This window comes from Mustela nigripes, chromosome 6, assembly GCF_022355385.1.
Source record: "Mustela nigripes isolate SB6536 chromosome 6, MUSNIG.SB6536, whole genome shotgun sequence".
NCBI lineage: Eukaryota > Metazoa > Chordata > Mammalia > Carnivora > Mustelidae > Mustela > Mustela nigripes.
In genome coordinates, this window is record NC_081562.1 from 18445325 (window position 1) to 18578481 (window position 133157).

General features: G+C 41.7%; 3 protein-coding genes across 3 annotated transcripts in view; 1 reads left to right on the top strand and 2 right to left on the bottom strand.

Annotated features, from left to right (window-relative positions):
• The window catches only part of ASCL1 (achaete-scute family bHLH transcription factor 1), a 2796-nt gene extending 1589 nt beyond the window's left edge, over positions 1–1207 (bottom strand). The window contains exon 1 of the mRNA XM_059404639.1: positions 150–1207. Coding sequence (XP_059260622.1) covers positions 197–907 — 711 coding nt within the window. The 5' untranslated portion in view covers positions 908–1207 and the 3' untranslated portion in view covers positions 150–196. The remainder of the gene's footprint in view (positions 1–149) is intronic.
• Positions 1208–25710: 24503 nt separating this feature from the next.
• PAH (phenylalanine hydroxylase) lies at positions 25711–97674 on the top strand. Its single transcript, XM_059402224.1, has 13 exons — positions 25711–25919; positions 31968–32075; positions 46537–46720; positions 61040–61128; positions 77350–77417; positions 82816–83012; positions 85152–85287; positions 86347–86416; positions 89891–89947; positions 91744–91839; positions 92287–92420; positions 95585–95700; positions 96866–97674. Exons 1-13 carry the CDS (start codon positions 25863–25865, stop codon positions 96907–96909), a joined length of 1356 nt encoding a protein of 451 aa, XP_059258207.1. The 5' UTR covers positions 25711–25862; the 3' UTR covers positions 96910–97674.
• LOC132020496 (large ribosomal subunit protein eL39) lies at positions 52015–52417 on the bottom strand. Its single transcript, XM_059404640.1, has one exon. It carries the CDS (start codon positions 52374–52376, stop codon positions 52221–52223), a length of 156 nt encoding a protein of 51 aa, XP_059260623.1. The 5' UTR covers positions 52377–52417; the 3' UTR covers positions 52015–52220.
• Positions 97675–133157: the final 35483 nt, after the last annotated feature.

Here is a 133157-nt window from a genome sequence, read left to right on the forward strand (position 1 = left end):
TTTTTTTTTTTCCCCCCCCCCCCCCCCCCCCCCCCCCCCCCCCCCCCGCCCAATCTCCGTGGAGAAAGTCTCTGTCCTCCAGACACTAAGAGGGAGGAAAAAGAGGGAAGGTAAGAAAATCATTCTGTTCGCTCCCAAATGCGACCTACCTGCTTCCAAAGTCCGTTCGCATCAGGGCCTGACCAGGCCGAGCCCCTCAGAACCAGTTGGTGAAGTCGAGCAGCTCTTGTTCCTCGGGGCTGAGTGGGTCGTAAGAGCCCTCGTCTGACGAGTAGGAGGAGACCGGCGAGCCGGCCATGGAGTTCAAGTCGTTGGAGTAGTTGGGGGAGATGGTGGGCGACAGGACGCCAGCCTGGAAGGCGGCGCTCACCGCGTCGTGCTCGTCCAGCAGCTGCTGCAGTGCGCGTATGTACTCGACCGCGGAGCGCAGCGTCTCCACCTTGCTCATCTTCTTGTTGGCAGCGCCGTTGGGGACGTGTTCCCGAAGGGTGGCAAAGCCCAGGTTGACCAGCTTGACGCGGTTGCGCTCGCGCTCGTTGCGGCGCGCCACGGCGGCCGGCTGCTGCTGCGGCAGGCTGTAGCCGAAGCCGCTGAAGTTGAGCCGGCGTTTGCAGCGCATCAGTTCGGGCGAGGACGAGCGCTGTCGCTTGACTTGCTTGGACGCTGACTTGTGACCGCCCCCTGAGGGCTGGCCGTCGGCCGCCGGGCTCAGATGCGGCGCGGGTTGCTGCTGCGGCTGCTGCTGCTGCTGCTGCTGCGCGCTCTGCGCCGCCGCCGCCGCTGCCGCCGCCGCCGCCGCCGCCGCCGTGGCAAAGAAGCAGGCTGCGGGCGGCAGGAAGGGCTGCTGGGGCTGCGGCTGGGGCTGCTGGCCGGCGCCGCCGCTCTCCATCTTGGCAGAGCTCTCCATGAGCAGCGGCCGCCAAGGAGTCGCGGAATGGGAGCAAGCGGGGACGCGAGGTGCGGACGCGCGAGGCGACGCAGACAGGACTTGGGTGCACGAACAGAGAGGGAAAGAAGGGGAGAGAGGAAGAGGGAGGCCGGAGGGAAGTTACCAAAAAAAAAAAAAAAAAAAAAAATCCCCGGGAGACTTCTTAGGGTGGGAGCAAAGAAGGTGCAGACGCTTTTCCTCCTCCCTCCACTCCACCTCCTCCCTCCCCTCCTCCCTTCGCGGGGTTGGCTTCAGGAGACTCGCGCGGCGCCCGCGGGTGAGGCGGCCGCTCGCGCTTAATAAAAAAATAAGAAAAAAAAAAAAAGCCGAAGAAGCAAAAGTCAGTGGTGAGCACGGTCTGTTGAGTCTCCCGTTCGTTCCTCGCCCCCTAGGACTGCGCTCTCTTGCGCCGGGCCTCGGTCTCTCCAGCCGTGGCTCAGGCTGTTTTTTATTATTTTGTTAACTCCCTTTCTTTCTTATTTCCTTCTTTCACTCGCCCTCCCTGGCCGGTCCCCTGTCGGTGCGCCTTCCACGTTCCCTGGCCAGAAGTGAGAGAGTGCTGGGCGGCCGGAGTGCGGCCGCCTTTTCAATGGGACACCCAGCCCCACGCGCAGCCCTGGCCCCGCCTCGCCCCCCACTCCCCGCTGCTACAGCGAGCGGCTGCAGCCCCCACCCCCCCCCCCCCTCCTACCTCCTCCTCCCACCCACTCCCTAAACTCTCCCTCCTCTTCTCCCCTTCCCCCCCGCCCGGTCCCTGCGCCCGCTCCATGCAAACTCTCCATTCAGTGGGGTTTGTTGTTGCAGTGCGTGCGCCTGGCGCGTGCCGGACTCCCGGCTGAATAAACAGGCGGCGCGCTCAGGGCGGGCTGCAGCCGGGGGTGGCTCTAGAAAGGGGGGGGGGGGGGGGGCGCGCGGGGGGGGGGCGGCCCCGGGGGGGGGGGGGGGAGGGGGGGGGGGGGGCAGCGTCCCTGGAGGGGCCAATAGCCCTGGGAATTGGGGGTGTATGGGTGGAAAGGTTTGGGGGTGAAGTGCCTCGGGATTCTCCTGACAACTGGAGCAGAGCACAGAGAAGGGTTTGAGCAGACAAGTGCCACGGGTGGTGGGCAGGTTGGGGAGAATGGGGCTCTATTTTTCCTGCTTTCATCTCCCATCTACTGTCATTCTCTTGGGAGTCTTTGCTGTTTGGGGGAGCTGAAGCAAATTTGCAGTTAAAGTTTAGAAAGATGGGGAGAACTCCGTGGGAATTACTGGACTGTTAAGTAAATAAAATTGCGGTTAAGAATGGGTCCCAACACACCCTCTCGCTAGCTCCGTGGCCCCTTGGTAAGTGGCAACCTCTCCGAGCCTCAGTTTCCTCATCTGTAGCAATAGAAGTTTGGATTAGATGGTCCCCAATGTCCCATCCAGGTGTACAAACTAGGATCTGGTCCCCACAACTGAGTAAATGTGGAGGGGACCCTCAAGACCAGAGGTGTTCTCATTGGGGGTGGTTGTGATCGGTGCTATACGTAGGGGTATGGCAGCGATTTCCGCCCTCCCCCCTCATGACCTCGGTTGCCTGTAGCAGGGACCCCCTTCCCAAAGGATCGTTTCCGGACCGGCTGGGGGATGGATAAAGAGGGGAGTACTCTTGGGGTATTCTCAGGGTAGGTCTGAGAAAAGAGATGGGGGTAGAGGTTGAGGGACCGGAGGAGCTTCTCTGGTTGTTCGGCGCCGCCGCAGGCACCTCGGCGGCCTTGGCGCAGCCTCCATCTCGCCCCAGGCGTGTGCCCGGCGGGCCGGTGGCAGGCGACTGGGAGCGGAGCCCGGCGGGGCCGCGTGCTGGCGCCGCGAGGGAGGGGGAGGCGCTTGCAGCGGTGGCTCGGCCGCTTGGACAGCGCCCACCCAGGCGCCCTTCCTGGGCTTTGGTCCTGGCGCCCTCTGGTAGGGCCGGGTCCAGCTTTGGGGCGCCTTGGGACGGGGCTCTGCAGAGAATGCGGACCCAGCCACCGGTCCCATCTGGGCACCGCTCTGGTGGAGGCAGGGGAAGAAGTGTGGGGCGCGTCTCAGGTCGAGTCTCCATAGACAGAAGGAAGAGGGCAATCATCCGTGGATTTGTCCGGTAGAGACAGACAGTTTTGATCAGAGACCTGCAAGCAGGGCTGATTGTGGGGGAATTATCCAAATAATTGCTTCTCATTGGACTTCCTTTGTGGAGAACGGTCTTTCTAAAGGCTCTGTGGGGGTGACCCAAGGAGCCGCCTTTGGTATGTGTGACTGGCTTGGAGTGTTACCAGAACAATAGCGGTGGTGGTGATGGGCAGTGGAGACGGATGGCTCCGGAGATGAAGCACCTCTCTTCTCTGCCTCAGTTTCCTCTTCAAAAACGTGTGGGTTTGGGAAGCATCGGACGGAGCCGTGACCAACAGAGACCAGTTCTGTGAACCTCCTTCCCCACACAGTAACCTGTGACTTCACCCCACAGGACTGCTGGACTCGGTGAGGTTTACACCTCTGTCCTCTCCTCCCACCCCCAATCCACCCCAGGAAAGAAGTTGAGAGGACTCCAAGATCACTTTTGTCTTCCCTTCCGGGAAGTATAGGAAGTTGTGGGGCCTAAAACAGAGCCACACCGCCGTCTTCCTCCGTGGAAGCCTCAGACCACCTGGAGAAGAGAGGTTACTCAGGCACTCCTCCCCACCCACGAGCCCCAGCTGGGAGCCCCGGGTGCTGGCCGCTAGGAGGCGTCTAGGAAAAGCCTCCTGGGCCCTATCCACGCCTCCGTAGCAAAATGTGGGGAGTCGCCAACACCGACCCATCTGACTGTTTTTTCTTTCCAAGGCGGATTCAAGCGCCCTTCCATTCTGACTCTAACATTCCACATTTGACCAAGGTCTATAATCCTGGTTTGCACTGTAACTTTGAACAAGCCCCTCTTCCTCGACTGCCCTCACTGGCTCCATCTGTGCAGGAGGGGCTACACCAGCTCATTTCGAGATAGGTCTGCAAGTGCGGAAAATCTGCCAACAGCCAGCACGCGTTCTCAGCTTCCTTTTCGGGTGCGGCCTTCACGCGTTATGGAGATCCTAATTATCAAGGACTTCCAGGGCAGAGCCTACTCCCAACCCCCACCCCCCACACACGCCATAAAATGGGCGCCCAAATAGAAGCTCCAGCTAGTGAAGCCATGCATTGTAGTGGCCACATGCGTTCGCCTCCGCCCAGGAGAAAAGACGGCGGGCACTGGGATCCTTCCGGCCCCAGAACATGTGCCCTTATTCTCCCTGTTCCAGCCCAGAACCAAATCCCATCCTCACCCTCCCCACACCAGCGTCCTCAGCCTGCTTCTTAAGGGCTTTGCAAAATCTCCAAGAACTCAGGTGTTCCCTTCTGCCTATTTGAGTAAACTCAAAGGATGCTCCTCACCATAGCCCTAACCCAGCAACATCCTCTCCATCTTCTCCAACCAAAAGGTAGAGTGGTTTAGTATTGTTTTATAGGGGCTTGGCCTCTGTCTTTGGAGACTTTGCACTACCAAAGTGAGTTTCCCACTGAAATTGATTTTTGGGTGGTGTCACCAGTTTGGAACAAAGGACTGAAGTTTAAGAGCCCCTGAGAATCTTGCCTCTGACCCTGGGGCCTAGATGATCACACACACACACACACACACACACACACACCCCTCTGAGAGAACTGCCCTGTACTGTCCTGGGCCCTGGGAACCCTAGTCCCTGCACTGAGAGATGAAGCAAATGGACTTGATTTGATATCCAGTTTCCATTGCCTAACAGCTTTGACATGGAGCAAATAGCTTATATTCTGAGCCTTGGTTTCCTCACCTGTACCATGCCCATACCTACACTACACTACAGCTGCCATAGTTGTAGTACGACCTCCAAGTGTTGTGAAGTTTCAACAAGATAGATGTGGTGCGCTCTGGGGCAGGTCTCGATTGGAAGGAATTGATGAGAACGGCCTTTCTAAAACTATGAGAAAGTCACTGTTCAGATAGCCCACCCAGGAAGGGGCTTGTGGGAGGATGCGGGCTCTAAGTTTCCTGGAACCACACTGTGATAATCAGCCATTTTCCAGCAGTTGGAGATCCACTGTCACCCTGTCCTGCAGTCCCAGCACCTGGAGGTGGGTAATTTCTGTCATTTTGGAGAAATGGTCGTATGGTCAAAAATCAAGGAGATAGAGATAGGACCCAAGATTTTAACATAAAACAGAAGCAAGTGAGTTCAGATACAGACATGCTTCAGGGCCTGCACATTTAGGGGTTTAATAGAGCCATTGGCCCTTACCCTTAGCTTTCTGTGCCTTCCTTGTCAACCAAGGGTCCTGCCTCTAAGCAAGTCCCCGGGGCTTTGCTTGACTAGGACACTCAAAATGTCATTTATCTAGATGTGGAGGGAGAAGAAAATGCACAAAAGGAGTGTTTAATACCTTCCTCCATAAATGGAGTAGTGACATTTTCTTTGCTTATCTGTCAAGGCTGTCAGGAGAATTAAATCTGATGTTGTTCGTGAATTCACTTTTTAAATCCCTCCACACATGTCAGGGATCGCCATTCTTGTGATAAGGTGGCCGGACACTGACCTCCTTTGGTGTGTATTACCCAGAATATAGACATCCCAGAAAAATGGGAAGGTTTCTCTTTCTCTTCAAAAACAATAAAAGCCCTTCCCTACCTTCTCTAGCATCTCAGGCCCCTCTTGTATGCTCGGGAGTCCTGGAAGAGGACCTTGCCTTAGATGAAACCTTGGATATATTCAGCTCCTGTACTTACGTGGGGACACAGCTTTCCTAGTGATGCAGGGGGATCTGCCCTCCAGGGCACCTGAGGTCCTGATGCCCCAAGTCTGCCACCTTCATTTCCACTCACAGTTGAAGGCCAGGCCCGTGCCACCTTTGTTCACACACTATCCTCCAACTCCAGAGTTGTGCACTGTCTCTCTGTAGAAAGGAGTTCAACCACATCTTTCTTAAAAGGTTCCATCTGTGCTTTTTTCTTTTGGAAGGAGGGGACTTACCATTAAAAGTGAAGCTAGCTTTTCCATCCAACAGATTATTTGGTAAAATTATATTTACGGTGGATCCTGAACCAAGAGCAAAGAAAGTACAAAGATGAACACAGGCCTTCGATTCTTGATTTGGAGACAAGACTTTTAGTGCAACCCTTAATTTGAGTGAGCGCTAAGCCTCAGAAGCCTCCATGCCTCAAGAAAAGTGAGTGTACAGGGTGTTCATAGCAGATACTTGGTTTCCAGTAGCTGGAACACAGGGTCGCTGGCCTGGGGTAGACACTGCTCTAAGTCTGTACTTGACACTATCCTATCCAGGAAAACGGAAAAGTTTCTGACTCTTTAATCTATTGTCTCCAAGCTCAGCCTTCCCAAGGTAACCCCAGAAACTGCTGCTGCCTAGCCTGGTTGGGTCTGACCAGCCCGGATTGGCCTGGGAAAAGGGGTTTGGGTGTGGGGGGAGGCAGAACAGCATAAACCGTGGCTTTGGCTTGCCTGCTTGGTCACAGCAGGCCTGCACCTGCATTAAGGAATCCAGGCTTCAAACAAATCTATTTGCTTTTTCAATAAGCCTTAAAAAAAAAAAAAAAGCTGGAAAAAAACAAAACAAAAAAAAGCACAAACTATTATTTTATTGTGGCTTTTTGGTTGGGGAGGGGAGATTCGGGTGGGGTGAGGGAGTAATTTGCAGCCACTCTCACAAGTCCTTTTGAAGTTCTCCAAATAAGGAGAGGTAACGCTGCTAAGTCTTTATTTTTTTTCTAAAGCCCCATTTACATTATGATTAAATACCTTCCTGGGATAAGCATAAAGAAAGTCGTTAATCTATATAGCTCTCCAAAGAATCAATACATTCTAAACTTTTGTAGGATTTGTTACACTCTATTTTGTTACAGTAGGCCAGCTCCTCTAGGTCTAGGCACATGGCTCTCCTTCCCTCCTCCCTCTCCACCTCCTCCAAGAATGAAAATAAAGTAAAGGTCTTTCACGGTAAACAAAACCAGCTGATTCTTCACAGAGACCCCATGAATAGCTGGAGAAGAAAAAAAAAAAAACTTACAATAAATGGTGCATTTTTTTCTCTGCTGGGTATAGTATTCAAGGATCAGGGCAGTATTCAAACAGAGGTCCATTTTTTGCTCAGCAAGAGAGTTTAGAAAAGAAGCGTGGGGTCCATTCAGAGCTTTCCCCCCTTCACAATCACAGGGTTCTATGAAACCTATATTCCATGCCTTGTCGGAGTGTTTCTGGGGACCAATTATTGCTTTGTTGCATGGCTTCTTTGCTGAATCTTTGAGCAGCAAGAAAAAGCGCTCTCGAGTCTACCCTTATTTTGACCATTTCAGTCATTGCTCAGTGTAATAATTAATATGACAACTGGACGCTTGAGTTTGTATAGAAACACCTCAGCTACAGGAGCGAGCGTGCAGTGGGTGGTAACGAGCCGCACATCAGCCAGAGAAGCCACACACACAAAAAAAGGAATGAATGGCCAAAGAGAAAGAGAAGGAATAAAGATAAAATAGTTGGCACAACGCAGAGGAACATAAAACAGACTCGAATGGAGAGTGGGAGGGGGGAGGGGGGACAATTAGAAGGGGAGGGGGAAAACACCCTACAGAGGTTAACTTATTTTGAAACTGTTTTCTGAATAAAACCCCGGACGGGAGTGACCGGCTTTCAGCCGCTCCTGTTTCCCCCAGCATTTAGGAACTCTCTCGGAAGGAGGCGGGGGTGCTGTGGGAGGAAAGGAAGGCTCCCCCAAGCTTTAGGTTTCTCCAGAACAGGGACCCAAAGGACCACCCCTCCCAAGTTCCAGCTCCTTGTATGGCTTCCATTTTTGCAAAAGTGCAAAAATCCTTTTTCCTTCCTTCAACTTCAGTCTTTGGAATTGGCAATACAAAAGATCTGGGGACCAAGTGTAGACGACTCTGTGGGTCGGGGGGTGAATTTTGGGGAGAGGGTCTTTCTGATGGACCCCAACAACTCCGCAACGTCGCCTCGGGGAACAGCGCCCTGGCCCTGTGGGTCTCCTGGAGGAGAGGATCTCACCCTGGGAACTCAGGGCTAGACTGGGCGCTGCGCCCCGGCCCCGCGCTGTGCCCGCCTCTGCGGGTCCCCTGCTAGCGCGCCCCGGGGTTGCGACCTCCTCCGTGACGGCATAATAAATAATTAGAGGGTTTAAGCGCGTTAGCCACAGCTCATGCTAATGAGCCAGATAAGGACTCTTGCTAACCCAAAGTGACAGTTTGCATATAGGAGGGGGAAAAAAGCCCTGCTATTTCCCCCCAACTTGATTGCTCCTTCTCAAATTCATACGCCTTCCACCACCTTCCCCCTTTCCTCTCCCTAGCCTCTCTTCCTACCCCCTCACGTCCCACCACACACACAACACGCACTCCACCCCCTTTTGACCCTTCCTCTTTCACCCTCCCTAGCCCACTACGGTGTCACAAAATCCCCGGGTGCTGGGTGCTGATATTTGACATGTGAGCAAAGTTCCCTCCCAGGCGCGTCCTGGCCGGTCTCAGCCCCGAGCTGAAACGGTTTCGGCGCTTTTCTTTACACAGTGTGAAACGCATCAGGACTCCCATGCTCTGCGAACGACTTTGAAGGTCAGGGGCCCTTCGGAGCTCTGGCGTCCCTGAACGCACTTGGGTACTCCCTGCGCTCAACAGGGTAACTAACGGGAGCTACGGGCTGGGGCGAAATAAGCAAGCGCCCCGGGTTCTGGAGTTCCCGAAGGGCTCCTGCCGCCTCCGGAAAGCAGGGGCAGTTTGCCGAAGTGACTGAGGTCAGTCGTGTGTCCCCATTGTGTGGCCACGTGTCCTGTGTCCATCATCACCTCCCAAAGTCCAAGCTCAGCCCGACTCCTTGCGGCGCTGCCCGGGAATGCTCTGGCCTATAAATCAGCCGGGCGGCTGTGAGCCATCTCCACCTCCCAGGCCGACCTGGACGACTGCCCCAAGGGCCAAGGGGAAAGTTTGCTCACGTGAGGTTAGGAAGGAAGCCACCGCCAGGGCCCGCTGTCTGCTAGGAAAACTTTAGGGCCCCAGGTGGCCCTGTTAACTCTTTCCTTCTTCCACACTTTCCTAGGCCTGGTATTTGCAGGGTCTTTATTGGGAGGAGGGGGGGGGTGTGCAGGGGGAGGAAGAGGGTGATTTCTGATACATGGATATTTATTGACATGGACCCTTAAAGAAACAGCAACAAAAGCAAAATTAAATGAGTTAGTATTTGTAAAATGCTGAAGACAGTGCCTGGCACACAGTGGATAGTGTACACCCATCTGTTAAAAAGTGCAAGCATGCTGGGCGCCTGGGTGGCTTGATGGGTTAAGCCTCTGCCTTTGGCTCAGGTCATGATCTCAAGGCCCTGGGATGGAGCCTGCTTCCCCCTCTCTCTCTGCCTGCCTCTCTGCCTACTTGTGATCTCTGTCTGTCAAATAAATTTTTAAAAAATCTTTAAAAAGTGCAAGCATCCTGAATACATAACAGGAGGTATATGCTATTCATCTAACATGTTAGAAAATGCCACTGGGATCCAAAAATGTTCAAGGTTGTTATGCTCTTTGATTCATGAAATAACTACAGATCATAGTTAGAAATAAGAAAATCATTGCCTTCAACAAGATTGTAGTTTAGCAGGCAGAAGAGGAAATGTGTAAGAAAGGAAGACCATTAAAACCACAGTGGGACCACGACGGACCCTCTGCCTCAAGCTCCATTAGTCTGGACTCTCACCCTGCCTCATCCACCAGGTTACCCCCAAGGAAATATACAGTGTTACAAAGGGTGGATTTGTTATATACACACATCCTAACGCCGTCCCCCTCCCCAACCAAACAGTCATCTGGAGCTTCTCCCAAGTGGTGAGGAGATACCAGCAAATGAAACACACGGACACCTGTAGTGTTAGGTACAGTGAAAAAGCAAGCTACTTGAAGTCAAGAGACAAATTCCAGGTTCTGGAACTTTCTAGCTCTGTGTCCTCAGACAAATTACTCATCCTCTTTCTAGATTGTCCTTCCTCTACAAAATGAGACACTGCAAAGATACCTCACCTCCAGCTCTGACTATATAGACAATACAGGCATTATCATGTGAGCCTCTAGTGGCAAGGGCTCCCCTCTTTGAGCAGACCAACTTCTTTTTCCGTTTTTTATGGGAAGAACCTCAGGGAACATATGACCTCGTTCACAAATTCATCCTGTGGACCACTACCTACCTGCTGGTACCAGGATTATGGCTCCTGAGGCCAGGGAAAGATGTGGGCCATTGGTTCCCCAGGGTTCGGGTGTGAAGGGAAGAAACGCACCACTCTCACCGACAGTTTTGCTTGGGAAACAGGATTCTCCTTTTCTTGGCCTGACAAGTTTTTGGTCAGGGATTTGGGTCCCGGGAAATCTCATAGTCCTCCCTTGCGGGATGTGTGAGTCGCTCGCCACCTGCCGGTTTTTTCTAAAACTGCAGGGAGAACTGCGTGGAAATCTTTTGAATTCCTTCTTTAGGAGTCCATTCTATTAATTGTACGATTACAAATCTTGTACGATTCATTTCGACCATAGAGGGCTGTGCTCCTTGTATCGTGTCCCCACAATACCCACATTCGATATATATGAGGTGCTTGTTAATTTTCAGATTCTGAAGCTTCATCTCAGGCACATCAAGGCATAATCAGGGCCCATAGTCCCTTTTTTTAAGATTTTTTTTTTTAAGAGAGAGAGAGAAAGATAGCACAAGCAGGGGGAGGGGCAGAGGAAGAGAGAGAAGTAGACTCCTTGCTGAGTGGGGAGCCAGACATGAGGGTCCATATCAGGATTCTGAGTTCATGACCTGAGTTGAAGTCAGGCATTTAAGCAACTGAGCCACCCAGGTGCCCCCAATTGTACTTTCTGACAAGCTATAGAATAAGCCTTTTGTACTATGAAGATGGAGGACTAATACCCTACAGGTATTCTAGGTGATAAGATACAGCATCCATTATTCAGAACTGTGAATAACTAATCTCCCCATAGATACACTTTCTTTGCATAAAAGGACATCCTAGTGACTTCTGAAGTGGGTGGGGAGGATTGGTAAGTTATTACAGAGATAGTCTTTGATGTTGGGTATGAAGAATGGTCAGAAGCTTTCAGTCTGGATGAAAGGACCATGGGAACAACCCACCCAGCATGGAGCCTTTTGCTTCCTTGACTTTTGAGACTCCAGCAAACTTAACCTTCACTCCCCTTTGGCCACTCCTTTTTTTTTTTTTTTTTTAAATTAAGTGATTTTTTAAAAAGATTTTATTTACTTATTTAACAGAAAGAGGGAGAGAGAGTGATCACAAGTAGGCAGAGAGGCAGCCTGAGGGGGGGGGGGGAGCAGGCTCCCTGCTGAGCAGAGAGCCCAATGTGGGGCTTGATCCCAGGACCCTGAGATCCTGACTTGAGCCGAAGGCAGAGGTTTAACCCACTGAGCCACCCAGGCACCCCTGGCCACTCCTTTTGAGGCTACATTTTAGGCTTTGTCTACACCCAGAATAGCTCCATCTTGGAAATCATAGCTTTTATTCTCCACTCTGATTCCTTCTCATCCCCATTTTTGCTGGACGTCTCTCCAAGTTCTATTTGGATGTCTTTCTCAAGTTCTATTTCTTCCTATTCTGGTCTCTCCCAAACTCAGCCTGGAAAATGCGACTGATTAATTCCTAAACCTGTAACATAAAATGCTTATTTTCCCATCCTTAAAAACAGGCAAACCATTCCTTGATCTTATGACTGCCTTCACCTCTCCGTCAGATTTTTGAGAACAGTAGTCTACACCACAGTTCCATTTATTTAAATCTAATTCACAGTCTAAGATTCGTCCCTACTGGAGTTCCTCACTGTGAAGGTTAATTTTACATGCCAAATTGACTGAGCCATGGGTTACCCAGCTATCTGGTTAAACAGTATACTGAGTGTGTCTCTGAGGATGTTCTGAGCAAAAATAACATTTGAATTGGTGGATTAAGTAGATTGTTCTCCCAGTGTGGGTGGGTATCATTCAATCCATCTTTGGCCAGAATAGACCAAAAAGGATGAGTAAGGAAAAGATCTCTCTCTCTCTCTCTTTTTCTCTTTCTCTCCCTGATTGTCTTCAAGCTGGGACCTTGGTCTTCTGTCTTCAGACTTGGACTGGAACTTACACCATTAGTCTTACTAGTTCTCAAGCCTTTGGACTCAGACTAGAACTACACCATCTGTTTTCCTGGGGCTCCAGCTTGTTGACTGCCGTTTGGGGGACTTTTCAGTCCTTGTAACCATGTGATCAATTCCTTATACTCTCTCTCATTATCTATCTATGGGTACAAATATAGATACAGACATAGATACAGATATCTCCTATTGATTCTGATTCTCTGAAGAATACACATTAATACAACCACCGGTGTTCTACTTCGCTAAATGTAATAGCTACTCAGGTCCTGCACTTGGCCCTGCTGACTTCTTACCTCTTCTTGATGTTCTTTCCTTCTCTGGCTACCATGATTCTTATCCCTTGGGTGATTTTTTTCTCAGTACTAGTTTTTAGTTTTCCACTTAGTTTCCATTTAGTTTTAGTTTTCCTCCATAAAGTTTCCCAATGACCCGTGTTGTCTGTAGGTCTTAGCTTCCATGTCTTTTGCTTATGACTCTTAAATTCTTTTTCCTACCCTAGGCCTCTCTGTGGATCTCAAACTGTGTGACCAGCATCACTACAGGGGGCTCCACTGGTATAGCCAGTGCGGCATGTTTGAAAATGGGCTCATCGTTCTGACTCCCTCAAATCTTTACCTCCTTTTTGTCCTGTAATTCAGGGCTGGGCATCATCTACTCATGCACTGAAAACACAATTGTGGGAGTTGTCCTACACTCTCACTGCTCTCCCACATCCCCTCCACCGAGCCTTACCTATACATAACATACATCTTAATTATATTAATATATTATTTATATTTATTAAATATGATAGATAGATAGATAGATAGATACCATTTCCCTCCTGTCTATTGCTAATATCATTGCCCTATTTCAGTAATCTTCCAACTGGTCATTCTGCTTCCAGTTTAATCTCCCTTAAATACATTCTTCTCACTGCCCCCAGAACAATCTAAGTAGATGACATAGTCAAATGTAAAAAAGGCACAAGAGTGTAAAGAAATGGTATTTTTTATATCCCAAGCAAAGTAATTTTTTCAAAGTGTAATGTGCCCTGTTGCTCCTCTACTCAAATCTTTAAATAGCTTCCCAATTTTCTTAGGACAAGAATCCACAGCTCTTGATGCTCCATAATAGTAGGGATTCTGCTTTACCTCCATTTGCTTGCCCAGCATGGTATCTGGAACAAGGCAGGTGTTCAAAAAATGCTTATTGATAGAATGAATGGACTTGGTATAAGATGTATGCACATCTGTAATACAGAGAATGGCATGCAATGTTTTCCATAAAAAATGTAAAGAACTCAGAAAAACTATCCCCCTCCTTTGGTGCATCTGCCCTTTCACTTACGAGTTGTCGTAGGCTCCCTAAGATCAGCAGGACCTTTCTATGTGAGTATCTTCTTAACCTCAAGAAAGCAATCAGATCATCTCTCCAAGGAATACATAACCTGGTATGCAGCAAGTACTTAATCAGGATTAAAGTGTAGTTGACATTGATGGTATCAAATCATGAGGGTTGTTAACTTGTCAGAACTCTTCATGTATATTTCCACAAATGTGTGAGAAGGGGCATGATGGGAGGAGCAGGAGATCTACACTAAGGGATTGGGTTGGACTGGTTGGGCACGGTAGGTGGGGCTATGGGAAGCCTTGAATGACAGACCAATCTTCTGAGTGTTACAGTCTGGGAGATTTTTTTTAAGATTTTATTTATTTATTTGACAAAGAGAGACACAACAAGAGAGGGAAGACACGTAGGGGGGAGTGGGAGAGGAGAAGCAGGCTTCCTGCTGAGCAGGGAGCCTAATATGAGGCTAGATCCCAGGATGCTGGGATCATGACATGAGCCAAAGGCAGATGCTTAATGACTGAGCCATGCAGGCGCCCCTGGTCTGAGAGATATTTATTCATTTATTTTTTTTAAAGATTTTATTTATTCCTTTGACAGAGATATTTAAACAAGAGAGTGACATCATTATGTCCACAGGAGAATTCTGGAACTAAGGAATAGGGGTTGGTAGAGACAGACTGATTAGATCAGTCACCTTTCCTACCATCTCTTTCTGTGAGCTGTTTTAGCATGCACACTACCATTCATCCGTTCTCTCAACGGACACGAGAATGTAAACCCCAAGAGGGCAGGGACTATGTCTGTTCGATTTATTAGTGATTTCCAGTGTCCAGAACAGGGCCTGACACATAACAGGAGCTGAATAAATATGATTTACAAAAACATTTATTGAATATCAGCTATATGCCAAGTATGTAGTATGCTCCAGGATGCAAAAATTAAAAAAAAAAAAAAAAAAAAAGACTCAGTTCCTGTGTTTGGAGGGTTCACACAATATCCCTTTCGCAAGGCGAAAGGCTATTCAGGGAATCAACAAAAGAGGAGGAGTTCCCAAGCTGTTTAAAGTCATCAAAGGTTTCATTAAAAGCAACTCATGAACACTAGATTAGTTAGTGAAGATTTCATGCTCTTCCTATGTGAGGCTCAGGCTGTTCTTTCTACCTAGGACATCTCCCCTCACCTTTCTGCTTGCGTAATACCTTCCTTTCCTAACTGTCATCATGGACCCTGGACATAGCAGGGCACCTCCTCTGTTCTCCCATAGCTCCAGCCCTGACCTAGCTTACCCTTGCTTGCTGTTACTACTTGCTTCATTGTCTATTCTCTCACTGGACTTTAAGCTGGATTCAGGCAGGGTATTTTTCCTGTCTTAACCACATAAGTCCTATGTGGGGCAGATTCAAATTTTGGGATCCTGAAGCTTATAAAATTTTAGGGTTCTATTTAGGAAAAGATATATGGTTACAAATATTATATAGAAAAATGAATGTATCTTTAAAGCAGAAATACAAATTACACATGACTTAAAGCTAGCAAAATGCGACACATTTCAGATAAATTAACATTTTTATAAATTAAGTGTCAGATAAACTTCTGTAACTAACTTCTATATTTTTTAGAGCGAATGAAAATGTAAATCTTTTTTTCTGTAACATATGATTAAAATTTGTTCTTTAGTATTGATAGTTTGGATGCTGAAAGCATATCACTTCACACACAAGTTTGTAGAACTACTGTATATTTGTGCCATTTAATACAAGAATTCTGTTACATTTCCTTGACAGAATTCTTATCAAAAAAGGAAAAAATGTTGTGTTAATTGTTTTTCATACTTTTTTATCAAGTATATTCCTAACAAGGAAAGAAATTCTGTTCTTTTTTAATGACAGAGATTGCCCAGGCATATAATATTTTTCTCCAGCTATATTGAGGTATGATTGACAAATAAAAATTGTGTATATTAAAGATATACAACTGGATGCTTGAATATTCATATCACTTTGGTCAAGTTAATTAACATACTCTTCACTTCACATAGTGACCACTTACTTTTTCTCCTTTTTTTTTCTGTGTGTGTGTGTGTGTGTGTGTGTAGTAATAAGAGTTAAGATACACCCTTTTAGTAAATTGGACAGCTATGTTTAGAAGAATGAAACTCAACCATTCTCTTACACCATACACAAAGATAAACTTGAAATGGATAAAAGACCTCAACTGAGGCAGCAATCCATCAGAATCCTAGAGGAGAGCATAGAGAGTAACCTCTTTGACATTGGCCACAGCAACTTCTTTCAAGATATGTCTCCAAAGGCAAAAGAAACAAAAGCAAAAATGAACTTTTTAGGACTTCATCAAGATCAAAAGCTTCTGCACAGTAAAGGAAATAGTCAACAAAGCAAAGAGGCAACCCACGGAATAGGAGAAGATATTCATAAATGACACTACAGACAAAGGGCTGATATCTAAGATCCATAAAGAACTTCTCAAACTCAAGTCACACAAAACAAATAATCACATCAAAAAATGGGCAGAAGACATGAACAGACACTTCTCCAAAGAAGACATATAAATGACTAACAGACACATGAAAAGATGTTCATCCTCACTAGCCATCAGGGAGATTCAAATCCAAACGACATTGAGATACTGCCTTATATTAGTTAGATACTGCCTTATATTAGTTAGAATTGCTAAAATTAACAAGACAGTAAACAACATGTGTTGGAGAGGATTAGAGAAAGGAGAACCCTCTTACACTGTTGGTGGGAATGCACATTGGTGCAGCCACTTTGGAAAACAGTGTGGAGATTCCTTAAGAAATTAAACATAGAGCTTCCCTAAGACCCTGCAATTGCACTACTGGTTATTTACTCCAAAGATACAGATGTAGTGAAAAGAAGGGCCATCTGTACCCCAATGCTCATAGCAGCAATGGCCACAGTCGCCAAACTGTGGAAAGAACCAAGATGCCCTTCAGTGGACGAATGCATAAAGAAGATATGGTCCATATATACAATGGAGTATTACACCTCCATCAGAAAGGATGGATACCCAACTTTTGTATCAACATGGACGGGACTAGAAGAGATTATGCTAAGTGAAATAAGTCAAGCAGAGAGAGTCAATTATCATATGGTTTTGCTTATTTGTGGAGCATAAGGAATAACATGGAGGACCTGGGGAGCTGGAGAAGAGAAGGCAGTTGGGGGAAATTGGAGGGGGAGATGAACCATGAGAGACTGTGGACTCTGAGAAACAATCTGAGGGTTTTGGAGGGGAGAGGAGTGGGAGGTTGGGTGAGCCTGGTGGTGGGTATTATGGAGGGCACATACTGTGTGGAGCACTGGGTGTGGTGTATAAACATTGAATTCTGGATCACTGAAAAGAAATTAAAAAAATAAATAAAAATTAAAAAAAAAGAAGAATTAGAAAAAGAATCCATGCCTAAGATCACATATTCGTCTTACCAAGAAACTGAGCATTCCATGGTCTGGTAGGTTGAGTGCCTCAGGATATGTGTTTCCCAAATTTTATAGTTTATTCTGTTGATGAGCAAGGTTGACTTCAGGAAAAACAATAAGTGTAGATGTCATCAGATGTATCTTCACTAAATACAATCGAAAAGAAAGTTTTTCTTTTTATTTTTCTATAGCATAGAATCATAAATGCAATCTCTGCACTTGGAATTGCATTCCAAGGGTTTCAAGACCCAGACTTCCCTTGTCTTTTCTTTTCTTTCTTACTTTTTTTCTTTTACTTATTTTTTGTTTATTATTAACATATAAAGAGTTATTTGTTTCAAGGGTACATGTCTGTGATTCATCAATCTTACACAATACACAGGACCCACCACAACACTTACCCTCTCTAATGTCCAATGTCCACCACTCAGCCACCTCATCCTGCCCACTCCTCTCCCCGCCAGTCAATATTTATACCCCTAACATGGGAGCAGTCAATTATATAAGACCTTAGTTTTCTAATGGTCAGATCTAACGAGGCTCCACAGGGGCTAGGAGTTTCTGAGTGGACAGAGGTGTTTATACCACCTTTGCCCTCTGCAGAGTGCTCTGGTCATTCAAGAGTCAGAGAGAAAGGAGAAGGGATAATTTCCCCAACCCTAAACCTCAGCACCCCAAGTCTTTTTCTTCCTATCCCACAAGACCACAATTCCTCATCCATCCTGTGAGAATACTAAAAACCTCTCTTACTGGACTGTAGCAAGGATTAAATAAGATAACCTTTGAAGTGTGCCTGGTGCTAAATAAATATTTAATTGCTGAATAAATATTTGTCCCTTTATCTTCCCAGAGAGAAGGAGATGGAAAGAGTAACACTGAGAGATAGCTTCATTTATATCTAACGAAAAATCCAGTATTGCTTTAGGCAAATTCTCTAGGCAAGCTACTTTCTCCCTTTGGGACATTTCTTATTCCTTACGTACATAAATATAAAAGCATAAATATTTGGAATATGCATAAAAGCATAAATAGAACCAAAAAATCTCTTAAAGAAACTGATAACATCTGTTGTCTTTGGGGAAGAGACCCAGGTGCCTGAAAGATAAAGGAGTGTGAGAAAATGTTCACTATTTATGTTTTAACTTTTTGATTTTTGACTTACATGAATATTTAACTCTTGAAAAATAAATAAATGATATAAAAATTATATCTAAATAAAAAAATGAATGGCTTAGAGATTACCAGTTTCTCAGGCAGTTCAGATTGCTATACCAAATATACTACAGACTGGGGGGTTTAAACAACAAATATTTGTTTCTTACAGTTGTGGAGGCTGCTGAATCCAAGACCAAGTGCTGGCAGATCCACCATTGGGTGAGGACTCCCTCTCTGGTTTGGTCATCTTTACATGATGGAGAACAGAGAGAGGAAGCAAGCTCTCTCATGTCTCCACTTGGAAGGGCACTAACCCCATTCATAAAGGCTCCACTGTTATGACCTAATTACCTTCCAAAGTCCTCAAATACCATCACACTGGGGATTAAACCTCCAATATAGGAATTTGGAGGGGTGGAGACACAAATATTTCAGTCCATATAACCAGAAAATGAATAAAAATAGAAAGGAAAACTTTCAAATCAACAAAAGAAAAACTGACCTATTCCTCCAGTCGAAGGTTAAAAAGGAGAAAATGAAATAAATATAAAGTGTGGGAAGTGGAAAATATGAAATAAAATGGCAGAAATATGTACTAGCATAAAAGTCTTTATAATAAAATTTATAGGCTAAACTTACTAATAAAAAGAAACTCTTAGATTAAATTAAAATGCAAGTTATGTGATGAACACTGGGTGTTATATGTAACTAATGAATTGTTGAACAGCATGTCAAAAACCAATGATGCATAATGTTGGCTAACTGAACACAATAAAAAAATAAATTAATTCTAAAAAAATAAAATACAAGTTTTATATATATATAATCATACATATTTATAATCTGTGTATAAATACATGTTATACAACTTTTTGTCTGATTGATCTATTCATTTCTTAAATGAGAATTTTAGAATATCATAAATATAGGGGCTCCTGTGTGGCTCAGTTGATTAAGTGTCTGCCTTTGGCTTAGGTCATGATTTCAGGGTCCTGGCATTGAGCCCTTTTTTGGGTCCCTGCTTAGCGGGAATCTGCTTTTCCCTCTCCCACTCCCCCTGCTTGTGCGTGCTCTCTCTCTCTGTCAAATAAATGAATAAAATTTTTAAAATCTTTAAAAAAATCATTATATATTCATACATTCACACATATATATTGGTATCTTCAAGAAATAAAGAATACTAGCATACCTGAACATTTATAAAAATGGACTATAATATGCCTGGTTACGAAGCTTTGACAAACTCCAAAGAATCACAATCATGAAGATTAGGCTATTTAACCATAATGTAATATAGTTAGAAATTTAAAAATATATATATATATCCCAAGTAACCTGAGTTTAAATAATACACTTCTAATAAATCTTGGGTTATTGAGAAAATTTTATTCCAAACTTAAAACCAAACAACAGTTAAAAACACTAACTGCATCGAATTAATGATACACAGCTAAAATGGTACTTAGGAATATTTCATTTACAATCCATTTCTCAGGAAACAAAGAACATTGAAAACAAATAAGCTAAGTGTTCAACTCCAGAAATTGGGAGAAGAGTAACAAAGCATGCTCAAACAAGGAAATAATAAAGAAAAGTGGGGAGAAAATGCAATAGAAAACATTAGGGGAAAGTGCAGTAAAAAAACAAACATTAGGGAAGATCAGTCTTATGAATGTTGATTCTTCATAGACAAACATCTGGCAAGATGAAAGAAAATACAAATAAGCAAAATATGGAACTAAAAATTGAAAATAAATACAGAGACAACAAACTTTTAAAAAATAAAAGGATGCTATGAACAGGAATATGTCAGTTTTGTGGAGACCTTGACAGACTGAATTAATTTCTGAATGAGAAGAAATAGAAAGGATAAGAAGACCAATAATAGTTAAATACGTTGGAATATAAACTTTTCCTTTTCTTAACCCCTCAAATTCTAGACCCACTGTATTTATAAGAGATCCTACCAAATTTTCAAGAAACAAATAATTTCTACCTTGTGTAGTTGTTCCAAAAATGATAAAAATAGCAAAATATTTTTACCACTCTTAGTGTGACTACTGTAATCTTTATTTTAATATGGAAAAGAGCTTCACATTTAGAAACTCTACTAATGTAAATTACCATGTTAATAAACTAAAAGGAATCCATCATGTAATTTTGCAGAAAAGGCACTTGCTAAGTTCAACACTGTGATGAAAATGAAAAAACCTTAGTACATTAGAGACAGAGAGATTTCATAAATTTAAAGATGGTTCAGACATTAAAACCCTATATCATGTATAATAGTAATGGAGAAATTTTGGCTGCATTCATAATAAATAGGAATCTAGCATGTATGTCTGCTGTAACTGCTACTGTTTAGCACAAGTGTGTCGCGGCCAGCGTGACAAATCGACCAGGAAAACGTGAGGGTTAGAGGATGGTGAAAAGAAATTAAGAGACAAAGAGATGGGGCAGGAGGGACTCTGAGGACGATGTCCAACAGTGCTGATTTTATTCCACCTCTTACAAGCATTTATAAGGCAGATCACAATAGAAGGAGTAACCGCAAGTTCCTATAACAAGTTTTGCATTAACTACAAACAAATCTCCTGATGTCAGGTAGTCAGGGCTAATGCCATTAGCTACTATTGATACAAGAAGATACAATCAACCAGGGAGTGGATTATGGGAGGGACGGGAACAACAAGGACCAATTAAGAACTCATGACCCTGACCACATTGTTCCCTTCTGTAGGGAGAGGGTGTGGGAAGTCACGCGGGTGAGCAAACACACATAGCATAGACCCTTTCTCAGTGTTACTCAACTTTCCCGTCCTTGTCCTTAACCCCTTATCAAGGTGTCTGGACTTTGAAGGAGACATAAGTCAGGGCCTGGTTTGGTCCTTGTCTCAAGCTTTATCGTGGCCTCCAACACAAGTGTCCCCAGATTAACCAGTAGAATCAGAGGAAAATCAATCCAAATTTCATCTGGAATATGAAAGAATCAATGTGTATTAATCGATAAGTACATTTTGGGAAAGAATGGGGACTTGCCAACTAAATATTAAGATCCACTATTGAAGCACCTGGGTGGCTCAGTGGGTTAAAGCCTCTACCTTCAGCTCAGGTCATGATCCCAGGGTCCTGAGATCGAGCCCCACATTGGACTCTCTGCTCAGCAGGGAGAGAGAGCTTCCTCCTCTCTCTCTCTGCCTACTTGTGATCTCTGTCTGTCAAATAAATAAATAAAAATCTTAAAAAAAAAAAAGACCTATGAAATCATACTGTAATATCAATAAATGCGGTATGATAATGACACAAGAAGAGACATAATGGAATAAACCAACACGATAAAATTAAATCTTAGAGACAGACTCAAGTTTAAATGGCAATTTGAAAAATTGTACATGTATGGGGCACCTGGGTGGCTCAGTGGGTTAAAGCCTCTGCCTTCAGCTTGGGTCGTGATCCCAGGGTTCTGGGATCGAGCCCCACATCAGGCTCTCTGCTCAGCAAGGAACCTGCTTCCCTTCCTCTCTCTCTGCCTGCCTCTCTGCCTACTTGTGATCTCTGTCTGTCAAATAAATAAATAAATAATCTAAAAAAAAATTGTACATGTGGTACCAGAAGTCACAGGGGTATCTCTTACTGTGTATCTCTGAGATCATTTCATCTCAAGTCAGAAAATTCTGACAAAAAAAGTCAGTGAGGGAAAGTCTTTGCCAGTGTTGTTCAAAAGCTGACTCATGACACGAAGAGAGGAAAGAGAGAAAAGAAACCCTGGGTCATTATTGTATCCCATCTGCAGAAAGATGCAGATACACTGAAGATCCTAGTATGAAAGATAAAACTAATGATGAGGGAGGAAGAGAATATCTTTGTAACTTGGGGATGAAAAGGACTTTTTTTTTTCCCTCAAGGAAGAACGCCAGTTGACAGTAAACTGGCAGTGATCTATTAGGATAGATAGGTTAGTGTCTGAGAAAGGCCCAGTGCTAATATCTGGACTACACAAATTATTCCTGCAAGTCAACATGGAGAAACAGGAATCCCAATAGAAACATAGGCAAAGGATATAATGAACTATTCACAGCATGGGAAATCTCAGTGGCATTAATCTTTAAAGAGATGCTCAAACCCAGTTGTCATAAGAGAAATGCAAAACACAACAAGGGCATACTTCTTCAAACTGATCGGATTGGTAAAAAATCAGACATTTGGAAAAATGCCAGATATTGGGGATCCCCAGCAACAGGAACTATTTGGTCTTTTTTGAAAAGGGTGTGGACTAGTATAAGCCATTCTAATGGGCAATTTGATAGTTGTGCAGTTAAGAATGCATGTTCCCTATCCAAGACAAATTCTCACACAGGTCTCTAAGGGAACAAGTATGAAGGTGTTTATTGCAGAATTGTTTGGGATGGGGAGAGTTAGAAGCAGCCTAGGGGAACACTGGAGTCAAATGTGGTAGATACACACTGGAGAGACTCTACCTGGTTAGGAAAGCAACGAACTAGATGTACATTCATAACATGGTTCTATACCAAGAATATGGTGAAAGAAAAAGTTAGAAAATATGAAATATTTATGAAAATATTTCATAAATATGAAAATTTATGAAATAAATATTTATTTATTTATTTGACAGACAGAGATCACAAGTAGGCAGAGAGGCAGACAGAGAAATGTCAGAAATGAGAATCGGCCTGAAGGAGTTTGCTTGAAACAGAACATCTTATGGTCAATGGGATGGACGTCTGAGACTAGAGCCGTATACGCACCTATTCCTGTTCACCACACAGTCAGTCCCAACAGCTTCCTTCTTTATAGACTGAGCACTGCACGAATCCCTCCTAAAGCACACTTCCCTTACAAGGTTGAAGCGTTTTCGACACAGAAACAGAGTGTGGATCACAACAGGTCATGAAAATCCAACATGTGTTTGGGAGGCCTAAGCTTGCACTTCTATAGTACATCTGCATTCTATAGTAAAACTATTCTACAATATCACTCATATTCATGGAAAGTACACACAGGCACTAATATTTCCAGGCATTTTAAAAATCCAAGGCTGAGTATTAAAACTTTTAGAGATATCACTTCTGGGAGGAGGGAATGGAGGTAGGGAATGAAGATAAAAGAGAATGAATAAATAAACCAAGAAACGATCTTGTAATGTGTCATGAAATCATGGATTATGATTAACTCGATCCTCCACAAATGAGGTTAAATGAAAAGAGATTGCTTGATAACCTGCAGTAGTTGGGAAATCTTCACCTTCCAAATCAGTGAAGGTCAGCTCTAAGTGTACCAGCTACACCACTTGCAACATGGTGCCAGTCTGTGTGGCTATTCACAATACCTCAGTGGTCTACATGTTGCGTTCTCGGATGCTCCTTCTAGATTTTTACTGAGGTCTGGTGCAATCTTCTTAGGACTCGGCACAGCCCTCACTAGTAAGACCAACACATTATATTCCATCCAATTAGACAAAAAGATAATTTAAACAATGTCTACAAAAGTTTCTATCACAAGCAATGGGAGTTTTTATCTTACTGCGTAGAGAAACTTTCCCTTTTTGCTGGAATAATTTAAAAAAAAAATATATCAGTGTTTTTCTCTGGGGTATCTGCAAATCAAGTGTGCTCTGCTCCCAACCCAGGTCTGGGGCATTTTTATGTGAGATTGGACAAAGCATTTTTTTGCTGGTGTGAGGAGAAAAGAGATGTGTTATTATTTTTGCTGTTCCAAAAATCATTCTTGTTTTATATCTCAAAGAGGAAGAAAAGAATATTTAAGAGCCAGTGTCTTGGAATTGGGTGAAATGTAATTCAATTTTGGACTACTTATTTAAACTACCTGGGTCTCAGTTTCCTTATCTGTGAAGGGGTGCATCGGGCATGGCGCTGTTGAGCAGAATAAATGAAATTATGTGCGTGGAGAGGTTGGCGTGGCACCCAGCATACAGTGTGCATGTAAATAAGTAGCTGTCATTGTTTTCCTATATTTACTGCATGAGCCTTTTTTTTACTGCAGGTGCTGTCCTGCCCATTGTTCTCAGTATGATAGCGATAGCATGGAATGAACGGTGCTTGTCAGGCAGTCCTAGAGCTCAAGGAAACTCTTTATTTCATGTCTGCTACACTAAAAAAACAAAAATGAAAAACTACTGGAGGTAGTTAAAGGATACAGTTTCTCCTGAGGGTGGAGGTCAGGGTTTGCTCTTCTGTGTTCAACAACACGAATCTTCCAGTTACCATAGAACATATGAATCAGACACTCAAGGACACCTTTTAGACAGAAATTAGACTTAGTTATGTCTATATTCTTAGCAGTCAATAGAAAGCCCGGCACATCATAGAGGCTCAAGGAATCCTACACAATAGTCCTTAAAACCCCCATTTTAAAGACTAAGAAACTGAGGCACAGATTTGACCAAAGCTACACAGCTCATCAGTGGTGGAACTGGGAGTTAGTCCATTTGTTTTGAATCTCAACTATGGAATATTTTCCCCCCTTTGGCGATGCTTGGTTACTCCATCAGAGAATTGTGGGAGGGGAGGGGGTGGATTTCGAGCAACCTCTGTTATTGGCTTGTTTTCTGTCCTGGGTAAATATTAGGCAGGCCCTCAAGGCTTTGATGCTTTGATGCCCCTGATTTTTTTTCACATTTTTTTCTGAACCTCTGACTTTGCAGCGCCCTCCCCCTACTTTCCCCTCACCCACCCCAGGCACTGGCAATGAATGCCTCATCTCAGATTCCCGATCTGAAAATACAGTGGGGAAGGACATCGTCCTACCTGTCGGAAGGAGTCCACTCTTCCGTACCCACCAGCTCAGTCCTTGCCTCTCCCTGTTTCATTTTCTTCCCAAAGCTTAGCTCTGACTAAATTTATTAATTTATTTTCTGTCTCGCACACAGAACAGCAGGCTGGCCGGGGAGGCAATATCCTCTACTTCATTCACTGCTTGCTCCTCGGCGCCTGGAACACTGGCCCACAGGAGAGGTCCTCCGTGATTACTGCTTGTCCCATCCTTCTAAACAGTACCTTCTATTTATTGAGTGTTCAGCTATATGGCAAGAACTGTACTAAATGTTCAATGCATTACCTCATTCTTATTCATATTCTCTCAAGTTCCTGGCAAGGTGGCTCTAAATCTGTCTCTTCTACGCTCTCAGCAGTTATGTAAACAGCTCCAGGATGTGTCAGTGCATTGCAACTCACCTTGTGCTCTTCTTACCTTTGCTTTTTATTGCTGTGCTCAGCGTTCACAATGCTACCTCTATGTAGCTTTCTGAAGTCAAAGCACGGAAAAGTAGTTGGCTTAATGGTTAATAGAAAGGACCCTGCCCCTGACCCCGGATCGAAATCTAAATCAGGATTCCAGCTCTTCTCCCATGGGGAGGTGGGTGGGGAAGGAAGGATGATTTCTTAAAATTTTTTCATCAGCAGATCTCAGGGTTATTTGCACTGCAGAGAGACCACTGCCCGTGCTCTTGAGTCTAGGACTTGCCAACCCTGCTTAATCCTCAGCGCACAGGTAGCCCCATTCAGGCTCCATTCAGGACCTGCAACCAAGTCCAGCCTGCAGGTGTCAGCCACACCTTCCCCTTGGTAGGGGCCGCTGGGTGACCTGGAGGCTACTGCGTCAGAACAACGCCTACCGAGGGCGTTACTGTGGCCTGTACTCGCAGGGGACATCCTTGGAATCTGTCCTCCCCTCCCAACGCCAGGTTAAAAACCTCAGCAGCACCTGCTGTTTGCTAAACTGCCTGCCACCGACCAGAGATCTAGCTCACGAGGGGAGCCAGCATGTCAGCTGTGGTCCTGGAGAACGGAAGCCTTGGCAGGAAACTCTCTGAGGGACAGGTGAGCCAGAGTTGGCCTGGCTGCACGCTGCCAGTGCTCAGGCAGGGGAATTTGGTCCCTAGTGGTAAAAGGTCTGAGGAATGTTGATGTTTCCTACTCCCTTAAACTCATGGAGAAATCGGAACTTATTTGAAGGTGATGAAAATGTCTGGGAAGGCAACAGATAACACAGGTCCTCGACAGCTCTTCCCTCAGGAGGGACATCTGTCCTGTGCGGCTTTCAGGGAAAGAGTGCTGTTTAGGGGTTGGGGATCTGGCTTTCAGAGCTGCCCCCAATCAACTGTGTGTCTTTGGACAAGTCACTGTCCCTCTCTGTTGCCTACTCTCTTTCTAGCCTGAAGTGGCTGGTTTGTAATCTGGAATGGGTGATGGGATTCTTCTAGATCTGCTTTATTGTGGTACATACGAAGTGCTCTCAGCCACCTATCAACATGGCAAAATTGTAAGAAATTTGAATCCTTTTTTTTCACCATTGGGAGAAAGTGAGGCTTGAAGAAGTCTCAGACTTACTCAGACCTGGGGAAAGAGAAAATCAAACAGAGAGGAAAATGAGCAAGGCTTAGCCCTGGACTGGGAATGGGAGAGAACCCTAGATGTGACTTGGGATGTGAATAATGCTCCGGGTGCATTCTGTTCGGGATTTGTTGCCTTTCTCTTGAGGTGAAAAATTGCAGAATACATTCTTTAATTGATTTATCATACTCCTAGGCTCTCGGGTTCAGACTTAAAGCCCAGCCCTGGGAGATAACACGACTTTACAGACATGTGTCATCTGCAGGATTAGTGAGAGCCATTTGGAGAATAAACAGCCTGGAGAGGAGAGCACGGTTGATGTTTTATAGCTAGAGATGTTTTTTAGCTAGAGAGACCACAGAACTTTGCACTGGCTTTTTTTTTTTTTTTTTTTTTTTTTTTTTTTTTTTTTGAGTCCAGTGAGAAAATTTTCCTTTAAAAAAGGTTTGCAGTGCTTGGTAAACAGAACTTTGTGTTGAGGAGGGATAGCATGGGCGTCAGACAGATCCCAGAACAGATCCTGGCTCTGTCATCTTTTAGTTCCAGTGCCATTGGCAATGGAGGAAGTGGGACAGCAATCTGGTTAGGGAGACATGGGAGCTTAAAGATTTATTTCTTGAATAGTTAGAAGATTGAGAACCACAGATCGTTACTCTTGAAGACTGGGGGTAGAGAGGAGGGTTTAGAGCAGGCCTGGTAATACCTCTGCATTGAAAGCACTATGTTAAACTTTGCAAAGCCTCAGGTTTGTCCATTTGAAAAATTGGAATAAAAATACCCATACCCTTGGGTTGGGATGAGAATTCAATGGAATAGTGTCTGTAAAGCTCTTAGCACAGTTCCTGGAGCATGGTGTCTAGCCAGAATTTATTTGTTTGCTTGACTCAAGAGAGACAAGCTTGAGTCAAGCACAGTGCTTGGTACAGCTACACCATGGAGGGATGTTGGACATGGAGTGAGGAGGTGTGAGCTCTGTTTTTTTGTTTGTTTGTTTGTTTACTGAAGTTGTGTAGTGGGGAAGTCACCTAACTAGGAGGAGGAAGCTCACTTTGGTATCTGTAAAACTGGGGTGGTGGTGGGGAGGAGAGGACTAGAATAGTCTTTAGGATTCCTGACAGTCTGCAAAAAAGATTTGATTTATGCCTTCTCGAATCTCCTGATCCAGATGAACAGACCATGCTGGACGTAATTCTGATACAAGGCTGGAGAGCATGTGATAGGTTATGTGATCTACACACACAACAGGCATGACAACCCTGCAATAGATATTTGGTTCATTCATTCACCCAGGAGACTTATTGTACCCCTACTATGTGCCAGACACAGCAGAGTTTCTGTGCCAGTAAAACATATTCTAGTGGGTAAGAAAAACAATACAAAAACTAATGAGATGGACACGAATTTCATGTAGAGAAATGAGCTGTGAAGAAAAATAGAGTGGGGCAATGGAATACAAAATGAGGGAAACTCAGAAATCATAGCTTTAAATGGTGAAACCAGGGTTCAAACACAGATCTCACTTCCAACTCCCCGGGGCACCCCTCTCCCACACTGCCTCCTCCTGCAGAGACACACTGGAATATAGAGCTATAGCGTGTCCATGGAAGGATATCCACATCTTGTTTTTGGCTGTCTTACACTGTGGATGTCTATGCATATAATCCCATATGCAAATAGAAACCTCCTACCATGGCTCCAAAAAGCACTAAGATCAAAAGGAATACCTAGCTAAATTTTGTTCCTAATTTTCAAAAATGTTCTTTTCCAAAGATAACAGAGTATATTTATTAGACACAACCATAGGGAATATATTTTTCCTGTTAAATGGATTGCCCAATGATCAAAATTCTTTCTCTTGGGTGTTAGTAAAGTTCATTTTCCCTGCCCTATTTCTTCTGATCTAGTTTCTGAGTTACTTCTCTACCTTTACCCTCCCTGGGTGTACATATTTCTGAGTCAACTCTCATGCCTTTTGAAAGCAAATAAGGTATAGATTATGAGCCAGTAAAAATATATTCTGGGAGATGGGGTGCCTGGGTGGCTCAGTGGGTTAAAGCCTCTGCCTTCAGCTCGGGTCATAGTCCCAAGGTCCAGGGATCGAGCCCCACATCGGGCTCTCTGCTCCACAGAGAGCCTGCTTCCTCCTCCTCTCTCTCTGCCTACTTGTGATCTTTGTCTGTCAAATAAATAAATAAAATCTTAAAAAAAAGAAATATATATATATATATATATATATATATTTTTTTTTTTTTTTTTTTTCTGGGAGAGATTTGCCCAAGGTCCCATGCGGGATGAACATAGCAAAGCTGGAATCAGGATCCACCCAAGGCCACACCATATCACAAACATCCATGAGCTTCTTTTCATTTAAGTCCCCTCAAGTTTTGGAAAAAGGGAGCTGTTGTCTCAGTTGGTCTGTCACTGGGAGGCAGAATACGGATTGTGGAAGTGTTGGACCCATGTTCAAATCCAAGCTGGGTGTCTTTGGACAGTTCACTGAACCTAGCAGAGTCTATTCCTTCACTTGCAAAATAATAGCACCTACTTCATGGTGCTATTGTGAGGACTCGATGAACGGATTACATGTGAACTCTTGTAATAGTGCTAGTTGCTGCCAATGATGATGTCTATGAACTATAAAAAGCACCAATATGGCTCCTGGTACATAGTGGGTATTCATTCAATGGCAAGTCCCGTTATTAATATTAATAACAATGAAAGTAGTACCTTATCATATGGTAAATGTGAGTTTGCAGACATATTTGGGCAAAGTCACAATTAAAAAAATAAGCTGTGCATTTATCAGTGGTTTCAAAATCTTTTGTGGTTAAGAATCATCTGTGATCTTTTGAAGATGTGGGTGCTGAGAGCCTATACCCCAGATACTCAAATTTAATGGGTTAGGGTGAGGCCTTGGAATCTGCTCTTGAACAAGGAATCCCCAGGTAATTTTGAAGTGGAGAAACAAGGAACGCTTTTTGAAAATCTCTGATCTAGAAAGTGTATGGGGAGAAAGTGAAAGGAACAGGCATGGGTAAGAGTAGGCTGTTGAGAGAGGTATTGAATAACTGGTCTACAAGAAATAGGGAAAATAACGGGGAGAAACTAGATGAACCCTAAAAACAGGGCCAGCTCTGCGAGTCAAGTCCTATGTCGGCATCAGAAGCCAAATAGAATGCCTAGAACCTGGAGGGATCGTTCACCTTAGCTGGGGAATACAGAAGTCTCCTGGCAGAAGTGAGACCCAAAGAGAGCTTTTGAGGCAGGCTAAGATATTTGAAAGGGGACGAGGCAGAGTGGTGCATGGCGTTTGCTTTAATGAGAAGCTGAAAAGACAAGGAGAAAGCCCGTTTGCTGGCGAGGTCGTTGCTGTGGGTGGGCCTCTGGAGATGAGGTCTCAAGATACTCCTGTATATCAGAAAGAGGTATTTTATCCTGCTGGCCATGGGGAGGGTTTGAAGAATTCTGAGGAGAAGAGGGACACAAGCAAAAGTCTGTTAGGGCCAGATCGATATAGATCACTAAGAGCTGGATTAGCGTGGTAGCAGTAGGAACAAAAGGAGGACATAACCCCAAGGGTCATTTCTGGGGAAGGTCAGATAGGACTCAGAGCTACAGGAGCAGGAAGGTGGTGGTGATGGGAATCTTGAGGAAGGGTGCATTCAAGCTTGAATTGCCCCAGTCATAGTTGGTGTCTGTTGATGTCTATCTGGAATGTGTAACTTTTCTTAGAGGCCACCAGAAGAGAATGTTGCCAATTGAACCAGAAATGGAAATATTTCATCTTTTCAAGGAAACCAGAAAGGACTAAGGGCTTAATGTTCTCTGGGAGGAAGAAGACTAACGTCAGAGACTCCTCTGCATATCTCTGGCAGGGCTTAAAAGAGGGAGAGGCAGGACATAGTCCTGCAAGAAGAAGCTGTGAGTGGTGGACATAGGCTGGGGTCAGATGGTGTGAGGTCCTACCCTGGCTCCATTGCTGACTGCGTAACTGTGGACAATTACTTATCTTCCCTAAGGCTTCATTTTGTTGTCAATAAAAGCTGACACTTGGTAGATAGTAAAGCCTCCTAAATTGTATCAAAATTAAATGAGATAATCCAAATCAAGTGCTTACTATAATGCCTGGGATATTACAGGCTCTTAAGAAATGATAGATTAACTATACTGAAATTTTTTTAAAAGAAAAAGCTTTTTTCAAGAAAGAAAATCATGGTCCATTTAGGGATGTAGATTAGTTCAATCTTCAAGTCATGTGAAGCTCCATCTAATGACACCTGCTGATAATTTTGGTTCTTGCCCCCCACCTCTGTTTGGGGTGTGGTTCTGTGAAAATCTGAACTTTCTGAATGAAAAGAATTTCATCGTAGGGGCCATCAATTTTCATGCAAGGCTTATTATGCTGAGTCACTGGGAGAACCGTCTAACACAGCCTTCTTACTGAGCTGATGTAACATCTATTCCATTGATTTCATCAGCTTTCTTATAAGAGAGTAATTGTTCTGCACGGGTTTTTCTTCCTAGTTTTAGGTACATGCTGTTGATTTGTGGGCACATATGGAGCTTTATATATTACTGTAAAACTTGACTATACAATTTTTAAAGTTTGCAGCAAACCCTGCAATACCAACCCTAATCCCACCTTAGTTTGCTGTCACATGCATGTAGAAAGTGCTAGATCCTTGTCGTACTTTGCTTTGTAGTGTAGGATATCCATCTTCCAACAGATTATTTGTATTACTTTTATGTATTTTGTGACTTTAATTGGATATCTTGGATCCCAGCATACAGAACAATGTTTCCTGAGTGTGATGCTTCCTTGAGATCTTTGCCAAAGGCCAAGAAGTCATTCTTGTATATATATTTTTTCTTCATTTTTATATGTAAACTATTTTATCTTTTTTGTTTTTTTCATTATGTGAATACTGCTTTGACAGAGCTTATGATTACCAAGAGTTTCCAGATGAGGAAACTTAGAAGGCCAAGCTATCTGCCTAGACTGTTTGAGCTGGTAACTGGAAGACAGAGAATTTCAGCCCAGGTCTTTAGTCTCAAACACCCATTTTTAGTACATTCCACACCATATTTTTCATTGTTTTCCCGAACACTTTTTGAACTGTATTATACTATCTCTAAGGATCTTTGTGTGGCTTATGTGTCTTTTAAGCCAAATATTGAGCTACTAAATGATGGGGCATTGTCTTACTTTTGGATCTCAGGGCCCTAATGGTGTCCAGCACTTGGCAGGTGCTCATTAAAAGGTCTTGAAGCTATAGAATGACTGGTGATATCAGTAAATAATTAAAGGTTTCTAAAATTGAATTGAAATATTTTCAATAATGCTCTTAGGTCAGTATTCAATTCAATAATATATCCCTTGACTTCTTTATTTTCCATCAGAAATTATATATTTCTATGTAGAATATATGTAGCTTACTGTATTCTAAGCCTTGACAAGAAGAGAGAGTTCATGGCAGCCTCTTCCTTGGAGGTTTCACAGAAAAGCATTTTAACCAAGAACACTTCATCTTTTAGGAAACAAGCTATATTGAAGACAACTCCAGTCAAAATGGTGCCATATCACTGATCTTCTCACTCAAAGAAGAAGTTGGTGCCCTGGCCAAAGTCTTGCGCTTATTTGAGGTAATTTCCATGCCATTCTGTTTCCATCTTGGATAATGCATAGCAGACTTCTGGGTTGTTTTCTAATAAAATGCAGTAAGAGAAACATGGGATACGGAACTGGAAGAATTCATTTTCAGCTCAGATGCTGGTGTTAACCAACTGTGTGACTTTAGTAAAGCCTTCCATTCTATCTGGGTTGCTCTCTATTCATAATTGGAATCGTTCAGAATCACTGGTTACATGCACAGAAAGCCGGCCCTGGTTTCAGACTTTTTTTTTTTTTTTTTTTTTTTTATCAAGCTCTCCCTGAATAAGTTACTATCTTCTCAGTGCTCCCAAAGCACTTTACTTTTAACTATAGTACTTATCTGCCTTGTTATGTATATACATTTTCTGTCTGGGCCTGCTTTTCAGGAAAGGAATCTTAGCTCAGTCAGCCTTATCTCCTCTACAGACCAGTTTTATACAGATTTAATGTTCAATTAAGAATGAAATTAAATTTCATAGAAGCAAAGCAAATTAAGCTTCATTCTTTTTGGTCCTGGATTTTAGGAAGGAATATCTTTGAACCAATTAATTTTTACCCCAAGTTCTTTAATAAAATTATATCTCATGGTGTGCCTGTGTAGCATAGTCGGTTAAGTATCTGACTCTTGGTTCCAGTTGGGGTCCTGATCTCAGGGTTGCGAGATGGCATCCCATGTTGGGCTCAGTGCAGAGTCTGCCTGGGTTTCTCTCTCCTCCTTCTGATCTCTCCCCCACCTCCTGCTCATGCATGTGCTCTCTCGCTCTCTCTCCCTCTCTCAAATAAATAAATAAATCTTTTTAAAAATTGTATCTGGTGACTGAATACATAAATCAATGGAGAAAAGACACATCTCCCATGCAGAAGAGTTCTAAATCATTTAATTAGATATTCTATACTCAAAGAAGAGCATCACTCCCCACTCTTTAAGTACGGATGGCACAGCGTGACTTTTTTCCAAACAGGATAGGATGGAAAGGAGGTGGAGACCCTAACAAACAGTAGCTCAGCCAGGCAATGAAGGTCAACAGTGACTACTCACGTAAGAAGATGAACCCTCGATATGACTTGATGAAAATAGTATTTTACCTTTGTGGTCTTCCTCCCCTGAAACCATAATCCCAGTCTAGCTATGAGAAAAACATCAGACAAGTTCCAGTTAAGGGACACTCTACAAAATACCTGACCCATATTCCTCAAAACTATGACTATCAAAATCAACAAAAACAAGAAGTGTGTGAGGCATTGTCAGTCAAGGGAGGAGCCTAAAGGGATATAACATCTAAATGTAATGTGGGTCTAGAATGGGAGCCTAGTACAGAAAAAGGACATTAGATATGAACTAAAAAAAAAAAAAAAATTCAAATACAGGATGGTCTTTATTTTCTGAAAATGCAGCAATATTAGGGCATTAATTTTAACACATATTCCATACTAACATAAAATATTAGTAATAGGAAAACTGGGTGCAGAGTATATGGAAATTTTTCATACTGTCCTCTTAATTTTTCTATAAATCGAAAATCTATCTAAAAAATAAAGTCTGTTTTTAAAAATGTTGAACCTGGCTTTCCAAAGGAGGTGGGGGTGGGTAGGGGAATGTTTGCCTGAATGAGAGCAAACAGCACAGAGAAGAGAGGCAAGAGGACTCTCTGAACGAGGAACTACTCAGAAGGAAGAAGGTATCTGTAAGACGCTCCTATGAAACATCTTAGCCTTTGTATTATACAGTTAATCAGCATTTTCCCCTTGAGAGGTCAGGCCTTAATCAGTTAATAAATTAAATAATAGTAAATTAACAGGATGTTTTCAACCTAATAAATAAACCATAAGTAACTAAATTACCAGGACTAGATAAAATGCACCCAGAGGGTGTGTGTGTGTGTGTTTGTGTGTGTGTGTGTGTGTGTGTACTCTGGGTGAACATTTAAAAGCATTATTCAAAACTCAACTGCTCTGGTTAGTAAGTGGCATTTTTTTTAAATTTTTTATTTTTTATAAACATATATTTTTATCCCCAGGGGTACAGGTCTGTGAATCACCAGGTTTACACACTTCACAGCACTCACCAAAGCACATACCCTCCCCAATGTCCATAATCCCACCCCCTTCTCCCAAACCCCCCTCCCCCCAGCAACCCTCAGTTTGTTTTGTGAGATTAAGAGTCACTTATGATTTGTTTCCCTCCCAATCCCATCTGGTTTCATTTATTCTTCTCCTACCCACTTAAGCCCCCATGTTGCATCACCACTTCCTCATATCAGGGAGATCATATGATAGTTGTCTTTCTCCGCTTGACTTATTTCGCTAAGCATGATATGCTCTAGTTCCATCCATGTTGTCGCAAATGGCAAGATTTCATTTCTTTTGATGGCACATTCACAGAGGAGGAAACAGAGGTCACTGTATCGGGATTGGTGAAGGGTTTCTTGATAGTGTGTGTTGCACTTTTTTCCAAATATATTTCAGAGGTTGCCCTAGACATTGTATAGAACAGCCTTTCTACCCTTAACAGACTGGCAAAATACAGAGTTAAGTTAAATTTATTGAAGTGTTGAGGGAAGATAGAAAATTGAATTCTGGTGTCTGCAGAACCATAGTACCTGATAAAGCAGGCAGAGAGGATCCTTGGTTTGGTCCCCATTCAACCTGTGAAGGTAGTATTACTATATTTTGTGTGAAGGAAGTAGTTCTGAGAGGGTGAGTCATTTGTTCAAGGTCACACAGCTAATGTATGCTGGTGATGGGATTCTGAATTTGCCAGCCATAAGTTCTCTCTGGCACCCCACACCTCTGACAGATACACTTGTCCCAGTACATCTGAATACTTCTGGAGTCTTTTTTTTTTTTTTTTTTTTTAATACAAATATCATGACCCCATCCTCCTATTCTTTGAGGGAAAGGGATCTGTCACTAAGTATTCCTTCTTTCCTTCAAATTGAAATGTGTACCAAAGTGCAAGAAAAATAACTACCCATATTCCCCTCATCCTCATCAGCCACTGTTAACATTTCGACAAGTTCACTTTCATTTTCTTTCATGTATGATTATGGTTTCAAAAGTTACAAATTAACATACTGTTTCTTTAAAAAGAATCACAACTTTAAAGATGTTGCTGAAGTGCTTTCTGGTCTCCTCTCAATCCTGTCATGCTGTGAACTTCCTGGCCAAGGCAGCCTTATTGTGAGTTTAGTATGCTTTTTCCTATATTTCACATAATAAGGATATTGGCAAGTATTGGGCTGTGCTTGCTGTTCTGCAGCCTCTTTGTGTCAGTTCAGTAGATCCGTCCAGAGCACGAACTCTGGAGAAACAGCTATGGCTTTGGGAAAAGCGTTTGACTTCTCTGTACTTCAGTTCCTCTTAATAATAATCTCATCAGTTTCAAAGGGTAGTTCTGAGGATTAAATGACTTAATGCAGGTAAAACCCTCAAAATAGTTACACATGAGATGTTCAGGAGGAATTGCTATGTATTTTTTTTTTCTAAATGCAGTGTTTTGAGATACATACTTGTTGATACATACGGATCAAGTTAATAACTTCTGAAGAGTAGTTTTTTTTTTTTAAAGATTTTATTTATTTACTTGACAGAGACAGATCACAAGTAGGCAGAGAGGCAGGCGGGGAGGGGAGCTGGCTCCCTGCTGAGCAGAGACCCCCCCACCCCCGCCCCATTCGGGGCTCAATCCCAGGACCTGAGATCATGACCTGAACCGAAAGCAGAGACTTTAACCCGCTGAGCCACCCAGGTGTCCCTTCCTTTCCTTTTCTTTCTTCCTTCCTTCCTCCCTATCCATCTGCCTGCCATTCCTCCTGCTTATGCTCTCTCTCTGAGTCAAATACATACATACATACATAAAATATTTAAAAAAATAAATGTTTACTTTTATTTCTATGCACCACAATTTTAGAGAGTCATAGAACTTCAGGGATTCTTAAATTCCTAGCAATATGAAAAGGAGTTAAAGGATTAGGATTTTATGTCTTGAAGAGGGTGGATGGGGCAAGGAAATATTTAAAGGGCTCTTATGGGAGAAAAATACTACTTACTTTTTATTACTTTAGAGGTAAAAGGTCAAGGTGTAGAAATTACAAGGAGCATATTTCAAATCAGTTAAAGGCAATGTTTCTACTGTAGAAGGATGCCAGAAGTCATTGATTTCTAGTATTAGTACTATGAAAACAGCCAGCAAAAGGAAGGGCAGAATCAAAACCAAAATGATGGTATAAATAAGCTTACTTATCCTTAATAGAGACAAAGGATACAAATCTATCCAGCTCCCCCAAGATTGGCAATGGAAGGAGAACATTCCATAATGGGAGAATCACCTGTACCCTATGAATCTCTCACAGTGGTTCTATCTATGTTTAATGAGCAAGACTATCCTTTGATGGCTTGCAGCATAGCAGAGAGGCAACAGGGACATTTAACTTAACTTTAATACATGCTCAGAGTAATAAATGAAACACCAACAGTTGTGTGAACCTGGACCATCTGGTCCCCCTGGCCTGACTCCATATGGTGACAGCTTTCTTAGCCCCTAGCCACCGGGAGCACATATAGACATCCTAGCTCCTCAAACAAAATGTGAAATCTGCAGAGTAAGGGCAGATTTCTCCCAGCATGGTCAGGCTCCATTCCCTGCTTGAGAGCCCTTCTTTTCCTCAGATGTTTAACACCCAAGTCACCATCCCATTAAGGGATGATGTTGCCTGCCAATGGACTTGCATCCTTGTCAGCCTTAGCTAGTAACTACATCAGAACGTAACACAATCGGTTTGGTATTTATAAGAGATATACGGAAGTACTGTGTTTGCATGTGTTGGCTGAGTGCTGAGACAGTGAAGCCTTTGTTTTTGTGACTTGGGGTCAAATAATTAGAAATACACCCAAACCTCTACCTGCTAATCTGCCAACATCCCACTGTTCTCGGTTGTTCTAATTTTCAATTCTTCATGCTTTTATCTAAACATTGTCTGTAGCTCTCTATATTGTTAGCCTCTGCTAGCTCATGTCTTGCACCTTCTTAGAAAAATAGTCCCCTGAGAGTCTTTGCTGCAAGTGCCTCAGTAATGGACTGTAAAATTAGATACCAGCTCCCTGGGGAGATGGCAAAGAAGAAGTCTTCCTCCCTCTGCTAGCATTACACTAATCACCTTACTATAGATTTTATAAGGAAGGGAACAAGCAAATATATGAATATACAGAGTGCTGAGGTTCATGGGTATGCTCAATTAGCATCATTTAATTGATGGGGACACGGAGGTTCTGACTAAGCAACCTGCCTAATGCTAGACACTTGGGGCCAAAACCACTTCAGAGTTGACTTTCCATTTTCACAGTGGTCAGGGCTTTTGGAAACAAAAGGAAAATACCCAGTCAATATTGGTCATATTCACTTCCCATATTCTCCCTGTCCCCCGATGACTCATGCCTTTTCCCCATTGGATGTTCAGTGAGCTCAATCTCTCTCATTTATGCATTCAGTTAATATTTTTTGAGTATCTACTGTTATCAGACTCTATAAAGGTGCTGGGGAGACTGGGGTGAGTCATAGCCATTCCCTGTCCCTACAAAAATGAGAGAAGCTCAGGGTTCCATGAGGCAGCGTTGGCCAGGGAGTATTTTTTGCAGATGTAGTGGTTAAGCTGAAACCTGAAGGGGGTGACCAGGAGAGAGGAAGGGAAAACTTAATTCTAGAACAAAGAAACAAATAACCTGAAAGGAGAGAATAAACAAGTGGTCAGGTAACAGAATCCTCACAGCCTTTCTGTCTGCCAACCTCAGCGTTTCTGGGGACTGAGTCTGGGTTCCAAGAGGTGGGGAGACCTCTAGGCTTATGTGTCATGTTTACCACCTGAAGTTTGGATTTTAAGGTCCTGCCTGTGACCCCTGGGCCTGGAGAGCGGGACTGGATCTAGAATGAATCACGAGGGCTGCCTTTACCCCTCTGGCCATAAGTCCAGAGCGGTCGTGAGCGGTACACGTGTTTACAGGAACATTGCTGCTTTAATCAAAATAAGAAGAACGTTGAGCTCCAGTGGAGGAAAAAATAAAATCTTACAACACAGATGACTTTTAAAATATTCTCTCTTTTAAAATTATTCTCCCCCTTGCACATTCATGGTATGACTATATTTGGTCCTCTCCTGTTGGTGGACATTTAGGTTGCCTTCATTATTTACCTGTACAGATGGTGATGCATTTAACTTTCTGTACAGGTCAGGTGACTATGTATTGACTAGGCTCAGTTGATTAAGCCACTGCCTTCAGCTCAGGTCATGATCTTAGGGTCCTGGGATTGAGTCCCACGTTGGGCTCCTTGCTCAGCAGGGAGCCTGCTTCTCTCTGTGCCTCTGCCTGCCCCTCTGCCTGCTTGTGCTCGCTCTCTCTTTCTCTCTCTCTCTCTGATAAATAAATAAATAAATAAATAAATAAATAAAATCCTTAAAAAAAATATTCTTTCAAGCCCCCAGTATTTATCACGATAGAAAGAACACCCATGCAACTCACCCCCTGCTTAAGAAAGGAAACATTGCATGAGTGACCCAAGTCTGGATACCCTTCTCCATGAGTTTCCTCCTCAGATGTAGCTACTAATCTGAATTCAATGTTACTCCACATATCATTTTAGCCTTTGCTATGTTTAGTTACCCATTAGCAATGCATGGCCTACTTTTGCAAGCTTTGACTTTTTGGAAAATTGGAATCGTATTTTAACAGTTCATTTGTAGTTTCTTTCTTTCTTCCTTTCTTTTTTTTAAGATTTTATTTATTTATTTGACAGAGATCACAAGTAGGCAGAGGTGGGCAGAGAGAGAGAGAGGGAAGCAGACTCCCTGCTGAGCAGAGAACCCGATGTGGGGCTCGATCCCAGGACCCTAGGATCATGACCTGAGCTGAAGGCAGAGGCTTTAACCCACTGAGCCACCCAGGCGCCCCTGTAGTTTCTTTCTTGATGACAGAGTGGTGAATGTTGCTTTGGAGATTGGCTCGAGTCCGTAGTGTTCTGGCTCATTTATTCTCCCCCTTGCACATTCGTGGTATGACTATACTTGGTCCTCTCCTGTTGGTGGACATTTAGGTTGCCTTCATTATTTACCTGTACACATGGTGATGCATTTAACTTTCTGTACAGGTCAGGTGACTATGTATTGACTAGAAGAACCTCAGATTGAAAACTGGCACTGTTTTTAGCTGCAAAACCCTTCAGAGGTGGACATATTTGGGAAATAGCAACACAGAGCTTACAGTTTGAACTTTTCTGATGAAGTTCAATCTCACATGGTGAAAACTGAAAGAGTGCCATGACCCCCCTGATGGTCCATGAGTAGTGATTGCTCCTCAGGAGCCCTGGACTGAAACATGTCCTTTTTCATTTTATGATCCTTTTGGCAAGAAAAGGTGTACAAAGAAGAACACAGGAACAAAAAGGCTCTACTCACCAAAGCCTCGAAAAGAGCCTAGATTAAGCTGCTACTCCAAATCTCTCCAGAAAGGGTCTCCTCTGAGTTTGATGCAACCCCAACACAATGGAGGGGAGGGCAGAGAAGAAATAATCTAACAAAGAGGGAGAAGACAGAGGGAAGAGAAGTCCCAGAGATTACAACAGAGGTTCTTCCAGAGCAAGCAGCATCGTGTCCCAAAAGATGGTCTTCAGGGTGTATTAATCCGGCTGACCATCCAGCCTGAACCTAACCAAGAACTCTCCTCCAGAGCAGGGTGGGGAATAATCTGGAGCCCACTCTAGAATTTAGTTGTGCTGCCCAAGCTTTCCTGAATGTTCTTGGTTTCCTGTTCATCCCGGTGGGTTCGGTTTCCAGATTCTTGCTCAACCAGAGCTGTTCCTGGCCCTCTCCCAAGAGGAGATCAGTAAAATAAATAGGAAGCCCACCTACATCTCCATAAAATCTCTTCTCAAATCCTTATAACTGTCATTTCTTACCCCAAATATTGTAGGGGTCTCCAGACTGCTTCTGCTTCTGCCCTGGGCCTAGTACAGTCTATTTTTTTTTCTTTTTTTTTTTTTTTTAAATTTTTTTTTTTTTTTTTTTGACAGAGAGAAATCACAAGTAGATGGAGAGGCAGGCAGAGAGAGAGAGAGGGAAGCAGGCCCCTGCTGAGCAGAGAGCCCGATGTGGGACTCGATCCCAGGACCCTGAGATCATGACCTGAGCCGAAGGCAGCGGCTTAACCCACTGAGCCACCCAGGCGCCCTATTTTTTTTTTTTTTCAAAGATGTTGTTTATTTGTTTGGCAGAGAGAGACACAGTGAGAGAGGGAACACAAGAAGGGAGAGGGGGAGGGAGAAGCAGGCTTCCCGCTGAGCTGGGAGCTAGATGCCAGGTTCGATCCCAGGACCCTGAGATCATGACCTGAGCTGAAGGCAGAAGCTCAACACTTGAGCCACCCAGGCACCCCACTATAGTCTATTATTAAAACAGCCGCCAGAGTGCTCTTTTCAAAACAGGAGTCCCAAAATGCACCTTTTCTTCCTCATTACCTACTATATGTATCTTCTTATTACCAATCTGAGTGAAAAACTAAGTTCAGATAATGGCTGATAGGTCGTGGTCAGTTACTGCTCTTCCTCCTGTCCTGTTGCCCTCCTCCTTGTTCATTCTGCTCCAGACACTCTGGCATGCTTGATGTTTCTGAGTCATCTTGTGCACTGTCTTGCCCCAGGACCCTTGCACTTGCTGTTTCGCTCACAACTTGCTCTCTCATTGACTTCAGATCTGTGCTTAAATGTCACCTGTTTATTTTTTGAGCCTTTCTTGACCACACTATTTAAAATAGCACCTTCATGGCACCCCTGGAATATCCAATCCCTCTTTGGTTTGGATTTTTTCCATTCCATCTGAAGACTGTATATTCTATTTGTTTTTCATAGTTACTGTTTGTCTCCTGCTTTGAGAACGTGACCTCCCGAAGAGCATGGATTTTTCCCACTCTGTTCACTGTTGTATCCCAGCACTGGGACAGTGTTTGGCACATGGAAGGTGCTTGATTGAATGAATTATTGAAAGCTCCTGTTTACTTCAGACCAATGATTTGGGACATTCTTTGTGAATGTCTTTGATTTGCCCTCAGAAACCTCTGGAATAGGTCAGAACATAACTCTTTCAAGTTTATTCTAAGGCAACAGCCTGGAGTGGTCCAGAAGCTCTCCTTTTCCAGCCTCATTCCATCTGAAAATATCTTCAACTTTTCCTTCTCCTTTTTGAAACATGTTTTCAGGAAAGAAGCTGAGAAAATTTTAGATAATAAAGGGTGAAAGAACTCATCAAACATAATGCATTTTGCCTCCCAGGGAAAAGTATATCCATACCAAGCTGAGAGAAGCAAAGTATCATAAGTCCTTATTGGGTATCTATCAATGAAGCCAAAATGGTGTGAGGTGCTTTTTCTCTTTTTCTTACTGAGCTACCAGGTAACACTATTGTCTTTATTTTAAACATAAATAAATAAGAGTTCAGGATGACCAGCTAATGCGTACAGAGGTGATGAGCAGCAGAACCAGAAGTTGAACTCAGAGTAGTTTCCAAAGCCCATCTTTCCTCTGTTACACCATTCTCCTTTTCTTGAGGAATGAAATGGAAGAAGAAAGAATGAACCCCAAACTTGAAGAGATCCACAAGGGCAAGTCCATTGTTCACCATTGGGAATTCTGTGTATCTGCAGTTTTATTCACTACTGACCAAGACCCCTGTAGAAAGGTTTTTCTTAAGGATGGGAACAGGAAAGGATTTCTGGCCAATTCCTTTTTTTTTTTTTTAAGATTTTATTTATTTATTTGACAGAGAGACAGAGAGAGATCACAAGTAGGCAGAGGCAGGCAGAGGGGCGAGGGTAAGAAGGATCTCTGCAGAGCAGAGAGCCCGATGCGGGGCTCAACCCCAGGACCTTGAGATCATGACCTGAGCTGAAGGCAGAGGCTTAACCCACTGAGCCACCCAGGCACCCCCTGGCCAATCCTTATTAAAAGAGGCTTTTCATTTCAGTTTATTTTTCTCTGAGTCCCTACACTCTCTGCTCAAGAGTCCTAATTAATTAAGGTGTTACACCGTTATCTTTTATGTGTAGATTGGCTATGGGACAAATCATGAAATTGTCCTCAAATTTTTCTTGCCTCCACTCAGATGTCCATGTCAATAACAGAAAGAGTTCTTTCTTTGTCCCTCACCCAAAAATACGGTGAGTGTATGTGGGTCTGTTTGTATACCTACCCAGACCCCTTGCTTAAAAATAAAAGTTCATTTACTAAAAGGTAACTATGATCATAATCAGCTTTGAAGGTTGATTTCTAAAGTCTCTCTTAGCAACCAAGATTATTGGTATCTGAGCTGGAAAAACTCCAATAAGCAAATTGCATGCCAAACTTGAGAATTAATTTTCAATAAATTGATTCAAATGGGAAAGAAATAGCTTAGAGAGTTTGGCGGAGTGTTCTTAGCCAAAAACTTCACTCACATTTAAAAGACATATTTTTCGTTTCATTATATGTATAATATTGTAAGTCTTTTGACAAATAAATAGAAGTTGTACATAATTTCATAATAACTCATTTTGATGCATTTTATTCTAGTCTTCTTTCTTTCTTTCTTTCTTTCCTTCTCTCTTTCTTCCTTTTTTTTTTTTTTTTTTTTGACCTGGGCATAGTTTTTTAAAACATGTTATAATTATCACATACTTAAATTAATCATAAGTATTTTCCCAAGTGGTTATCATTGTAACCATTTAAAAAGCAATGTTAATTTTTCTTTGTAAAAGTGTAAGTGTTGTTTTTAGAAAAGTTGAACTATGATGAAAAAAATAGACAGAAACAAAAATCATCTGTAGGCCCATTGTCTATAGACTACTACTGTTAACATATTTTAGAGTGATTACTGATACTGTTTTAAGCATTTTTTTAAAAGATATTATTTACTGGGACCCTTGGGTGGCTCAGTCAGTTAGGAGTCTGCCTTCAGCTCCAGTCATGATTCCAGGGTCCTGGGATTGAGTCCTGCATGGGGCTCCCTTGCTCAGCGAGGATCCTTCTTCTCCCTCTTCCTGCTGCTCCCCCTGCTTGTGCTCTCTCTTTCTCTGACCAAATAAATAAATAAAATCTTTAATTTATAATTATATGTGATATATAATTATATTATACATAATACCATTGTATATCATATGTAATTGCATTATATATAATTTATATTTATATATATAAATAAAATATTTTATTTATTTATTTGGTCAGAGAGAGAGAGCAAAAGAGAGAGAGCATGAGTTGGGTGAGGGGTTGGGGGCAGAGGAAGTTTCTTTTTTTAATTGAAGTATAATTGACATACAACAGTCTATCAGTTTCCGATGTACATCATAGTGATTTGATATTTTTATACATTACAAAATTATCTCCATCATAAGTCTAGTTACCATCTGTCACCATACAAAGTTATTACAATAATATTGACTAATTCCCCATGCTGTACAATACATGCCCATGACTTATTATTTTGTAATTAGAAGCTTCCAACCTGTTAATCCCCTTCACTTATTTCTCCTGTCCCCCAATTGGAAGCTTCTAATTTTCTAAACATTTTGTATCATATTGATTGATTTGTGAATGTTACCTGCTTTTCAAAAGCGGCATAATCTCCACTGAGTGATTCCACTATCATTTTCCTAATTGTTTCCCTATTGTGGGGAGTTTGGTTAGGTTATGAATTTTGGTGAATTTTTTTCCCCCATAAGTTTGATCTCCAGCCTTATAAAAACTGAGTCATGGGGTCTATGTTGTTTTATGGCTATTCCTAAAGTGAGAGTCTTCTCTCTGGAAGTGCTTTTGCGGAGGGCGGAAGTTTGGTGTTGAACACAGCAGCCTATAGTCGGTCTTCAAGCCCTTTCTCTGGCTCCCACCTTTGCTACTCTTTCCATCACCTGCTCTATTCTTGAAAACAAACATGCCAGAGGTGTGTCCACTCTTGGTTCTCAGCTTTGCTGTATTTTCTGCTTTACACAAGGCAGGAACAGGTAATCTCTTCTTTTAAACTTTCAACCTGGGCAAATAGTAGGTGGATCTTCTCTTTCTTTCTGAGCCAAGAAGGGTGACATTGCTCTTTGCTTTGTTTAGGGAGTTACCTCTGTTTGTCTGGAAAGCTCCAGAGCAACCGTTATCTCTGGTCTTCCCTCCTCCACACACAGACTCTCTTTCTCTAGGTGGGACCCTCACATTGGGCTTCCTGGCTGGATTCTCTTAAGCTGGTGCCCACAAACAATGGCTCTATCATGTGCCCTCCGATCATGAGGAAGAAAGTACAGTAAGAGTACATGTTTGGGGTTACTTATTGGTTTGCCATACCCAGAACTTTTTATCTTTGTGCTTTGCACACTAGTAATAATAATGATAAAAGCTGATATTTGCAGAATTCTCATGATATCCCTGGCAGGAAGGCAGGGTGAGTCAGAACACCAATGACTCTCCAGCCACTTCTGGAAAAGCATCATTATCTCTGATTTCATATTTTACAACTTCCTTAACCTACTCAAAGCCTTTTTAGAAAGGCCACGGAACATAATTCTAAACTGTGAGGTGATAATCAAAACAAAAAGTGTCATCATTGTAATTCTCCATGTTTTCTCTTCAACCACATGCCTTTAACCATCAAGGATAAAGTTATACCTCCTGGGGCACCTGGGTGGCTCAGTTGGTTAAGTGTCCTACTCTTGATTTTGGCTCAGGTCTTGATCCTCAGGGTCATGAGATTGAGTCCCGCATCAGGCTCCACGCTGGTGTGGAGCTAGCTTGGGATTTTCTCTCTCCCTTACCCTCTGCCTCCCCACACTCCCCTGCAAAAAATATACTTCCTGAAGTACAAGATAGATGAATTTCATTTTTTGGAATTATAGAATCAATCAAGTAAGTTTTGTTTTTATTTTATTCATTTAAATGTTTGGGATAACTCCTATTATTTATTTGTTTTAAGAAAATATAGAGCATATTCCTTGGTTTTCTTCACAAAGGAGGACAGTCCGTCAATGAAATCAGACTTTTCAGAGTAAGAAGCAGATGACTACCATGCATTTAAATTTGAGGATCAGGTTACATAAATGACTTTTTCTTTTTCATGACAAAACTGATAATAGCTAAAACATGATAGCCAAAGACATGGAAGTTGAGTAGCTTTAGTGATTATTGTTTTAATAAAACCCACATGTACATGAATGTTCCCTTCTCAATGAAGCCTCATGTACCCACCTTATTTAGTTCTACAATTTGTCCTCACTTCCCCCGCCCCCCCACACCCAGGACTGCCTAGCCCCTTCACCATGCTCGGCTTGGTGTTTTTTTTTTCCCCTTGGGCTTTTTCATTACAATCATTATAATACATAAATACATAATAATAATTAATATAATACATAATAATATATAATAATAAATATAAATATTATAAATAATATAAAATAAAAATAATAAATAATAATATAATACATAAATCCGTTAGTTATAGTTTATGTTTGTTATTTGTCTCCCTCAATTTAAATGTAAGCTTTATAAGGGAAACTATCTTGGTCTGTTTCGCTCACTAATATATACCAACTCCCTGGAAGGTTGGTCAGTACCTGGGAGGTACTACCTACATTTGTTGTATAACCTGAATGAAAATTAATTATATAAAAATATGAATGATAGTCATACTACCATTTTTATACTAGCTAATTTTTACTGAGCATTTACCATGTACCTGGGGTTATACAAACACATGTCAACCAATGCTCCCAACACATTTATGAGGCAGGTATCATTAATACTGCTAAATTACAGATGGAAAAACTGAGCACTAGAAACATGAAAGCAAATTGTCTAATCTTACAATCCATATGAGAACTCTGATTTAAACCCAATAAGCCTGATTCCTGGGGATCCTATTTAAGCTGGGCAATGTTGCTTCGGTATTATTAATTTACTGAGAAATTATCATTGAGATTCCAGGGGATTTCATTTGGGAAGGAGGTTTTCCCTATGAATACATTTTTTGCCAACTTCTGCCCTAGACATTTGAACCAAACCAAAATCCTAGGTTTGCAGCTCTAAGCCTTTAGCAGATTTCTGTAGCATTTGCACTTTTCCCTCCACCTTTTATTACTTGGTTTTGCACAGAGAAGTAAACAACTTTTGTTACTTTAAGGACTTTCTTCTACTCTTATATATAAAAAAAGTCCTGTTCTTTCTCTCTCTGCATTTTATTGTGTTGCGTGTTTTGCTCTGGTTATGTGTGTGTGTGTGTGTGTTTAAGCAGGTTACAGCCTCAACCTGGGGCTTGAACTCACGACCCTCAGATCAAGAGCTGAGCTGAAATAAAGAGCTGGAAGCTTAACCAACCACCCAGGCCCCCCTCTAGTTGTGTGTGTTTTGTCTGTATTAATTCCAGTGACTGTCCCCTTCACACTCCCACTTCTCTTTTCTAGGAGAATGATATAAACCTGACCCACATCGAATCCAGACCTTCACGCCTAAAGAAAGATGAATATGAATTTTTTACCTATCTGGATAAACGTAGCATGCCTGTCCTAGCAAACATCATCAAGATTTTGAGGCATGACATCGGTGCCACTGTCCATGAGCTTTCTCGGGATAAGACAAAAGACACAGGTAAGGAACAGAGGGATTTTGCAACACAAGCAACTTTTCATTCTCTTCAAAAAGTACTGGCAAAAGTAGTGTCTATTCTTGTAGACCACTGCAGGGGGCTAAGCTGGAGGAAGTATGTTAGGGACCTAAAGGAGTACCTCGCATTTTAGACATTTAATAAACGTGCTTTTTTTTTCACTTCCTTAAGATAACTATTCCTTATATTAGTAATTTTCTTTCTCTTGCTGCCGTTTTATATATTCTAAATTTTAGCAAACATGAATAAAGCTGTTATGAACATTCATGTACAGGTTTTTGTGTGGATATGAGTTTTTAACTCATTTGGGTAAATACTTAGTAGTGTGATTGCTGAAATGAACTGTTTTCTTTTTTCCTCAATAATCAAAACACTTTGTTCTACCATTAAAGTTTTTTTTTTTTTTGCCAGAACAGTGAAGACTGGGACCTAAGAGGATTTCAAACTCTGTAGCAGAAAATAACATTTTAATTGGCAGAGATGCCTTAAAATGAGAGAAGACCCACCTCTTTCTACAGACCATTGAAACATTTTCTAAAAGATACCTGCAAAGCCTTCCTAGGAGATCTCTCTTCTCTTCCTCCCCTTCTCTTCCTGTGGCTGCTACCAAGACGGGGAAGTTTATTCCCGGATTCTGCCCCTGCAGAGCATAGAAAGCCAAGCCCACGGGCTCAGGTCACTGAAGGGCAGGCACTTGGAATTCCTTTGGAGACTAACCGTATTTGCCTTCCTTCCCTTCCATCTCCCGAACTGCTTTGCTGATGAACGCTTTCTCTTGCTTTTCTGGCCACCTGCTCCCCATAGGAGCTGCAGGCCTTCAGGACAAAGGGCCTGCCGGATCCTGGGGCAAACTCTGCCCCTGCTTGGAGCAGGTGGAGGCTGGGCCAGCTGGGGTCCTGGGGTAGGAAATCGAAGCAATTGACGAGCAAGGCAGGCAGCTCCTTGGGGAGCCAGGGAAGACACATGTAGATCAACTGAAGGGCGGGCAGCCTGAACTAGAGGCTCAGAAAGGAAGTTCTTAATGGAACCGTGCAAGAAGAGTTAGAAGTCCAGACTCCAGAGCCAAGGTGCATTACACTTGGTGTAACTTTGGGCCAATGACTGACGTTCACAATCTCCCACTGTATCAAATGGGGGTAACAAAAGTCGGCCTCGTAGGATTAATGAAATAATACCAGTGGAGCATCGAGAACCTCGCAGATGGTGATTAAGGGTTTAATATATGTTCTCTATTCTTACCATCACCTTCACTGTTATTATAAATCATGACCCCAGCACAGGAGCCATGAAAAGCCAGCCTGTACACAACCAACTTTTTAAGAGATTCTGAGAACTGCCAAATGACCTCAGAGGTCGTTCAGCCCAGCAGACCCCTTAATTTTTCATTGTAAAAGACTGAGGCCATGACTTGCCTGAAGGCACAGAGTGAATTCTGTATGGTTACGGGTAAGCCTGCGTCATGCACCACTCTGCACCAGGCATCCTGATAGGGGCTGGGGGAAGAAAGGCTCAACACTCAACATTCTGAAGATGCTCACTGGCTGACAAGGGTGAGGAGACACCCAGGTGAATAGCCCAGGGGCAGGTGTTGTGATGAGAGCAGGTGATGGAATCTGGCAGGGGGTTGACCTTTGAACTGGGTTGACATATGACCTAGTGAAGACAACCCTGGTAAGACAAACCCTTGAAAACAACACGTGTCTCATTTCATTTATTCATGTGGTTGATTGTCCCAGCCCCTATAGGCTCCCCCCCATCTGGCATAGTTTCCTGACCCCAGTGTCCATGGAACAGAACAGTTGTTCAGGGTGCTAATGGTGCTAAAACAACACAGTCTTGCCCCAGCAGAGCGGGGTGGCTCTTTGGGTTTCTTGGTTTTGTGACCTGGAGTCTGGGCCCAGAAACAGATCCTTTTAGGGAAAACAGCCATCCCTTTGCGGAGCTGTTCTTTTTCATGGTACTCAGTGTGAGAATGATTAGAGGAAGAATATCATTATGGTAGATCTGAACCTTTGGTTCTTTTACTCGACAAAAATGCCCTTTCTTTTGAGGGGCTTAGATATCAGGAGTGAGTTTGACAGAAGGTTGAAGTGGGAGAGCTGAACCCCTCGAATCAATTAGGCTAAACCACTTTCCACTCTCATTTTTAAACCATTCAAAAGGACATGTGGGTGATAGAAAATGAAAGTTTCCAGTTTCTTAATTGCTAAAGTTCCCCACCCAAAACAGCTTAAGGGAAGGTTAATTATGGTGACATGTTAAAGAAATCCCAACCTTCTAAAATGCCTCCTGGAGAAGCTGATGTGACTTTAATAGGATTTTAATCCAGAGAGTCTTTTGAATACTTGAGGTCTATTCTCTTGCTACCCTCTCTCCTGATGACCTCAAATCCTTCTTCAACCCAACATGAAAGAGCATTAATATCTTCTATCGATCAATCTACTAATCCTTTTACCTTTCCCTTTGAATCTTCTGCATGACATTACGTTTAGAGGGGGATGGAAAATTCCTACATGGAGGCAGATTGCAGCCAGGAGAAGCAGACGGATGGACTGATTTGGCTAGACAGAGGTATAGGATTATCACCTTTTGAGAAATTTATCCGATTGGAATTATTTTTCCAAGAGCAAATGGACATCTGGTGGATTTTGTTCAAGCTGTGGTAATTATAAGAGTCTGTGGTGGAGGCAAAGGGAGTCCACACTGCCAGTATGACCACATTTTCTGTGGGGGAATGGGAGGGCTACTTATCTATTTTTTCATCTATCTATTTATCTGTTTACCTGTCTGTCTGTTTGTCTGTGTTTCTCTCTGTTTGGCCTGGGGGCACTTATAGTTTTGTCTTTTTTCTTTTCTTTTTAAAAAATATTTTATTTATTTATTTGACAGAGATCACAAGTAGGCAGAGAGGCAGGCAGAGGGAGAGGGAGAAGCAGGCTCCCTGCTGAACAGAGAGCCCCATTCAGGGCTTCATCCCAGGATCCTGAGATCATGACCTGGACCGAAGGCAGAGGCTTTAACCCACTGAGCCACCCAGGTGCTCCAGTTTTGTCTTTTTTATTGGATTGATTCCTGAAGCAGTGATTTAAGGGAAATAGTTACTGTGAGAAGACAAGAGCAACATCATGACATTCATTCCTTCCCCCTTACACACCCTTGCCTGCTTCCAGCCCAGCAGTCCAGCCCCCTTGCTGTTCCAGTAGGGCTGCCCTGATGGGCAGGGCCTGGATAAGGCTACAGTCTCAGATCAGTTGTTGGGGGAGGAAGACTAGAATTCCTTGAAGATTGTGGGCAAGATGGTACATATACCTGTGCATGCATATTTTTAAAGAGCGATTTTCAAAGGGATCATGGTTCCCAAGGAGTTGAAGACCCTTAGAGAGAAGCTGCTTAGGGCTGTAGGGGTTTCCAGATGGCTGAGGGGACGGGTTCCCTGTTCCTATCGCCCGTGCCCACTTTTCCTCTCTCCCTGCCTCTGTTGTTCTGTTCTGTGCTGCCGTCTTCCCTTTGTCCTCTTCATGGTTCCAAACCTACTCCTGTGCATTTCACTTTGCCCCAAGGGCACCTCTCAGGGCTGAAGATGCTTGTTTGTGGCCCCGGGCCTGCAGGAGACCAAGGATATGCATGTTTGTAAAAACACACAGGATTGACAGCTTTTTTCAGTCCGCCTGGATGCTTGCTGGGTGCGATTGATGTCATAAGTCATGACAGCTGGGCGTGAGACTTTTGCTTCAGCAGAATGCTGCATTGATACGAGCAGACCCACAGCTAAGAGGATAAACCAAAGCAAGGGGTGTGTACCAGGCCCAGAGCTGGAAGCAGAGCTGGTATTGTTGGTCTGGGGCTCGCTCCCTTGCAGTCTGTTAGAGGCAGCTCAACTCACTGCCAAGGGAAGATCCAAGGGAAGATCCAAGATTCTAGAGCCCACTCCATTTGCCAGGTCACAGGGCTTCAAGCTAAGGAAGATCATAAATTTATAAGCGGTCTCTTATTTGCATGCCCAATCCCATGTTTTCAAAGTTCTTTTCTATTCAGTTGTTTTGTTTAAGCTTTGCAACAGCCAACTCAGATTGCTGGAGCAAGAAGATAACGGTATTCCCATCTTCAGTATTAGGAAAGGAGACACAGTGCTCATTTGGAACAATGAAGTTTCTGCAGTCCATGCGGTCCTTCAGGTTTACCCTGTTAAATACATTTTCTCTGTGTGACAGGTGTGATTGGAGGTGATAAGAGAATATGAAATGATTGTAACAATGTCAATTTGCCATTCATGTTGCATTGAGGGAGCACCATAGTGACTCAGAAAAAAACAGGAATTTAGAGTCAAGAATTAGCACTTGGATTCCTCTTCTGTGAACTGCCAGCTAGATTTGAATCCCATCTGACCACCTGACAGCTGGGTGACCTCCTAATCTCTTGTTTCTCCCATGTGAAAAAGAGCTAAGACCAACTCGGCCACTTTCTAGGGCTTATAGGAAAGATCATGCAAGATACTCTGAAGGTTATGGTGTTTGATGGCTTGAGATTGCTTCCCTTGAATAGCCCTTGAACTTACACATCCTTAATCCTCAGTAGGGAGGGACTCTATAATCCACAACACCAGCCAACTATTAGGTTATTTGACACCACCAGCTGTGTAGGTATGGACAGTGACTAAGCTAATCTATAAGGAGTTGGTGACAGCGACACCCTCACTGGGTCCAACCTTACCTGGCAACTGGGGACCCAGCTTCATGTGTAGGACGATGTGAGGGGTGCTGGGAATGACCTGTCACCTCCAAATCTTACTTCCTGTGAATATGCTTTTGATGCATACCCTTACCAGCTTGTCCATGTCTTGTATTAGCAGTAGTACTGGTCTAAGAGATAGAAGGCCAGCTTCTCATGTAGGTTCCTTCCTTCTTCCTCCCTTGCTTCTCACTTCCTTCTTTCTTTCCTTCTCCTCTTCCTTACCATTCTGGCAACACCGATGACCCAAACCAGTATCCTCTTTTTGTTGTTGTTGTTGTTTTCATTCTCTTTGAAATTTTTGTAACATTGAACCATGGATTAATCATTTTTTTATAGCATTTAGCCATGGATTAAAGATTTAATCCATGATACCCCTGGAAATCTCTCTTTCCTTAGTATTTTATAAATTATGTGGTTCTTACTTATTAAAATCCTGACTCTTGAGGGTTTCTTTCTTTTTCTTTTACTACTCCCTCTCAAAGACCACAGTCAGCTTTGTCACTTTCTTCTCTTTCATCCACATCTATGTTCTTTTTTTTTTTTTTTTTTACAGCTCAAAGGCCTCACGTTTATTACCAAACCAACCCACTGGTGCAGAGCTATAGTAACAGAAAAATCTTTCGCTGATAAATGGTATCTATTGGCCAGGCAGAAAGGTGTTTACAGGGTGATGGAATAGAACACATGATCCTCAAGTAGCTTAATTAAATACGTGGTGCCAATTAGGTGTGTCATCGCATGATGTGGAATGCCTTAGAGACCCAGCTTGGTTCTCCTCCAGTGCCTTCTCTTGGAGTTGTACCTGATTTTATTACCAGTTTTCATCCGAATCCACTGGGGAATGGGACGATTCTGCTTTTGTTTCTTGGCCAGGAATCGCTTGATCCTGAAAGTCTTGTGAGAAGACATGGGCAATTAACAGCGCGCAGCACACCCACATCTATGTTCTAATTCAGTTAAACATTCATTTGTGTAACTTACAATCATGGGGTACCCATTCAGTGTCAGCCACAAGATAAGGATGCAGTAGGGAAAAAACCAAACATGGTGCCTAGACCCTTACGTGTCTTATAATCGAGTAGGTAGTTTCTATGTGGCATGATACACGCAGGAATAGGAAAGCATGGGTCGCAACAAGAGCACCTAGGAGGTGCACTGAAGCCAGTGTTGGGCATGGTAGTGAGAAGGGAGAGACAGACAGGGTATGCAAGAGCCTTTCAATGTATTCTGTTTGTCTTCAGGTAGATCGTCCATAACTCCAGTTGTAAGTGGCTGGTACTCAGACTGAGTGACAATGTAAGCTTTCAGAAACCAGAACTTGGTATCTGGGGATATAGTGGGCCACTTGCCAGTAGATGTCTATAAGATACGTGACATCTTCACAAGGATATTGGGAGGATAGTTCCAGTTTAGGATGGTGGTTGGAATAAAGGATGCTGTGGGTCATTCTTTTATTTTTTTCATGATTTTTATTCATGATATTATTCATGATTTCACACATATCCATTCATTCTTTCCACCATCAATTTATTGCAGCATACTTTTACCTCTTTTCTTCATGCTAAGGCCCTTTCGTTTGTCTGGTTTTCATTGTATTTTAACATGTGAAGAGATCAAATGCTTTGCCTTTCGCATCACTGATAAAAGCGAGCCCTGAACCCACCACTCCTCTGCTCTGTCCAGAAGGAGGAAGGAACTAGCTTGACACCAACAGCCAGAATTTGGTTCACCTGTTCTTGCCAAGACCTTCTTGAGGGACCTTCCTTCTCTCTTCCTTCTCCTTCTCTTCCTTCTTCTCTCTTAAAAGAGAGAAATAAAACCGCCAAAAGCCTTCAACCTGCATGTTGTTGGCACACTACCCTTCTCCTTTGGGGGGAGCTGTTGGGATCAGCACACCAACGCTTCTGCAGGAGGCTGGAGGCCATTGCTTCAGAGGAGACATCCAGGAGCCTGGAAAGAGGGAGTGAGAACACCCTTCTATTCTGGGCCCAGGAAAGAAGGATTTATTGCCCTCCCTGAGACAGGCTGGAGGCAGAAGTCTGGGGCAAGTCTCGGTGCCTTGCTGGCTAGCCCCTGGGGCTGGTGGAAGTCTGCTGGAGGGAGAGGGTTCATGGGACTCAGCCTGCACCTTAAACTGCTATAAATTTAACGGGCCTTCTCTGACCCATTGATCAGGAAGCAGGCTCCGCCAAGCCTGTGGCGGCCTCTTACTCAGGAGCACTCCTAAGCTAGCCACCCCTCGGCGTCCGGGCTGAGCAGTTGACCCCGACTTAATGAGACCACGACGTGGGTGTCCAGGGTCAGTTGTCCTGCAGACTGCTTCCCTTGGAGCCAAATCAATATTTATTAATGATCTGTCCCCCTCCAGTGCCTCTGGCTTCACAGAGGGCCTCTGTTGCACCAGCCTGCCCAAGTCATTCATTAACGCCAAGCCCAGCGGCCCGTGAGGCGGTCGAGGGGCCCAGAGAAGCCAGCCCACCGCGGAGATATTTGCAAAGGTCATTAATGAGCTAATCTGATTTAACTTTTCAAGACGAAGGCCTGGGTCGCCGGGGTCAGTCTCTCTTCCCAGCACTGTGCCAGGGTGGGGGAGAGGCCCACCACTGCCACTGAAGAAGAGAAAGGAAACGTGAAGTTTCTACCCCTAAACCAGGGAGGCTTGGGAAGGGAGATAGAGATAGAAGGAAGATGGGGAGGACCCGGAGCTCCCCTAGGGATTTTCTTCAAGCACTTTAAATTCCTGCTTTAGTGTGTGACCTCCTTTCTGTCTCCAGGTAGGAGATCAGGAATCTAAAATCAACCCCCCTGCTGCCCCCTCACCTTATGCTAAGCCCAACGGAGTAGATCTTCAGAATCCTCATTTCACAGTAAGCGCAGTGATCTTAACAAGTCCCTTCTCCCTTCAAGCCTCAGTTTGCTCATCAGAAAAACAGAAATAATGTCCACCCGCTAGCATCGCTTTGAGAATTCAACCGGTAGAAATAATACCCTTACCATAGTATCTGGCGCATGCTAAACTCGCAAAAAATTAACTTCCAAAGGAAAAAAAAAATAGCTCTAACTTTTGCTGGGAAAATTAGAAGATCCCAGGTTCATAGGTATGAGCTCTGACCCTGCCACCCGTGGCCTCTGAGACCCTACTTAACCAGAGAAGTGTTTCTGGGTTTTCTTTGTGAGGTTCACATGTAAAGATGGGAGTTCGACTTACTGTGCACGGGTCCGTCGCTCGCACCCTAACCAAAGAAGCAGGCCAGGGATCGGCCGCCTCACCCATTTCACAGAGGAGAAGCTAGAGCCTCAGGAATCAAGTCACTTGCTCAGAGTCACAGAGTTTGTGGGTGGGAGAGATGAAACTTGAACACAGACCTGCCGGCTTCAGGCCCAGGATGTGCACACACTTTGCACAGGGTAAGGTGTAAGCTTTACAGCTGGGCCTACAACCAGTCCACTTTCCCTGGAGCTGCTCAGTCTCACCGACTCTTGGGCTGGGTGCATCTTCAACTGCAGATGAAGGGCCCCTGCTTCTACAGGACACCTGCTCCATCAAGGGTCAGGAAACAAGAAGGACTGGCGTCTACCAGCTGTAGGCTTCTGCTGCTCTCTGAAGACTAGCCATCTGTCTGTCCTGGTGGGGTTCCAGCCTTCATCTCCTCCATTTTACCCCAGTCTTCCCTTCTGCCTCCTGCCCCGGGGACTTCAAGCTCTGGCATCACACAGGAGACTAATGGTCTTACAGGTACATAAAAACAAATACAGATACGTAGATATAGGGGCATGCAGTACTTCGACCTCTCTGAACTTTGAGACACATGCCTACCTGCATAAATAAATATGTATGATATACGTATATAAATGTATGTGTAGTATTGGAAGAAATAAATATGATAGGCTCTAAAACAAAGTGTAGGCTTCATACAAAAAGGCAAAGGCTTGTTCCTGTTTTGTCTGGGGTCCTCTGTAGTCTCCTTTCCTTTAGTGCTTGGTCACTTCATGTGCTTCATGGCCACATTGAGGAAGTGAACCATGTCGGGACCTTGCTTCTCCCATCCCCAACAACCAGAACTTGCCTCTCTTGGGTCTCATTTCTTTAAGCCTTGCCTTGCTCTCCACGGTGATGCTGGTGAACTCCATCTCTTAGTTGTGGGCCTGGCCTGAGTCTTCTTTCTACCCCAGATGACACATAGGCATTACACAGTGTCCTCTGGGAGATGATGCTTTAGCCTCAGGTGAGGTCTGGGGAGGGGACAGGTGAATAGATCCAAAGGTAAGGTTGCTGCCTGGGAAAAGTGTGTACCAGGATTGTCACCCCTTGTCATTTGGCCTTCTACAATGATAGTAATGATAATAATGGAACCAATTACTTAAAAAGCACTTGTTGTGTGCCACACATGGTTCTAAGCACTACTCACGCATTAGCTCATTTACTCCTCACATACTCTGAAGGCCATAATATGATTATAGTCATTTTACTAGTGTGGGACACTGGAGGATAGAGGTTAAGTAATTTTCCTGAAGTCCCAAAGTTATCAAGTAGTAGAGGCAAGATTTGGACCCAAGCGATTTGGCTCTGAAATCCGTATGATTAGCCACGAAGCTTCGCCACTTCTCTAGCCTAGCTGTGTTCTGGGTCTTTTCTGGTTGGTGACAAGGTTCCAAAACTACCAGAGTTCCCTGGACAGGGGTTAGTGCCCCCACAGTCTTGCAGTGCTGCCTGGGGGTCCCTCATAGTCTCTGTGACAAGGACTAGGGGCTTGGTGGGCTGCTCCCACATTTGTCTCCTCAAGACTCAAATACTTTGAGGTTTTGCAATCTTCTCATATTCTTTGATTTTTTTTTTTCTTTTCTTTCCTGGGTTTGTCTGAACTAACCCTTTGATCCATCTAGTGTTCTTCCTTTAGAGGAGCTAAAAAAAACAGAAAAACACCCAGAGCTGAAAATATGCTGATTCTGCTGCCCTCTGGCGTTCAGCGGGGAGACGGCCGCACACACACCTCTGAATCCCAGATCTGTGGAGCAGAACCTTGTTCCTTCTGGAGAGGAGAGAGAAAGGGGAGGAGCAATGCATTTTGTGCTCAGTATTCCCAGAAGCAAGCAAGATGGGCATCCTGAATGAACTAGAAGCACATCTTTCACATGCCCTCTGGCCAGCCTCAGCCCTTCACAGCATTCTGGTAGGGCTCAAAAATACAAAACCCAAAAAGGATTACAGTAACAAGTGAATCCCATACCCCAAGTAGTATAGAAGGGGGGAAACTGAGGCTCAAGATTTGAAAGCCTGTTAGTCTCGGACCTTAACTGTGAACGGGCTTCTGACTGCAGTCTCCCTTCTCTCCTCTTCCTCCTCCTCCTCTTCTTCCTCCCTTTCCTCCCTCCCCCTCCTTCTCTTCTTCCTCTTCCTGCTTTTTCTTTCTTTTTATCACCATCATTAAATTCTTCATCACCCTCATGGTTAATACAGAAAAGCATTTACTGAGAAACATGTACTGTGCTAAGATAGATCACATTTGCTATAGTATTTAACTCATGCAAAAATGAAGGAATATAGAAAGATGATTCTAATCTACATTGTAGATACAACACTAAGGCTCTAAGAGATAAAATACTTGCTCAATTACACAACAAAATAAGCAGCGGACTTTCTAGTTTTGCCTGAAGGCTTCCTACTCTGCTTGCTAAGCTAAGGGCAGAGTTAACAAAAATTCCCTGGAGCTTACTAGTGAACCATAACTGTGTTTACTATGTTCCAGTACTGTTCTCAGTGAACACAACTATTAACTGGTTTAACCTCGTATTGTTCCATCAAGTAGTACTGCATTGTGCTATCATTGGTCCCATTTTTACAGTTAGGGAGACCGAGGCACAAAGAGGTTTCATAATTTCTTCTGGGCGTCACAGATAAGAAGTACAGAGACAGCATTCCAGCCAATAGGTGGCCAGCTCTGTTGCCCTGGGTCTTGAAGATTGCCAGACTGACTCTCTCTGAGACAAACAGGGAGACAGTTCTGGATGAAAGACAGATCCTGACTATCCCAGATCCCCTTGAACTATGGCGAGGCAGTGTCAGGGTGCCAAGACCCTCCCTCTGGGATCTGGAATCACAGGATGATATATGAAATAATATCTCCCTCACTTTCCATATCCTTACACTGCTTTCTTTTTCAAGAATGTCCTGGCAGGGGCACCTGGGTGGCTCAGTCAGTTAAGCATCTGCCTTTGGCTCAAGTCATGATCTCAGGGTCGTGGGATGGAGTTTCACATCAGGAACCTTGCTCAGCAGAGCGCCTGTTCTCCCTCTGCCTGCTGCTTCCACTGCTTATACTCTCTTTCTCTCTGACAAATAAGTTTAAAAAAAAAATCTTTAAAAAAAGAATGTCCTGGCACTTTATCTATTTAAATGTATTTATTTTTACTTTCTGGCCACCCACCCCCACTAGAATGTAAGCACCACAGCGGTGAAGACTCCTTCAATGTCTAGTGCCCTAGTCGTAGGTGCTGAACACTTATTTATGGAATCTTTTTCGACAAGATGAAGAGTGCCCCAGGTCAGAGGTGGTGGCGGCAAGACAAGGCTGGCTTGCCCTGTCTCTGGGGGCAACTGTGACTTCTGGGATTGTGGATGATTCTCAGGCAAGAGAGAAAAGGAGTGAGTGGGGAAGGGGAGCCCTGGAAGAGAAGTATGGGATGGTGACATTCTGGGGAAGCCGGAATGGTCTCAGAGGGGATCCTGGGCCCTGGATGACTACAGTAGATGTCCTTTCTCAAGTCCTTCCAAACCCGGGTAAGGAATAGCCTCCATTTTCAGTGCTGACTACAGAGATCCATTGTACAAGGTAAAGCAGTGGACTCAAGAAGAAAGAAAAGCCTGGAGAAACATTGTGGAGACAAAGTGGGAAGCCAGGTGCCATGCTAGGTGAAGAGTCTGGTGCGGAGTCATCTCAGACTCCGAAGTCTAACAGTTGGGGCCCAGGAGGTGTAGGAAGAGACTTATCTTCCTTGTTCCTCCACATCCCCATCTATGAAATGGGAATAATAATAACACCCAGCTCCTGGGGTTGCTGTGTGGAGTGGGTGAGGGGGAAAATAGAATATGAGAGGGCGGCGCCTGTCAGCGAGCCAGTGCTAGATAAGTCTTAGCTGGATACAGCTGCAAGGTCTGTTCCTGTGACTCTGACCACAGAGAGCCAACCTGGAGAAGTGGGCTGGGCTTTAGGGGCATGGAGCCTCTAGGTGGGAGACAGCAAGAGCACTCAGGCAGTCAGGCTCCAGAGCCCAGCTAACAACGTACTCTAACTCCCCAGAGTGGCAGGATGGATTCATGGTCACAGTGGAAACCACCAGGTCATCCAGGCCTGAGTTTGAATCCTGACTCCTCTGTTTCCTAGCAGAGGAAGCCCTGTATCTGGGTTTGCCACCTAACCTCTCTGTACTTCAGCTTCCACGTTTGTGATCTGGGGAGGCCAATAGTACCTACGTCGCCGGTTAAATATTTAGAACTGCACTCAGTGTTACTTTTTATCATTCACGTATGGGTAGACAGCTTTGCACCTTACGGCTGTGGAAACAAGGCTCTAAATGGCCCTCTGTTAATGCTGTTGGAGTAAGCATCTCATTTTTGTGGAAGGTGGCTGATTTCTTGCCTGCCTCTTCTATGTTGAAATCACGAATGGCGCTTCCCCAGCTCGGCCACTAGATGGCAAGCGTGTGCTTTCCCGCCCTACTTGGCGGGGCCAGAATCCGAAAATACCTGCCTGAGATGGGAAGCTTCCTTCTATGGGCAAAACATTGGGTTGTGCCCTTTGCCTACATTCTCACTTACTCCTCTCAGTAATACGCAGATTAAAACAGATATTGCACTAATATGGTAAGCACGGTGGCTGACACGTGGTAAGGCCCCCCAAACATCTGCTACTCTTCCTGTTATTGTGGCTGTTATTCCCATATTTATAGTTAAGACTGAGGCCCAGAGAGCAAAAGTAGGTAGATGCAGCCTGGATTTCAAGTCAGACCTTACTGACTCCAAGTTCAGCATATTTTCCCCCTAAACGTCATTTCAGGGGAAGCACTGGATGCCTTGGCCTCCCTTAACAGCCCCCCATGCCCCTCCCCTGTCTCCTTAGGCTCCATGAGTTTTCCAGGAGCTCTCACTTTCTTACTTTCTGTGTGGCTGTCCACTAGTTCTTTAGACTTTCAGGGCTGCAGTTTTTCATCCGTGCAATAGAGGTCCTAATGCCTTCCTTATTTTGGAGATACTTCAGAAATCAGAAACAGCAACTAGACCAGAGTTGGTGCTCCAGGGATGGTAGTTACTTTTGTGAATGCCGTACAAGTTAGCATAACCAGACTTCATTCCTTCCTTCCTTCCTCCATTGCTTCTTGCCCCCGACCCCCATGCCTTCCCTCCCCTCTGGGCACATGAACTACAATACACTCATGGTTTCTGCCTTCATGGACCTTATAGTCCAGAATGTCTTAGTCTCTGTTAATTCCTGGGACAATTCCCCCCCCCCCCCCCCCACGTGTCTTCTTCCCCACAGACCACATAGCTCAGGTCTCATCTCCTTCCCCACTATGTTACTCCAAAAGTAAGCCTGCAGGTTCGTTAGGTGCTACAAGATACTGTCAAATCCTAAGCTGCCCGACTCCACTCTGTTTCATCCATGACTTTCAAATTGGCTTGGGCATCAAAAGATTCTGCCAGGATGATGCCTGGGAATATTTGGGAGGGCTATATTTGATAGAAAGATAGGGTCTCATGGGCTCATCCTTGTATAAAAGAGAACAGCTCTGGTTTTATCTGATGTATATTCTGGGATTACATACTACTAAAGAAATACTCTGCTACTAAAGAAAATCTTCAAAAACCACCCCACTAGACTAGGTAAATTTTGAGATAATTCAGAGGAAATCTTCAGGAAAGAGAATATGTCTGGCAAGATATTTTAAAATTCGTTTCTGAGGTGTTAAGTGAAATAAACCAGACAGAGGAAGACAAATAATGCATGGTATCCCTTATATAAGGAACCTAAAAAAAAAAAAAAAAAAGTACCAATCTTACAGAAACAAACAGTAGGGAAATGATTGCCAGGGGCTCGGGGCTGGCAAAAAGAGGGGGAGGCTGGTAAAAGGATATATTTTAGCTAAAAGGTGAGTAAGCTCTGAGGATCTAGGGTAAGACATGGTGACCGTTGGCGATAACACTATATTATATAATTGAAATTTGCTAACAGATTAGAACTTAAATGTTTTTACTAACTGCCAAAGATAAATATGTGTGTGTTAATTAACTAGATGGGGAAATGCTTTCATATTGTGTACCTGTATCAAATCACAATGATGTGCTCTTTAAATATCTTATCATTTTATTTATCAGGTATACCTCAACAAAACTGAAAGTTTTTAAAAAATTAGTTTCCAAGGAACATTTGAATAAATAGGGGGTTATAGGGGGCCCTACGTGCCCCCCACCCCCAGTGCTTTGTCTAACTGGGGCTGATCCATGCTTCTGTCTTTGCTGAGACCTTTGGCCATGTCCTGCCGATCTTCCACTCAGGATTTTGCCCTTTCTGTTCCAGTGCCCTGGTTCCCAAGAACCATCCAAGAGCTTGACAGATTTGCCAATCAGATTCTCAGCTATGGAGCAGAACTGGATGCAGACCATCCTGTAAGTCCCCTATGTTGGTGCCCCTTCCCACGAGACCCTTCCAGTCCTCCCCTCCCTGACCCTACTCCACTCCCTGATCCCCAGCAACGTGTCTTCATTTGTTTGCTTGTAGGACAGACATTTGCAGGCTCTCTTCTTATACAGCATCACTGCCATAGTTATCATGGTTGTTATTATTATTGGTGCAAATATAGATTGGCCTCTGGAAACTATTGTTTATATGTATACATGTGTATGTATGTATGCACACATACACAAACACACTCATATAAGTAAATCTTCTTTCTTTCGGTTTTCATACAACTGTACAGGTTTAAGTCAGGAGCTTGAGACACAGTAACCCACTAACAACTCTGCCAGGTATAGAAGGGCAGTGGTGACATTGGACTTGGATCCTAAAACCCGAGAAGAAGCTGAGGAGCTGAGGGAACAGTATTGTGCAAAAGTTGAGTGTCCTGAAAGTATCCGGAATATTTTGAAATGCAGAATATTCTGAAATGACTGGCTGCTGCATTAGGTGTGAGGGCCAGATTTTAAAAGGTCTGATGGGGGGGGGGGGGCAGTCCCTGGGTGGCATGGTCGGTTAAGTATCTGGTCTTGGTTTTAGCTCAGGTCAGGATCTCAGGGTCACGATCTCAAAGGCAGGAGATCAAGCCCTGCATCCAGCCCTGCACTAGGCTCCGATCTGAGCTCAGCAAGAAGTCTGCTAAAGTTTCTCTCTGTTCCTCCCTGTGCTTGTTCTCTTTCTCTCAAATGCATAAATAAATCTTTTAAAAAGTAATAAAAAGAAAAGTAAAGTTCCGATGTACCAGACAAAGTACTCAAACTATGTCCTGTGCCTGGTGGGCAGGGGAGCAGGTCCCCCACGGGTTTCTGAAAAGACCAGGGTCAGGGAACTTAATCACTATTTTTTTTTTAAAGATTTTTATTTATTTATTTGATAGACAGAGAGAGATCACAAGTAGGCAGAGAGGCAGGCAGAGAGAGAGGGGGAAGCAGGCTCCCCCGCTGAACAGAGAGCCCGATGTGGGGCTCGATCCCAGGACCCTGAGATCATGACCTGAGCTGAAGGCAGAGGCTTAAACCACTGAGCCACCCAGGCGCCCCTAATCACTATTTTTTGTGGGGCGGAGGATTCCGGGGAGAAGCAGGACTCAGGCCAGTGCCAGGTCTGCCTTCCTCCTTAGGTGAAAAGGGCCACTATCATATGGCCCATCACTTACTTTTTGTCCAGGCAAATGGCTTCTTAATCTTTAAAGGACTTGGAAGCTGTTTTCATTTACAGTGGTTTAGTGTAACTCAGTGAGAGTGTCTACATTTCATCTGGAGTCTGTTTCTTACATCTCTGTGGGTCTTTACAGTTGTATAAGTTGTGAACTTGATCTTCACAAAGGTTCTTTGCAGTAAGCAAAGCAGATGTTCCCATTTTACAGATAGTTTCGCTGAGGCCCAGTGAGAGTACATGACTTTTCTAAAGTCCTGTGTTAATCTTTGGGCCTTAAGACTCGTAACCCAGTGCTCACAGAGCCAGAAGTCAAATGTCCAGCCAGTGGCAGAAATTCCAGAGCTTTCTCAGAGACAAAGAGAGAGTTATTTCTGGAGTAGGCTGGTTTTAAAAATATGAACACATGTTGCCTATTCTCATTCAAATTGTAAATCCCTTAGAGTGGACTTTAAAATACAGAGAAGCATGAGGAAGGAAAAGAAGATAATCCATGATTCCAGTTATTTCTCTTTTCCTCTTGGTGGTATTCTGCATTTCTTTTTTTACTATGAGAAACCATTTTATTAACAGAAACAAAGTTGAATTCCCTCCTGACACCCAGATGTCAAATAGGGGGGGAAAAAAATCACCTATTCTCACACTGTCCTGAAATAATAGGTGTTAATTTTGGTATGTTCCTTCCTCCTCCCCATGTCTTTCCCCTGCCTCTCCTTCTATTATTTAGACACTAATATGAATGATTAAATTATGTATATCATAAAATTATTATATACAATTTTGTATGCATTGCCGTAACTTCCTAAGCAGACCCCAATGGCAAACATGTTTCTAGTCTCCCTATTACAGTAGTTATCTGGCCTGCGCACCTTGGCGAGGATGTCCCATAGCTTCCTTGATTCTCACTTGTGAAACTATTTAGCTCGGGCTAGGAATCATATTTCAGTATCATATGTGTGTGTGTGTATATATATTTATCTATATACACCTTAGTACCTTTCCCCTGAAAAACTAAAGGTGAGGTTGGAGGGTTTTCATCCCAATTCAAGGCGGTATCATTCCTGGGGATGGTACAGCCTTCTCCTGGGGGGGCCGTAGACGTGCTCTGGGAGAGGCCCCAGATCCCCTTCCACGGGCCTTTGGCTGTGGGCCTTGGGAGCAAAGTGTCTGCAAAGAGATCATTCCTCTGGAAAAAATCATCTGGCCACGTTGACCCAGCCCATGGAATTGGCCCATCAGAGTGTTTCCTCCTCATACCAGTCTCTAGGCCTCCTGGCCGGACCCGAGACCCTTCCTTTGGCCACACTTGCTGCTCGCTGGGGGCAGAGAGGAAAGAGGGAAGAGACCACAGACGCGGACATTTCCCTCCTCTTATTCTTGCGTCCCCTGGCGCAGATGAGCTGGTCTTCAGATTCCCTGGACTTCATTTCTTCTTGCAAACCCAGCCCACATTGTCAGTTCCCAGGCCTCTCGCTCTGATGAACTTTTTCCTAATTGAACAATTTTGTCAGGTACCCGGTCTTCCCGCGGAGGAGGCCAGGCTCTCTCTGTTCCTTCCTGAGAGCCTGGGAACCCGTGCGCCAAGGACAGAGTAAACCCTCCGGAGTGCTTCTCCCCACTCCCTCAGGCCGCACAGGCCTTGGCTGCCAGCGTGAGGGGTGGCGGGTGTTCTTCCCCAAAGGACCCTCTGTTCCTCTCTGTCCCTGGCGCAGTCCGCTCCCCCTGCTCTTGGCAGTGTGCGCTGAAGTTTAACTCAATATCTCACTTCAGAGCCTGCAAAACAACCACTCGGGGAAATGCAGCCAAGGAAGGGTTGTTCCTGCAACAGAGGGTCAAGGGCATTTCCCTCCCAGCCTTCGCCAAGTGGGAGAATGAAACAGGATCACTGCATTCCACTCGGCCTTTCTTTTGTCGCCAGTGTCTTGCCCTCTCTCCTTCCCTTCTGCCTTCCCCCCTTCCCCAGACACTTACTAAGGAAGTGATATCCACAGCTCGCATTTCTTGAGCATAGACTGTAGGCCGGTCACTGTGCTAAATGCCTTACCAGCATTTTAAAAATTTAAGCATGATAGCCATCCTGGGAGGGTTGTGTTTTCACATTCAGAGGAGAAATCTCAGACAGGAAGCCCCGTGAGCTGGGTCCCAGGCTATGTAAAGGAACAGGAGCTGAAATGCTTCATAAGACATGACCCCTATCCTTCAGGGACCTCCGGTTGTGGGAATACAGGGAGGAGTGGTATCTATTCTTTCCCAAGGGGAGGGTCAGACGTGACGGGGTTGTAACTTTACAGCTCATAGGTTAAGACTTTATTAAGTGGTAAACTGTACAGTTGCTTGGCAGGCAGAATCCAAGTGGTCTGTTTGGTTTCCATTCTAAAACTGAGTCTCTTTTCTCTGACCATTCCCCAGCCTCGGTGGGACTGTCTGTGTGGTCTCCTTCATGGGGATACTTTTCCTTTTCCTCTCATGTGCTCTATCCCTGCCGCAAAAACCTCTATTTGCTTCCTAAGGCCCAACTCACATGTTGGCCTCCTTGAAACCTTCTACCTACCTCTTCCCCAGGCCAAGTTTTTAATGCTGATACTATAGAACTGTGTGTGTGGTGTTTTAAACTTTGAGCACAGAGCATCAGAGAAAAATAAAGTCACTTCCTCATGAACTATAACCTCATAGAAGGCATAAGATATAGTTATATAAATATAGAGATACACACACACACACACACACACACACACACACGTGAAAGGGTTATAGACATGCTTCCCAAACTATAATCTACAAAAAAAAAAATCATCTCACTATCAAAGTGAGAAACACTATATTCTTGAACCCCATTTTAAGCATATGTAAGCCTTGTTATCTCATTAGGGGCTTTGGCAAGTCCTACAAACATGAGACTCTTTCAACTTAATGCCCATCAAACTTTTTTCCTTATGGAGCTCCCTTTTCTTGGAATACCTAGTAACATTATCTTAAATGGTAGTGTTCCATGGAACTCAGTTTGGGTAATATTGAGTTTAAGTCATAACACACAAAAGTACATGATTAAACACCAGGTTTAATCATGGTTTAGTGAATCATTTGGCATGTGCTATCAGTTCTAAGGTCACTGTGGACTGGAATGGTTAGAGAGGACTTCTGGAAAGAGGAAAATGTGAGTTGAGCCCTCTAACAACTAGGGTAGGCTAACGGCTTATAAAACAATCCCCGAAGCTCCATGGCTTAGCCCACTGGATGGTTATTTCTAGCATAGGTCCATAAGGAAATTGCTCCACACAGTCTTTTAGAGACTAAGCCCTTTCCACTTAAGGTCAGCACCTTCCTCCAAGTCCTCAAAGCCCTTTTCATTCTGCCAGCACATGGGAAAATAGAGTGAGAATCACTCCCAGGTCTTATGGGCCAGGTCTGTAGGGGACTCATCTCTTTCCCTCAGATTTCACTGAATGTAGCCTAGTCACATGGCAACTATGAGCTTCAGAGAAGACTGAGAAAAATGGTTGAGAAGTGTCCTCTGAAAGAAGGATGAGACACAGATCTTGGAGAGCCTCTGCCACACAGATCTTAACCCCAGAGTTCCCGATTCCAGATCCCTTTGTGCCTACACCAGTGTCTAAAGCTGAAGATCTGCACTGGGGGGCTTTCTGGGGAAGAAAATATTACTTAACTCAATTGTCCTTTCTTCTACTGTCTGAACTTTCCGACTGTTTTTCCGTCTTTCAGATATAGATATTGAGTTTCTCTTCTCTCCAGGAAGAGACTTGCCCTTCCCAAGAGCACAGCTATATTTCTAGTGCTTCTCTTCTCTTCCTTTCTCCCATTCAAACTTCTCCAACCGTGGGCCCCATTAGAGTCTGTTCTAAGGATGTCAGTCATCAAAGACTTGTTGCATTCCTCCTAAATTGCTCTGTCAAAGCATAATTTTCAAAAAGTTAAAAACAACTGTGTCACAGTCAGCCGACAAATTGATCAGGAAATGTGAGGGTAAGAGGATGGTGGAAAGAAATTAAGAGACAAAGAGATGGGGACAGGAGGGACACTGAGGAGGATGTCCAGCAGTGCCGATTTTATTCCACATCTTACAAGCACTTATAAGGCAGACCACAATAGAAGGAGTAATACATCAGTATCTCGTCAGATGACCGCAAGTTTCTATAATAAGTTTACATCAACTACAAGCAAACCTCATGATGCCAGGTAGTCTCGGCTAATGCCATTAGCAAGACAATCAACCAGGGAGTGGGTTATGGGAGGTACAGGAACAACAAGGACCAACTAAGAATTCATGACCCTGACCACATTGTTCCCTTCTGTAGGGAGAGGGTGTGGGAAGTCACGTGGGCAAGCGCATGACACATAGCACAGACCCTCTCTCAGTGTTACTCAACTTTCCTGTCCTTAACCCCTTGTCAAGATGTCCAGACTTTGAAGGAGACACAAGTCAAGGCCTGGTTTGGTCCTCGACTCCAACCATGCCGTAGCCTCCAACACAACTGTCATACAGGTATATAGTCAAGATTTGTCAAAAATTCATTAACTTGGTAGTGAGGAAACCAGCCAGATGACAATTTTGGTGTGAAGGAAGCTACAAGACCAAAGTGTGGATGATCATTGAAAAATTGAGTGCTGGAACAAGATAATAGAAATTGCTATACAAGTGATCAATATTCTAGAAGGCAATAAAGCCATAACCACAAATGTTCCTTTTTTCTTTTTTTTTAATTTTTTATTTCTTTTCAGCATAACAGTATTCATTGTTTTTTGCACCACACTCAGTGCTCCATGCAATCCATACCCTCTCTAATACCCACCACCTGGTTTCCCCAACCTACCCCCTGCCCCTTCAAAATCCTCAAATTGTTTTTCAGAGTCCATAGTCTCTCATGGTTCACCTCCCCTTCCAATTTCCCTCAACTCCCTTCTCTTCTTCATCTCCCCTTGTCCTCCATGCTATTTGTTATGCTCCACAAATAAGTGAAACCATATGATAATGGACTCTCTCTGCTTGACTTATTTCACTCAGCATAATCTCTTCCAGTCCCGTCCATGTTGATACAAAAGTTGGGTATTCATCCTTTCTGATGGAGGCATAATACTCCATAGTGTAAATGGACCACATCTTCCTTATCCATTCATCCATTGAAGGGCATCTTGGTTCTTTCCACAGTTTGGCGACCGTGGTCATTGCTGCTATTAACATGGGGGTACAGATGGCCCTTCTTTTCACTACATCTGTATCTTTTTCTACTGGATAGAAGTCACTTGCAACTTGGTCATAAAATAAGTATTTTGCTACTTGTCCATCTTCTATAAATCAGCATCTTACCTTAAGAGTTTGGGCCTTACTAAGCAGTAAATCGCACACCAAACAAATACACAGACTCCTTGAGTGTACAGTGAGCTTGTTAGGCAGTGATCTAACTTTTTGGCATAATTCTTAACAGCTCCTACTCAGAAGTATGATGATTATGCCATGCACTGAAAATCCAATGATAACTGAAACAGATTCCTGAGTTTAATGATAGTAACAAGCATAATGATTATCTGGAAAGAGAAACACTCAGGTTATTGAGAAATTGTATTATAGAGGAAAACCAATAAAATTTTGAAAAAAGCAAAGGTCTCTAAAAATTCAGTTTAACCCCTGTCCTTAGGTGAAGTCATAGTTTATTGGTCTGGAAGAGTATTCCAGTAAGAGGGAGCAGCATGTGTGAAGGCCTTAATTCGGGGAAAACATGATGTGTTTAAAGAATTAAAATAAGACCAATTTGGATGAATTGGAATGTAGTACGCAGAACTACAATTGTAGTTCTACACAGAGTTAGAAACATAGGCAGAGCCAAGTCACACAAAGCCCTGTGGACTGTGTAAAAATTTTGGACCTTATCCTAAAACTGATGAGAGGCCATTGAACGTTTTTAAGGATGGGAACAATCTCACCAGATCAGTGCTTTATAAATCTACTTGGGCTGCGTGAGGGGGGACACAGGGAGAGAACCCAAGAAGGGTCACTTGAGAAGCAGTTATGGTAGTCCAGGCAAGAAGTGATAGGGACCTAAAGTAAGGGATAGCAGTGAGAATAAAGAAAAAAAAAAAAAGATAGACTTAAGATATTTGGGAGAAAGAATGGACAAAAGTTGATTATCAGATATGAAGGAAGATTGAAGGAAAACAATGACTCCAAGTTTATAGGCTTGGACAACCAGGTATCTGAATAATCCTTCCCAAAACAGACTTCTTGGCCTTATTAGTGGTGGCCAAGGCCAGCAACAGAGAGTGGGCGAGAGGTGGGGCTGTTGTCTGTGCAGCCCTGGCCTATTGGTTTGCAAATCTCTGGCCAGTGTCTTCAGGGTGGTATTGGTAGATAACTGTACCTCTTTGAACCTCTTGTCTCCCGTGTACCGTGCATGGTTCCTTTAGCTGGTGTGGGACCGATGGAATGCAAACAGCCTCTCGTTATTGGCATATATGAAATGGAAGTTGTAAGGTAAGAATTCTACAGATGTTGTTTGTTTAGAGGGCCCAAGGTTGGGTGACAGGGCTCAATGACCCATTACAGAATTTATCCTTTTTGTCTTCTGAGCCAGATTTCTCAGCTTTTGGATTTCCCACCATTTTGTACAAATACATCATTTTTTGATTCAGAATATTATTTGGTGCCCTGACTATGTTATCTGACCTAACCCACCCAACACTCTGAGGTAGCTGACAGTCTCATCTGACTGATGAAGAAAAGTAGGTTCTGAGAGTTAACTAACTAACCTTAAGTCAAGCTCCTAGTAACTGGGGTTAGTAAGCCACCCAACCTGTCTGACTTGAAATCCCCTGTTCTCCTTACTAGTCTAAAGATGGCATTTCTGAGGTTTAACCTCAGCCATGACATAAAAATGATAAAATAAAGATCTCAGTCTAGAATACCCAGAAGACTTTACCATATCCAGTCCCCCAAATCCCCACAAAAACCAAGCCACACACTTCAACAGCCAAGTTGCAACAATTCTGAGATTAAAGGAAGCTGATTGCATGCAGACAGCAGGTGATGTTATAACTTTGCACCCTATAAAATTCTCTCCATTTTGTCCCTTCTACTCCTCCCTTCTTCTCCCTCCTCCCCTCTCCTCCTTCACCAACAATATATTTTCCTGTCAAAACATACTTGGTTACATGCAGTGCAACCAAAATTGCTGCTATTAGCTTAATTGAGACAGGGTGATTATAAATAAATTACATGCAGTGCTACTGAAATTGCTGCTATTAGTCTAAATTGAGACAGGATGATTAGTCATCATCAAGGGAAGCTTAATTCAGAGTGTACTTAATTCAGAGTGTACTCTGCATGGCTGCAGAGGCCCTGTGGTCATCTGGAAGTCCAACCGATACAAGGCCAAACCACCAAGACATGGACTTCGAGGCCACGGCTTTCTTTAACTGGTAACTGAGGGACAGAAGCCCTTGCAGCCTGGCCAGTGGGGGCTTCTTGAAGACCGATAATGAACTTCTTAGATACTTTGAGCTGGAAAGGACTGTCGTCAGAAAATTTCCCTATGGAAGATCCATGTGGTATACTACGTGTGTATGTGTGTGTGTGTTGATATAACTCAGTGTGTGAATCTTCTGTTACTTCATAATGGTTTGACTTGGATTTGTAATGCTCTTACTTTTTTACGAATTACAAAAGAAATCTACACTTACATTACAAAACTTCAAAACATAAATAGTATAGAAAAATAATGCACTTACTGTTTTTCATTTTCATAACATTTGTTAGACTCTGGTATACTTTTTCCATTATTTCATTTGTATATTCCCTTTGACAGAGTTGACACCTACTGGATATGCAGTAAGGTTTTTTTTTCCTCCTAATGGAAATATCTTTCAACTATCTAGACAAAGTGCATTGACTGATGAATTGCTGAACTCTGCACCTGAAACTAATGATGTACTGTATATTGACTAATTGATTTTAAATTTTAAAAAAATGGAATGGGAGAAAATCCTGCAAACCATGCATCTAATAAGGGGTTAATACTTGAAATATATAAGTAATTCATACAAACTCAACCAAAAAATTCCAATAAGAAAATAAGCAGTGGAACTGAATAGATATTTTCCAAAAATGAAATACTCATAGCTAGCACTCAACACTACTCATCAGGGAAATGCAAATCAAAACCACAATGAGATATCACCTCACACCTGTCAGAATGGCTATCATCAAAAAGGCAGGAGATAACAAGTTTTGGCAAGGATATGGAAGAAAGCTAACCCTCATGTACTGTTGATGGGAATGTAAATTGATGTATACACTTAGGGGCTGGAGAGAGCCATTTATTAATGACAATTAAATAAGCCTGGTAGGTGAGGAGAACTGTGATGATCAAACCTTAATGACTGGCAAGCATTAAGTTTATATTTTGAGTCTTAAGTATGGAGATTTGTCCTTCATTTAGTCTGATAGGAAGGTTCCTAAAGGGGTGCGTTTAGTGGTACTTGGAAATCAGATCACGGTGTCCAGTTTCCTGACTGTACCATCCCAAGGCAACTTACCTTCATCCAGCAGAAGTGCACCAAGGGTAGTTTTAAGTTTTTAGATTCCTAAGCCTCCCTACCTGTAATGAATGATACAAAACCATTTAGTATTCTGAGGATACGTGAAGAGCTATGCTTTGTAGTTACTGTATCATAGAATCTTGAGATATAGGTTTGGAATAAACGTTTATGGTGATTTTGATTTTCCAACATGAAACACTTAAATTTCTCTCTTTCTCAAAATGTATCTTAATAAGCAAAGAGATTCTTTCTTCCTTCCCTCTGCTCATCCCTCTCTCCCTCCCTCTTCTTTCCTTCTTTCTGTCTTTCAACAGCTGTTTGTAGTTCTTTCTATATGGCAGACTCTGTGCTACAGATTCTCAGATTATATATATATATACACACATGCATGCACACATATACACTCACATACACACACACGCACACACATGCACACACACACACACACACACACCACACACACCTGTGGTTCTTTGGAAATGCTGGCAGGCCCTGATTGATTGATTGATTGATTGATTTTATCTTTTTGGATGTGATTTTTTTATCTTTTTAAATTAACATGTAATGTATTATTTGCTGCATGGGTACAGGTCTGTGAATCATCAAGCTTACGTATTTCACAGTACTCACCATAGCACATACCCTCCCTAATATCTGTAGCCCAGCCACCCTAGCCCTACACCCTCACCCCCGAGCAACTCTCAGTTTGTTTCACGAGATTAAGAGTCTCTTGTAGTTTGTCCCCGTCCCTGATCCCAACTTGTTTCATTTTTTTCCCTCCCTACCGCCCACAACCCCCTACCATGCCTCTCAAACTCCTCATATGATAATTGTCTTTCTCTGATTGACTTATTTCACTTAGCATAATATCTTCTAATTCCATCCACATTGTGGCAAATGGCCAGATTTCAGTTTTTGGATGGCTGCATAGTATTCCATTGTGTGTGTGTGTGTGTGTGTGTGTGTGTGTGTGTGTGTGTCACATCTTCTTTATCCATTCATCTATTGATGAACATTTAGGTTCTTTCCATAGTTTGGCTATTGTGGGAATTGCTGCTATAAACGTGCCTCTTCCGATCTATTTTATTTATTTATTTTTCAGAGAGAGAGCTCAAGCAAGACGATGGGCAGAGGGAGAAGCAGGGTCCTCTCTGAGCAAGCTAAAGAGGCAGATGTTATTGTTTATGGAAAATGCTTGGAAGGAACAAAGCAAATCCAATAGTGATGATGCTAGTCTCTTGTCTTTGTAAAATTCATATTACAGTCATTTTCTTTTTGTAGAATGCTTCACTTTCCAAATTTATTAAGATATAATTGTCATATCACATTGTGTAAGTTTAAAGTTATAACATGATGATTTGATACACATATATATTGAAAAATGTTTTATAACAGTAGGGTTAGTTAATGCCTTTGATTACTTCACATGCTTAATATTTGTGTATACATGTGTGTGCAAGAGATAAGAATACTTAAAATCTACTCTCAGTACATTTCAAGTGTATTATTAATTATAGTAACTGTGCATACATTAGATTCCCAGAAGTTACTCGTCTTGCAGCTGGAAGTCTGTACCCTTTGATCAACATCTGCCTTGGCTTGTGAGAAATGCTGTAGTGAAAGTGAGAGAGAAAATATCTCTTCAATATCTGTTTTTAATTTCCTTTAGATACATACAGAAGTGAGATGGCTGGCTCATATTGGTAGTTTTGTTTTTAATTTTTTAAGGAACCTCCATACTGTTTTCCATAGTGCCTACACCAATTTACATTCCCATCAACAGTACATGAGGGTCAGCTTTCTTCCATGTCCTTGCCAAAACTTGTTATCTCCTGCCTTTTTGATGATAGCCATTCTGACAGGTGTGAGGTGATATCTCATTGTGGTTTTGATTTGCATTTCCCTGATGATTAGTGTTGAGTGCTAGGTATGAGTATTTCATTTTTGAAAAATATCTATTCAGTTCCACTGAGTTTTTTTTTTATTTTTGGAAATTTTGTTTTTGAGAGTTTTTGGTTGAGTTGTATGAATTACTTATATATTTCAAGTATTAACCCCTTATTAGATGTATGGTTTGCAGAATTTTCTCCCATTCCATTGGTTGCCTTTTTATTTTGTTGGTTGTTTCTTTTGCTGTGCTGAAGAATTTAGTTTAATAGAGTCCTGTTTGTTTACTTTTGTTCTTGTTGCTTGTGCTTTTGGTATCATATCCAGAAAAATCTTTGCTAAAACCAACATGAAGGAGCAATCCTGAAAAAGGAGGACAAAGAGGGAGGTATCACACTTCCTGAGTTTAAATTATAGTTCAAAACTATAGAAATAAAAGCAGTGTGGCATTGGCATAAAAACATACAGACCAATCAATAGAACAGAATGGAGAGCCCAGAAATAAACCCATGCATAGGGAGTCAACTAATATTTGACAAGGGAGCCAAGAACACTTGATGGGGAAAGGATGATGGTCTCTTCAGTGATTGGAGTTGGGAAAACTGGATGATCACATGCAAAAAGGACAACGTTAAATACCTATCTTTTTTTTTTTATGTCAAACAACCCCTTATTTTATTTCTCTAGTACACTAATTCAAAAAAGGAGGGGCTTGACCAGTATAAATAAGCATTTTAGTCTTAACAATAAACACATTTTCTATTAGATTTCTTTTTTTTTTTTTTAATTTCTTTTCAGCTTAACAGAATTCATTGTTTATGCACCACACCCAATTCTCCATGCAATACGGGCTCTCCATAATATCCACCACCTGGATCCCCGGACCTCCCACCTCCCGCCCCTTCAAAACTCTCAGATTGTTCTTCAGAGTCCATAGCCTCTCATGGTTCGCCTCCCCTTCCAATTTCCTTCAACTCCCTTCTCCTCTCCATCTCCCCATGTCCTCCATGTTATTTGTTATGCTCCACAAATAAGTGAAACCATATGATAATGGACTCTCTCTGCTTGACTTATTTCACTCAGCATAATCTCTTCCAGTCCCGTCCATGTTGCTACAAAAGTTGGGTATTCATCCTTTCTGATGGAGGCATAATACTCCATAGTGTATATGGACCACATTTTCCTTATCCATTCGTCTGTTGAAGGGCATTTTGGTTCTTTCCACAGTTTGGCGACTGTGGCCATTGCTGCTATAAACACGGGGGTACAGATGGCCCTTCTTTTCACTACATCTGTATCTTTGGGGTAAATACCCAGTAGTGCAATGGCAGGGTCATAGGGAAGCTCTATTTTTAATTTCTTAAGGAATCTCCACACTGTTTTCCAAAGTGGCTGCACCAATTTGCATTCCCACCAACAGTGTAAGAGGGTTTCCCCTTTTCCACATCCTCTCCAACACGTTAAATACCTATCTTATACCACTCACAAAAATTAACTTAACTGGATTAAAGACTTAAATGCAAGACGTTAAACCATAGAAATCCTAGAAAAAAGTGCATGGAAAAGGCTCTTTCAATCAATTGGGCTTACCTCTGACTAAAGGATATGTTGTACTAACCCTGAAAAGCACTCTTGGATACCTTTTACTGTTTAGAAATATGTTGCTTATGAATTGTTGGGGGAAAGGCTGCCTGCAGGTGTGTCTCAGGAGAAATGATTATCTTCATTTTTACATATTGGATTGGTTTCTCCGTTGATCCCTTGCCTTAATACAAAGGTTACCAATTACTGAAGTGTAGTGAAAAGAACATGAAACTGGGTGATTCAACCCTGGCCTCATCTTTGCTTGACTCCTCTTTCCCTGAGCCACTGTTTGTTCTAGAAGGATGTGGATAATCATACTGATCTACCTTACGAGATTTTGTAAGACTTAGAGATAAATGAGTCCCTAGCTCACATAGATAGGCACGTAGCAAGCACTAATAAATAGCATTTTTAAAAATTGCAACAGCACCAAGTATGTGCCTGTTTGTTTATTAAGAAGTCAGGAAGGGCTCCTGGGTGACTCAGGTGGTTAAACATCTGCCTTCAGCTCAGGTCATGGTCTCCAGGTCCTGGGATGGATCCCTGAGTTGGACTCCCAGCTTTTCCCTCTCCCTCTGCCTTTCTCCCTGCTTCTGCTATCTATGTCTCTCTCTCTTTCTCAAATAAATAAATAACTGTTTAAAAAAAAAAAAAAAGAAGTGAGGAAGCAGTTCTAGACACATACCATTGGCTAGGAATTTAGTGGATGTTGTATATTTCTATCATGGACATCATTCCTGATATCTGCCTAATTAGTCAAGTTTGTAAATTAGAAATGCTGTAGATGAGATTTTTTAAAAACTTGTACACCTGGATATCAACATTTTGTCTGTACTGTCATTTGCAAATATCTTCTCCCATTCCGTGGGTTGCCTCTTTGTTTTGTTGACTGTTTCCTTTGCTGTTCAGAAGCTTTTGATCTTTGTGTGTGTGTGTGTGTGTGTGTGTGTGTGTGTGTGTGTTATAAATATATATTTTTATCCCCAGGGGTACAGGTCTGTGAATCGCCAGGTTTACACACTTCACAGCACTCACCAAAGCACATACCCTCCCCAATGGTCATAACCCCACCCCCCTTCTCGCAACCCCCCTCCTAGCAGCAACTCTCAGTTTGTTTTGTGAGATTAAGAGTCACTTATGGTTTGTCTCCCTCCCAATCCCATCTTGTTTCATTGATTCTTCTCCTACCCACTTAAGCCCCCATGTTGCAAGCGGAGAAAGACAACTATCATATGATCTCCCTGATATGAAGAAGCTTTTGATCTTGATGAAGTCCCAAAAAGTTCATTTTCACTTTTGTTTCCTTTGCCTTTGGAGACATATCCTGAAAGAAGTTGCTGTGGCTGATGTCGAAGAGGTTACTATCTAGGATTCTGATGGATTCCTGCCTCAGTTGAGGTCTTTTAACCATTTCAAGTTTATCTTTGTGTATGGTATAAGAGAATCATCAAGTTTCATTCTTCTACACATAGCTGTCCAGTTTTCCCAGCACCATTTATTGAAGAGACTGTCTTTTTTCCACTGTATATTTTTGCCTGTTTTGTTGAAGATTATTTGACCATAGAGTTGAGGGTCCATATCTGGGCTCTCTTCTCTGTTCCACTGGTCTATGTGTCTGTTTTTATCCCAGTACCATGCTGTCTTGGTGACCACAGCTTTGTAGTAAAGCTTGAAATCAGGTAACGTGATGCCCCCAGTTTTATTTTTGTTTTTCAACATTTCCCTAGCGATTCGGGGTCTCTTCTGATTCCATACAAATTTTAGGATTATTTACTCCAGCTCTTTGAAAAATACCGGTGGAATTATGATCAGAATGGCATTAAAAGTATAGATTGCTCAAACTCTACACACACAAAACAGATAATCATATCAAAAATGGACAGAAGACATGAACAGACACGTCTCCAATGAAGACATACAAATGGCTGACAGACACATGAAAAAATGTTCATCATCACTAAAATTAAAACCACATTGAGATACCACCTTACACCAGTTAGAATGGCCCAAATTAGCAAGATAGGAAACAACATGTGTTGGAGGGGATGTGGAGAAAGGGGAACCCTCTTACACTGTTGGTGGGAATGCAAATTGGTGCAGCCACTTTGGAAAACAGTGTGGAGATTCCTTAAGAAATTAAAAATAGAGCTTCCCTATGACCCTGCCATTGCACTACTGGGTATTTACCCCAAAGATACAGATGTAGTGAAAAGAAGGGCCATCTGTACCCCCGTGTTTATAGCAGCAATGGCCACAGTCGCCAAACTGTGGAAAGAACCAAGATGCCCTTCAACAGACGAATGGATAAGGAAAATGTGGTCCATATACACTATGGAGTATTATGCCTCCATCAGAAAGGATGAATACCCAACTTTTGTAACAACATGGTCGGGACTGGAGGAGATTATGCTGAGTGAAATAAGTCAAGCAGAGAGAGTCCATTATTATATGGTTTCACTTATTTGTGGAGCATAACAAATAACATGGAGGACAAGGGGAGATGGAGAGGAGAAGGGAGTTGAGGGAAATTGGAAGGGGAGGTGAACCATGAGAGAATATGGACTCTGAAAAACAATCTGAGAGTTTTGAAGGAGCGGGGGGTGGGAGGTTGCGGGAATGAGGTGGTGGGTATTATGGAGAGCACGTATCGCATGGAGCATTGGGTGTGGTGCAAAAACAATGAATACTGTTATGCTGAAAAGAAAAAAAAAAACTTTGGTAACTTTGTATACCATTAGCACTTTGGAATTCCATAGCAGAGAGGCCCACACTGATTTGAAGGTGTTGCTAATAATGTATCATTCATACCTGGTGGGAGAGGTTGCCTAACATGGTTTCACTGAAAACTTATTTTCCAGGCATAATTTGAGGAAGGAGACCTGGACTGTTAGAGTTCATGAGCCCCCCCATTTGAGTCATACATAAATATGCCAGACCTCTCTGCTCAAGCCTTGAGAATTCATGTGTCTCCTTTCTCCTAGGGTTTTAAAGATCCTGTGTATCGAGCAAGACGGAAACAGTTTGCTGACATTGCCTACAACTACCGACAGTAAGTCTGCTTTGCTTGTCTGGGGGAAGAGAGAGGAACACACTCCTAGCTTACTTTTTCCTCGCCCAAGTTTGGAAAATACTAACATAGAGAGTCCTGTCTTTCGTGTGTGTGTGTGTGTGTGTGTGTGTGTGTGTGTGTGTCTGTATTTTAAACCCTCCCTTTAATAACACATGTTTTTTTTTTTTTAAAAAATGCTGCTAGACAAAACAAAATTACCCACTGAGTAGGGGCCCAGCTCTCTCTCAGCTTTGTTGCTTCCTTATGCACTAATGTCTGAGGTAATTATAAAAGGCTTCAGCCCTGAATAAAACAGCCTCTGGTATTCTCCACATTAAATGGGGAAGAAGGAAAAAGAGAATCATTTACATTCAAGGAGGAATTGGCTGCTTTACTGAAATAATGAATCATTTGAGGTTTCAGATGAGCCCTGCCTCAGTGTTCTACTTTTATCTGATCTGACCCAGCTGCGTAGGGCAATTTTTGGATGAGTTTATTTTTTTCTGTCTGGGATTCTACCCTATTTTAGCCAAAGGAAAATGCAAATATCAAAGATGTCATTTGGGAAGAGAACTGTTCTTGCTATTTTGAGTCCTTCGGAACTATAGAAATGTTACCATGAGGAACTTAGTGACTAAGCCCTGAGCTCCATTCCTGAGTTAAGGATATGAGAAACGACAGGTTCAAGAAGAGGCTTAAAAGTTCCCCAGAGCCCTAACGGAATGGTACTTGAACAGCTTTGATGAAATATGAGGCAGATAAAGAAGAAGATAGAGCTGTGTTTACTGAAGACAAAGTGACCTTCCTGATGGAAAGACCTCCAGAGAAGATAAGACAATTTCCTTCTCTGGATGATTCCTGGAAGTGTAAAGATCCAGAATTTTGCTGATTTTGGTTAAATCTAGGCCCTTCTGGGCCTTGGCTTGTGACAAGCAGGAATCACAGAACATGGCCAGCCCCTGTCCCTATCTTTGCTTTAGTATTGACAGGTGAACACCATCAATCAGGGACAGACACGAGCCCCTTTTCAGGTAATCAACAAAAATACATTGTATTTATGATTTCCTTGCTATGTCTGGGGCTTTGCTACATGCTTTGCCTCCATGATTTCTTGATTTCATCTAGTCTTAATAATAACTCCCTATTTTCCACATTGGCGTGCTCCATGCAGTTAAGTATCTTGCCAAGATCATTTAACTCATAGGTGGCATCATCCAGTTTTGAATACGGGTTTCTTTAACTCCAGAGCATTCTCACCCTCTTCCCTGAGTGCTAGGATTCTCAGATTCAGGAGATCACAACTTGCCATATAATCCAGGAGCTCCTTAGGAAGTATATTCAGTTACTACTTGGCTGTTGGGACTTGAAGGAAGAAACTGATCCCCTAACCTCCTTTACATAAAAATGTTAAACCTAATGAAGAAGCATGGAATTGATTGAATGCTTCACCATCCTGGATGTTTATCAAGTAAGTAGAATGGATTGCTGAAAACCGTCCATGGATGGCTGGCTCTCTGAGGAAAGTTAGAGACCTTCTAGTCAATTTCTCAATTTTTACAGATGAATCTAAGATGTTTAAGTTATGTGGCCAAGGTCATGTGGCTAGTAGGGTTGAATATGTTCTCAAATTTAAAGCCTGTTTCACAATACATTTTACCTACCCTTTTTTAAATGTTTGATGCTGTTTATCATTTTTTTCTTCTTTGAAATTGCCTCCTGGCTCAGTATTTGGCACAGTGGCTTCTCATTATTCAAGGATTACTTGCTTACATTTATTTGAGCAAGTATCAACATTTGTGGCACTTCTGTGATCATTCCAGGACATGAACAGAATGGGGAAAAATTTATGTTGCCTTGTTGAACAAGTTTCCAGGTCGAACAAGGTGACACCACTTTCTTATTTCAGCTCTTAAACTGTAAACAACCATTGTTTTTGTGATCTATGTAGATTAGATCCACATTTGCCAAATTTTTATATTTTTCATTGGCAATTTTGCTGCTTAAAATGCTCCCCCCCCAGAATGGAGGTGAAATACTTTGTGTGATTCCTAAGTGCAAGAAGGCTGAGATGTGCCTTGTATAGAAAATACATGTTAAGTAAGCCTCTTTCAGGCACGAGTTATAGGGCTGTTGAGTTCAATGTTGATGACTCAACCATATTTATTAAATAAGATTTCTTTATATAAAAGTTCACACAAAGTAAGATTTGACTAAAATATGACCAGAAGCTAATGGGACTCTAGTCATGGTTTCCTTTTGGATTAGTGGTCCAATGTTCAGAGTTCATGATGACTGTACGTAACATAACTAACATATATAATGAGAGTCAAATGTATCAAATGCATTCTACTCTTTACCGGTTTCCCTCCTGACTTTTTGAGGCTCCTACTCAGTTCTCCATGGCCTGTTCATCCCACTCCAGAAGTTGTAATGTCTATCAGGACTCAACTTTGGCCCTCTTCCTTGGCGTCTGCCACCCTCTATGCCAATAGTCCCTACATTAAGATTTCTGGAACTTTCCCAATCATTATTCCACAAAGGGAATAAAGCACAGACTCATGCATCACTAGTCATAGAATCACAGGATATTGATCAGGTCATAAAATATGTCTACTAAGTTCCAGAGCCTACCCAAGAGCAAGATCAACAGAGCCCATGTCCTCTGGAGGACCAATGGGGATGACAACGACAATAGTAGCAATAAATGTGATAGTTTTGACCAAAGTCAAAACTCAGGTGTCTTGAGGCCATATCATTAGAAGTTTAAATGTAGACTGAATGAACTGGTCTGTCAGATGTAAAGTTTAGGCTGAGAATTAAAGATTGAGTTAGAATTTACAACCAAAGAGAAAGGCGGGGGATACAGTTGTGTTTGGGGACACCAAATTATTTGTCTTTTAATAATTCCATGAGTGGGAGGAAGGGCCTGGAGTAAAATAAGACACCAAGGAGAGGGAAGTCTATTCCAGGTCTTGGAGTATTTTGAATGCCATATTTGGTTGGCAGAATAATTCAGAAACAATGTCTTCTACTTAAAACTTTTTTTAAGAAGGATTCTAATTGGCTTAACTATAAATATCCTTTTTGTTTCAAAACAAATTGACACTCTTCCTAAAAATATCTTAGTTTATTTTACTTAATGAGATCATGATTTGGTAAAAAATAATTGACAATTTCTTCAAAGACCAAGGACCTTATAGAACCTCAGGTCTCATAAAGGAAATAGAAGATGAAATAAAATGTGTTGTGTTTAATTCCCAAGCAGACCATGGAAGTTAGTGTATATGTGTGTGTGAGAGACAGAAAAAAAAAATTCTGAAATATTTACTATATCCAGGTAACACTTCAGATACGATCTACTTGATTACCATTACAACATTATAAGATAGATTTGATTGTCTTTATACTGAATGTATATATGGCCCAGAAAGTAGCAATAACTCACTCAGAGTCCCACACACTTCCTTCCCTCTCTCTGACTCTGGAGTCCTTTACTTTGGCCTTAGTCTCTGGCATTGGTCTCATATCTCTTAGAGGTGAGCCCAGTGCCACCAGGCTGAAACCCCAACTCAGTCAGAGGTTCTAGCTCTTTTCAACAAAAGTCCACACAGGTTTTCTCACTGAGTCTCACTGGCTCTGATTAGGATATGGGCCCACCTCTCAGCCAGTCTCTAGGACCAGGGAAAGGAGACAGTCTAATTAGCCAGACCTGGTCACATGTCCAGGTGGCAGTGGTAGAGTTTCTTCCCACCTGAATCTCAGACTGGGAGGGGAGGAGTGTGCTTTACTGAAAGAATGGGGAAGGGATATTGAACCTCTAGATCAGCAAATACCAACCAGGGAGACATCTTAATACTCAGGATGTTGTTATCTCTTAAAAATATGTTACAAAATAGCAAATAGCTTTCTTTTCAAATAAGAATCAGTTATAATGCTCATCCGTTATCCAGTGGTATTATTGGTCAGCACCATTATTAGGTACTTTATACACAGTTTTTCACTTAATTTTCTTTTATACCGTCCAAATAGTTACTTATTATTAACCCATATAATAGTTGCACAGACTAGGCTTAGAGAGGTTTATTAAATTTCCAGAGGCTATCCAGTTAGGAACTGGCAGAGCCAAGTAATGAACCCATCTCTGAGTTGATCAGAGTCATGATCAGAGCCTTTTTTTTCCTTCCATTAGCTCATGGCCCAGAATAATGGTGCATTCTCAGGCAGGAGCTTACCTGATGTTCTATTCACAATCCCTAGTGGTCATTATAGAGTCTTCTGAAGTTGTCCTATTTCCAATTCTTCACCAAAACTCTATCGTTTTTCCCTAATCTCTGCCCACCTTTCTGGGGAACATACAGTGTCTTTGCTTTAATGACTTTGGATGAGCTACAACTCTGAAAGGGCAGGAGAAACCTACTTTGGAGCCTGAAAATGATCCATAATTCCGAAGTAAATAGTGCTGCCTTGTCCCCAGACACTGTGTACCCTGTTAGGAAACAGGCCTGTGGTGCAAAGAACAGTCACTGGTTTTTAAGGTCAGGCTTTGTTTTTTTCATTTGTTTTTACTGTTAAGAACACAGCTCATTTTTAGAGAATTTTCAAAAAGATCGTTTGAACTAATGACTCTCAAATTATACTATGTCCCCTGGAGCTTATTGGAATATATGATATATGCCTTGGCTTTCCCTCCCCAAAAGATTCAGGATCTATGGGGCAGGGTCCAACACGCATACTTTAACCAGCTCCCTATAGTTCTGATGTGTCATAATGGAAATGCTGCATAAGTGGATCTTATACCTAGCCTGCATTTAAATACCTTTTTAGTCTCCTAAGGTCAGAAATATCAAATCCAGCAAGTGCATGTCCACAAAAAAGAGTCTCAAACTCATGGTCCACAAATTAGATCTACTTTATTCCACAGATATAATTACATTAGTTGACACAGTACGAAACATGATATTGCTTTATTTGTACTTGGATGCCTTTGTTTAGAAAGAGGATGCCTTCTTCAGTTGTCTCGGCTCTCACCCTCTTATTGTCCAAAACTGCTACATTACCCATTTATGTTACCTGCTGGGTCCCTGCAGTTAAGTGAATTTCCACTCTGGGTAAATAATTGGAGAGATAGGGGAGCAGAAAGGCCAAGTGGTTTCCAAAGTGAGAACAAACTTTGATGTGCAGGTGAGCTGAGAGCTTGTATCATTGCTTAACCAAACTGCATGAATGTTTCCTATATCATAAAATAGAGCTTTCCTCTTTCAAATAACTTATGAAATCCCCTGTAGCCCGGGTGGCAGCAGCTCACAGACTCTGTATCTGTCTCTCTCTGCTAATGCTCCTTCTTCCTCTTTTTTATATTTGCTCTGCTGGAGACAAATATTTCATGCCTGTATTCTAGTGGTCAGCCCATCCCTCAAGTGCAATACACGGAAGAAGAAAAGAAAACATGGGGGACGGTATTCAGGACCCTGAAGTCCTTGTATAAAACCCATGCTTGCTATGAACACAATCACATCTTCCCACTTCTGGAAAAGTACTGTGGCTTCCGTGAAGATAACATTCCGCAGCTGGAAGATGTTTCTCAATTTTTGCAGAGTAAGTCTACTTTAGGGACAAAAGGGGAGGAGGGCGGTGAAGGGATTTGGAAGAAAGTAAATCGAGGCCAGTGTGAGTGTGTTTGTGGTAATGCATGCAGGTTAATTCTCGGAGAAACATTTCTCTGCTGTGTTCTGCCTCACCGTTAGCTTCTGCATTCATCCACTGTCATCCAAAACAAGGCATCCTGTATGGGTTTTGCCATACCCACTTCTCTGAAAAGCACTTTTTCCCATACTCAAAGCCCCAGGTGCCCAGACAGGGCTCCCTTGTAGTTCCTGCTGTGTTGTGAGATGGCTGCAATATGCATTTGTGTAAGAAATGTGATCTTTGTGGCAATGACAAGAGCCCTTAACTCTAAGTCTGTACATCCAACTGGTATGGATCTTGCTTTGACCCTCTCTATTTGGGGTAACCTGCCTCAATTTAGTCATCTGTCAAATGGAGACTGTCTCTTAGGGAAGTTATGGGAATGAAATAAGACATTGCAAGTGAAAACATCCAGCATGGTGCTACATATACAATAAGTGCTCAGTGAATTTGGGCTGAACTGGAATCTGAGTAATTCTGTGGGCAAATACATTATTGGGATGACTAGTCTCTACACACCATTTCCACGTGAGATAAGTATTTTCTTTTCTGCCAGAAAGCATTAATTCAGCAAAACTGAAATAAGACTATCAACTAATACATATTGAACATCTAGTATGTGTCAGGTAGAACTAAAGAAAGTAGGAAGACAGACCACAGCTTTACAGAAATGAAGAAGCTTCTATGCCTCTGAGCTATGTGGAGATGGTATGGTTGACTCTGAGGCAAGGGTCAAGGGATATTATGTAGCAGGAAGAAAAGTGGCAGCTGGGATAGATTGGGGATGGGCTGGATGACATTTCAGGTCCCTTCTATTTGGAAAGTCTCTACCTATAAGATAAAGAAGGGAATGAGAGACCAAGCAGAGTCAGTTTTAGCCAGGGAACATGTCCAGGGAACATGGCACAGGGGCAAGGAGGTATTAAAGACATTCTCTGGCCAATTATCCATGTTTCCATAGCCAATAGTGAGATAATAAAAATAGTAATAGGGGAGTTATAGAGAAGTAACTAAGGAAATAGACTTTGAAGCCAGACTGACTGTAGCTGAGACCTTGGACAAGACTTTTTAACTCTTTGTTCTCAACTTTGCCATCTGTAAAGCGGAAATGATATGAACATCTACCTCATAGGGTTATTAGGAGAACTAGTTAGTGTTTATAAAGTGTCTAGAACATATGGTTTCTGACATACGGTGCGCAGTATATATAGTGTTAGCTACCATTATCATCATCATCACCATTATCACCGTGATTATTATTCTCCTTCCAAGTTTGAAACAAACTGAGAGCCAGATATAAGAATCAGAGAGAGGATCAAAATATCAACTTTATTACTGACAAAACTACTTAGAGAATGTGGTATGGATGTACAAACAAAATGGATTTTCTAGTATTTCACCTCTGAATTATGTAACCTTTTCAGAATATACACTGGTGAAGTGTATATTCTATTGCATGACCCAGGGCAGACCAGAATGTGCTCCTCTGTGGGCAGACAGTTATGAGAGAAAGGACCAAAGGGGTCAAATAGAGAATATCCACTTTCTCTTCCCAACTGTTCCAATCAGAGAAGTCCTTGCTCTTTCTGGGGTGTAGTGTGTGAAGGTCAGTAGAGAAGCTAGAAGTGTTCCTTTCATACTCTTTCCTTCTGGAAGTAGAATGAAAATTCCATCCCTAGTCTAGAGACAAGAGAAATAAGGAATAAATGTTTCATCCTAATAAACTATAATGAAAGGTAAATTTTTTAAATGCTCCAGTGTGCTAGGCTCTGTGATAAGTACATTATATTTATTAGTTTATTTGATTCTTGGAATAACACTAGGAAGTATCTATCCACATTTTGCAGAGGAGGAAATGAGGCTCAGAGAAATGAAGTTGCATGACCCAAATTGCCCATCTATATAGGTGCAGAGATGTGAACCCAAGTCTACTTGACATCAATATCCCTGCTGCTAGACAGTTGGGAGTATTACTTTCCTACCTAAGGGTCTTCAGGTGCCTCTGGCTCTGCCATGACAGGCTTTGAGTTTTCTTTCTCTGCTTTGCAGGTTGCACTGGATTCCGCCTCCGACCTGTGGCTGGCCTGCTTTCCTCCCGGGATTTCTTGGGTGGCCTGGCCTTCCGAGTCTTCCACTGCACTCAGTACATCAGACATGGGTCCAAACCCATGTATACACCTGAACCGTGAGTGTTCTGCTCCTGCTGCTAATATCCAACAACAGTGAGTGCCATTTCTCACTGCTTCAGGATGAGGTTTGGGTTCATCAAGGGCTGATCTACAGATCATTTTCTGGATGGTTTGATGTTTAGCACAAAGAGAGAGATCATCTCTCTTGGGTATTTTCTCTGTCCAACAGACCATACTGATTGGAGATTTGGGCATCTTGTGAACCACAAATTCAGATCTCCCTGGGTCATGAGAATAAGAAGTCACAGTCAAGCTCCAAAGGGATTTTAAGAATCAAAACTATGATGTCCCCAATGAGAACAGGAACAAGTGGTGGCCAAAGTATCTCAATACCTCCAGAATATACCTCTAGATGATTCTAATATTTTTATGTCTAGATGTGTCTTCTCTGAAGGTAGAGAATGGCTGACCACCATGTCCCTTATGTTGGCATTTAGCCATCTTCTTAATCAAATAGAACTTACTCAATTTATACAAGAAGTTAGCAGCCTGTCCACAAAGTTTATAACTACAAATCAGAAAAGACCTATTCCTCATGAACCTGACACATAATGTATTAAATAAATGTAAATTTTCTTCTCTGAATGACTGTTGCCCCCCTTTAGAATAAGAAAACAATAGCACTATTTTTAATTTAATTTTTGTTTCTTATGGGGAATAACTGAGCACATTTCATCTGCTCAAGATGCCCAGGATGTCAATACCAAGATGAAGACTTGGGATAGGAAGTGCTCATGACCCACAACATGCGCAGGTGTATAGGAGAAAGTCCAAAGGAATATTGGCTCTTCTGTTCTGCACCCTACTGAGCGTACACCTAAGATCCTCTTGCTGTTGTTCTCTGACTTGCCCCCTACTTTTCTTTCCTTCCTCCTTTTCTTTTATACCTTGCCTCATCTGTTCCCAAGCTTTACATACCACTTATTGTTGGGAATAAGGTCTTAAACAATAATGGCTCACTTCCTTTCTTTTGTCCACTTCTCATGTGGAAAAACTGAGTCTCACTTGACTTATAACCCTCTTTACCTTCAAGCTCTGTGCTTTCTCTCTTTCAGTGACATCTGCCATGAACTGTTGGGACACGTACCCTTGTTTTCAGATCGCAGCTTTGCTCAGTTTTCCCAGGTGAGGAATGGATGCTTTTGGCCTTTTAATTATAAGATTGAGACCTAGATTGCTCAAGTGAATTGAGTCTATGGAGGGGCCCTTGTGTCCTCTGCAAGAGTGGAAACCAGATACCATTCTGTGATCCCACCAGAGATGGGCATATGGTCCCATGGAGATGGCTAAATACTCATTCCAGGGATCACAACATGGGGGTAGTGAGCCACTCATCCTCTGAATTATATATGTGCTGCTGAATTTGCTAATCTCACTAGGTTTAGTGAGATTTCATCCCAGAAAGCCTGCCTGATCCCCACAGAGAAATAACCTTACCTTCTTCCAAGTTCTCCTGGCACTTTTCCCCTCCTCTTTAGGGCCTTGCCATTTCCAACCTTGTCAGGCAGTTGTTTTTGTATATGCTTTAATTAAATAAGATAATATTTGCTGAGGATCCAGTTCCAATAACCCAGCTCCTACTTGGCAAGAACTGATGTGCCAGATGTCTTGCCATTATCATCAAAGCAACAGACTATGCCTTGATTCCTCTATCACAGTGGTGAGCTTTTTACATGAGAGAAAGAATCCTAGTAATTCCTTCAGAGCACTGAGAGGGTAAGCCATGTTTGGGTAGCTGGGATCATGGGAAAGTTGAATGATGCACCCATACATCCCACCCTGCCACCAACCAGCTGTGTGACCTATGTGTGTCAGTCTGCACAAGTGAAAATCAATACAAAGTTTTGACTGCCAATAATCTTCCTCATAGGGAAGGATAAATATCAAATGGAATGAGTCATAAGCAAATACTGCACCAAGCATGAATTTCAGAGTAATAGGATTGTGTGTGAATTTTATATCTTTTCCCTCAGCAGGAAGAAATAAATAGTTTCACTGTTGATTGAAGAGGTTACCACTTAATATCTGAAACAAACAAACAAACAAACAAACAAAACCTTGCTTTTATGTGGGGTTTAGGGAACTGTGGTGTTTAGAGATTGTTGGACTTTTATGAGTTGAGTGGGGGTTAGCTGAATTTAACTTGTAAGTATCACCATTTGACTGAGGCTATTGTTGACTGGCTAACGTTCAGAAGAATGGTTCCTGCTGTCAAGATGTCACTGATTGCTTGGAACAACTTTAAAACTGGGGTTTCTTCCTCTGGCCAAAGAATAATCAGTGATTTCTTTAGAGAATAGGAATTTTTTATTCTCACTACCAGAAGCTCTTCTGCTCAGTCAGAGGTTAAGTGACAATCCTCCTTAAGCCATTTCCATTTGGGGGAGTTCCCTAAAGGGGCGGACAATTACATGAGTCAACAGATAGATGCTACTGGGCCATAAGTGTCACATGGCTCCAACTTATACCTGGACAGTCCCAAGGGAGGTGTAATTTTGAAAGTTCCCTGAGCAAATTCTTTTTGATCTAAAAGGAGGATTAGCTTCCCACTAGAGTGCAAGAAGAGATGGGGATTAAGCATAGGGAAATCTTGGGACCCTTTTTAAGGCAAGCTTTGGGCTCACAAAGAATGGTGACCATGAGAACAGAGCACTGTTTCAGTGACTTCTGTTAGACTGTGGCATGTCTGAACAGGAAGGGTGGACAGAGATGGGGAGAGGGACAAGAAAGGAGAGCCAACCGTCTGAATTTAGTTCACTCTACCTCAGCATTTTCTCAGCATGCAGTATGGGCCAGGCTCTGAGTTTGACCCAGAGATGAAGACCATGTGGCCTCTTGCTCTAAAGTAAGCCCAATCCTTAGTCCTTCTCTGTCTACCTCAATTCTTTTGGTTATCTCACCCAAACTCCCTGCGTTAAATATCATCTCTGTCCTGATGACAAGCACATTTGTATCTTCAGCCCAGACCTTCAATCCCCAAACTCAGACTTATGTATCTAAGAACCTATTCAGTTTCTCCACTTGGGTATCTATTAGACATCTATATTCATCCTCTCCAAAACTGAATGCCTGATCTTCTTGTCCAGACCTTCTCCAACCACAGCCTTCCCTGTGTTAGTTCATGATAACTCTATCCTTTCAGTTGCTCAAACCAAAAGCACTTAGGGGACATTATTAGCTTCTTTCTCTCTCAAATACCCATAACCAATCTTTCTGAAAGTTGTATGTATTTTGCTTTCAAAATATGTGTAAAATCTGACCATTGTCCATCATTTCCACTGCTGTCAAGCTGGTCTCAGCCATAATTGTTTCTCACCCTGGGGACTGTGGTACCTTCTTAAGGCCCTACTCTCAACCCCCTACAATCTGTTCTCACATAGCTGCCAGAATAAATCTTGGATGACGTAAATCAGATCTTGCTGCTTTTTTGCTCAAAACCTTGCAGTGACTACCATTTCACTGAAAAGAAAATCCTAAACCCTAAAATTCCAAAAAATTTGTATATGACTGAGCCCCACATCCCTCTTTGATACCACCTGCCTCTCTCCCCACCCTTATTCTGTTCTAGCCATACTGGTCCCTCCCTGTTAATTGAACCTACTGACATTTCTCCTCCTTAGAGAGCATTTTCATGGGCTATACATGTGATCTATACAACGCTGTTCCCTCACATGTCAGCAGAGCCAATAAGCTCACTTCCGTCAAGTCTTTGTTCAAATATCACCTTCTCAATGACGTTTGCTCTGAAACTATTTTTAAAATTGCAGCCTCTTCCTGTTCTCCTGGCACTTCCACTCATCCTTGTCTCCTTCTTCTTTTGTTTCTTCTTTTCAAATAACATATTCCTTCTAATATACCTATGTATATGCTTATTATTTATTGTCTGCCTTTAATGTAAACACCATGAGGTCTAGGATTTCTTTTGATTCTGTACACTGACAACTACATAGAAGACATTCAGTAAACATTTTGGAATGAATGAATGCATATAGTAGGGAAAGCAAATATATTTATTTGTGTATATATACTCTGTCTGATACAAAGCAAGCTGGAGCAAATATTATAAAAGAGACAAAGACAAAGAGACCACTCAGGGAATCCTGTAATTGGAACTGGAATGAAAAGTGGTCCATAGCATTTCAGACTCTCTAGCTAGATGGGTGGATGTCAAACATTTCTCTGTAATTCTTCTGTGGTATCTTGAGGATACTTGGCTTAAGACACTCATCTTGTATTCCATGAATGTTCTGCTTGAGCTGTGGGAGAATAACCACTGAGTTGGAATCAAGGAATGAAGCTTTAGACATAACCTACTGTGTGACCTTAAGTAGGTCACCTCCCTTCTCTGTGCCTCACTTTTCTCATTTGTAAAGTAAATATAAAGGACCAAGTGACGAAGTAAGGTTTCCTGCTCTAGGGATCTATGATGTGTGGCTAGACAAGACTTAATAGAATAATCAGGGTCTATCTGGGCCCTTCTGAAGGCGTCTGGTCACCCATCACCTTCTTGTGCTATAGTGCAAGGTGGGAGCTGAGGGTGAAGTTTTAAGCTATGCAGACCCCAGCCATGCCAGTGACTCTGTTTCTTTACAATTACAGGAAATTGGCCTTGCCTCTCTGGGTGCCCCTGATGAGTACATTGAGAAACTCGCCACAGTAAGTTCCTTCTGCCTCTGGTGGATAGTGAGAGGCTATAGGCTAGAGCCCTCGGGTCTTCAAAGCTTCAATCCCTCCCTGAAAGCCAGGTCATTTGGGGGGACATATCAGAATGTGCTGACTTACATTCACACAAGTAAAATTTCATATTTTGATTTTTCCTTCATGGTCTGATTTTGAAATCAGCTGCATGCAAATGTTTACATGTAATTTTAAACAAAGTATCTTAAACACTAATGGGCTATAATGATAGCTCTTGAGAATCTTTGGGCATAAAGTGTGAATGTGGAAGGGGAATGGCCTGGATTCATGGCTTTGAAGAGGAAATATTTACACCCCTCTTTTGCCCTGGAGCCAGCATTTGGATTTTTCCTTTACTAGACACAGGTGGAAATGGAGGTGGGCTTTCCTTGTCTTATCATACACTTCCCTCTCTTCAGTGAATGTGATGACAGTCATGGATTGAAGTGTGGAATCAGCAACTCTGCACAGCAGGGGGTTTTCTTCCTACAGACTCCTTTCCAATGAGTTTATCCCTCCCCAACATCTGAGTCACATTTCTTACAATTTGATATGTATCCGTTTAGAAGTTTATGAATTCAGTTTATCCAAAGAGCAAAAATTTCCAGAAGTTTTTTTCTCACTGAGCAGCTGCTCTGAGCCTCTGGGCAAGTGGCTTTTGCTTCCTCATCTCTAAAAATGGTTACATTAGTTTATATTCTGCCCATGTAAAAAATATATAATAATGGTATGAAGAGTTACATGTGTGTGAACATGGATTTTTAAATGTCAGATTCTATATAGATGCAAGAAGCAGCTTCTCATCTGTAGGAAGAAAACAAACCCAGAACTCAGAGCAGTATGTTACCTGTTATGACAATGATAAGAGTACTTATCGCCAACATAAATTCTCAAAAAACAAAAACAAAAACCTTACTATTGAATATACTGGGCTGGGAATAGCTCTAGACTCTCGCTCTGACTTTGATTTGCTGTGTAACTAGATGTATATTGCTTGACCTCCCTGGGCTGAAAACACCTCATCTGTACATGAGGAAGTCTATGTAGGACTAAGGTCTACAAAGGACTAAGCTTACAAACTTCACATTCTGTCGTGCAATAACCAGACTTAACTAGTAATCCATCCCTAATTTTCCAAGACCATGACTGTCTGCAGCAGCTAACTGGACCCAACGTTTCTCTTGGCCCTGGTCAGTAAAGTTATGCCAAAATTCCAGAATCACCTTCCCCAGGCCAGGCATCTAGGACATGTTGGACTGGGAGCTGTTTAAAGAAAGGACTTGGTTATTTGAGGAGGATAAGTGCAATTGTTGGCAGTACATCAGAACCCGCCCAGGTTTTAGCATGGATGGCAGGACGCTGTCAATGATTTTATCACTACCAAATCTCCTACCTCCCATGACTGAGCTTGATGGGATTGCATGATAAGTCTGGCCAGCTAAATGGAACATCTCATTCTAGTTAATGCCACAGAGAACAAAGCAAAAGGGGTTGAGGATTTCCTGTCATTTAGAGTTACCTGTTAGTGCTATCTTCTTGGGCTTCCTTAGCACTCCCTCTCTGCTTCCTATCACTTCTTACTTTCAGCCAACTCTTGATTCAAGCAGTGACTGGATAGAGTGAGACATAGAACACAGAGAAGTGACCCCAAGTCATGGTGATTCAGAGAAGAGACCTGGACAAACTCTCACCTGGACAGTCCTGTCCTTATCCCTGGGGCATCTGCTGCCTTTCACTTCCTTGGGGTGTGCTCTCAACTTCACATTCCATTCCAGATTTACTGGTTTACTGTGGAGTTTGGCCTCTGCAAACAAGGAGACTCCATAAAGGCATATGGTGCTGGGCTCCTGTCATCTTTTGGTGAATTACAGGTATGACCCCATTAATATCCATTTTGAGATTCAACCTAGGGGTTAATCCGCAAATAATTGGTACCTTAGCAGCTATGATTTGTTCAAGACTTTGGGTGTTAGATATAGAAGTTGAACTGCAAGTACACAGGTCTACAAAACAGAAGGGCCTCCAGATCCCAGGGCTGACCTGTGCATACAGATGTATGTAAATCCTTGTAGTTGGCTCTTACATCCTCTTTTGATCATGGCTAGAGGGAATTACTCCTTTCTATCTGGACTGTAGGTTTTAAGATGGGCTATGAGGGTAGGATCTAGTGTATGTGAAATAATTTAGTTAAATGCATTTGGTGGGGGGTGTGGAAGGAGTCAGGATGCGATAGGAGAAGGTACACAAATAGCCAATGGAGGCAACAGGAACAACTGACCCAGACTTACCTGTGAATACATTCCCCTTTCTACCTGCAGTACTGCTTGTCCGGCAAGCCAAAACTCCTCCCCCTGGAGCTAGAGAAGACAGCCACCCAGGAGTACACTGTCACAGAGTTCCAGCCCCTCTATTATGTGGCTGAGAGTTTTAATGATGCAAAGGAGAAAGTGAGGTGAGGTGGTGACCAAGGTGGGTCAGAAGAACTTGGGGTCTCCTGATTTTGTCTGGTGCCATTGATCCGTGGGTGGTTGTCCAGGAGAGTAGACTCCAATGCTTATAGTAAGAGTGTGCAGCAGTCAGAGCCTCCCCATCTTTATTCCTTTTCACTTTCTGTTTGGGAGGGGTTCCTTAGTGGGACACCATTTCACAGATTATTGTCTGGACATGTTGGCCTATGCAGACAATTCTGCCACTGGATCCTTGTTTTAATGCAGCCACTAAGTCCAGGCACTGAACTCCCCATATACAGAGTAGCCACAAAGGCCCCCAACAAATCACTCCTAGGATTCTCCTAACCTGGGGGAGTCACTTTATTGTTCCAATACCTGCAAAATTCACCCCCTAACTTCTTCAAATCTTCACTCTCATTTAACCTCAATGTGTCTTTCTCTAACTGACTTACTTATAATCCCTACCCATCCCCATCCCCAAACTCCTTGCCCTTCCTGCAGTATATTTTTCCCCTTAGCACCTGCTAATGTTAGATATATTACATGATTTAAGATTCATTTGGGTAGGAATTATCATCCTTTTGTTTTCCTGTTCTTTCCTCAGTCTTTGGAACAGTGCCTGATACATAATGATCATGTAATAAGTTAATAGGCAAACACATCAATCGCAGAGGCAGTCTAGCAAAAGGCTGATAAAGATGGAAAACTAGCAAGACTCAGATTCTCAGCCCTCTCAGCTGACAGCCCTATCTATAATCTGCTCGAGTGACTCTCCTCCCAACAAGAGACAGGTCAGGCAGAGGTTCCACCTAGACATGACTATCCTGATAGTTGGTGTTTCTTTTGTTTTATATCTTATCCATGAGGGATGATAGACATAGATATACAGGTTTCTGGGATCCCATAAAGCTGGGTATGCCAGCTTCCCCTGCATTGGGCTTAGGTGATGGAAGGTAAAATTTTTGTCCATAAGTCCACATGGTTTGGCCTAAGATGTCTCATTTTCTCCTATCTTTCCAGGGCCTTCAAGTTATTTCAGTTATTCGTTTCTAATTATTTCCTAAATCTCCATCCCCTGCTGGTAGTATAGCCTTCCTCTAGCCCCTAAGGATTCATCTTTGTCATTTCTGAGACCCTTTTGGGGTTATGTATTTAAGTGGTTTTGTGCATTACCCCATCTGGGTATAATAATAATAATAATAATAATAATAATAATAATAAGAAGAAGAAGAAGAAGAAGAAGCAAGTTAAATACCTAACACCTATTATGTACTAAACACTGTTCTAAGTGTTTTTCATGTATGGATTCATTTACTCTTCAGATAAGACTATGAAGTTTGCAGGTGGGGTTCAGAAGCATATAAGGGGTAAGAGACTCACCCAGAATTATAAAGCTGGTAAGGGGCTGACTGAATCAGAGATAGTACTCATAACCTCTCTGTCAAACCAGGGTCACATTTAAGTGGGGCCTCCTGGTGATGACTTTCTAACCCAGGAAGTGATCAGTCCCAGACCAACAGAGAAGAGCTTGCCAGAACCTTGATTTTTGGGCCTTAGAAATACCACACACTCTGTCAGTGCCCACAGCCCAGAGGAGACTACCACAAAATCCCTATCCTGCTGAATGGTTAACTCACAGAGTCAAAGGGAATGCTGAAAACAGGGTTCAGAAAAGGGAGGTATTCTCTCAAAGTCTCCCAGCTAAGAGAAACCACTTTTAACCATTTTCAGTTTCAAAATTCAAGTTCTAGGTAGAAAGAAACCTGCTGAGTGTGATCATGTGCCCCATCCCTGTCTGGAGGAGAGGTGGGCCCTGAGACTCACCGCCTAGGTGAAGCACTTCTAATGGCATAGAGGCAGATTTTCCAAAGCAAAGATGAGGCAAACTATGGGAATAAGAGGGAAGAGGCTCAGAGCGGGCCAAATCACAGACATGCATTACAAGCTTCATGTCACCCGTGGAGTAGAGAAAGCTCTTTTCAGAGAAGCAGCGGTAGAGAGACATACTTAACCATTTGTTCTTCTGGAGTCCCAGTCACTAATGAAAGAACAGCTAACACTCATGTAGGATTTACTCTATACTATAAGAGCACTTGCCATGACCCTCTCAGGTAGTATTGTTCTTAGTTCCACATTTATAGAAGAATGAGGACACCAAGGTGCAGCCCATAAGGGCTGTCACTGGCAGAAGCAAGTTTGAGCTGAATGTCTGGTTCTAGAACTTGGGTTTCCAGCCACTATGATCCACCACTCTTGGCAAACATGGAGAGAGCCCACTAGTTTCCCTTACAGTTGTCTTCTCAGTATGGCAGCTTTGACTCTTACTGGAAGTCAAATTAGAAATATCATTTCTGATGCCATTGCATTTTATAGGCTATTTGGGGGTATCTTACTAGTTGTATTGCTTGATGTCCCTCATAAGGACCTCCTGGTACATTCCTCCAAGACCCAGATGTAATGAATGCATCAAGAAAGCAAATAAGTAAAGAACACAGGCCAGAGTCAGACTACCTGGGTCCATTTTCAGTTGCACAATTTATTGCTAGTATGATTTGGTAGTCATTGAATCTCCCCAAGCTTCAGTTTTCTCATCAGTAAAATAAGAATAGTAATAGTACCTTCTTCTACGATTTGTATGAAGATTAAATTAGGGATGATAGTTGTAAAGAGAATAGCACAATTAGGACTTCACAGAGTTCTTGGTACATAAATGGCGCTCAATTCATGTTAAATTTCATTTATAACATAATGTTTTCTTCCATTCTTGAGAGCTATGTTTCCCTCCTTGCATTGATTTCCAAGCATCTCAGAGCTTATTTCTTTCTGTAGCATTCTTTGTTTAGATTTACTTGCTTTTTTGGGGTTTTATTTAATGGTAAGAATTTTGGTTTTAATGTCTTCTGTGCTTTTATTTTGATATCTCTTTTTTGGAGGTAGGTAACTAAATAAATACGTGCCAAAGTGTGTTTGTATATACACCTAGATACATACACAACACACAAAGTCTACCCAAGAGGATCTCACTAAAATTCCGTTTCTCTTTTCAGCCTGGTTTCTAAAACCCTTGTTCTAGTGAGATTGAAGTGAAATTCCACCGAGAAATCTTTTTTAGAATTATTTCCCCCTGAATTATGCCCTTTACTAAGCTCTATGGATTTGGTTTCAGGAACTTTGCTGCTACAATCCCACGGCCCTTCTCAGTTCGTTATGATCCATACACTCAAAGGATTGAGGTCTTGGACAATACGCAGCAGCTTAAGATTTTGGCCGACTCCATCAACAGTAAGTAACTCACACCCCAGGAGGCCACTCTCTTTACCAGAAATAGAGAGTTAGATTTTTCTTACCCTCACCATAGGAACAATAGGAAATTTATCAAATATTGAATTAAGGAGAAAAGCATCTCCAGGTAAGCCATTTGTTTGTCAAGGGAGAAGAGCTTGGCAAAAAGGTCAGAATTGCTTTGAGGGTCTTTTCTTCTTTGACTTTCCTAGATTCCATGCTACTCCCAGCACCACACCAGCTCTCCACTCTGTCTTCTCACTGTCATGTTCCTCTTTCTCCTTTGCCTCTATACTGTCTTGCCTCTAAGTGCCCAGTGGATATTGCTGTGCCTGGAATTTCAGCCCCTATAAGACAGGTTCTAGCTACTTTATTGGCCATCTAGTGGCTCATCCATGGGACTACCACTCTTCCAGGACAGTGAGGATATTATAATAGTTACTCATAAAAAAAAAGCAGAGTGTTACATTGCTTCTCACTGGATTCCCTTTCCAGTGCTTCAGACTCCGCTCCAGGAACTTGAAGTTGAAGTATCTCTCTAATACTCCACTGAAATTGCTTGTCCATCTCCAGGGCTCCTTCCACTTCTTTGAAGTATATTTGTTCCTGTGGACCCTTGGTCTATGCATGAATGGGAGCAGCTCCATTGTAGTCCAATGGTCTAGCAATCTAGGCTGATTTATCTGCTTAGACCATGCATTCTCAAACCTAGTGTACATCAGAATCATTTGGAGAGCTAATTAAAAATTAACAACCCTGACTCATAGTCCCAGACTAAATTTACTAAAATTGTGATAAGTCTCGGGAGTTTGTATTTGTAATAAGGCTCTATGTGATTCTGACACAGGGGGTTCTTGTGAACTACACTTTTAGATTTCATAGCTTAAGTCCTTACAAATATCTATAGATGGTCCCATAAAAGAAAAAGAGAGAAAATTGTTAACTCCTCCCATGGAAAAAGGAAGGTAATTACATTAAAACTTGTAAGTCCCTATGCTATAACTGCCCAAATCATATCACCATAACTAATCTGTAAGCTCCTTAAAGGCTGGGATCGTACCCAGCATATCTATACATCCCATTGATCCCCTAATGTGTTACACATTGTAGAAATTTAAAATGTGTTTTCTCATGATATGAGTGGCCCATTTTTTTTTCTTTGTAGGTGAAGTTGGAATCCTTTGTAGTGCCCTCCAGAAAATAAAGTGAAACCATGGACAAAACCTGTCAACTGAGAATCTGTTGATAGAAATCTGTTGATAGAAATTTCATTTCATCTGAAAAAGTTTGAAAAGTAAACCTTAATTTGAATTGACAGCCTTAAATCTTTTTTGGAACAATATGTAGGATGAACAAATAAATCAAAATAACTTGAAATGACAGCATATTAATGCATATCCAAAAGCATAATCTTCTGGGGTCATCTTTGATTTATAGATGATAATCCCATACTCTCAATTCAGTTAAAGTCAATAATCTGTCACCTTTCATCAGCATTAATTAAAATCGGGAACTGATTTACTCAAGCTTCATATATGCTTTTGTTATTGGCCATAGAAAATTCCTAAAGGAATACATATCACTCAATATAAAACACAAGCCTATTATTAGAATTGAATTTGTTGATTTAATATAAATTTAACCTACAAAAGTCATTTTCTGTTCAGTAAACTATAATTCTAAGTATTGTTGTGTTTTACCCATGTAATTTCCTTTAATTCAAGAGCTCATTAAAATAGTTATAAAGATTGAAGTTCATAACATAATATTGAAGTACTTCTGTGTATTTTATTGTAATCATAAATACTGCCATGGAAGGTAATATAAGTCCTCACCTGACTCCTACAAATTTCAATATCATCTTCCAATTAATTGTCACTTCTTTGTAGATATTTTGTAGATACATGAGATGCAACTGATGTTAACTGAAGGTTTGGCTGGTAGATATTCAATAAATACTCAGTGAAAGAATAATGGAGTATATTATTAAATAGAAAATCCTCAACAAAAGTGAGAATTTTAGTTATGTTTAAAAAAGTCAAGGGGTTAGAAAATTTTACAGTTTCAAATATTCCTCTCCATTGTCTTAGAAACACATTAACTGGATAATCTTGTGGCATGAAAAAAAATGATCAGTCTCAGATTTCCAATGCATCACAGAGTTCACTGTGATAATCTAAGTTATGTCTGATAGTCAACAGACTTTGATTTCTGTTGGCTGTACATTTTATACAAATGCATGACTATCTGAGAAACAGTAGGAAAAAAATACAGCATCTTTAAAGCTATGCTTTGAAATTTTCACACCACCTTATCATTTTACTTTGGAAATAGTTAGATCTCAGAGGACTTGCATAGTATGTGTTCATGGGTGATTCTCAGACCAGCTGTATCAAGCTGTATCATCATCAACAATAAATCCTGGGCATATCCCAACTCTATCCAGCCAGCCAGAATATCTGGAGATGGACCACAGAGACCTGAATCTTTCAGTACCTCAGGTGTTTTGTTTTGCTTTTGCTTTTGTTTTTGTTTTTGCTTTTGCTTTTTTTTTTTTTTTTTTTTTGCTTTTGCTTGTTTTTGTTTTTTAATGCCCAGAGAGTCTATTGGTACATTAAATTTGAGAGAACTTTACTTCTGGTGGCCAGTGCTGCCAATTGCCAGTTATGTCACTTCTGGATAATTTACTTTGGATCTCAGTTTTACTTGAACCGTAAAGGAGTTTAAATGGATGAATCAAGGTTTCTTCCAGCCTTTAAATACAATTCAAATGCTGACATGTGTCTTTAAACCGACGTCCCCGACCCACTAACTGTGTAATAATACTAGCTCAACTATGCTACCTGGGTGGAAAGATCAATTTGGTCTGATTGTGTCTGGGATCTCATTGCTTTGAATTTGGGTTTTCATATCTGTATTTATTTCCTCATGCCTCTGTAGAACCTACTGACAAATGCTGATTCTAAAAGTGGAAATGTTCTTTTATCTGTTTCTTGAGACCCTAAACACCTTGCAAAGGGACTATTTTGATAAATATTTCTTTACTTTATATTAAGTTCTTGATTTTGGAACTAAAATATTTTATGGTATTTTAGACTAGATATTTTATTTGGTAGTGCTTCTTAGTCTTACTGAAAATAATTTAATGTGTTTGAAATTAAAACTTAGGTTTGGGTTGCAATTTTGCAGAAAAAAATTACATACTGATTTTTTAAGTAATGTGTTACTCAGTACTTAGCTCTTTTTATCTGGACATAAAAACCCAACCTAAAGCAATGGATTCAACATACTTTCCTGTGTTAGTATTATTATCTGTTTCATATTCAGTAAATGAGCTTTTTTTTTTTTTAGAAAAAATAGTAATGCTTTACTGATAACTAGCCAATTGCATCTAAAAAAGAGAAATACATATAACCATTATACATTTTTAGTATTAGTGTTCAATAAGTTTCTAAAGAACTTATAAACTTTCTCAATAAGTTTATAAATTTAAATTTTAATTCTAGGTTCCTAAATTATATAGCTTAACTGCTTATCAAAGAATTTAACACTAAAATGTCAACTTCATAAAGCATGAAACTTGCCTGTCTTCACCTCTAAAAGTCTTAACATATAGTGCACAGTAGGTGTTTAATAATCTTTAAAAAATTTCTAAGTGAGGCGAATCATAGGGCATGTAGTGAAGATTGTCTCTCACAAATAAGCTATTTTGAAAGAATAAGTTGAGAAACAACTAAATTTGCAATTTTCCCGTTTAAATGCAGTAGAACATTTTGCATCTTAATGTAATTTATGATTAAAAAAAGATACTGTGCCTTCAAAATAGATCATGGCTAGGTAATTTGTGTTTATACTGCTTGAACAATAACTGACATATGAAAGTGCTTAATAAATGTTTGCTAATTAATAAAGGAACAAAATTGCATCAATAAAATGTTTCAGTTATCCATGGTGGGGCTGAAATGATCATAAAGCAATGAGTGATTTGCCTAATGATTGCAAAAAATTATAGAGGAGACAAAATAGACAAGTAGACAAAATAGACAAAATAGAAAAGACTCTGTAAAGGAAAGAGGAAAAAAAATGATCAGAATTTCTTTCCAGTGGAGTGTGTACCCACCCTACCCCCACCATACACACAAGATCCCTGTCTTTTTTTTTTTTTTAAGATTTTATTTATCTATTTGACAGACAGAGATTACAAGTAGACAGAGAGGCAGGCAGAGAGAGAGGAGGAAGCAGGCTCCCCATGGTGCAGAGAGCCCGATGCGGGGCTTGATCCCAGGACCCTGGGATCATGACTTGAGCCGAAGGCAGAGGCTTTAAACCACTGAGCCAACCAGACGCCCCAAGATCCCTGTCTTTTAATAGCTTTCTTGTGCAGTTTCAAAAACTATAAGCAGTAGTAGACTTGATATATGCTAGTAATGGCTCTGATATTTTTTGTGCTTTGAATTTTCTCATTTATAATCTTAACTTTTAATTCTGCTAGCTCCAAGAAATAGTTTACCTTCTCATGTGTGGTAAGCTTAAAGAATAAATTTAGAGTGGTAAGTAATTGTAGAGAAGATCGAATTGAACCCTCTAGTATATACATACAACTCTTCTCTACAATATGATTTATAGTAGTTCAAGGTTGTTCTTCAACAATGTTTCTTTTGTATGTTTCGTTCACACTGTTTCTTTTATGACAACAGTCTTTAACTAAGAGAATATTCATGGGGGAAAAAAAGGCAAAAGATATACCTCCCTGAGTCCTGCGATCAAGCCCCTCATGGGGCTCTGTGCTCAGTGCAGAGTATGCTTGGGGTTCTCTCTCCCTTTTCTTTGGTCCCTCCCCTTGCATGCTCTCTCTCTAAAATAAATAAATAATTTTTGTAAAAAAAAGATGTACCTCCCTGAAAGATGAATGGATTTCTTAAGTCTCCAAGTTGAAGATGCTCCTACAGGGGGCACAACACCTCCTTATTTTCCAGTTTGCCTAAATAGAGAAAAGATAAATGATTATAGCTTGAACTGCAGCTTTTTTTTTTTCTCAGATCTTTCTTTGGAGATAGATGATGTCTAAAGAAAATAAGTGTATCAGTATCCTCTATTGAGTTTATTAAAATTGGTGCAAACTTTGGATGTTTATGATTTACTCTTCCTAGAAGTAAATTAAGGAAGATCTATTTAAAAAGAAATATACTTAGTCCTCCCTGAAGTCTCTTTATTCCTAAAGTTTCTCAAAGAAATATCGGCTGCAGCCTGTCCTTTCATGGAATCACCTTGCAAATGGAGAGGGCTGTGACAAAGGGCAGATTTCCACTATTGCTTCTGAGTGGTCAGGGGAGAGTGGAGTTTGGATTTAGGGATTAGGAATGCATCTTCATTTGTGTCTTTGAGTTTTTCTCTTATGACTCTAAAGTGTGGGTTTTGGTGTTTGGTTTTTTTTTTTTTTTGAGAAATCACTCATCCTATCACACCAAACACACACACACACACACACACACACACACACACACACACACACAACCATCCCTTTGACCTCCAAGAAGCCACAAGATGATTTGGAACTGAGCTGAAGACTCCACCAAAATAAGCACAGAGCAGCTGGCCTTTCCCATAAGCCTTTTACCCACCCTGTTTGTGGGAGAATATATGTCAAAGCCATTCTTTGGAGGTCTTTAAGGATTGGCACCACCCAGGAGTAGAGAATCAGACTAGAACAAAGGCATTAATTGCAAAGGTAACTGTTGGACTATGAAGGCTTTCTATCTCCTCCAGGGTCCTAATGCTGCTCTCTGCCACGAGCCCTGAAGCTGTGATGCCTGATGAGCTCCATTTCCTTGGCCTAACAAAAAGTCAGATTTTGGATGGGGAAGGAAAAGACAATCTTTCCAAAAGTATCCATTCCCTGAATGTCCTTGGGAAAGTCAGAGAGACAAGAAGCTCTGTGTTGAGTCCCTCTTGGGGAAAAAATTGCTTTCTAGAGCAGAGAGCAGTCTGATTAGATTAGATTGAGATGAGAATATAGTGGTTTTATGATGTGAAGTGCCTCATAAGAGAGCATGCTGAGGCCGGAGAAGAGTGAGAGGACAGGACTATTCACGCCTTTCAGAGCAGAGTTTCTTAGCACCGCGGACAGCCAGAAAGGTACCACTGGCATGGAAGAGAGTGGTAAAGTCCCAAAGCCTATCCTTTTTGGAACAAAATTCTGGATAGGGTAAGGTCCTTAAGACATTAGTACAGAGGCCAGGAAACACGACTCTGATAATTGTCTCTGCTCACTGCAGACTTTGAATAAATTTTGGCTGTTTAAAATGAGAGGGTGTAATATTTCTCAGTAGTGCTGCTCTGACAACCCTGATTTGAATGCCAGCTTTTCCATCAAGCTGAATCTAGTTGGTCGGACTCTTACTCTCCCTTAGTCTCATTTCCTCCTTTGTAATATAGGGAAGATGCATGCTTACATCACAAGATTGTCACAAAGATAAAATAGCATTATCATGTGCATGGAAGCCTCTCAATCACTTTCAGCAGTATCTAGCAATTTCAAATGTTTATTATTCTGTTATAAAACACAAATGAGTTCCCCCAAAGAATTGGTTACTATATTTTTGTACATCTTGGTCCAGCAATATGATCTCAGTTGGTTCTTCTTTCCAAAAAATATGGGCAGTTATTGAAGTGCCCTACATAAGAACTCTCTGGTTTCCATTTGAGAAAAGAACTTGACCAAAGTAGAATTTAAAACTTTCAACAAGTCCAAATCTATATGTACTTATAAATTAATATTGTGAGCAGTAAAATAAGAAATCTGCATCAACTTGAAGCTAAAACAGTATTGCAAAAAAAGACAACTCTGGAGATTGAAATGAAAATGTCCTGCTTGAAGCTAAAGGCAATAGAAATTCACTTTCCACTTTCATTTCTGGTATTCGGACACCATTAGGCATTTCCCTTCTTCCAGAGCTATAGTATTACCAGTATAGTTTTAATCACAATGTCAAAAAATCCAGCATTATCTCTGGTGCTAAAGACATTATTTCTCAACTGAGAATATCATGTGCTCAATTTATGAAACAGTTAACGTAAACAAGATTGATTTAAAAACCAAACATTCTCCAGACATATTGTTTTACTAAGGAAAAAATACAAGGAAAAAAAAATGCCTTCACTTTGCTGCTTAATTTTAAGATCCCCTTAAGAAATGAAATTTGGGGGCACCTGTGTGGCTCAGCAGGTTAAACATCTGCCTTCTGCTCAGGTCATGATCCAGGGTCCTGGGATCTGCCCACCTTGCTCCCTGCTTACTGGGGAATCTGCTTCTTCCTCTCCCTCTGCTCCTCTCCTTGCTTGTGCACATGCTCTCTCTCTTAAATAAATAAATAAAATCTTAAAAAAAAAAAAAAAGGAAACGAGATTTGGGAAGCTATTTGTCTTTCTAAAGGCAAGAAGTAGAGACCAATTATAGAAATAAATGTCATTGAAACTGTGGGTCAAGCCGTTTCCCCTTCTGAGCACTTTGTTCCAAAGTCGACCCTATAAAAAGCCAATGTATATGGCAAAATGGAAATAAATATTCCTGCAAAATAGGCTAGAACAAATTAGTCCTTCAAGTAAGTCGATGTAATAAGAAGGACTCCTGTTCCTGTAAGAGTATTGCTCCATCCCCATTCATTAAAGGATTGTAGGAAAAATGTCGCCAGAAATCTGGCATCAACTGTATAGTTTGATAGGCAGAAGAGATACACAATTAAATTATAATAATTAAAATAAAACTTATTATACTTTTTGGGATTAATTCAACAAGTATATGTTTATCTATTTCTTGCTGCTTTAAAGCATTAAAATGTTTTTAAACATTTTTAATGAAGCATTAAAATATTTTCTGTGAGGGCGATGCAGCAGCACCTTAGTGGTCCCACTGACTGGAGCTGGTTAAGCAGCTCTATGTTTCCACCTATGCACCACCTCATTCTTCAGCCTCTTTTATCCGTCCCTTCCTCCTAAGTGTCCGAACTAAAAGGGGGCAATCTTCATTTTACAGTCCTGGCTCAGAATCATCTCAGATGAAACCTCAAGCACACGATTCATTTAAAGAGGATTAAACCTCATTGTTTCAAAGATCCAGTTTCTATTTGACGGCATTAAAGGTCCATCCCCTCCACAAACAGGCCAGGGTAGTGGCTTTTAAGCCAATCCAGCTTATGCCTGCCCTGAAATGGTCAGGATCCGCTTGATGGCTTGGGGATCAGGAGTAAAGATGACATGAGCTTGTGGCTAAGCAAACTTCACCTCTGGGTTTTCCGCCTACGTCCAGAAGTGGGGCAGGAGAGGGAGCTGGAGGAAGAACAGATTCCGGGAAGGGGCAGTGTGAGAAGAAGGGAAGCGCCAAAAGAGTAAAGGTCTTTTAAATCCAAAGAGGAGAGGGTCACAGAAGGGGAACGTGAAAAGAAACTTTCACATTCGCCCAGGCAATGACTTACGCTCGGGAGGGTGCGGAAACGTGAATCTCAGACCTTGCATGTGAGCAGGTTCATTAAAATCAGTTCCAGCTCCACAATCCGGGACTTCTTCATCAGCTGTAGAAGACGGACGCGCAGTTCTTGGCCTTAAATATCCACGCGTTGACGTAGGCCAGGACCACGGACAGCTCCCGCCCCAGTTCCCTGTGCCTCTCCTGTGCTGGGCAGTCTCCAGTTCCACCCCAGAGGACAGGGAGTGCGGCAGCTCTGATCGGCCTCTTCTGGCTCTGCTCCCTCCCCAGCCACCTCTGGGTGTGTTCTTTAGGATCCTGGGGTTTGTCCTTGAGCTAGGCGCCCACAAAGGGCCAAAGCCAGAGAACCAAGAATGGGGCTCCCTAGGAAGACCGAGACCTCAGCTCCCTGGGAGCTCAGCTTCAACTCCAGAAAGGCAGCACCCAGAATATGACTGCGGAGAGAAGGCAGCCGCGGAGTCCCTGGGAGTAGACCGGGCGGAGGTGACCTTGCTTTTTCTCCCCACCCCTGGGGGTGGCTGGCTTGTTGAAATCAACCTAAGTTGTCGAGGTACCGCTTCTTACTTTACGTCCATTTTCCCTTCAAAGTGAAGGATAAGGGGGAGAGACGTGTCAGAAGACTCCGCACAGCGGAGCTGAGATTTCCCAGGGTGATAAGCTCACTCTCTGCTTTTCCCTCCACACCCCAACTCCAGCCCTTCCTAACTGACTCCTTGGGGGAGGGATTGGCCAAATGTGTAATGCCCTTACTCAGAGTCCCCCTTTCCATTGTCCCAGATTCACCAGACACCGGGTGGTCTCCACACTCCCCACATCCCGTCTTTCCGAATCCAGCAATGTCCAGGTCCTGTGGAAAGAGCTGATAGGAAAGTGGGTGACAAGGGCCACGCTGGGATTAAGGCCTGGGGGCTCTTGCCTTCTGCTGAAAAGTGAAGAGAGAATGTGAGATTATTCTGCTTCAAGTTAGTCTTCTCTCCCAGTTTCCATTATAAATGTAGAGGCAGAGTGCAAGGAGAAAAAGCCTTCCTGTTTCTCCAGGACGGAAGAAACATTTCAGATAGAGCCTTTGTTTAAGAAGCTGGACATTCTGTGTGAGCATGGTGGAGATAAAGGGAAGGGATGGAAATCATATTTCAATTCAGCTGAGCAACAGCTTCCAAGGCTTCCGTCTCTGTGAATTCAAAAAGACTCAGGGCTGGCCCTGAAAACAATGGTCAGGTTGGAAGGTTACACCTAGGTGGAGGTAGCAGATCATGGAGAGAAGATGGAGGAAGGAGCCTACCAGGTCTTCCTCTTGGTTGGGTATTAGAATGGGAATGCAAACACACTATTGCCTTTAAGGATTCGTAATTTAAATCATTGTTAATGGTTACAAACATCTAAACTAGAATTAGAAGCAGGAAATATTAGTGGAATGGAGTTTGGGGATCAGAAAACTGCTCAGTTAGACTTTACCTTCTTAGTTCAAAGGGGGAAAATCCCAACCATCTGACATCTTTCATCTTGAATTATCTAAAAAGATACCACCTGGAGAGTGTAAAAAGACACTAAGATGAACTTTGCAGCAATTTTTTATTAGCATGCATTTTGAACAGGTCAAATGTCTATCAGTAAGAGATTGTTTAGGTAATTACAATCTGTATAATGAAATGTACAGGAATGAATTAAAAACAAAATGAGGTAAAATCTGTAAATACTGACTATCAAGGAAGTCTAGAAGGTATTGTTAAGTGAAAAAACCATGATCATATTTTTATTTTTTTTTTAAAAAGCTGTCAATGATATATAGTTATGTACATGGCCTATAGGTATGTTTCTATAATCACAGAAGAAAGAAAAGACTGGTGAGGACCAGATTGTTGACAGTTGTTTCTACTAGGACTAGAATGGGGGTTGGAGACTACTCTCATTCTTTACCTTATATTCTATTTTAAAGAGAAGAAAAATGATGTGATTAAAAATAATTTGAATTATGTTTTTTCTCTTGTTTTTATTTTCTTTATTTCAAAATTTTCCTTTTTAAAAAATTTATTTATTTACATAAGATAGAGAGTGAGAGAGAGCCCAAGTGACAGGGAGAAGAAGGAGAGGGAGAAACAAGTTGCCTGCTGAACAGAGAGACTGACATGGGGATTTGTCCCAGGACCTCAAGATCACAGCCTGAGCTGAAGGAAGATGCTTAACCGACCGAGCCACCCAGGCACCCCATATTTCAATATATTCTGTAACAAAAATATACTAATGAAATCAGAAATAAACAGGTACATGACGGAGTCAATTACTGATCCACCTTTCCCTTTAATTCTTTGAAACAGAGATCCACCATAAGAATAAAGATCTGCTCCCAGAGCCAAGAGTACATTGTCCCAGCTAGGAACTTACATGAATATAATATTTCTAAGTCCAGTGTCAGCCTGGTTGTTGATACCTTAAAACAAGATTTCAGAGATATGCATGTTCATCCAGAAGAATATCCTATTTATGAAGTCTTCTATTAAGACTTCATAAATCAAAATTGAGTAGAGATGAAGTGTTACTATTTCCCTGGATTTGTTATGTTCATTAACCTTGTTTCCTTTTAAAAGTTGTTCCTGGAATTGCCCAGCTCCACAGTCTACTCAAAGCTTTGCTCTTTTAGAACTTTCTGATGAAGGAGACAGAATAACACAGTGATCATGCAAGGGAATTGAAATCAGACGGAACCCCTGTTTTCCCATTCACTGAATCAATGACCTCAAGCAAATTATCTACCACATTGTGCTTCTGCTCCCTTATCTGTAATGTGACGATATAATAGTACCTACTTCATAGATGAGGTAAGAGCATTAATTAAGAAAAACCTGTCAAACTTAGAAGAATGTGAAGTGTCAGTAGTTACTATCACTAACTCTGCCTAGAAAATGTCAATCAAGGGGCAATGGAAACCTGTTAGGAGCAATTTGGATCTTCTCTGAAACAAAACAAAACAAACAAATAAACAACAAAACAAAACAAAACAAAACAAAAACCTTACCACTTACTGTGGGCAAAAGAAATAGAGCTGGAGAATTGGGAATAGACTGAGGATCTTGAAGCTACAGTCAGCATACTTCCATGGAATAAGGTGATGTTTTAAGATTCAGAACCCCAGAATCAACTCCCAGCTTTACCATTTACCAGATATTTGCACATGAACAATTATGTTACCCTCCTTCACTTTTTGTTAACTACAAAATGTCAACAATAATAGTGCCCAGTTTATACAGTAGTGTGATAATTAAATTAATCCTACGTACTCAATACATGCTAGCTTTTACTTGTCTTCAGATGCTATCAGTGACCCAGCCTCTCTACCCTTACTACTTCAGGGCAAAAGGCTAACTTCCAGGTCCAGTTGCTTAATTTCTCTTTCTGAGTTTTATCTGATTCAAAGCACTTTCTCTGCTTTAATGGTAGACTAAAATTTTCTGGAAATTAATAGCCTCCCATCAGTCTTCTACCAGGACACCGGCTCCCAGAGTTTCCTGATTGGGATTAAGCTCAGTTGCCCACAATAATAGCTGCTTGATAACACTCCCTTTAGTTACTGCCTTTCTTTCTCTGTTTCTCTTTCCTACTTTTCTAACTTTGATTCTTAGCTATTTGCACTAGAGTTCTTTTCTCAGGGTCTGGTTCTGGGAGAACCCAAACTAGGACAGAGGTACATAGTGTTTTGTGATGATGAAGGCAGCATCTGTTGCTCATGATATATAGTTATGTACATATACATAAAGCCTCTGCATTATGTCCTTCCAAGATTGCCACTCAGAAGCCCAAATAATATACAATTATTAATTTTAATGTTTCTTTGCTCTCTCTTAACTCAGTTTCCTTGCGTTTCCCTGGTTTCTAATGGAAATACAAGATCTTGACAACTGCCGCCATCTTGTAAACATGGATGAACCCAGTTTGGACCACTATCTCCCTGAAAGTGAAATGTCCTTGTTTATCTGAAATCCATTCTATGACTTACTATTACACTCTCTGAAATTCCAAAAGAAGATTCAAAGTAGGCTTTCAGCTGCTCTGAAAGTAAATACCATCATTGTCACTGTCACACAGGAATCTGAAAGGCAAACTCTTATCTCTTCAAAGAATAGAAATTTGAATGTGGATTTAGGCTAGTACATAAGGCATATAGAAAAATCAAAAATTCTAACCCCCAAAACATAGACAAAGGTAAATTGAATTCTCCCATTAATGAGTATCATGGAAGGAGCAATTCCACGCAGGAGAGGGAGTAGAACAGATTTAGACAAGCTAGGTTCCCATACTAACTTCTCCACCACTACTGTGTAACCTTTGGAAATGGCATTTAATCTAACTAAACTTTGGTTTTCTTATTTGTAAATTGGGGATAAAAATATATACATACATATACACATACATACATCTCAGGTTTTTTCCTAGGGGTTAAATATGCTAATGTATATTAAGTACTTAATACAACAGCATATAGTAAGAGTCCAAGAAATATTGACCCTCATTTTCCTTACTGATAATAACAATAACATTTGACAGTGGAAACATAAGGCACCATATAGTATGCACTAAAATTTATAGATTCTGGAAGCCAAAAAGACATCATAGACATCTTATAGGACAGCAATCCTCTAACCGAGGTAAGATAGAAACAACATTCTACAGAGCCCACAATTGGTTTCAGGAACCAAATGCAATAATTGCTCAATACATGTTAGATATGATGGTATTGGTGTTGCTGTTGGAACTACAAGCAAAGGGAAGAACTTGTTGTTGGAAGCCTTTAAGGTTATAGATCAGTGCAAAGCCTATTCATTGTCACCCAGAAGGTGGCCACAGGTAACACTTAATACTAGCTTAAAATAGGGGACCATTTCTTTTCTCTAAGCCAAGAATATGGACAGGAACTTATGCATCTTGGAAGAAGAGGTGGGATTTTCTGGGCTCAGTTTGCCAGGGGGAAAAATGAGTTTAATTAGTATGCACTTCCAGTGAGATGGGGGCATACCTTCTGTCTAAACACTTTCAGCGGGTTGATACCTAGATTGTCCAGTTGACTGCTTCTCAGGATAGAATTAATATCCCACAGTATGCAGGTTACATTGCTGCTGGGGACATGCACTTCAGCATTTGCCTTAGAAATTTCTGCTCCATATCTCCAAGCCCCCAAGTTGGAAGTCTTATTCAGAGTGAATGGCTGGAGCTCTTTCAGAAACTTTAACCGTAACAAAGTCATGCTGGCTTGTGGCCTATCTTATCACCATATTGCTTTCTGAAGAAACATTATTTTCATGGCAGAGAGGAATTTTTGAGCAATTTAATTCTTTACCGGAGTATTTGGAACGGGAATCTAAAGGAAAATTCCATGTCTTTCCTTACAGAAAAGTATTCTTATATTCTATAAAATTTTCTCCTTTCTCTTTCCTGTACTTTGTATCTCTCAAACCTCAGCTCTCTCTGTCTCTCTCTCTCACACACACATTTATGTTCTTATCTCCTGACTTTTGGGCTCTAAAAATAACATAGTGTGATGGGTCAGAGCATGGCCTCTAGAATAAGATTGACTAGTTTTGAAATTAGCAGTGCCAGTGTTTGTTTATGGCCTTGGAAAAGTTGCCTCAAATTAGTTGACATATATTGACTTTTACCTTGTGCCAGGCATGTATTAAGTAACTTGCCCAAAATCACTTAGCTAGTTGATAATGGAACCAGGACTTGAGCTCAGGCATCTTGACCCCAAAGCACACATTGCTGGTGGTGATACTCTTCTGCCATGCTCTGCCTCAGTTTTTTCATCTTTAAAGTGGGAGTGGGTATAATAATAATACCTCCTCATGTCAGGAAAGGCAATAAGGCTGTAAACCTAGTAAGTAATTTCTTCCTGACATCAAATGTCCTTAATGGTTCTACTTTACTGAGTTAACTGAAGTTCAGAGAAGCCAAGCTACTTTCATACAGTCACACTATTAAATTAGTAAAACAGGCTGGATTTAAATTCAAATTTATACTACTTCTAGAGTAGCTATTCAAACCTACATTCAGCCACCTGCCTATGATATTGGGCATGTTTCTCCATCACCCTGGGCCCCAGTTTTCTCATCATTAAATTAAGGGATTCCCTCTACACAAAGCTGAGGAAAGAATAAAAATTAGATATGAAAATTTAATTTGTAGGTCTTCAAATGGCATGGAACTGTAAACCAGGGTACCACTGGAGATTTCTAGAAGCTTCCTCTTATTTTGCACACAACGAGGGAATGAACAAAGTTTGATGGAGACAACAGACACACTAAAATTCTCCAAGGACACCACAGATGCTTATTCACCTTATTGGATGACCTATTAAGAGATCCTGCTGAGGAGAGGATAGAGGGATGGCTGCCAAGGTCCCTGGGGTCAGCGATATAGAAGTGGGGAGATGACCCACTATCTATTTGAGGATGGAAGAAGATTGTCTTTTCTCCTGAAACAACAGTGTATTCATAAGAAAGAAGGAAGCTCAACAGTTGAGCTCATGGAGAATTCAGTTACCTACACATCCAATCTTCCTTCATTCCTGTTGCCCTAACTGAATCACTAGGATTACCTTCCCTTTGGGGGCAGGTGGCTTCAGCCATTTGTTCAACAAATATTTGTTAACTGCCCATCATGTGCCAGACACTATTCCAAAGAATAGAAGTAAAGGTCCAAATTTTGCGAAGCCTGCATCCTGGTATGTGGGCAGGGGGGCAGGAAGGGCCATGCAATATAAAGAAATAAAGAAAATAATTATTTTGTGTGACAAGGGCTGTGAAGAAAAGGAACACTTGGATTACTCATTAAAATAATTCCCAATGATAGATCACTATGTACTCTTGGTAAATAATCTGAAGGTATTCAAAGAATTAAGTGACATCCTTATAATAAACCTTACATTTTTATTTATGTCAATAAGATTTCTCAACAACTACAACTATAAAAAATTAAAAATCACCCATAGAAGTAGAATCAATATTAGTTCCTATCTTATTCTCATTGTAAATAAATCATATATGAATTAATAGAGATTAAAAATATACATCTAATTAATAAATACATTTGCAATTGAAGTGTACTTATTTGGTTAATAAGCATAAATGATATACTAATAATATTTGTAAATTTTACCAATTCAAAAGAAATATTTTAACCGTTAGGGTCTTATGGTAACAGGGATTTTTTAAAAGTTACTTTTAACTTATATTTATATTTTTGTTGCAAAGATCAATAAATTGCTTTTAGAAATAAAATATATTGCATAGGGATAAAATTTTGTGTGCAGTTTGGAATGGAAATAAGATTTAAGAAAATAGGAAGACATAAAATTATAAAATTTTAATGATTATCAAAGTGTTTATCCACATATCTTGAATGGATTATGGTGAATATCAAATTGCAATGGAATTCAGATTTCACTGGATACCTACAGAATGAACTACAGTTTTAAGTGTCAATGTTTTAATTCACCAGGAATTACATTCTTTGCAACATACTATGAACACTTTCAGATGATAACAAAATATATAAGGCACATATTCAATTTTTTATAAAATTGTAATTTTTCAATAAAATTGTTTTAGAGAGTGTATGAAATAGGTTTGAATACCATGTGGGCCATCTGTAGGCTGCAGCCATGCTTAGTGACCTCTAGAGGGAGTCTGTCCTCACACATTGTCCCAGTTCAATTCCAGGACAATTTGGAGGGGTAAAGAGAGTCTGTCCTCACACATTGTCCCAGTTCAATTCCAGGACAATTTGGAGGGGTAAAGAGAGTCTGTCCTCACACATTGTCCCAGTTCAATTCAAGGACAATTTAGAGGGGTAAAGAATTCTTACTTTCATTGATTGCTCCATAAACTGTTAGAAAGGCTCTAGGGATGGAAATCTGACTGGGTGGGAAATGTGTCATAGTGGAAATAGAACTCATGGAGAATAGTTAATAGATCTAATGTGAGTCCAGAGTCTATCTCTTTGGTTCTCTGAACAGTGGTTTCTCCACTTGAAAAATGAGCATTAAGAATACGTACCTACCTTTTCCAATCCACAATGTGGTAGAATATAGTGATAAAGAACACATAATCTGGAATTTGACTGCATGAATTCAAAGTCCAACTTCACCATTTAGCAGCTAGGTACCTGATGTGTATTTTTTATTTCTCTCTGCCCTCTGTCATACTGTGATAGGTATAATAATAGTACCTACTGAACAGAGTTGTTGTGATGCTTAACCAAATGAATATTTATAGATAAAGTGTTTTGAATAGTATGTGGCACATAGCTATTATTATTACTTATTACCTTAGCTATCACTATAATAATCATTCACACGGGAATTGAAAAAAAAACCAAATGGAACAATACATGGGAGTTGTTTTAAAGCATAAGGCTACTATAAAAATGAAGGAAATGCTGATAAAACTATATTAGTTACGGTGCTTTTAGTAGCAAATTGCAGAAAGACAAAAATAAAAAACCCAACTAAAACTGGTTTAACTTATAAGGAAATTTTCTATTCCCCATAACAGTAAGTCCACACATGTGACAACTGGGATTCTAGTGTCATTATTTTGGGCTCTGCCTTATGCATGTGCTTTGTCTTCCTAGTGACTTTCTTCATGATCACAGGATGGCTACTGGCAGAAGCTGAGGTTAGGTGCCTCCCTTCTTCTGTGGTCTGAATGCTTGTACCCCTCCAAAATTTATGTGCTGAAACCCTTACCTCAAAAAATGATAGCATTAGGACCTAGGATATTTGGGAGTTTCTTGGGACATAAAGGTGGAGCCCTCAGGAATGGGCTCAGTATCCTCATAAAAGAACCTCACAGAGATCCTTCTTCCCTTCCACCATGTGAAGACCATGAGAAAATGCCAGCTACAAACCAGAAGAGGGACTTCACCAGACCTCAATCATGCTGGCGACTTGATCCTAAACTTCTCAGGCTCCAGTACTGTGAAAAAGAGATTATGTTTAACTAGTTTATACTATGTATAAACTACTCAGTCTGTGCTATTTTGTTATTGTAGCCTGAACGTACTAAAGTTGTTTTCATATAATTGGCCAACTTAAGTCAAGTGCCCATCTCTAGATCTAAAACATTTCTTAAGGGAATACCATGCACTGATTATCTTAACGCTGGGGTCTTAGATGATTCCTGCTGCCAAATGGGATACTGTGACCAGACCAGACCAGACTAGACTAATCAGGAGCCAGGTCTTGACACTGGGGATGTGAGTCACGTGATGTATTTGGATCCCAGCTGGAAGCAGATGATATATTAAAACTAGCGAAGTAGGAGAATTTATTTTTTTATTTAAATTCAATTACCCAACACATAGAACATAATCGGTTTCAGATGTAGAGTTCAGTAATTCATCAGTTGCATATAACACCGGTGCTCATGATCCATCAAGTGCCTCCTTAATACCCATCACCCCGAAACCCCATGAAACCCCATCTCCCCACCCCTTCTCCTTCAGCAATGCCCTCAGTCTCTTTCCCATAGTTAAGAGTCTCCCCTGGTTTGTCTTCCTCTCTGATTTCTTCCCATTCTCTTTTCCCTCCCTTCTTCTGTGATCCTCTGCACTGTTCCTTATATTCCTCATATGAGTGAAACCATATGATAATTGCCTTTTTCTTACTGACATATTTTGCTTGGCATAATACCCTCCATTTCCATCCACGTTGATGTAAATGGTAAGATTTCATCCTCTCTGATGGCTGAGTAATATTCCAATGTATATAAATACCACATCTTCTTTATCCATTCATCCGTCTATGGACATCAGGGCTCTTTCCATAGTTTGGCTATTGTGGATATTGTTGCTATAAATATTGGTGTGTAGGTATCCCTTTGGATCACTACGTTTGTATCTTTGGGGTAAATACTAGTAGTGCAATTGCTGAGTTCTAGGGTAGCTCTATTTTTTAGCTTCTTGAGGAAGCTGCTCCATACTGCTTTTCAGAGTGGATACACCAGCATGCATTTCCACCAACAGTGTTAGAGGTTCCCTTTTATTAAATAGGAGAGTTTAATAAAGTGATTATTTTCAAAGTTGTAGGCCGAGTTAGGAACTCAGTAATGGTGGAGTACCCAAGAACTAGCAACAAGAGGGAGCCATTACTAATCCTCAGACCAAGGAGTAGGGAGCTGTTACTAGAATACTCATGTAAAGAATCAAATGGAGAGGGTTGCCCAAGAGGCTCTTTCTCTGTTCCTAGAGAAATGCTGTCAACCTGCAACTACTTAATAGTGGAAGATGCCATCAGAATAAATGCTCCAATGTTATTGTTGTACCACTTGCTGAAAGCCACAGTGCAAGGGATGCTTTGATGCTGGAATGCATACCTATCACCAGGTCAAGCACCCAGGCTCTAAGTCAGAGTGGAGGAAGATAAAGAAGCATTTGGAGGAGCTAGTGGGATAGTGATCTCAAGTGAATATGAGCATACCTGGGTGTACAGAAGAAGGGAGTGGTACCTTAAAAATCCTGTCTCGGTAGGAAAGGGGAAGGGGAAAGCTGGATAGATATCTAACAGGATTCACTACAAGGATCCTCATTCAAAATAAAATTGTTCTGTCTCTTTTTCAAATGTAAACTGTCCGAAATTACAGACATCTCTTATTTGTAAGCAAAATTCACTCTCAAGGGAGCTGCGCAAGAAGATAGCAAAAGGCTGAGCTGCCACTGCTTGATGAGGGATTCAGGGAAAGTGGGATGTCCTGACCTTTCAGGGAAAAGTGAAGAAATCCATTCCCAGAAGGGGGATTGCAAAGGGAAGTGGCTGTTCCCTTAACAAAGCCAAAGAGGGCAAGCCTAATGAGGCCTAAGCCAGTTACATGGTGTAATTTACTGAATGGTGTTGGCTCTCTTGCAGTATTTTAAGGCAAGTTTTTGGTAATACATGATTAGTAGGGAAAGATTTGGCTGTTGCCATTTTCCAAAGGAAACTTGACTACTCTTAGTAATGCAGAAAAATGTTCTCCTTGGAAAGTTTTATATTTCTATGCAAAGCGGTGTCCCAATCAGAATTTACACAATTTATTATTGCCTAGTGTATGAGGATCAGCTAATTAGTTCTGAACTGAATGTCAAGGCAAACAAATCTCTAAGGGTCTCCAAGACGCTCTATGACTGACACCATCGAGAGCCTACAAGGGCAAGGAGAGTCTACACCAGTGGTTCTCAACATTGGTTGCACATTAGAACTACTTGGGGATCTTTAAAAAAATGTCCACGCCCAGAATCCACCCCAGAGTAATTAAATAAGAAACTTTCAGTGAAGCCTAGATAAGTGAGGTCTAAGGTCTAAGGTCACTTAGCCCTTTCGAACCTTAGTTTCATAATCTCTAAAATGGGAGCAACAGTGGAAGTTACAACAGATTATTATGAGGATTAATATTAGAAATTATTTATAGACTTTTTAGTGCAGTGTCTGACATAAAGTGAAATCTTAATAAATGCGTACTATTTACTATATGTTTAAACTTAAGCCAGCTGGAGGTCTCAGAAGGATCCCTACATTCTGCTCAGTTGGCTCTGTTGAGTTTTCTATAGCATGGGAGTGGGGATGGGGAGGAGGATGTTGAAGTAGCCAGATCTTTTGTCCCCTTTTAACTGAAGGTCTATGGGTCTACAAGATGTTTTGGAGTTACTCTGCATGACAAGCAAGGGCATGAACAAAGAATAAGTAAAAACTACTACTATGACTGTCAATCATAGTCATTATTTATTGAGTATGCCAGGCACCATGTTAGGCACTTAATATCTTCTCTCACTTAATCCCCACAAGAATCCCACAAAAATAGGAAGTATCCCTCACTTTACTGGAAGATACTTCAGCTCAGAAAGGATGCAAATCTTTCCCAAGATTGTCCTGCCAATAACTGAACAAATTAGGATTCAAAGCCAGGTTTCTCGGTTTAGACCTCAAATTTCATCAACTGGGTCATGCTGCCTTCCTTTTATGCTACTCCTGTAGTTACTCCTATAAGTTCCCTTCAGGAAAGGGGGAAAAAAAAAACCTTAAGGATCAAATGGGGCCATATTTCAAGGATGGATCCTTCTCTGCTAGTCTTTTCCTTTCTAGAGTAACATAGATCTGGAGTACTGAAGTTAGAGAAGACACTGTGGAACTGGCTTTAGGCTACAAATAAAATAAATAAGCCCCCCCCCCCCCCCAGCCAAAGTTTCTGGTCCAGAGCTTTCCTGGAAAAAGAATGATTTTCTCATGGGAATATTTTTTTCCTGCAGAATGGGTCAGCAGGTAGTGTGTTCTTCTAAGGAAAGAAGGAGCAGCATCTGCCTGTGGTGCTCTTCTGAGGACCTATTCTCATTGTGTTTAGCAGTAGGGTGCAATTAGTAGGTGGAAGAGGTATTTATAGCCATCTCTAAGATGTTAATATAAGTCAATCCATAACGCTAAGAATGTGCTACTTACTTCCACTGGGAAGGGCACCAGACCATTGTGATCCAGTTCCCTCTCCCCAAAATGGGGTCACTTGGCCTCACATAAATTTTTCCTGATTTTGGAAAGTGCTTATGTGAAAACCTTAGAAAGATAACATTTGAATCACATTTACATATATATATTTAATAACTTCATTGCAAAGACAAAATGATGATGATAAGAGTAAAATTTTATTGAAGGTTTTTTGTTTGTTTGTTTGTTTGTTTTAAATGTGCAAAGCTTTATATGTTTTAATTCATCTAAGCTTCACCATTACCCTGTGTGCTATTGATCGGACCTTTCAGCTGAGAAGACTGTAGCCCAGAGAGGTTAAATAATTGCCTGATGGATTATGTGGTAGATCTTTGGATCTATCATGTTCCAGAGGAAACAGAAGAAATACTCAAGTGGAGTAAATTGGAATAATTTAATATTGGGACTAGGTCCAAAGAGGGCAAGGTATAAGGACATCCAAAAGGCATAGAAAGTATTTCAGTCCATACAGGTTGACCTCCCTGGGGCACAGAACAGGGTATATGGGTGGAGAATGGACCTGGAGAAGCAAACAGAAAATATTCAGCACACATCTGACCTCAGTTTGGCCAATCAGCTCCTCTTTCTCTAGATTGGAAACTGAGCCGCAGAAACTATCATTAGAAACTGTCCATGGTTCATGACAGAATGTCCATGAATTTCTCTTGCTGAAGAATCTTGACCTTTCTGCTTCCATTCATTGTGTACATTGGAAACTCAGTTCCATAAGATGTTTCTGATAAGGTCCTTACTTCTGCTTAATCCAATCAAAGTCACTTAGAGCTCTTGCAACCCTAAGGCTCCTAACTAAACAAAGCCCAAGGTTTGACTGTCAACCTAATCTTTCTCAGCTTTGCTAATAGATCACTGCATTTATATCTATAATTCCCAACTGTGTTCAACAAGAGCTCCAGTATAAGAATAAAGAGAAGGAGAAGGGGAAGGAGGAGGTGGGAAAGGAGGAGGAAGAAAAAGGACAAGAGTAAGAATGGCAAGTAGGGACATCTTTGACATGAGTCTGTTGAGAACAATTGGTCCCACCTTCCACTTTCTTATGTTGCAGTTTCAAAGAAAAACTAAAGTATAAGGTTGTAATTTTTATGGATTTGGCTATTTTGGTTAATTAAATTTGCTGTTTAACTATTAAGCACCTTTGAATTTTAATCCTAGTTGACTCTTTGTTAAAATGTTATTAGCTGAATCTTGGAACACTGAAAAATAAAATAAAATAAATAAAGGCAAGAATATTTTTTTAATATTTTATTTATTTATTTGACAGACAGAGATCACGAGTAGGCAGAGAGGCAGGCAGAGAGAGAGAGGGGAGGAAGCAGGCTCCCTGCCGAACAGAAAGCCTGATGTGGGGCTCGATCCCAGAACCCTGGGACCATGACCCGAGCCGAGGCAGAGGCTTTAACCCACTGAGCCACCCAGGCGCCCCAGGCAAGAATATTTTTTAAAAAATGTGTTATTAGCTTACTTTCATTCTTTGGCATGTACTGCATCATCCCAGAGAAAAAATTCCAAGCCATATTATCTGGAATTTTATGTCTACCTGAATTTCCCTAAGAGCTGATTGGAAAAACAACATTCAACCTTAATTTTCTGTCCCTCTTTGTAGAGAAATCAATCAACCACTCATTTATTCTGCAAATATATGTCAACTACCTATGCTGTGCTGGCCTGGGTGGTATTCTAGTTGAGGAATAGAAGAATGCCAAGACAGTGTCTTTTCATAGGGGACAACTTAAAACCTTAGCTCCTGATGTTCCTTCTGCCCATTAGTATCTAGTTTTATGTTTAGTATTTTTTTTTTATTTTTTTAATATAATTTTATTTTTTCAGTGTTCCAAGATTCACTGTTTATGTACCACACCCAGTACTCCATGCAATATGTGCCCTTCTTAAGTATTTTAATAAAAACTCTTCTTCAAACTATTTTAAAACACATCTTAACATCATAAAACACATCTTAAAATCATTTGTTTGTTTCACTTTTCTTAACTGCACCTGTGCAGAGCTTGGTTCTTCCTATTTTAGGTTTCTGGCCAAGACCCTTCAGTCCACCGGAGGGCAGTATATCCTTAAGTAGAAGAGCACTCTCAAGGAAACAATAGGGTTTCTGAATTCCTAGCTTTCAAACACAAGCTTTTGGAGTAGTGTTTCTCAAATGATTGATCCCACAAATATTAATTCTGAAGAATTATACTTGAATAAATAGTTCGATAGTCAAATAAGTTCTGGGTAACTCTCTGGCTTAAACAAAGTTAAAACCTGTACTCCCCATAGGACTTCTCAGAACCTTTGATAGGCTTTTGTGGTGCAAAATCAATACTGAGGCAGGCTCACACTGTGTCTGGCACTGTGCTAAGTGCTTCACCTATAATTGGCCCATTTAATCCTCATAATAACCCTATGAGGGGGCATTAATACCACTCTTCATTTTACAAATGAAGAAAATAGAGGTACAGAGACCTTGAATGGTAGCTGAGTTTCAAACCCAAGCCGTCTAGTTACAGAACTTGCATATCTGACCACTCTCCTATAATGTTTCACAATGTCCGACACCAAGAGAGGGGATTTAATAGTGTTTCTTGAATTTATTTGGCTTTGAAACTCTTTTCTTCCCTCTGATCAATGTAGAGGACTAAGGTTTAGTAGAGCACACTTAAGAAATGCTTCCATCATGTGATTAGTAATATTATCCCTCTTTAAAATTTAACTGGAAATATACATCCACAGGCCCATTATGTAATTGGTGGTTAAATTTCTTTCGAATTGTCATTTGATGGGAAGGTTCCTGCTATGCTAATCTCTGCTCTCAAAGCTATTACCAGTGAATCCAGACTATTGACTGTATTTAATGTCAAATACGAGTCAGAACTGGCTCTTCTGAGGAAGAGAAGAAGGTATGGGATAGGGAGGTATGATTCGTAAGCTACAAGGTTTAGCCAGGGAGCCAATGATAGTGTGAAATGTTCTGGGAAAATGGGAGAAATGTTCACTTTTTCATAGAAGTCCAAAAATAAGACTGAGATTCTAAATAATGTTGAAGAGTTACAGCTGGAACAAGAGTGATATCTCTGACCAACTCAAGGCCTTTTCAGAATAGAGTTAGAAGAGTTAAGGGAAAATCTACTGGGTGTTTGGATGCCAGATAAGCCAGGTGGCTATTTTAAGCAGAATTTTCCAAGATTTAGTCATTTATATACTAACTTCATGATTTTTTTTTCCCTATCAGGATACCCTACTGTTATTTATCTAGTATATTCTATAAACTGTCTTATGCCTTTGTATAAATCTATTTTTCAAAGAGCTTAATATCTGAGAACTCATGGTTTTATATATTTTTTCTAATATATAAATTTAAAAACAATTGTCTGTGATCCATCTAAAGTGGTATGAATACCAGTCTTTGGAAATGCTTTTCTAAAGGCTAAAAATCTGCCATGATGTGGGAAAAAAAAAAGAAAAAAAGAAAATGGTAGAATAGAGATTAAGTTAAAGGTAAAAATAAACTTAAAGTGTAAGCCTAAAAATGAGTGATAAAATCTGTTGTCACTTTGACATTACAATTTCAAATACTTTTCCTTGTGTGTTCTAAATTACCAATTGTTCTTTTGCTTATATTTTAATACAGTGATTGAATAAACAGATAATCTACTTTCATAAACAGATTATCTTTTTCTTGGTTTTAATAACTACAACATATCTCCAGGTCCTGGGATAGAGCCCTGTGTTGGGCTCTCACCTCAGTGGGGAGTCTGGTTCTCCCTCTCCCTCTGCCTCTCCTCCGCTCATGCTTTCTCTCTGTATCTTTCTGTCTCCAATGAATGAATAAAATCTTTAAAAAAAAAAAAAAACATTTATTTTCTTTATTGCCACTTGGTAGCAGTATAAGTATTATAAAAGCAACTCCTGTTTACTCATGTGATAAACATTTATTGCAAGCTCACTGTTGGTAAGATCCTGGAGATGTAGCACTAAACCAGATAGATGTGGTTCCTGCCTTCACGGAACTTAAATTCTAGGTGGGTGAGGCTTGCTAGGATCAGAAAACTTCATCAGTTCATGAACAAGTTCATGAAAGCATTGCCCAGATCATCCAGGCACTAAGATCCAAAATTAAGGTACTAAATTCTAGTACCCGTGTGAGAGGAAATTAATCAAAATCAAATATTTACAAAACTTGTTTTCTCCTTTTCCCGGCTTCCCAAGTGATGATTCCTTTCCAAGACTAAATTATACAACCGAGGAGATTTCAACTTGATGAACACTCCTCATTTTCTTTCTTTTCTTTCTTCTTTTTCCTTCCCTTCCCTCTCCTTTCCTTTCTTCCACCTTTCCTCTATTGCTTTTTCTTCCTTCATTTATTTATAGATATTGGCTTCACAATCCATGAAGAGAGTTTCTAGAATAATGGTGAACATAGTACTTGCATGACTTTGTGGATGGCTTTGCCATGTAGGTGTGGAGAATTCATTGGTCTCTGTGTTAATATCCTTGGCAATTTTAAGCAAGTGAGTAGAGAAGTTAAGGCTTGGATCTAGCCAAACATTTATTCTCTATCACAAATGGATAATCTTAAATGATCAAATAGAGCCAACTGTCTATCTCAGATCCATTAGTCAGTTTATGCCCTAGAGGTATGCTTTGCAGACAGGGAAGTCACAAGTCGAGAAGTAATAAGAATTGGGGCTGGAAGGCATCTTAAAATTTTTCGCATGAAAGATCATGAGTAACAATTCTAAGGCCAGGTAGATAACACAAATGTGTGAAATGAATGGTGCATAAGACCCTAGAGGCTAAGTAGCTTGTATCCTTATCAGACTAGCTCCTGGCCAGTTTTATTGCTTGTTAAAATACTCTGTCGGCCAAAGAAAATTAGAACAGTTTCATCCATTAGTGTTAATGAGGACTTAGTATCTAGATCCCAAGAATTTTAGAGCATATCTATCTAGGTAGATAGATATGCTTCAAAACATAAAAAGAAAATATCAAAATCAAAGGTAATGTATTAATTAGATGCCTATAAAATGTTGCATACCAACTAACCAACAAACTGCAGTTCAGCTGTTTTGCAGCTATATTACATTTCATTTGGAATGTGGAATATGATTGATTTTAACATGCTTGACAGATATGGTGGGCCTACAAGAATAAAAGTGCCCAGAGCCCTGAAAAAAAAATGCCAATACTAAACTTTTCTCAATGCCATATTGAGTCACCAAGTTGCCTGTTTGCAAGCCTTAAATGGTGTGCTCATTGCCCAGATGAGGAAGTCATGTCCAGGGAGGTTAAGTGAATTGGGTAAGTGCTCATAGTCACCCAGAGGCATATCCCCACCTAGAACTTTTATCTTTTGGCTTCTACCTGAGGGCTTTTGCACCCAATGTTTCAGCTGCTTCAGATTCATCAGGATTCTTGTGAAAATGCATATTCATAGGCTATACGGTGGCTTTACTGAGTTAGAACCTCTCAGGCTAGAACTCATGAATCTGCATTTCCCCCCACAAAGTGCTGCCTATCATTTTGCCCCTTTGCAATTAGCTATTTAGGTAGTCAGCTGTGGTCAGGCCATTGAGGCACCAGTGAGTTTATGAACTGTATTCAGTTGACCTGTTGGTAATATAGACATAAGTCTAAAAATGATTTCCTTTTTTTTTTTAAGATTTTTTTTTTTTTATTTGACAGAGAGATAGCACAATTAGACAGAGAGAGAGGGAGAAGCAGGCTGTCTGCTGAACAGAGAGCCCAATGCAGGACTTGTTTCCAGGACCCTGGGATCATGACCTGAGCCGAGGCAACTGCTTAACTGACTGAGCCACCCAGGGGCCCAAAATTATTTCCTTTCTAAAAATGACCCTGGAATGAATAAACAATAATGCTTAGATTTCAGCAAAGCTCTTTTGGAAGATCCTTGGACTTCCTGCTCAAGATGCTGGGAGACAACTGTGATGGAGTAGAACAGAGGACAGAGAGAGAAATGCTGACTTTATAATAAATTCTCAGGGATAACCACTGCAGCCACTCAACCTTACGGTCTCTCTGCCTTTTTGACTTCTTTTTCTCTAAATACATTAGTTCAAAATGGTGAATATATGGACATATAGAATGTTCCAAGTATGTAAGTGCTGAGTACTGTCCTGGGTGCTGAGGGATCCATGATGAATAAGTCAGTCTTGTCTTAAATTTGCTTATAGTCTAGCCAGCATAGAGAAAAAAATTTAATTCTAGCTCTGCCACTAACAAGCTGTATGACCTTGTATCAGCTCCTATCCCACTGTCTTATTTTGACTTCTATCTAGTTCAGCAATACCCCTATAGAAGCACCAATAGCCTTTGAGAGTGGTGGGCTACCATGTACACTTTTGCTTCTGTCTTTCTTTGTATTCTTGCCAATTAATTATTGTTTAATTCTGAGTTAGACCATGCCAGCCCAGTGAAAAGACTGTCTTCTCCACATGGCCCCACCCAGGGACCCTTGGGGCCAATTACTTCAACCCCTTCTCGAAATTTGCTCTCCAAATTAGCTCTTACGTGCTCTGGCGATGTGAGAGGGTCACATCCATTACCTCATGGGTGTGATGGCTCCAGCAAAGCCCCCGGGGAGCTGTGCAGCCTACTGCAACCTCCTCCAAGGGCTTTCAGAGGAGCGGCGGCAGGATGCTTTTCCTCTGTAGTGTCACTGGTCCATAAAAAGAAAAAAATAAACCCGGAGTCAAAAGATTCACTTCCAAAACAGCCCCAGGGCTAAAACAAACTGTGGTGGCAGACTGGTGGGAAGAAAGAGATAGAATGATACCCATGGGAAGACAGTGACATTTGCGGATAAGGGAAAATATGCATTCTTCCAATTACAAGCCTAACCAAGCCTGGCAAATTCTGATGGGGCATTTTTATGAACATTAACGTTTGATCTGGTCTTCCTATTACTAAGTTGACCCAAAATATACACTCTGGGTTACATAAAGGGAGGAATAGCAATACATAATAGGTGTTGATTTAACTTATATTGAGCAACTGTTAGGTGCTTGGCAACATTGTGGGCACTGGGATGCAAGCATGAACAGAACATCTTTGCCCTTATGGTACATATATTCTAGTTAGAGAAGACAGAAATAAAAATAAGCTATTTAATCTAAGAAGATATATGACATAATTTTAGGAAATGGTAAGTCCTTGAAGAAAAGGAAAACAGAGAAGAGGGGTACAGAATAGGGAGAAACAGGACTGCTCATTAACCTGGGGAATCAGGGGAGACTCCTTACCTGAAGAGACATTTGAGTCTAGACTTAATGAAGGGAGGAGGTGATCTAGGCAGATACCTGAGGAAAGAACATTTCACACAAAGGAAAGAGCCCTACTAAACACCTGGTGAGCTGCTATTTTACACACTTCATAAATATTTGTTGAACTAGTTCATACAATAGAAGACAGGTATTTTTAGGGACATTTGAGAAACAGGTTGAGAGAGGTTAAGAGATGTGCCCGGGGCCAGATAGCAAGTTAAGTGGCAGAACTGGAAGGTGATTTTTCCTAAGTACTCTTCCTTCTTATGCTGAATTGTTCCTGGGACTAATCATTCCTAAACTTCTCTTGGGTCTGATTCTCTGTTCCCCCCACATAAGCCATACTTTCCCACCATCCTAAGCTTCTGCCAAGCTCTGTCTGTGGGGGTTCGCATCAAATTCCAGAAGTCAGAGCTGATAGAAGCTCTGTTTCATGTGCCCAAAGACTTCTGGGTCTGAAAACATCTAGAGGCATCGTTGGAATTTACCCTTATTGTGCCATAAGGAGGCCAGCCTCTCCGGGCACTCGGGCTGCTGACTCCATTTCTTTCTGGGGAGAACTGGGTGTGGAGGGGATATCAGTCACACCCGCCCTAACTAAGGAAATGTGCAGAATGGAAAGACAGCCATTAACCCAGGCTGGCTATTGCCTCCTTAGCAACAATAGCTGTGTACACATTCACACACAAACACTGCACCAAAACAAGCAAAGGTCACTCTCTCTAGGCACTTCCAAGAATGATCTCAATTTTTCATAAAACAATGTTTATAAATTAGATGGAACCCCAGAGCAGTCCGGGAATAGAAATAACCATTTTATGAGGCTTCCTGCCATTACATTATTGCTTATTTGCTTTGAATGAGCAAAATACAGTGTGCAGCCCACCCCTTCAGAACCAAGCAAAGACCTCTTTACAAAGGGTCCAGCCAAGCAAGCCTGAATGGGAAGGTATCCTTGGTTCTAGTAAGGACTTCCGTTCATGGCCCTTTGGTAACACCTCAAAGGCAGGGGCTGTGTCCTATTCATCTTTTCTCCCTAGCACTAAAGACAGCAAACAAAACACAACAAAAGCATCTAAGAAATGATTTTGTTGAATGAGTGAATATGTGACTGAATCAATGAATGAAGGAATGAAATAAATAATCTGATATTCAGGGCTTGGACTACAGAAAGTGGGTTACCCAATAAGACTACAAACACTCTAAGCCCTTGTTACATGTCAGAGCTTTTTATGTGATGACACTAAAGAAGTGTTACATGTTTTTCAACCTGCTTCCTGTTCTAATCTGGCTTTTCTACAGTCCCTTGAGGGCATCCAGGTGCTTGCTTCAGCCCCTGACCCAGGCTGGTCTCCAACCCTAACTCCAGAATTTACTTGCTCTCTTTACCTATAAAAAATTCCACTATCACAGTCCCCTGATGAAATTGACTGTCATGAAGAAAATAATTTGATAAACTAAGTGCCTTAGTTGAGTTGCCTCAGAAGCAGAGCCTGAGGCAAGGATTCAAATTCATGTGTTTTATTTGAGAAGAGAAACTGGAAGGGAAGACAACCAATAAGGTGTGTATTATGAGTTATTTACCAGTGGTCAAGTTCCATGTGGAGATTCTGAAAAACTCTGTGGGAAATATGCCACCTTACTCCAAGTTATCCCACCCAGGGATGAGAGAGCTGGGAGATTTATACACCACCTTGTCAGTCACTGATTGAAGGGTATTAATTCTCTAGCACTTCTAGACTTTCTCGCACATGGGAATATTGGCTTTCTTCTGTTTTAGAGAAAGAACTCAGGCAAAGCAATGCTGATACCTACATTTGGAAGTAACTTGGGCACATTGAATAGGAAAAGCTGAAGGATTGTGGGTGGGGCACTGACAGCATTGACCACCCTAAATCTCACAGAGTGAAATGGCTGATGATATTTGCCACAAATGTCTTAGAGATCTGATTTCCTGAAAAAGAGCTCAGATGGGATAATGCCTTAACTCAAATTAATGCCTCTCATATTTAGGTTGGGAAATAAGAGAGGAAGTTGAGATTTGGTGGTGGAAAGGGGCAAATGAGTTTTGTTTAGATAAGGCAGATATGTAAGCTTTTCTTGGGATTCTGGGTAAGATGAGCTCCACTTTTGTAAAGGAGTGATAATGCAACTAGTATTCTTTCCAGGAGAGAAGTGTACCACTGAGTAGTCTGTCACAAACCCATGCCTGTAAGTAATAGCTGGATATCTTTCAGCTACTGGAGATATTCTGTGGCTACTCAGAGGACTGTATCCTCAACCTAGAGGACATATTTAGATTCTTGAAAGGCAAGTTTCCCTTCCCTTCTCCCCTTTGCTCACAAACCTATGAAAGAGAACTTATAGTTTCGTGGGGTTTTACTGATGCTAAAATTAGAAGCAATCTTCAAGCGTTAGATCCTTCAAACTCTTTTTTACAGAATGGAAGCTGAGACTCAGAATGGAGAAGTCACTTGCCCACAATCATACAATGGTAAGTGAAAGGCTGGTTTTATCAGGCAGAATTCAGAAAAGAAAATAAAATCACTCTAGATTTGTGAAGTAAAAAAGTATTTAACATGGGGGTATATAAGCACTTACAAAACCATTTACGGCTGAAAGGGCAAGAGTCAGGAGCACTGCCACTAGCTTTTATGTTGTGGTTTCAAGAGTCATAGAACTTGGAAGCTGTCCAGGGCTTGGAAACCAGCTCCTTCCCAGGCTTGAGGCATGTAAGTTTCAGGAGCCTACTGTAAAACCTCCTGTCTGCATGGCACCACAAGTTGCTCCTTCCAAAAGCAAATGATGGCTACAACCTCTCTTCCACATCTTAAGTCAGTGGATCTCACTAGCACACTGGAAATCAATCACACTGGATATAACACTGGAGTCTGGGAAATGTAGTTCTCTAGCTTACAGCTCCTGAGATTCAGGGGAGATCATAAAGCTAGTAACAATGAATGCTGATTGTCCCAAGCAAAAACAGAACATCATATAGAACTATGGTGAGCCCCAGTTTGTACATATAGGAGTGAAAAGGAACATGCACTTGGTGGTATAGTCTTCTCCCAAAGAACAAGTGAGAAGGAGGGACAAGAGAGAGGACTAGCACTGGCCAGAATTCTGTGCCTGGTACCGACCCTGACACCAGTTCTAAAGATCTGCAAAAGAATTATTTCCAACATCCATCATGCTTCAGTCCATCATGTTCCTTGTCTTTGTTTTGCTGCCTCACCCACCTGTCAGTCTATATTGCTACACCGTGAATATGTAGTGACAAATCCCAGGGGAAAACTGGGGGTGTTCAGGGTCTGTGTGACTACACAGGGAGCAACTGGATACAAGCATTCAGAAAACTCCCGTTAATGGAGCGTGCAGATGTTCCTGAAGAACTCTTGTTTGCTCTTCATTAGTGTATAGGTGTTTGGAGTAAAGTGACCGGTTAATATCTCAATTTGGGGTAACTTGGTTGGGATTATGGCTCTTATACTGGTTTGATGTAGGACTTTGGGCAAGTTACCTAAGATTCCTCATTTCTAGGAGAAATGTGGTTGGACTACATTATCTGTGTTCTCAGTCCTGACACTAGTATCTTTACATCAAAGCATCTTAATTGTAAGGTTAAGACATTGTTCTGAACCCCAAAGCATGACTAAGGTTTCACTAAGATCTGGAACTTTCTATCTTAAGGGTGAGAGTTCTGTTTAGACAATGCCCTTGTTATAATCTTTCCCTTAACCAGAATTAGGACTGACCCTTTGAGATCAACAGGGTCACTGTAGTGTTTGATTCACAAACAATGTTCAAATTATGGTGCACAACACTATTCTGAGCTTTCCATTAGAAAAAAACTCAGGGCCCTGAACACCGTGTCCAGAGAAATCCTTGTGCCAAACACTGAGACAATCCTTTTGCGACAAGATTTCTATCTCCTTTTAGGCTTCCCATGCCTTCCTGTTGCTCCCCTGATTCAAATTCTGCTACGGAGGTATTACATATTCTTCCTCTCTTTCTTACTGATCAACACTTGGAAGAGTCAGTCCCTCCTAGGCTCTCTGTTCTAAGATAAGGATGGTATTAGATAACATCCCTGAACTAATATGCTGTCTCACCTAATTTATAGAATATTCAAATTGATGTAAAATGTGGCATTCATGGTGCATTTATTATTAGTATTAGTAACAGTATTATTACTAAATAACACTTAAATATTTTAAATATAATTATTATTGTTACCAAATAATAATATAATTTTTCTTTGTTAATAATATTTTATTATTGATGATAATGTTGATAATGATAGTACTTTATCTTTCCAGAGAGTTTTGTGGTCTTCAGATAGTTTTATTTTTAATTTTCTAAGGATGGAACTGAGATTCAAATCAAGTAAGAGATTTTTCCAGGATCACCCAAGTGATTGCTGGTAGAGCCGGAAACAAAAACGGAGTATCTTGGCTTCCAGTACATGCTCTTTTTATTGCATATCTCACTGTTGGGAGGAAAAGCCTATAGAAGTCCCAGAGTAAGGATGATCAAGGAGGATGGAAATAACAAACAAAGAGACTGACACGTGTTGTATCCCAGTGTGTTATTAGACAGATTCTCAGTTCTCCACAGAAGAGTACCCATCCAGACCAAGCAGTAGGTTCACAGAATAGTCTGATTTCTAAGTTTTAAAGGTAGCGAAATACTTATTTCTACATATATCAGTTTGGCTTCTTGTCTTAGGAAGGACAGCCAGGCCACCATGTGCAGTGTTGGTTTGACCCTTCCCAACCCCAGGGAGTACCACTGACACGAGAGGCACTATATATTTATATATTTGCTACTAAGAATTTCTGGAAGATGACAGTAAAATGCTTTGTTCTATCAAAATCAATGTACGATACCATTTTTTTTTTTTTTTGAGACGGAAGTGAAACGTCTTGAGGAGGAAATTTCTTCATGTTAACCCACTCAAAGCCAGATAGGTGACTATCATGGACATAATCTAGGGTCCAGATCAATGGAAGAGAAATTCGGTTTTCGTTTGTTTGCTTATTGATTTATTCATACATTCATTCATTCGTACATTATGCATTCATTTAAAAAGTATACTCTGGTGTATAGTCAATGCTAGACATTGTGCCTTGACCCTGGGATGCTTAAGACCAAATTACTGTTGCCAGGGTACGCAGGCCAATGGAAGAATCAGACAAGTAGATAAAATATACTAGTGAGGGTTTCATGTGAACCCAGAGACAGGAAATGCTACCCAGGCTTTTATGGGAACAGACATGGTGGGAGAGTGAGCAAAAATCACTTTCCTGCCCAGGTAGCATGAAAGTGTTCCAAGCTGAGGGAACAGCATGTTTTAACACTGGAGGTAATAAGCTATATCTTCCACACTTAACATGTATTTATTTATTTAAACCTCATAACAGCCTATGAGACAGGCACTGACATGAGAGGACATCATGTTCCTGATGAGGAAACAAAGGCACTGAGAGATTAAATAAATTGCTCAAAGTTACAAAACAGGTAGAGAATAGACCTAGCCTTTGAGCCCAGAGAATCAAGCTACTGGGTTCACACTACTCACCTCTTCCTCTCTTTTGAGAGAATGGGTGCTTTATGAGGACCCTGTTGGGTTGATGCTCAGCACTGGGGTTAGAGATAGTGAGATACAAGGCTGGAGAAGCCCATGGGTGTGAGTTAAAAGGAGCTTTTTATGCCTGGAATGATATGATTCAGGGCTGATTGTAAGAACGTAAGCCTTGTTTCTTGGTCTGTTCCTGCTGGTGACTCCACCTTTTCTACTGGCTGCTTCCCATAATCCACTGTCCCAGCCTCCCAAGGGTCTTATACCTAACAAACTGTAGGGACCCCAGGAAATTACTCATCTTCCTCATTCCATGTCTATACTGACTCTAGAGACATCTTCCAGAGGTTGTTTTGTCAATTCTTAAACTAAATTTCCATCCATTTATTTTGTTACTATGAGGTTCTTTTCCCTACATGTTGAGTGATGGGAAAGGGGTCCCCAAAACTGAATTTCGGTTGTTCAAGGGCTCTGACTTAGACTGACTCCAGTTCAATTGTAAGTTTACGCTATTGTGTGAGTGTACCATCGAAGTTCTAATAAAGCTAAAAAGAATGCATGCATTTCAAAATATCTGTTACTTGCTTTCTTAAGAAACTTTAGTCCGTTAGGCAGAGGCAAACTTTATCCTTGAAAGATCCTTAGGAAAAAAAAAATTTCAACTTAAAGGAAAAAATATCATATTCCGTATTTGATATATGTGTGTGGTAGCACATTAAAATTACTGTGCAAGTTCTTGCCACTGTTCATAGTATTTGATCAAATGAGCAGAGAGTACGTTTTTTTTTTCTCTCTGTTGGATTCAGTGATATGGATATTAAACTATTAAAAGACCAAAGCATCACACACACAAGTTACAAAATACGTTTTAGCAAACACTGGAGTATTTCCATGAGAAAACATAGCATAAAGATCTTAATCATATGTCCCTTCTGAAAACCAGCTTGATGTGGGTATTTTGCTATTGGTCATGGAAAGCAATGTCCTGTCTATCACTTTGGTTCATTTGTGTGTGAATGAGTTCCCCTGTTAGGAAAGCCGCCATATTTTTAACAGAATGGGTACTGGTCTTGGAGTTAGGGGGCTGGGGAAGGAACTTCAGACTAACCCCAACTCAACCATTACCTAATCCTGGATGAGCCTCTTTACTTTGAGAAACTTAGCTTTTATCATAAATGGATTGAACTCTATGATCTCTGAAGATACTTGTTTGCCTAATTCTACGGTGAAATAAGACCAAAACTTTGATACTGATATAGACAGGCAAGCCTTGGGTAAATGTACATTTTATTTAATCAGGACTCCACAATCTTTTTCTGTAAAGGACCAGGTCATGAATATATTAGACTTCACAACTACTTGACTCCAAAGTAGCGGGAAAGCAGCTATAAACAGTAGCTTAGCCACAGTACGGTACCCTCTATTGACAAAAACAGACAACAGACAACATGCAGGATTTGGCCAGCAGCCTCCTGATTGAGATGGTGGCTGTGAAAGGGTTGGGGGTAAATAGTGGGCAAGGGAGAGGCTCCATGAACCTGCTTCAGGCTCACCTTGCAAAGGACACCAGAGCCACTCAACCCATGCCACTTCCAAGAACCAAAGAACAGACCCAGGAGAGTTTCTCCCACAGGGATGAAAGAGTTAAGAAGTCAGGGGCAGACACAATTGTTTCTTTCTAGGGAAACTATTCGGACTTGGGAATATACTCTGCCACACAGCTGGAACTCATTACTGCTGAAGGTTTTTAAGTTAAAAAGTTTTATTTAGGCCCCTGCAAAGGTTTTCTTAGGCCAAGAGTGAAACCTTGTGCTCACACTGCGAGCTCTCCCCAGCCAAGTGCTTCAGTCAGCTCTCCCATCATTTCTCTTGCCCTCAATGCCTTTCTGCTGACCCTCCTGCCACCTTCTGCCTCATCCCTCTCCCTTTCTTCTGGACTCCTTCATCCACTATCTGTCCACATGGATCCTCTCTGGCAAGCAGGACATTCCTGTTTCAGAAATAGGAAAATTGCATAACTGAACAATTGAAACATTCGCTTGTTGTTAGCTGGGATCCAAAAATGCAAATGTTTTAGGTGGACTCTAGACTCTAACCCAGAGCCTTCGGTACAGACACAGAGGGTGAAGTGTATAGACCGTGGGAAGGCAGGTCAACACACACTGATAATAAAGTGAAGAAAATAGATTCTTTTCCCTTTTTTTCTTTTTTAAGATCACATGTAGGCAGAGAGGTGGGCAGACAGAGAGAGAGGAGGAAGCAGGCTCCCTGCTGAGCAGAGAGCCTGACATGGGGCTCAATCCCAGGACCCTGGGATCATGACCCGAGCTGAAAGCAGAGGCTTTAACCCACTGAGCCACCCAGACGCCCCGTATTTTCCCTTTTTTAAGGTTGATTCAAAGGATGCAAGAGGTGGTTTGCCTGATGTGAATGGTGGTAAACCTCAGTTAATGAAAATTTGATAAATAATAGTCCTTAGTTAACTAGACACCTTTTTTTTCTTTACTTTTAGGCTAAAGAAGTAAGAGTGAGGACACAGCTGGTGTCAGGGTTTGATAAATGGGATGCTTATAGTTAACCTCCTAGTGTCATTATTTCTAGAATCCTGTCTATAGCCCAGATTAGCAACAGTGGACATAATTGGTAACAATTCGGGTTCACGGTAACCCCTTTTACACTGTAGGTTCAGAATCACTGCAATTCAACAACATTCCCCCCTCCTCTGTGTCATCAAAGAAGCAGGAAGGTACCCCAGACTCCTAATAGGACTGTCCATAAGACCCTGACAGAGGGTTTCTCTGGTGAGATCACTAATTCATCAGAAAATTGCTAAGAGGAGTAATTCTTTTCCCAAGCACTGTATTAGAGATCTACTAACTTTAGGCAACCATGGGTAACTCTGGTCAGGTCAGCCATCCTTTAGGAAGTTTGGTGGCAGAGCTACATGTGGCTAGAGTAGAAATATAGGGGCTTGAGAGGCATAGATTTGGGTCTGAGCTCTCAAAAAATAAACACAGCATTCAGTATGTAAATTTGGAGTAGCCAAGCAAAATATTCTGGAGTTGAAATAGGAGGATAACAATAGCAGTCATATTAGGGACGACTAATTATTACTGAATCCTTACAACACAATATGTGCTTTCCAAGCATTGTGTGAGGCAGATATAGCTGCTCCCATTTTACAGAAAAGGAAACTGAGGCTCAGAGATAGAATGGCTTTATTGGTGACACTGGGCTACCAGGAATCTGAACGAGGATGCAAGCCAGCCAAGGGCTGGCTGGTTCCAGCACCCAACTTACATTCTGGGTAAACAGGAGGAAAGGCACCTAAATTAGACCTGCAACCTGGATTCTAGGGGAAACTGTGACAGTAGCTGGGTAAACCATATAGCCAGGTGGCAGAGCCTCCTTGCTTTATGGAGAGACAAATGAAAAACATGAAACACCTATGTGAATATAATAACTGTACAGAGTAGTGGGTGCAATGCAGAAATTAAAATAAAGTCAAAGAAAAACTGGGGAATGGGACTTAAAGTTCAGGCTGTTCAAGGATGGTGTCTCTGTGGAGGTGACATCTTGAGGGCTTTGTGGTATTTGAGGTGG

Excerpts from the sequence above, each read along its gene's own strand:
- PAH (XM_059402224.1), top strand. The coding sequence starts at position 25,863 with ATGTCAGCTGTGGTCCTGGAGAACGGAAGCCTTGGCAGGAAACTCTCT. Across the intron at positions 85,288-86,346 it reads CCCATGTATACACCTGAACC|TGACATCTGCCATGAACTGT; the intron begins GTGAGTGTTCTG and ends TCTCTCTTTCAG. Across the intron at positions 86,417-89,890 it reads GCTTTGCTCAGTTTTCCCAG|GAAATTGGCCTTGCCTCTCT; the intron begins GTGAGGAATGGA and ends TTACAATTACAG.
- LOC132020496 (XM_059404640.1), bottom strand. The coding sequence starts at position 52,376 with ATGTCTTCTCACAAGACTTTCAGGATCAAGCGATTCCTGGCCAAGAAA.